A 144,179-nucleotide genomic window follows, 5' to 3' on the forward strand; every position below is an offset into this window, starting at 1 on the left:
ATCTTCCTTCTCAGTCTTTTACAATCGATGTTTTTCTCCTACTCAATGCCACAATGACTTAAGAAATACTTCAATCCATCCTCCTACTAAGTCTTTTACAATCGATGTTCTTCTCTCGGTCATTGCCACATTGACTTAAAAAATACTTCAATCCATCCTCCTTCTTAGTCTTGTAAAATCGATGTTCTTCTCCGGCTCAATGCTACATTGACTTAAGAAATACTTCAATCCATCCTCCTTCTCTGTCTTTTACAATCCATGCTCTTCTCCTGCTCAATGTCACATTGACTTAAGAAATACTTCAATCCATCTTCATTCTTAGTCTTTTACAATTGATGTTCTTCTTTCGCTCAATGCAACATTGGCTTAAAAAATACTTCAATCCATCTTCATTCTAAGTCTTTTACAATAGATGTTCTTCTTTTGCTCAATGCCACATTGACTTAAGAAATACTTAAATCCATCCTCCTTCTCATTCTTTTATAATCGATGTTCTTCTCCCACTCAATGCCACAATGACTTAAGAAATACTTCAATCCATCTTCCTTCTCAGTCTTTTACAATGAATGTTCTTCCTCCACTCAATGCAACATTGACTAAAGAAATTCTTCAATCCATCCTCTTTCTCAGTCTTTTACAATCAATGTTCTTTTCTTCGTCATTACCACATTGACTTAAGAAAAACTTCAATCCATCATCCTTCTGAGTCTTTTATAATCGATTTTCTTCTCCCGCTCAATGCGACATTGACTTAAGAAATACTTCAATCCATCCTCCTTCTCAATGTTTTACAATTGATGATCTTTTCCAACTCAAAGCCACATTGACTTAGGAAATACTTCAATCCATCCTCCTTCTCAATGTTTTACAATCGATGTTCTTCTCCAGCTCAAAGCCACATTGACTTAGGAAATACTTCAATCCATCATCCTTCTCAGTCTTGTAAAATCGATGTTCTTGTCCTCCTCAAAGCAAAATAGACTTAAGAAATACCTCAATCCATCTTCCTTCTCAGTCTTTTACAATCAATGTTCTTCTCCCACTCAATGTAACATTGACTTAAGAAATTCTTCAATCCATCCTCTTTCTCAGTCTTTTACAATCAATGTTCTTCTCTTGGTCATTGCCACATTGACTTAAGGAAAACTTCAATCCATCCTCCTTCTCAGTCTTTTACAATCAATGATTTTGTCCCGCTCAATGCGACATTGATTTAAGAAATACTTCAATCCATCCTCCTCCTCAGTGTATTACAATCGATATTCTTCTCCGGCTCAAAGCCACATTGACTTAGCAAATACTTCAATCCATCCTCCTTCTCAGTCTTTTAAAATCGATGTTCTTCTCCGGCTCAACGCGACATTGACTTAAGAAATACTTCAATCCATCTTCCTTCTCAGTCCATTACAATCGATGTTCTTCTCCCGCTCAATGCCACATTAACTAAAGAAATACCTCAAACCATCCTCCTTCTCAGACCTTTTTCAATCGATGTTCTTCTCATGGTGAATGCTACATTAACTTAAGAAATATTTCAATCCATTCTTCTTATCTCTCTTTTACAATCGATGTTCTTCTCCCGCTGAATGCCATATTGACTTAAAAAATACTTTAATCCATCTTCCTTCTCAGTCTTTTACAATCAATGTTCTTCTCCCGCTCAATGCCACATTGACTTCAAAAATACTTCAATCGATCCTCCTTTGCAGTCTTTTACAATTGATGTGCTTCTCCATCTCAATGCCACATTGAATTAAGAAATACTTCAATCCATCTTCCTTCTCAGTCTTTTACAATCAATGTTCTTCTCCTGCTTAAAGCGACATTGACTTAAGAAATACTTCATTCCATTTTCTTTTTCAGTCTTTTATAATCAATGTTCTTTTCCCGCTCAATGTCACATTGACTTAAGAAATACTTCAATCCAGCTTCTTTTTCAGCCTTTTACAATTGATGTTCTTTTCACACTCAATGTCACATTGACTTAAGAAATACTTCAATCCAGCTTCTTTTTCAGCCTTTTACAATTGATGTTCTTTTCACACTCAATGTCACATTGACTTCAGAAATACTTCAATCCATCTTCCTTCTCCGTCTTTTTCAATCGATGTTCTTCTACCGCTAAATGCCACATTGACTTAAGAAATACTTCAATCGATCCTCCTTTGCAGTCTTTTACAATTGATGTGCTTCTCCCCCTCAATGCCACATTGAATTAAGAAATACTTCAATCCAACTTCCTTCTCCGTCTTTTTCAATTGATGTTCTTCTACCGCTCAATGCCACATTGACTTTAGAAATACTTCAATCCATCCTCCTTCGCAGTCTTTTACAATTGATGTTCTTCTCACGCTCAATGCCACATTGACTTAAGAAATATTTCAATCCATTCTTCTTATCTGTCTTTTACAATCAATGTTCTTCTCCCGCTGAATGCCATATTGTTTTAAGAAATAGTTTAATCCATCCTCCTTCTCAGTCTTTTACAATCGATGTTCTTCTCCTGCTCAGTGTCACATTGACTTAAGAAATACTAAATTTTTTCTTCCTTCTCAGTCTTTTACAATCGATGTTCTTCTCCCTGTCAATGCCACATTGACTTAAGAAATACCTCAATCCATCCTCCTTCTCAGTCTTTTACAATCGATGTTCTTCTCCCCCTGTGCCACAAATCGCTACTAGAAGTTGCAAATGCTCCCTTATTTTTAGCAATGCAAGGAGAATTGAACTTGCAGCAAAAGAAGGGCATTGTTCGAGGTACACATTCACACACACTCCCTGAAAGATTTTGTAAGCAATGCTGGATCTCCATAGCTCGATGAATCCTCAGCAAATGAAAACCCTAGTGCCTAGACAGGTATAGTTTGTAACCTCGGGCACACGCGCCAGTCACAGGTGACCGAGAACCCTCGGTATTAGGAATGGAGTGGGAATGACCCTGCCGACGCCCGCCGGAGAAGGGGTGACCGGAGCCTCGGCCCCACCTCTCCGATCGCTGCTTTCATGATATGAGTATGTGGTGCGCACACGTCTCAGCAGATAAGGAGGAAACGCAGCTGGGCTGCTTGGACCATAATCTACCGCAATGAGATTGTCACACAAATTGGGGCTCAACTTTTCCCACAATGGCGGGCTCACTACGCAATACAAAATTCCCCCTCCAGCGCTAATACTCTTTTTCCTTGCGCTTTCGAGATTTTTTTTTCTTTTTTTTCCGGTTGTTACCTTTGGCTCCAAGCTGTGAATCGTTACCTGGGAATTCATGGCGTTGTGGGTGAAGTCCCTGTTGTAGTTGAGATCGGGTTTCGAAAGAGAAAGTGCAGAATCTGCGGCTAATAAGGGCAGTGCGTGGAGATTGCTGGAGCTTGGAGGTTTTGTTGAATAGAGTCTCAACTGGAGATCGTGAAGTCCGTGATGACATACTGAGATGCCGGACAAGCGTCGCGATTGTGAATTCTGTGTGCTTGGTTCTGAAGCGTAGATTGTTTTTGGAAGGTCAGTGCAGTTGCATTTTGGTGTTTCGGGATTTGAGATTTGGGATTTGAGATTATGGTGCGTGGGAGGAAGTGAAGGGGAGGTTGGTTAAGGCACGTCTATGGATGTGGGCGGCTTGAAGGCTTTTGCAGGCTCCTACTCCCAGGAGCTTCTCGCAACTCCCCGCGTATTGTGGACGAATGTCAGCTGGTGAATAAGCACAAGCTGCTGCAACTGTTGGTCCAACGGAAGTCTGCATGTAGAGGGGCCTCGCAGCCGCGGAGTTCCAAGGGAGGCATTGTTGTCGCCAATGCAGCTGTTGTGGATGATGTGGGCGCGGTTCCTACCACAGTTCTGGGGTTATTGTGGCTGTGTTTCAAAGATATGGGATCAATTATGCCCTCCTCTGTGTTGTCTTTCTCGTCTTCAATGCCATCCTCGTTAGCGGAAGTACAAGGAGCTAAATTGCAAGCGAAGGCTAAAACCATCGCGCACGGTAATGAGGTATTTCTTCTTCTTTTTGGACTTTCTTTTGAGGAAGATATTTGAGAAATTTGTAGGTGCGATATCTTTGAAGAATTACTGCACTGGGGCTCTGAAGTACGGCTACCGAGTGAACTCAAATCTCTTGCGTTTGAATTTCGGCGAATGCATTGTCCAGTCGATTCATTGGATATTTCGAGTTGAATTATCTGTAGTCAGTGCACACTATCACTTTTGTTTGAAATTGACGCGTTTGGGTGAGTTTTTGAGGCAACGTAAGGGGTGTGAGTGTTTCTCGCATCTGCTGCATCAAAGGCTGCACAATTTTGCTTACTCTCAATGGCGTTACTTGAAATGCAAATCAGTCTTCAGGGACTTTCGACAATGTCGTTACAAAGCGATGGAAGTACGAAGACGGTGGGACGTCCGCTGAGAGTCGTGCAACTTCAGGACGTTCGGCATCTACTTCTGGGCTAGTCAGGCACAAATTGAAAGGTAGTCTTGGGCGCAGCATTGGCAGAAGGTCAAAGAGGAACTTAAATGCAGATGAGGCATCTGTGGATGATGCACGAACTTCTCAAGGACTGGTGCGAATTAATGGGTCATCAACAACTGCTCTTGAGAACTGTAGTCTTGATCTGATGATATCTGAGATTAGGTCGAGTGAGAGGTTGGAAGAGGTTGGATCTCGAAGCATCGGACTTGCTCGATTGAGTTCGAAAGCTATCGGTCAATCCAGGCCATACAAGTCAATAAAACAGGATCTAATGTCACAAATTCGAGCAGAAGACGGTAGTGGGCTTTCTGGGGTTGAGGCAGAGCAGATTGCAGCTTCTCCTAGGTCGCAAGATGGTCGTAGTGATGGAACTAGTACCAGTACATTTGTTGAGCTTCTGGCTGATGCTGCTGTTGGTTCGGGTGACAGTTCTGTTGTAGCTACAGATTGTGCAATTGGGGGGAACGGAACAATAGATGGTGTAGATATTTTTTCAACGGACATTGGTTCAGGCCCATTGGCAAATGAGAGTAGGAAATTGAGTGTTCAGGCGGATAACTTGGGAATGAATAAAAACTTGGAAAGGGTTTCTGTGTTGGACAACGGTTCAGCTGAGCAAGTTTTCCCTCGGGAACAAACCAAGATAATTTCTGACGCCAAAAAAAGTGCCATTCTAAATATTCACAAGCAGCTAAGCAGTTTGACTTCTAGAAAGGGAGGAACTTCTCTAGTTGATAGGGGAGAGAAGATTGTTGTAAGGAAAACTACAACTTGGAGAGACGCAGTCAAGTTGCCTGACACAATTGAAGAAGTGCTGCCAGTGGATTCTAAGAGGGATCCAGCTGTGTATTTGTTCTTATATGAGAAGTTTTTGGAAGCTGGCAGGTTCAATATCTTAACTGTCATTAGACTTTGAGACCTCTTTGTACGCAAGTTATGTTTTCCTTCTCTATTGTAAAGTGCATGCGAGCTAGGTCTTTTTGAACAGTAAAGTTCAAACAAATTTGTCTGGCTGTTATATTTTGTCGTTTTAGACATTGTTAATTGATAGTGTATCTGGCATTGCAGGCTGCGAGATTGCGTGGCAGTTCTTGAAAGTATGGACGAGCATTTGATTCTGAACATGAAGAAGGTAAAGACAACAGGGGTTGAATTCTCTCTTCTTCTGGTTCTGGAGTGCTTCATCAACCTTATTCAAGACTAAGTTGTTTTTTTTTCGTGCAGGTGAATTCTTACGAGTTTTATTCCGCTTGTAAAAAGAGACGTGCGCTGAAGGAGGCTTTTAAGTTTTCCCGACTGGTACGAAGGAAGTCATTGCGAAATTTTAACATGCTTCTCTCCGTCTGTGCTCATGCTCAAGATGCATCATGTGAGTTCTTGTAAACAAGTATAATTGGTTATTGGTTGGGTTCGTGTGATAAATGAGGAGTATGTGTATTCTTGAAGACTCTACTCGTCGAGGTCATGTTTTTGAGCAGTTCCTGTTACAAGTTCTTGTTCTGTTCTTTAATCACTGTAATCTTGTAGCACTCAAATAGTTCAAGTTATTAGACAAAAATCTTAAATACATGACCTAATTCTTCTCGAGGTCAGATTATTTTAAGGAAGAGGTAGTTGAAGTATGATTGTTCATCTGTTTAGTTGTTGTACACTTTTTATTTGAAATGCACGAGTCACTAAAATTGTTACGATTGTTGAATCAGCGGCTTGTCGAGTGCTCGATATGGTAAAAATGGCAGGGCTTCAAGCAGACTGCATTTTCTACACAACCTTGATTTCAGCATGTGCGAAAGCAAGCAGGATTGATCTGATGTTTAAGGTATGTGGTCGGAAAGCATGTGATCTCTAAGGAGAGAGGAGGTGAAAGGGATTGGCAAGCAATGTATTCAATACTCGAGGAAGGGCTAGTTTGGTATAAATGTTTTATTGTCCAGTGGCGAAAATTTTAAAATGCTCTTTCAAAGTACATACAGCATAGCCGAACGATGCACGTCTTATCTGATGGTAGCGATTTCGTGACAGTTCTTTAATGAGATGGAAATACAAGGCATAGAAGCAAATGTTCAAACTTTTGGGGCTATGATCGACGGGTGTGCACGAGCTGGAGATGTACCTAAAGCTTTCGGAATTTATAAGAAAATGTTGAACCAGGTAAATACTCTAAACAACTGCATAATATTTGAAGCAACTCGAATTTTTTACAACTGGACATGACTTGGTTAGTTCAACTGCTGGTTCGTTTCCCAAAGGATGCGTTCAAGTTGCTAGAAGTGTTGAGGAAGCATTTTCACCTGAAGCACTGCCAAACAGGAAGTGGAACCAGATCGAGTAATCTTCAATACATTGATCACTGCATGTGGGCGTGCTGGAGCTTTTCTGCGAGCGTTTGAGGTTCTGGCAGATATGCGAGATGCGCCCCAACCTATCGCACTGGATCATATCACCTATGGCGCCCTTATTGCGGCTTGTAGTCGCGCTGGCGAAGTATGTTACCGTCGCTGTGAATGAAAAATCCTGCTTTTGTTGATCACGTTCAAGCTAGGATACAGTGGTGTTAAGTTCTCCTTTTGGAGGGGGTACTCGATAAAGTTTGATTACAAAGCCGGTATTGATTTAGTTTCCCTTTCAGGTGGAAAGGGCTCTGGAAGTTTACAAGAGAATGCGCTCAAGTAAGGTTTCTGGAACGACCGAATGCTACACAGCGGCTGTTCACGCCTGCAGTCATAAAGGTTATCTAAATATCGCCCTGTCCATTTACGACGACATGAGGGAGGATGGTGTGCAACCAGATGAGGTATTCGCATACTGTGAAGCATAAATTCTTCGTCTTTTTTTAAGAAAAGAAAATTCCTGTTTAACATTTGCAGGGTTCTATTGGAGAGAGACACTTATTAGTTCTGAAATGGTTGGACAGCGTGTAATACTTGTACGTCATTACAAACGTAAATCCTGTCGTAATGAAATATTTGTGATATCCTGTTGCACAGGTTTTCTTTTGTGCGATGATGGATGTTGCAGGGCACGCTGGAAAGATTGATGTAGCTTTTGCAATCCTGCAAGAAATGAAGAACATAGGCACAAAGCCTAGCCCGGTCACATATAATACTTTGATGGTTGCCTGCAGCAAAGTAAGTACATGTGTGCCAGTTTTAGTTCAGCATATTTCATAGAACACTGCTGTTTCTAGTTATGTATATTCTTTTGATGTTTTTAAGCCATGCTTTTCATACTTGAGGCTCGTCTTTTTTCCGCAGGTAGATGATGCTGAGAATGCAATGCGTGTCTACGAAGAAATTAAAGCTTTGGGGTTGAGGCCCATCGTACCAACTCTCAATGCCCTTGTGGCTTCTCTATGTATAACATCTGCTTTTTAACCGTCAGTTTGGCTTACAGTGCCGTTTCTTGTTCCTTCAGTGTACCTTGCCTAGGTCTTGAGTAGGAATTCGTGAGAATGAATTCAGTTTAGCTATTTTTACTGGGCTTAAGCTCTCAGAGATGGTCAGGTGCAGGACGGGAGTTGGATAATGCGTTCAAGGTACTGGAAGAGTTGAGAAATTCTGGAGTAACTCCCAACAAGGACACGTACAATATTCTACTTGAGGCTTGCGAAAGGTATAATGGCCGCACCGTTGTTTTGCGAGGGTACAACATTATGAGCTGAAACCTTTGGCTAGTTGTTTAAACCCAACAGTTGAAAGGAGATTTTCCTATAATCTGGTCTGTACTTGTAGACCTGCTGACATTTGTGCATATTCACAAAGGATTTCTGCTTTGCAATATCTGACCTTGCAGAGTTTCCCAGGGATGACCAAGCAAACCTTGCTCTTGAGCTTTACAATCAAATTAAAGGCTATTCAATAGAGTTTACCCAGCAAATGTGCGACAGCATTCTTGGTGCGTTTCATGCTTTTATACTTAGTGTCATTGAATAAATATATTGGTAGTCACTACACATAGAGGAATTATTATATGCTGTTGATAAGATGTGACGTTTGGATTCTGCAGGTTTGCTGCTTAATATCTGTATATATTACAATCGTGGGTTTTTGCATGCAAGTTAATATTGCAAAGGGGTTTTATTCTTATGCCTTATCTGACCAACCTATGGCTGGAATGTACTCAGGTCTCTGCGTAAGTCGCGTTGAATGCGGTGCTCCGCCTCTTCAAGATCCTAAGCTTCTCTGTATAAAGACCATTGAAGATGATTTAGACTTGCATCAATTTTGGTATGTTCAAACCTGCAGGTTTTCGTGCTCGCTTCCTCTGCACTGCATTATCCTAATGGTCCTTTCAGCCAGTAGGAACAAGCTCCAGCAAGGTTCAACTTAGCTACTTTTCATATTTTGCGAGAGTGCGATCTGTGTCACGAACAAGAATTGATAACTTTATGTCGCCAGATATAAGTTCAAGATCACCACAACTTTCTGAGGAAACTGACATCACTGTCATTTTCAAATATCGACTTCTAGACGCGTTGTTGCAAGTCTTGTAATGAACAATTTTCATCACTTTTTAAGAATTTCGTTTTTTTATTCTGATCTAGCCATAATGAGCAATTAGAAGATATCGAACCTGGGAGTCGTTTTTTTGCAGGACAAACCAGGGGCTGGTCGTTTATGATGAACTGCTATCTGCTGGTCTTACCCCCACACTAGAAACTGTAAATCGAGTTCTTGGCTGCATGCGCGTATCTAAACGGAATTCACGATTCCTCTTGTCTGACGAAGGCTGCTCAAACTCACGAAGACATAATAAGAACCGAATTTTCTTTAATGTTGAAGAAGCGTGTAGCGTGTACCTGCCTCGGGCTCTGACCCTTTATGAGGTATCTCAACCTTAATTAATCTCTTGTCAGAAAATGCCGTTGTCAGTTTATCTATCATTTACAATCTGTTGGGTTGGAGTAATTCTGTGCTGTATGCATGCCATTTTCAGGTGTATGATGAATGACCCATGTTTGCTAACTTTAATATTCATTATTTCAGGAGGCAAGAAGCTTGGGTGTTATTCAAGAAGTGGATTATGCTGTTGCACCAATTTTTGTTGATATGAGAACCTTTCCAATTTACGCCGTCGAGGTAAGAACCTAATCATGACTGATTCCGGGAAAGCGTGATGTGTGTTTAGTGTATGATTCGCAAAACTTCATGGTGAGTCTTTGATGGGCAATACAAAATATGGAGTGAACATGAGAACGCCTAATTTATTTTTATTTTTGTTTTTTGAATGTCTAATGTAACCCTCTCTTTTGACGCCTCAGGTTACTTGTTTTCGATAACTGTGTTTCTGTGTTTGTTAGTGTCCCGTAGATGATTGAAAATATAGCTTCATACTTTCGTTTACATGTTACTGAGGGCGCATACTTTTCCAGGTTGGTGTTCTTGTCCTCCTCAAGGACCTAAAACAACGGCAAGAATTAGGTACGAAGGTCACTTTGACTATACAATCTCACGTCCATGTCCGAAGTTATGTCGTTCGTACGAACAATAACGTGACCAGTCATTAGTTTTTATTTTGTTGTGTCAATTGTGGCTTTCCAAGTTCGAAAAATACGCTGGAATTTGTTGGCACTGTTGAGTAATTTCACTGACTGGAATTTTGGTGTTTGGACAGGATTGTATTTAAATTCGGTGAAACTGATCTTTGCGGTAGAAGTCAAAGAAGTGTTCACCGCAAATGGTGGTTTCAGGAGGGTTCGAGTCTCTTCAAGGTTTTTTTCTTTTTGAAAAAATTCTACTTTCCTCTGAATTACAGCCTGAAGGATTCTTGAGTTGCAGTGACATAAGACATCTGTTATGCATAATTTGTCGGGCTGAAGACCCATATCGATCTTGTGGGTCCTTCAGTGGAATGATGAGCCTTGCATCTCTTACTGGCACTGCAGGACTGGACAAGCAGTGAAAACCTTGTTGAGGAAACTGCGAATAAACTACCGGGACTACGACAGTGTAGGGGAAGTCACCATCACTAACTCAGCAATTCGCAACTGGTTTCGAGCTGCACAGAGAGCTCATCAGAGATCAGTTAGTATGCAAGCAGTGGAAACAAACTCCTCAACCTGCAGTACGGAATCGTTGACAGCGGTAACCAGACCAGAACAGAGACTTTTGCATTATTTACCGTCTGTTGAAAGTGCTTCAGTGGTGTAGAATAGGAATCCCCGACTGTCGATCTTCTGATCATCGAGAGTCGGCACACAAATGCAGGAAACGAGCATTAAATTTGTTATCTCCTTGTGAATGAAAGTCTCGTTTTTCCTGCACACATTGTTCCCACTGCCCATCTCAGAGGTTACACAATGCCGCTCTAAAACTCGAAAGAAGCTGATTGTGTCAACTAAAAAAACTCAAAATTTTGTTTCTTACATCTTCGAGAAATCGTCCGATACTTATACCTCATTAAAAACTATAATTGATGGAAATGGGATATTCTAGAAATTGTAGATGAATTATTGAATAATGTGCATGTTTGGTCTGAACTATATCAAAAATAGAAAGGGTCACATGTATATGATGTCAAAATCTAAAAATTGTAGCAAAACCTAACAGATTTTAACACCATATATATGTAAATTAATATATATTTTGACATAATTCTTTTAATTAAAATATTCAATTAAAATACTCCTGTCCTAATTAGGATATTAAAAGTAAAAGCAGGAAAAACAAGTAAGCTAAAGAAAATTCTGTATCCTTTTCAAGAAAGTTTTTAGTGTGTAACAGATTCAGGTAAACAAGTTACAAATGCTTCAAAAATAAAGCAATCACATGATTAACTAATATAAGTATGATGTGTTAAACTAACCTTAATTCTGGAGTTATAAAAGTGGCACGATAGATTTTTGAGCGGTTTTATAAATTCAATGATTTTAATCTATGTTGGATAAAAATCATGGACTCTTTATAATGGTAAAACTCGTAATAGTGGCTTGTGTTCTGTTAACATGGGATGTAGATTGTTAAACACTAATGCTCTTGTGGAATTTAGGGCTAGCCCTAGTTGGGGTTCCAAAGAGGTGGAATCCTCCTTGGCCAAGGTGCACGGTAGAGTCCTGCAGTATATTAATATCATGAAGCAACCAAATAGCGATAATAGAGGCCTTGACATTATGGAATAGATCCATGAATAAGAGACACAATAGAGACAAATTGAGGTCAAAGTCTTGGTCCAAGTTTTTGAAATCCAAAAGTTGTTACTACTATAGAAAGGTAGGACATTTTAAGATGGGCTATTACAAATAAAAGCCCTTATTCATTTAAAAATAGTCCATTTTTATTCAAATTTTTGCATCCATAGGAGTTTAAGAGTTTACAATCATTATATGGCATCAAGTTTGTGCAAATTGGTATTAAATCTCAATATAAAAATAAAAGCCAAAATAATCTTTTGAGCTATGTTTACATTTGTTTTTCTATTATAAATATTATTAATTGATTTTTTATATTAACTAATAATAAAATGATCTAAAAAATTTAAAAAGATAATATCTTTTTGTTTCTTTTAATAGATGATTTTTTAAGATTAAAATTTATGATTTCATCTAAAAAAGGATATTGATACAAAACAAGCAAGCAATTTTGTCTTATTCTTTTTTGTATAATTTTTCTTTTTGATGGACTACTACTAACATTGATTGTAGTTTTAGTCTTATATATATATATATATATATATATATTAATAAAATTAAGACCAGATCTTTGATTTTATATGATTCAAAAAATAAACTCCAAAGATATTTTATTGAATACTTTGACAAGATTAGATTTCAACATTAATAGGTTATAGTTGGAAGATTTGGTCTAATGGATGGTTCTATATTTTTAAGAAATAAAATATAATTAATAAATTAATAAATTAAACTAAAAAAATTGTCTTAATCTATTAGATTTGTTAGAATTTATTTTATCTTTAGTTGTAGGATTTTAGTAAAGATTTTGTAAGAAATATTAAAATAATTGATAGATTAATAGATTAATAGATTAATAGTTTTTACTAATATTTTGGTTAATAGATTTTAAAATAAGAATTCTTAGACCTTTAAAAAAATCTTTTAAAAAGGATTTTCTTTCTAAAAAAAATCAATTATAAGTCTTGAATAATTATTTTGGTTGATGGATTAAGATGTTTTAAAGAATTCAATATCAATGCCATCTAGGCTTGGAATTTGGTTTAGGGTTTATTCTTTCATAACTTCTTAAAATGTAAGTTTGAAAAAGAGTAGAATTTTAGAAAAGGACTTTTTGAGCAACTTGTATCACTTCTATCTTATTTAAGACAATAATGTAATTGTTGTCTTTGATTCTTGTCATGTTAGTTGTTTGGTTTTAAATAGTTTATGAATTTTTTTGAATATGTATTTCTAAACATATTTGACTTGTGATCTTAATTTTTGGCCTTCAAATTTTCTTTTTGTTGGTTTTCTTGTTGTTGTTAAAACATTAATTATTGTACCATCTTATAAGGGTGTGGATGAAGTCAACTATGGATAATTTCAAAGGCCTTTCTCTATTCATTTACTTCTTTTTCAAGACCAAGCTTGGATTTTACAAAAATATCTCTATTAATAAGTTTCTTTGCAAAGTTTTTGAAAAAAAATAGTCTCTTCTAAGCTTGTCCAAAATTGTCAAATAGTGAATTGGACATTTTTATATTCTATGAGTAAAGTATTGGGAGTATAATGGAAGGGGGGTTTATTAGAAATGGTAAATTGAAGTATCAAACTAAGTAGAAGGAGATCCAAGAGAAAATCATCACTAACACAACAATCGAATAGAATAGTTTGAATGAGATAATGTATAACAACCTATCAAGTCTTCCAAGGGATCCCCCACCATCTTATCAAATATCCTAGAATTATTTAACGGAGTAGTTGGCTGAAAGAAGTGAAGTAAATCTAAATGCTCTTTGGTTTCATGCCATGATGTTTTTCCATGACAGTCAACCTGCTACTGTGAGAAGTAGATTTGTCCTCAACTGTTTCAATCATATTCCAATCCAATTCAACCACTGCTCAGAGAGAGTCTTGAAGTGCTTCCCATTTTTGTCCCTTTTGAGAAACTCAATAGGTATGTGAATTTTTAGCTCCTTAGTTTGCCCTTCCAGTAAGGAATCCAGACAATATGCTTTTGTACTACCAGGTTTATTTTTGTTAATTGAGGCAACTGATATACGCTGTCAGTTGGAATATGATTGAAAAGAAAAGAAATGTGACTGAACTGAGCCTGGATGGCCCACCGCATGTTGATGGAAGAGCTCAGTTTGCTTGGAGCTTGGATCCATGTCGTATCCTCCCAAGGAAGCATTCTCAACCTGTCAGTCCAGATACCGCATGCCGTGCAATTATTGGGCAAAACCTGCACAGAAGATGTGACACACAAGGGAGTTGGCAGGCACGGCACAGAATCTGACCCCCGAATCTTACTGTCTACAATGCACTTGTGCCTGCGGATTGATTGCAGCACCTGTGAGCAGTGAATGCTGCTGCCAAAAACTAGCGGAGGGTTCTTAAATTGCACGGGGACCAACTGTGAAACCATTTGCAAGCAGTAAATTTTCCGTAGGATATGGTTGCGCAATCATTGAAAATGAAAGGAGGGAAACTTGCGTCGAAAGCTTATAAAGAACAAACTTTATACCATTCATCTCATGGTAAAGCTGATTACATGCCAGCGACTCGCTTACAAGAGCGATCTGGCTATGCAGCGGGGCCCATTGCAGTGAACTGTAACATAAACTGCTCAGGTAGTAAAGTCAACCATGATTTTTACAGCGTGACTCTCAAGTAAAGGTTAGTAGCAGCTTGTAGACCAACTATTCCCCTTAAGAGTTTGCCTGCAATACAAAAAGATACAGTAAAAATCAGCGCTAAGTATCCCATTGGTGTAAACAAAGCACTTTCCATCACTTGATTACAAAAAGCCAGCAAAGCAGATAAACTATCGCTACAGTCCTCGGTCAATACAGAAGATAGCAATTACTTAAAAGCTAGGAACACGCACCAATAAAGCCGTTTAATTTGAGTCTTCTTATTATTTGACTTCGCTACCGTTCTCCAGCCTCGTGCAACATGACTATCAAGGTGTGCTGTAGAAAACGTGTTACAGCACCGAAGTTCTAAAACCCAGTCAACACACCGGAAAGTTCACAATCAATCCGTATTTACTTTCTTGTCCTCTAATCTCTGCTTGAAGATCGTTTAAGGGCAAGGACTTCATTCCAGAAACTATGGAGTAGCCATGTGCGTGGTACAAACTCAATTGCATTCAAGGGAACTAAATCTTGCTTTCCTGACCTTCGAGGGGTACGAAGCTCCAGCACATACTCCACAACAAACTCTCCAAAACCCCTTCAAGTTCTCACATGATCCTGAGTCTTCCATCACAGCAGTGACAAGGGAACCTACTTCATAAGATCCTCTTCTGATCCTCATACACCGAGAAGTACCGTCAATCTCGCGGAATAAGCCTGCTCCGTTTTGCCGGAAGCTTAACAAGCCTCTCGCAGTAGCGCGAATGCACCCTTCGTGTTTGCTCCAACCTCAAGACACCGCAGTACAAAGCATTGTAATAGCCAGGTCCGCCATCGGGACCACGTCACCATTTGCACCCAACTAATGACAGTGATTCTTCAACTAACACCTAAAGTTAAGTCCAAAAGAATCTGCACAAAATCTGAAATCGAATCGCCAAATGTCTTGAGCAACATATCTTCCAAAACCTTCAGATGGTCATTGCAGGTGCTGGGAAGAAGGGAGTAAAGATTGTGATTCGCTTATTCTCAACTACCTCACTGCCACGCTTTTATCAGGATTCAATGACCCTTCTCTGACAAGTCTCATACTCAGACTGTTGAAACGATCCCGAGAATACTGACGTGAAGCTTTCCTCCAATCTGTACCCCTCCGCATCATCGCAGAAAACTCCTCATAACTGATCCGCCCATCTTTGTCAACGTCAACTTCCAACAGAATGCCCTGTACCACATCAGATTCGCTTGGGGAACCATTCAACGGCTCTCCCACGGCTACTCTCAACTCCTCCGTCTCAATGTATCCACTCCCATCTACGTCAAAAACGTCGAACGCCTTTCGCAGGTACTCATCATCACCCAGACGTTGCAAATGCACTGCGGCCGCCACAAACTCTCCGTAGTCCAGAGCCCCATTCCCATCTACATCCGCTGCCCCCATTAGCATTCGCACTTCGTGCTCTGTCAACTGAGATCCGATCTCGATCAGCCCCATTTTCAATTTCTCGAACGTGATGACACCCGCGTTGTCACTATCCAGCTTCTCGAACATCTCCTTCAACCCGTTCATCTCCTCTCCGCCCAGACTCTCAGCTATCACTTGCAGCGCCCTCTTCTTCAGCTTGTTCATGGCCGAAAACTGCTTCAACCGCGACCGCACCGTATCCAGAGGCACGTTAGGATTCTTCTTCGCGTTCTGCAGCCATGGGTGATCCAGCACCTGCTGTGCATTGTACCGGGCTTTCGGGTCCGGTTCCAACATGCGCCGGACCAACGACTTCGCGGAGTCTGACACCTTTGGCCATGGATCTCTCTTAAAATCCAATACACCCCGCAAGATCGCCTGCGCCACGCCCTGCTCCGTCTCCGCCCAGAAAGGAGGTACCCCGCACAGCAAGATGTACAGGATCACCCCCGCGCTCCACACGTCCACCTCCGGCCCGTAGTTCCTCTTCAGCACTTCGGGCGCCATGTAGTACGGACTGCCCACAATCTCAGAGAACTTCTCCCCCGGCTTGAAAAACACCGAAAGCCCAAAGTCGATGGCCTTCAGCACCGAATTCTCATTCTTATTCGCGAACAGAAAATTCTCCGGCTTCAGGTCCCGGTGTATCACTCCTTGTATGTGGCATGCTTGCACCACCTCAACAATGGTGCGTGTTACTTGAGCAGCTCCGCGCTCGGTGTAATGCCCACGCGCAATGATACGGTCGAAAAGCTCCCCTCCTTCACACAGCTCCATGACGAGATGAACGGCATTGTCATCCTCGAACGCACCATTCAGGGTAACGATATTGGGATGCTCAGGCAAGTGTTTCATAATTGCGACTTCTCGCCGCACGTCCTCCACATCCACAGCAGTCCTCAGCTTCTTCTTCGAAATAGACTTGCATGCTAAAGTCTCGCCCGTCTCCTTGTCTGTGCACAAATACGTGATGCCAAACTCCCCACGCCCGAGCTCCCTCCCCAGAATATACTTATCGAGTATCTTAGCCTTCGGTTGGTTCTTCAGAATTTGTGAGTTAGCCTGATACCCATCCTGTGCAAAAGGATTCGGCCTCTGCTTGGGCTTCTTCGTCGCCGAGCCTGCACAGCAGTTGCCCATATTTTCTCCCCTCGCTCATGCAACGCACCTCTCTATCTAACCAAAAACACCTCACCCCAGCTATGCCCTGTATTAATGCGTCGACCTCCCGGAACCTCACTGCAACAATCGGCTCCGGAGAAACAACCACCGGTGCCGAAACCCTTAGACCCCGCCGTTGTGCTCCCGTCTCAACCCTCAATGCAGCTCTCTCTCTCTCTGCAGCCAACCCTTCTCCTCTCCCTCTTTCTCTTGTAACGTCCCACTCACAGCACTATCTCCTTTAAGGAAACAAAAAAATTATTCACATTAAAACAAAAATACGCCCGAATTGCTGACTACACATCGCTGCATTCCTTGCGATGGCGCGCCCACGACGAAAACAACAACAACAACAACACCAACAGCAGCAAACTATGCGGACACCACACCACAAGCACTGCGTCAGATTTGCAGGAGCCTCTCCCTCTTTCTCTCTGTGTCTCCCGCACACTTCACCTCCATGAGCAGCGCGTCCCAATCTGTGACCGCGTTATTGCCGCTGCCTTTGAATGGCCTTACACGCCATGCCTGTCTTTCCCCTCTCCCCTCCCGACACCCTCATGTATCCCATGGAAGTGGGTGAATCTCGGCTATACCGTATTGCAAGGGTGCGTACATGTCTCGTCGCCATCGGCAGCCGTGACATCGGACAGCGAAGTTTTCCAGGAAGCAGAGACGGCGACGGTGGGTCAATGGTAGCCGCTAGCAGCACCAGCGTTCTTTTTTCTTTTTTCTACCTTCTTTTGAACGGGTGGGAAGGGGGGGGGGGTGTTTTCCAATGTTTGACTTCCCACATGAGCCTGGTTTAGAATTTCAGCCGCGACGGGGTTTTATATTATTAGTATTACACTATTTGTGATTTAGACCGTGTGTTAGATTGAAAACTTTCGGTACATGCTGCTGCCAAAGGGCAATTTCCTTCAATAAACCTCGCGATAGCAACACGGATTTGCGGGGGGGAATGATATGATGAAAGGGATCGCAAAGTGGGCCCCGAGAATTTAAGAATGTTAGAGTGAAGGAATGAAAAGTCTGGACAGCCCATGTGGTGGAGATTCAGGAGATACAGAAGTCATCAGTGTACCTCCTGATCTCTTTGTGTTCAGTATATCTATTGCCCTCCATCTCTCCCACGTAAAAGAAAAAAACATGAAGAAGAAGGAAGAAAACGAGCTTCGCTGCTCGAAACACAGAAGAAGAAGAAGAGCATGTGCTTTTTGCTTCTTTTGCTGGATTCGGAATCCGCAACGTTTTTGGCTTAGGTCTTTTTCTGGAAGTGAAGAGGGGTCACGTGTTGGGTTGTTTTCGAATCATTGGAAAGTCAGTGGTAGGCTATGGGCACACTTTTGGCGACCACGAATGCCACGTTCTAATATGTCCGCCCCAAAACTTACTCCACCCACTAATTTACTATTCCCGTTGAAGATGTGTATTGCGTTGGTTGAGGAGCCGTGGAAGTCAGATGGGGGGAGGAGAATTTAGTTTCGGAATTGGAACGTTGAGTGGAGATTCCTTGGCGAGGGTGAGGTCTGGATAAAATTCCTTCCCTATGAAGAGCGCCGGAAGAGGAGACTCTCGGCCAGGCGCCATCCCTGTCGTGTACACCTACTCTCTGATGATCATCCATCGCCTTTGACTGATCTCTCGCGCTGACTGTGTCCTGGGAGGCTGTGTTTTGGCAGTGGGGTTGGACCTGTGTTGATATGGTGGACAGGAGCGGATCTACGCCGCAGACCTGCGTAGGTCCCCTCTCTCACCTCCCACTTCAGAAAGCGAATCAGCGCCCGGGAACGTCGCAAAATAGAAGTTTCTTCTCACCACGCGGTTGGTTGCGCCGACTTGGCCGGTAGTCCTTGTAGCTCCTCAGCATCTCATCGCCATCTTACCTCCGCCCCGACGGTCTTGGTCTCGATTCTTCCACCTTCCGTTGCCTACACGCGCCCTGTTTTCGCCAGCTATCCGCACGCAGCGCTCAATCCTCTTATAACCAACGTGACCTTCCTTCCACATCCCTGATCCTTCTATCAACTTGCGCACTCTGCTGCAGTTGATTCTACTCTTGGTCCCAAGTAACACGCTCTCTCAAAACAGCCGTCGTCACTTTCGTCGACTTTAGGGTTTGGAGTGCGCCAGAAAGCTGGGTTTCGCTGTGTTTTGGGGATTAGGGTTTTTTTTCGGTGGGGTCGTGATTGATTGTCACTCTTGTTTCTGGGTTGCTTCATCGATGTTATATTTGCCTGTGTCTTTGTCTTCTCAGGTCAGACCGAGGTTGCTCTACAGCTTTGACATTAGTTACAGCAAATCAGCAGTACCCACGTGATATTCTTTGCGTGAGAAGTAACAATCCTTAAACATCTTAAAAACATGTTTTTAAAATGAAAAGTTATAATCTCTAAACACCTTAAAAACATGTTCTTAGAATGTGTGAATGAGAAAAGATTCATTTACATTTTCCAACTTATATACAAAAACAATTTTGTTTAAAATAATTGTGATTTTATACATTTTGAATTACCAAACCCTAAACACACTTATTTTATATTTTATACATATATACATACATGGTTTACTTGGTATAAAGATTGATTGAAGGAACAAAAGTTACAAGTGCATTAGGACCATAGAAAATGGCCATCAATGGCACCAATAGCTAATCAAGCTCTCTTAGTCTCAAAACAAGCTTCACTAGGGCTAAGTCATTAGCCTTAGCAAGGTCAGCCTTGGTGGAATGGGTCATTTCTCTTATAGCTTGCCATAGAAACGGCTCTTTGAGGTTGAAGTCGGCCTCATTGTGGGACCCAAGCGGAGGCCATGTAGGGCAACCACATAATACAAGGTCTTACTTCTATGAGATACAAGGCAATGTAATTGGTAGAAGCCACTTTTCTTTGCGACAAGGGCTTCTTGAAAGAAGGGGGGGTTGGAATTGGGATCCTCAAGGAGCCAATGTGAAGCAGGTATGTATATGAAGCATAGTGTTGGACTTGGCTTATGTCGGCCACTTTGCTCGGTGGATAGAAACCATGCTTGAGCTGCCATGGCCTATGTGCCATGCAGCCACAACATCTACACGTTGATTGTCCCTCCTTGGAGCCAATGTGTTGTGATGCTCTTATACTTTGATTCCAAGACAATTTTAATAGAATATCATAAGCCATTATGACATTCATCTTCTATTAAATATGAGGTTATATTACTACATAGGATTTTAGTATGCCAACTAAGTGTCAACTTATATCTACATCCTATGATTTTATTTGCCATCCAAGATACTTTATACCTTTTGAAAATGTAATAAAATATGAAAATATAATAATATATATATGTATGTATGTATGTATGTATATATATATATATATATATTAAAAGCAAAGATATTTCTTTGGATCCAATTAATCCATAAACGTAGTTTTTCAATACCATTTATAAAGAATTAGATTCATTAAATTGTAAAGGTAAATATTATGTAAGTTTTTACATATATTTGATTTAAAGTTTTTCTTAAAATGTGTGTAAAATAGTGTATGTGTGCATAGGCATAATATCACTATTTCTTATATTATCTTTGCACCAAATTAACTATATTATAATTTATTTTTTTGTAGCTCAATGCTTGTACTCTATATCTTTCTAATTGAATTCAAAGTTGGAAAAAAAAATATCATTTCATTTGAAAGATGATAGCTTTTACTATAAAAAATTAATTTAGATTGAGATTATTTTAAATTTTAAAAAGTTTGTTATCATTTCATTTTTTTAGTGCCATATATAAGTCATAAGATTAAATTGTGGCAAAATATTTTTACTAAAAAATAATTTGATTGTAGTAGAAATTTTATTTTTACCTTTTGACAAAATTCATGATTCTTACATTTTTATTATTCTACAAATACCACTTCTTTAGCCTACTATGTTTGAATTTGGTCTTATAGAGACTCTTGATCTCAATGTAAAATTTAGAATTGCTTGCCAACTTTCTAAGAGAGACTTTATACTTAGGAAACAAGGTGAAAAGCCACAATTTTTAAATCCTTTGGTTGGTTGAAACTAAGAAGCTAGACAAAGCTGGCATTATATTTAGAAAAATCAAATTTTACTTGGCATGAAAGTTGCTAGTATAGGACTTTCATTTTCTTAAATTTCAAAGGCTTTAGTATAAAATAAAATGTTGTATATGAATATTTTTCTATCCAAGAAATGGATAGACTAATCTACAATTTTTTTTTTTTTCTTGAATAGATAGATTTCTTTATATAACTTATTTATCCTATATTCAATATATGAATTAATTATGTTATGCCAAAAATCTAAATCATTTGAGGTGAAGCATAGTTCTTCAAAAACTTTATTAAGTATAAGAATCTTTTCTTTATATGTTTAAGATGATATCTATAAGGTGTGTGTCTTATTTGTGAACTTTTGATGCTTGTTGTAAACTAACATATGAATTGATGATAAATTTTTTTGTTATTATATTAAAAACATTATTCCACACATTTTAGAAGCTTTCAAATCTTCTGAGTTGTAGCTATTCTAGCATCTTTGATCAAGCCTACCTAATCCTTAACAAGTTTTTGAAACCAACTATCTATGCATATCATAGGATAAGAGTCCACATAAAACTTAGCTACTATTTATATAAAGAATTGCTAAGTGGAAGCCTCCTTTTTATTGAATGGACAGCTCCATGCCATGCACTTCTACATACACACAATAATACTCTTCTTTATATAAAAGAAGTTAAATAAGTTTTTAATAGAGGAATCTTTGAAATAAAGTTGATAAGTTTTTTTTTTTTTTTTTTTTAGGAAAATAAAAATATTACATGAAATGTACCATGAAAATATTTCACATTTAATACATAAATTAATAAATTAATAAATACCATAAACTATTATATTAAAATTAATCATTATGAATTTACCCTAAATTTCTTTTACTGTAAATAAGATTTTTATTGTATATATGCGGGGGTGTATGGCATAGAAGGTGTTCATCGAACAATTCTTTTTATTTATTGTTCTTAGATTTTATATTATTAGGTTTGATATCAAATACGATTTTGAATATTAAATTTCTCAATCTAAAGATACCCGATAATTTATTGAGCCAATAATTCTTAGATTAAAAAAATTAAAATATATTTAAAAAAACCTAATATTTTTATAATATCTTTAATTTTGTTTTGGAATAATTTCTTTTTAAACAATTGACAAAAACTAAAAATTCAAAGATATTTCATTAATTTTTATGAATCTTACACCAATTTCTTTAATAACTATAAAAAATAGCATATATGCTACAATATATATAAATATATATATATATATATATATATATATGATTAAAAAAATAGTATGCACTATTGAAATTTTACAGTATTCAAACATAGTAGTATAGCTTTTTTATTTCATTTTAATTTTTTGAGAATAAAAGATTAGCCTACATTAAAAGTTTGTAATAATAAATCAAACAACGTAATGAGGATTTTAATAAGCTGAGTTTTTCTGTAACCAAGTCAATCTGTAGTTATTAGACAACTTCAATTATAGGATAAATTGATATTATTGAGAAGCAAAAACTTTAGTCCAATGTATTTTAAGTTTAAAGACTGGACTGGACTACATATTGTTAGTTAGTTAGTTAGTTAGTGTTTTTAAAAAGAATTAAAATCAAAATTATAAGTAGAGTCATCTGATTATAGGCTTAATATCTGTTAGTCTTAGATCTTCAGAAGTTTGATACTTTGGATTATTTATCTTTTTATTACTTCTTGATTGCATTTTTAGTTTTTATCTATTGTAACAAATAAATAGAGGGAAATCAAACATTCTTCTCTTAAACCTTAATGAATTAAAAAAATAAGATGAATAAAAAGTGATGAATATTTGTTATTGTTTTTTTCTTTTAAATAAGAATGAAACCAAGTTAAAGAAATACTTTTAAAATCCTAAAGTATCTAATTAGAGCAATGCAAGCATAAAGGCATTTTTAAATATAAATTTTGTTTTGTTTTTTTAAAATTATTAAATTCTTTTTATTTGATGTAATTTTGAATAATTTTTTTTGAATTTTAACTTGGAATGTTTAATAACTAGAGAACCTATTACATCTATTAGTTTATTTTTAGAATATAAAAGTTATATTTTTAATTAAATATAAGTATACATATTATATGTTTAGAGATTAAAAGAATAGATAGAAATTGCTCAAAAGAATAGGTAGAGACTCAAAATGTTATTTTTCATTTAGATTAAAAATAATTCGTTTTTTTAATAAATAGAATCATAAACATTACAAAGAATAAGAACATTTTTTTCTTTATCTTATAATTTTTAGGTCTTATTATATTTTAAAATATTTATTATAATACTTTATTTTGTATATATATATATATGTATATATTTATCTTTTATATTTATCTTTTGATTATTGTTTATAAAAATATTACTATCTTAATTGTAGAAGAAAATAGTAAGTATTATTAGTGATATTAAAATAATATATATATATATATATATATATATATATATATATATATATATATATTCTATTACAAAAACTCAAAAAGAATTATGGGGTAATAAGATTAATACTATTACATGAAAATTGGTAACTTTGACATACTTATTAAATCAATAAGATGATTATAGTCAAGTTTAAGTGTACTTAGTACCAAATTGCAATAAATTATAACAATACAAAGATATTTTTGACTTGTCATTTTTATACCATATGTAATTTTAGTGCTATCATCAAAGGTTGTAATGGAATTATAAATAATAAGTAACAAAGTTATAATAATATGATAAATGATAAGATATAAGATTAGATAATATCATTTAAATACCATAAATATAGATAGAAGATCATAAACAACTTTGAGCACCTTAAATAGATGTATTGGATGTTAAAAAAATTTAGATGTTATTAAATACAGTTTAAAAAAAAAAATTGAGATTTGAATTGGATGCAAAAAAAATTTATTTAATATTTGGAAAGTTTATATCCAATTTTCAATAATAGTACAAATTTAGACTTAACTATAAAATACTTGTAGTATATTTGGTATTGTCCAATATTATAAATCCATATTAAAACACTACATAGAAGAAAAGGTTAAAATGTTCTTAAATATAAATAGTGAAAAAATTAATAATAATAATAATAATAATAATAATAATAATAAATCAATATCATGTAAACATGCATATATACATGAATATAAGAATATAAATATGTATATATATATATATATATATATAGTATAATATTAAGCTTGTCAAAAAATCTTCTTTATTAAATAGAGAATAAAAGGTTTATTTTTTAAAATTCAAAAAGTATAATTATTTTATTTTTAAAAGAATGAAAAACTTTTCTTGTAACAAGTTTTAATGCACAGATTAAAATCTCTCCTTGATTACAAACTCTTTACATACTTACATTTATACATACATACATGCACATGTGCACATATGTTTATTTATATGAATATTGAGCGAGAAATAAATAAAAATACTCATTTGGTTGTGTTATAAAGTAATCAATCATAATGTTATACATCCACCAAAATATATAATACGACATATATATATATATATATATAGTTATAATCGAGAAAGAAATCATGGTCCGCAAACAACGAAGGAGGGAACAACTTAGCTCAGCTGTGAGACTCAAACTGCAGCATCAGTTATGGATTCTCACATGCTCAGTCAATCCCTTTCGTATCTATCTAGAACTGGTTCATGAGGTTTGAACCTGACAAAACCTGTAGATTCAAATTCAAGCTTGCCCAATTGTAAAATATGTAGACTGGTATGTTGGAGCACGTGCTTGAGGTCCCATTCTTCAGATGTGTAGTTATCTCTGACGGTTTCGGGGGTTTATTGCAGTTGTGGACTTCCGAAACCACTGTGTATAGTCTCTCTCTCTCCCTCCCCTTCATGAACAAAAAGTGATGCAAATTGCGCAGTTGCAGTAGAGGCAGCAGCAGCAGGAGCTTATCGAGGAGTAGCAATTATGTAGCATGAACGCTTCTGGCACCCCCTAACCACATCTGAGACAGGTGCGATGGCCCTGCTCGTTGCAGTGTCACATGATAGTAAACCCATTTTCTGGCACACTCGAGTTAGTGGCAGAATCTCTCCCCTGTGGTCCCTCATAATCGCGGGTGATGATGTTAGCCTAGTACTGAGAGAGTTCCGGTATTCAACAGGAGTGTTGGTTCTCTCATGTAATCGCCGGAGAGGTCCGGCCTTGATGGGAAGGGAAAAAGGGGAGTTCACCCCCCAGACAGCCTGTTCTGACACCAAACACACATAAAAATGCTTTGTTGCATTTCTGTGCCTGCAGACTGTACTGCAGGTGGAGTTGCTCAATCCAGCATCGGAAAAGGAAAGGCGAGAAGACAAAAGCCCCGAGACAACAAGCCAACGAAAGCGGTCCGTCTAACACTGTAGAGATGAAGATGCACCATTGAAGGTCCAGGAAGAATCTGTTAAGTTGTCTAGTAACAGCTGACCATTACCTCTTAGTTACTGCTTCTGAGCTTTGGCAAGTGTGGTAGGGATTCAGAAACTTCATAGATGTAACGGGCACACGGTTCAATCGATGGAACGGTAGGAAAAGATAATGGATTCTTCTGGATATTGATGTGAAATGTCTTGCGCGTTTTCTCAATCTTACATCTCATCTTTAGTAGCTAAAATATTCACAACATTTTGAAAATGTGACAATTTCGGTTTCGTTTCCAAAACAGCTAGGATAAATGGAAGTCAATGGCCAACATATTTAATGAATAAACGTCACGACTCATCACATTTAAATTTGTGGAAGATGAAAAGACGTCAGATCCAGTTGCCTTGAAACTAATGATGAGTACTGACATTTACTCGTTTTACTTTCCATTACCCTTTAAATTCATGATAGAAAGAGAATCCTTATCTAGTGATGCAAAAACTTTAAAACGCATACTTCGTTGTCACCCTCGACACTCGAGAGAGCAGCATGATATTCCAAAGCTTCAAGCGCAAACTGATAAGTGATTGAACCTTAGAACCTTGTCTAACCACATGAACCCACATCGCAACTCCCACAAGCACCCTGTAGCTGCCAAGAATGTCAGTGCTTACAACTTTGCCCTACTGATGGCAATCAATCCTAAAAATCCAAGATGGTGTACACGCGATTTTCAACACAAAGAATTGATCTTTTGAGATGTACCATCCAATTCGTTCACTAAAGCAAGGTATACTTTTAAGAGGTTTCATGCGTACAACACCCAATAAAACGTATGATTCAAAAAACTACACAAAATTTTTATTACAAAGCTAGCCATCATTACGTTTATTTACTAAACGTATCCAGACTATGCATCAGGCTTATATTACAACAAGAAAAACTGCACTATCAGAAATTTTCATGTTCCAAGGGATGCACCCTGCTCAAGGTCCTCGCACACACCCACACTGCTTCAACAGTGAGTGAATGTCATCTACCTAAAACGTCTATCGTCTTTCAAACAGACCACAAACATTAGCTCTTAAACGGAAGCTGTATCTAGCATAGTTTGAGAACGATTCAGCTTAAGGGAACCAAGCCGGAAATATATGCGTCCCAGAGTTGCGTTGCGCAGGGCCGTGACATACAAGACAAGTCACGGGAATCCAGGCAAGATGCCAATAACAAGGACGAAAAGAAATTATATGCTCCCCGATGACAAGACCAAGGCGGATATACATGCGTTAAACATACTGCAACAACTTAAGCATCCAACTCAGGGAGATCAAATGCAATAGCACCAGTTTACTTTCTTCTTCAGAGGTCGATTAGATCGCCAACTTCAGTGCTGTCGCTATCACCAAGTCATAAATGGCTGAAACTCTGCTATCATTAGAAGTTTGACGCCCAACCTTGAAAGAAAGTTTTCCACCGACTCATTGTTCGATATCCACATCATAGGCACCGTCAATCGCCTAATAATACGCCTTGCGAGGGTTGTTCTGTGCTCAATTCAACAATCCAACACGCACAAGTCATTTTGTCAGTGTACACTCTACATGGGAGCAAATATGCTTCCGTAATCAAGCCACAACACACATCTGCATACAAGCACAAAAGGTTCACACACACTGCAGTGATGATGAATTGGAGCTTTACCAGAGGATTAGGCCGAAACCGATACCCAAGCATCATACGTTTCTTGTACTGCTCATAAATATCGTCTTCTGCTGTCACCTCACCCGGTTGCTCCGCACCGACACCCAGATTGTTCACTTTCACGCTTCCAGCTTGCACTGGATCTGCCATTCCGCGTCTACCACTTCCCAAGCCTTCTCCTGCAAATCAGACGAGGACTAAACATCGATCAGACCCTGCATCCCATTTGTGATCTACATCTGCGCTGTCCGAAGATGCATTTCCCAACCCAAATAGTGAACAAAATGATAGTGTACTCAACAGTCTAATTCGACCTTACAAGAAAGACCATGTTCTAAATCATACAAGAGGAGGCGTCCCAACCAACCTTACCTTCTTTCCAACCCATCTTAGACAGCAACCGGTGTCCCACATTGTCGGCTTGAATTTTTGCACGACCGGCTGTCGCTTTTGCTGCCTTCGCATCGTTGCACTTAGCCAAAAACTTCTCCAATTCCTCAGGAGGAATGTAGTCGCCCATGTGATGTCCTTTCTTCCCTGCAAGTAAAAATTACCTGGACATCAACCTTTCCGTCCACTACCTGGAGAGAATCCTATCCTGAAATATCCTCTATATGGTCGCAGACAATTCGGACCACACGGTACCGCATTGACCAAAATTCAATGAATGCAAAGCTCAAATGACGCACTACACAAAGTCGTCAGCCCTGTCTAATAGTTACTCTTCATCAACATCAAATAATGAAATCCAGTTCGACATATCACAGCTTGGTAACACCCTACATGCTCAATGCCTTTCAGATACCAGTATTCCAAATTTTTCCGACTTATGCAGGAAACAAAACCAGGACATTCAAATTTATACGTATATTGAGATAATTTTGTAATGAAAAGGACCTGAGCCACCATCCTCGACAACCCCTACGGTTGAGGTGACATAAGTGGAACGTGCATCTTCTGAATCCCACACACATCATTAAATTAAGCCAGTAACTCTACCAAAACACAGCATAATTCTCCGGGAGGACAGCAACGGCTTAATCATTCAGTCAACATTGTACCGCTCTATGACATAATATTAACCATCACACAAACCAACCTCGAAAGCATAATATATTCACTTCACCTGCGATAATTGACTCTTCGTGTTGCCAAGTCTCCGTCAAACTAGAAGTTTGACTTGCTGCATCAAGCGAACAATTATCGCCATCAGGTCACGCTAGATTACATAAACGTCACGAGCAGATGAACAGTCACAAAATACTTCGCAACTTTTAAAGCTATGGAAAATAGGCCTTTTACTTGAGCTTCAAACAATACATCCCTGAAACAGGAACGCCTACAAAATAAAATAAAATAAAATGATAAGGTATTCATACAGAACCACCACGCTTTAAGTTAAGGTGCCATCATTCGCGAAACATACGCTAACCTGATGGTGGGGGATGTAGACCCGGAGGGGGAGGCATTTCATCCTTAGACTGCTTTGGAGGTTTACGTAAAGCCTCCTGCGCGGCCTTCTTCGTGTAGAACTCCATCATAGCCACTGAATCATTTGCATAGGGATGTTGGTTGTATCTATCTGTAACGTCGTACATACCAATGCGAGCATCTTAGAACAACTTGTCATCAGATTCGATAATAACAAACAAATAAGCAACAAACAAATAAACCTGACCTCAAACGACATGCACATGTTCATAACCGAGCAAAGCACAAAATGTACGTATCGTTCCTTATAACCTGTCAACAATGTAGGTTCTAAGTTGCAAAGAAGTCACTCAAGTTCACATTTCCCACATCGAACCTTGCACGTGTTCACATGGAGACCCCGATGAAAAAGATGGCCTCTGATGCTCACTACCGCCGCTATACAATGCAGATGCTGGTGTCTGATACCTCAGCTGTTGCCCTTCACTCGACTGCCTCCAAGAGTTGCTTTGATTGCTGCTACCACCCCCTACATCTATCAAACGACATCAGCTTCACTCAACGACTGCTAAGCTCTAGGATTGAGCTTAAATGAATGATTATCTCGTCTTCAAGCATTAAAACATAGCTAACCACCACCTGTACATGTTTTATCACTGCATAGTGCATAATTCTTAGTGAGTCCAAACCTGAATTGGACGTTTGAAATGCCCCAACTTCGCTAGCCAGAACTGCCTCCTCTTGAGCAACTCTATGCAGGTAATACTTGTACTCCACGGACTCCATATCATAGAGGAAGCTGTTCACAGCCGCAAGCCCTCAAAAATTCATTAACGCCTCAGACCATCTACGCAGTACATAACATAACACAAATAATCTCCGAAGATCTCTCAACTTATACTATTGGTCAATATTAAAAACTCGCAAACGCAGACATTAACTAAATGACAACGACAAACCTAAAAGGAGTGTTGCCAGGGTTCTTCCGACGGGTGATCTCCTCGAATTGGCGTCCGTTCTTCGCCACGAATAGCGCTAGTTTGTCCGCAACCTTCTTCACCTCTCCGTTAGGAGGAGGGACGGGAACTATTACACAGTCATGTGGCAAAAGGTTAAGGCCTCCACATCATCTTTGGAAGAGGTACTGCTCAAAACGTTAACATGAAGTTACCCAGCGATTCCCTACAGCCGCTACTTTGTCAAAATTCGGCTTGATATGTACATATATCAACCTGAACAAATGTAAGCCAGCGCGAAGAACCGCAGGATCGCAAAAATCATAGCTGAAAATACCGGTAAACGAGATGGTATCGCACCAAAGTCCTTCGGCTCTGGTGATATGCTCTTCGATGTGATTCTAGTCTTCGACCTCTTAGCTTGTCTCTGGGTATCCTCATCATCTTCTTCGTCATCGTCTTCTCCAAATTTGATTGCATTGACGGCCAGCCTAGACTTCTGCTTCAGACTGAATGCTAATTTCCCATTCGGTAAACAACCCTTGGAAACAGTTCCGGATTGGGAGGCACCTGCACCCTTACTATTGGAGCTCACTTTTGGTGTTTTCGTGGTCATCAACACCACAGGACCAGTCCTAGTAGGCTCGGGGGGAGCGTTCTGCTGCAGCTGCTTGAATCTCTCCAAAAACGAACCATCGTTGGGGAAGGAACTCGCCATCCTCTCTGTTTGCCTCCTATCTTTCTCCTACTTCCGCACTCCTACTGTTTCAGGTCCACACACCTTCCTATCCATTCAACAACTTTCAAACTGCCTAAAGACCAAAATGCAGTCGAATGCCAGAAAACTCTCGACTAAACCTAACGTCATGTAGTTCTTGACAAAACACACCCTCAGAACTTTTCTGCAGAGAGGAGGCAGTGCAAAACGCACTACATCGATAATTCCAATCCCTCCCAACTTATCATCCCCAAATTCAACCACATTACGCTTGACTTATGACTTGATTGGAACTAGGACCTGATAAAAGATCGGCTTCGTAGTGATGAAGCTAACTTCAAGAAACATGGATCACGAAAAACAAAATCTGGCATTTATCATTTGTACAACTCACAAAGAACGCTGTCTTTGATTCGGTTCGTCGATGCAGACAAATATCATGATCTGAACACTGTGCACTGACTGCCGCCAATTCCACCCCCTGCTCATACTCCAGGTCAGCAATCTACATACAGCATTCGCCCCCACACGAATCTGCCTCACATCGAATTCCTTCACCCAAACCCCTCGAACACTCTCCCTATTCCCAATTTCCACTCCTTGATCGTATTACTGAGCCAATTACAATTCTCAAACCTCCGTTGGAGGATGTCCGTCCCACCCTTTGTTAAAACTGCACTGCTCACCGAGTCCTCCATTTTCTGTCCCATATTCTCTAAACATAATATCCAACGCACACTACCCTCTACCCCCACCCACTTCTAGCGACATCGGAAGGAGCAACTTCATCGCAAATTATCATCAAGACCGGCAGACGAAGCAAAAGCAGGAGCAACAAACACCGGCAACCCATACCTCAATTTCGACTCCTGTAACCAACTCCTGTCAATCTCTGTACGAAAATTTGAACGGGTCTTGCTTGTTTAACTCGAAAACTCATCACAAGCTCATTCACAAAGTTCTACCCAACCATCAACCACAGCCAACTGAAAATTCTACATATCAGTAGCCCTGCCTCGTCTCTCTCGGCTTCCGGAACACGGAAATCTCATAAGTCCACTGAAATCGAGTCGAATGCGTTTCTGCACGAAAATCTGCACACAAAATTCACATCGAAACTACATCTGGAGAGCTACGTACACACAAACAAATCGAGGCTCAAGCTGAGGAAACCCTAATCGCAGGAAAACCTCGTGAAACTGGGAGTTGGAATGAGAGACGCGGAAGAGAGCATCCAGTGATGGATGGACGATTTCGTCTTTTATTCGTCATCCAACACTTTTCTTATAGAATAATATGGGCTTTTAAAAAAATTGTTTCAATAATGTTTTATCAGATTTATTTTTATTTTATGTATACATGATGCTGAATTTTAAATATTATAAAAATTATTATATTCATTCTAAAGCTAAATAATATAAATGACTATCTCATAAAAAATAATATTGTCAAAAATTAGACTATACTATTAACTTGTTCTCTTCTACTATGTTTTGAAAAAGTTGTGTTTTAAAATATATAACACTTTAAGAGGGATTGTGTTATCTTGTTGTTGTGGACTACTATAATTATTTGTAATTTGTAATTAACACTTTATGGAAAATTATTTTATTTTATGTGTGCTGATATATACAATCTTAGGTTGTAATTTTTACAACTGTTTAGAACATGCTTAAATTGTAACCCATGTTTAAGTGATAATTTCATCCTACATTTATATTTTAGACACCTCTAGAATTCGATCCAAAATGTTGAACTTATTCATTCTTCACCACCCAAACACTCAATAGATCAAACAATACAACAACTTTGTTCACAATTTTTTATTTTTACTTTCAAATGATACAACAGGAAAATGATTAAAAATAATCCTTTCCCAAAATGTAATTTTACTTCCTCAAATTGCAATAAAATTTCAGCTTACTTTTCTGGTGAGTACAGAACTTCGTATGCCTGTATTCTACACCACAAACAGAAAATATGTAGTACGTACGAGATACAATACAATACAATACATATACATACATACCGTCCATATACATATCAAAATCATAAACCTCCGAGCTCGCGAGGCCTCGCCGCTCGACAGTGGCGCAATTGAGTCGAGGATTGCTACGAAGAGAGAGAGAGAGCAAGAGCGAGATTGCAGATGTGGGTTCTCGCAATTTCTACGAGAAGTCAAGCGTCGAGCCTCTCTCTCGGCATTGACGAGCATTGCGGAGCGAGGGGAAGGGAAGGGAAGGGAAGGGCAGGAGTGTAAGTAACCAGGGATAATGGAGACCACGGGGGTTTACTTGCGCCCATCTCCAACTGGCTTCGTGCCGCAACATCGCAATTGCCCCAGTTTGCACTCAGTTCCGAATGTGCCTGGATTCGGTTTCGGTTTGAGGAAGAATTTGCAGTTACATGGGCGGAAGCTGCCACTTGGATTGAGCCTGAGGCGAGCTGGTTCGTGGGTCGGGCGGATACAAGCCTCAAGTGTGGGCTCTGGAGAGTTTCAGGTATGCTGCGTAATGAATTTCTCAACTGGCTGGGGTGCGGTGTTCTCTCTCTTTTTTGGCTGTTAAATTGTGGTTGTGTGTAATGATATTCGAATTTTTTTCTCTTGAAGGGGTCGTATTGACTATTTTGCATTTTTGTCCATTGTGACGTATTTCTCCTTCTTCTTCTTTCTGTCCTGTTATTTTATCGAGATTCGGAATTGAGGAGCTAATGTGAATTCGCTCATGGTTTCTATAGTCGGAAATTGAGGCATTACGGAAGATGCGAGTGATAGCCATCAAGCAGGAGCTGGATGCACTAGGTACCTCTTGCTCATGTTTGCAACATTTCTGGTCTACAGTTTATGGTTTTGCTTGTGTCGTGGTGTTTTGAAGTGGAAATATAAACTTACGGCAATCAGCTGTGGGTGTCACTATTTGAACGTTACAAAATTGGAAACTGATCAAATTGATCTATTGATTAGAATTCTCTGCCAGGCTGAGGCTTAATACAGAGGATGTGACCTTTTGGATCAATTCGATTCTGCCGGAGAATGTCTGACAGGGGATATGGTGGGATAGGCCCTTATCCCTTGGAACTCTCTTTGTAGGAGAACCCGAATCGTTTTGAGCTTCGTGCCTCCTCTTCCTCCTCTTTAGGTCCTTCCAATCACAAGAACCCTTCGAAGCAGGACCTTTGCCTTAACGTTATATCTTGAGTTCATGGCTTTTGTCTTCTTATGCGCAACGGTGGGTCAGGTGTTTCTTACAGGGACTGCTTCGAGAAGGAGGATCTTGTCAAACGTCTAGCACGCGAGAGAAGGAGGACATGGCACAGATTACCGATGCGCAAGCTTAAAAGTACAGCAGCGTCTCCCAAAGAGTATATCATCATCCCTCTTACATTTGGCAACCTCGGCACCTTTGATTTCTTGCTTGACACTGGCTGCAGTACCACTCTAGTTAGTCCTCAGGTAGCCCATAACAAGCTGGGCATCCTACCCGGGTCAGGAACAATGTCGCGGGGCCTTGGTGGTATGGGAGATGGAGGTCTTGCTATGCGTAAAATATCCCTCCCTGCAATGAATATCGGCGGAAAACTTTGCAAATCAGTTGAGGTACGACGCCTCGGAGACTGGATGCAATGTGTCACCATTTATTTGTCTTCTTGCAGTACATTCGTGGATGTTGTGGGAGTTCTCCGTCTGAACTTGGTTTTATTATAAAGTTCTTCGAAAGTAAAGGATGTTAACTAACACGTTTTGTGAAGTGGCTTCGCAGGGTATTATTATGGATTTAGCCAGCACGGGACTCCCTCCATCAGTAGCAGGCATTGTTGGTCTTAATGTACTTTCTCAGTTTGATGTGGAGTTTGACTTCGTGAAGGAGCACATCACTTTGTATGAAGCGGGTGCTGTCGAACGAGGACAATGCAGTCAAGAGGGATTGCAGAAGCTTGCAATGATTCCCATCTCTTTCAATTTACAGAAGCTTGCAGAGGAGCCTCTGCCCATGGCTTTCACGTTACCAGGAGTTCAAGTAAAGATACTGCAATGCAGCAACGATTTTTAGTTTTTTTGAAGTTTTTTGAACTATATCACATGATTCAAATCTCTTCACAACAGCTTTGAATTACAGATGTGAAGCCTTCTAATATTTAAAGAGTGGCTCTGAATCCATGGTGCTGATTAACCAGTATTCGTGTCGATTCTTATTACAAAATCTAGATTTATTTCTTCAGCTGTACGAATGTAATATTAATTAATTAATTTATTTTCTTGTCTCAAGCCATGACGATTGTGACTGACGTAATGAGTGGATGCTTGAATAAGGTTGACTTGGGTGGAGGCAATATGCAAACGGCTCTCATCGACCTGGGATCCTCGCTGAGTGTCACCACACCGGATATAGCTAAGCGTTCAGGTGCAACTTTGGTAAGTTGCTTCAACGTTCATTCGCTAGATTATGAATTGCACACCATGACAGTTCTGTTAACACATGTTGAAAATAGTATGAACCTTTCGATCGTTGTTCGGTATCCTCCTCCCTTACTAGCATATCTCATATGGTAGGCTAGTGACTTTACATTGAAGGCGCTCGATTCATGTTTGCAATGGATTGTCTGTGGTTGGCAGGAAATGGCAGCATTTTCAGGGGTTGGAGTTGGCGGTCAACAAATGCCATTTTCAAGGGCTGACATGGACGTTACAATGTTTAATATGGCGAAAGATAAAATTGTATTCAAGAAGATTCCCTTCGCGGTTGGTGATCTTCCTGCACTGCGAGCAATAGAATGCAACATTATTCTTGGGCTTAATGTCTTCAGTAGAACTCGTCTCGTCCTTTGTATGTCTACGAAAGATCTATACTTACAAACTTTTGTATGATTTTGTGTATGATCAAAATTCCAATCCCTGGTTTGGTTGTTAATGTCAACCTTGACCAATCATGTAACTAATCTACAAGAGTTGTCTCGTTTTAATTTTGTGGAGGTCTCTCACTTGTCAGCTCTTGTAGAAGTTGACCTCTCTTTATTCTGTTATGGCGTTACACACGATGAAGAAATTGTAAGCATTTTAGAAATTATGTTTAGCATAAATGGTAGCAATTTGTGTACACCCCTTCATTGCTCTTGCTGATGGTGCATCAGGAGCACATAGGTTACTTGCTAAATCAAAATACCCCAATGTCACTTGTTACTTCACCCTTTCATCAGGTGGTAGGCCTACTTCATTTATGAATACGTGCTGTGAAAGAGTGCTTTTCAAAATGATTTGGTAGAATAGAGTAAAGTAAAATTGGACATATTTCAACCAGTCGTTCATTTAAAACGCATGTTACAGAATGGTGTGCATTCACTAACTGTTCAGTTTAGAGAATTTGAACGAAGCAGAAAAGGGAATTAGGATCACAGGAAAGTGAACCTGAACAGCAACAACTATCAAGGAGTCACATCATCATTCACGAAGTGGGTGTTGAGAAATGAAATGGTGAGAAATCTGTGTAGTCTTTTTGAAGGAGATGCTGTCGGAGGAAAACAAATTCTAGTCTGAAGGGATGTCTAGATCCACAGCCCATACACGCCTCGAATGGGAACACAGCAAAATGAGGTGGGACAAAGTATAAACTCAACATCCAGTTCAGCATGTTAGAAAACGTCAAGCCCTAGAATCTGGTTCATTATATGCTCTAGATTCCAACAGTGGACCTTTTATTTTATTTTTAGAAGGGTCACATCCACCTGAGTCTTACTTTTGACTGCAATAAAAATCAGTGAATCCAAGGAACTGTATAATCGTGCATGGGTCCTACTCCAACATAATGCAACTAAAACATGCTCAGTGGAACTGGCAGAGGAAAGTGAATTTCTCCTCCAAAGACAACAATTGTTCAAAGTCTGTACACATACCCATTTCCGTATTCTCTTGGAAGAATTATTGTGGTGTTAGTGCTTTTCCACATGCTAAATTGCAGCTATTCGTGTGATCTGAAGAGTGGGAAACAGGGCAAAGTAAAAGTCTGTTGTCTTGTGTTTCAGAGAAATAAAGAATAAACAACAACAACAACAACAACAAAGTTGTAGGGCATTGTGGTCTGAGGGATATTTGGTAGCCACAAAAACTCCCCATGTAATGTGAATCTATTTAATGCGTATTACAACTACTTTCTTCTGACACTGCTGTGACTCTGAACATGTCCCCGGCGAATTTTGTGCTACGTTGTAAGTTTGTTGTTTATTTATTTATTTATTTTTTTTTGTGGGGTAAATTACGTGTGGCATATATATATATATATATATATATATACAGACTATGTTTTATGTGATGGTGGGAAAAGATAAACTTAGTTGGTGATGGATGCAGCAAGTCAACCCTAAAAGTTGATGGAAATAACAACATTTTGCCTGTGAATGAGAATGTGTGGACCAGGAAATAAATCTAATAAAAGTTTGTTTATTTTTTTGAAGGTTATGAAAAGCAAGGGATGCAGATTTTGGTATCAGCTTTGTCCAACTTTGCCACAATCAAAACATTGAGTTCAAAAGAGCAACATGTGATGTTTTTGTTTTTGTTTTGTTTTTGTTTTGTTTTTTTGTTTTTTTGTTTTTTTTTTCAATTTATTTAATAGAATGTAATTTAGTATGAATGAGCTTTGGTTATCTGTGGAAAATTGATATAAAAAGGTGCAACTTGTGTTGCTATGTAGAAAACAATTAAAGTGCATCATGGTATGTTATGCTTTAGTTCTTTAATCCAACTATGTTATTCCAAAATATTGGTTCATATTTTGGTTTTATTGTCAATTTTTAAAGTTTGAAATACTAAGTAAATGTTAAAGAATGTAGCATCTTAAATGATGTCATATAAATACATCATTGGATCATGACTATAGTTGATTGAAGGAGGAAATCAATAGGATAGGTTGTTATCACAACAAAGAAACAATGAACATTTATTAAAAGAATTCAAGAATAATGATGCCCCAAGAGTAGAAAAGTGGAATAGCAACGTTGTAAGTTATGTCATTTGATTGAGGATGCAACTTGAATGCAATGACCTCAATGTTGATATTTGTAGTTTCATCTTTAACAATTATAATATAAATATAAAAACCAAACAAGACTAATTTTTTAAAAATTGTGTTCATTTTTTAAACCAAGATATTTTATTTATTATTTATTATTTTTGAAAAATAAAGTTTTTATGAAAATCAAGTGAGTTAAGTGTCTTGAATAGTTAAATTTAATAGCAATAAGAGATTTAGGATTCAGAAACTTGTGCAAATATTTGGGCAAAATAATTAATTCTTGCAATTATTAAATTGATATGGAGATATTTCAATTGATCATTTAAAAAAATTAATCAAGCTTCTTCAAGATTGTTTACAAGATGTTATAATTGTCTATCATATACAATATATATTGTGCTAAGGACACACTATGCCTAACTTTCTTTAGAATGCTTGCGGATGTTGTCTATAATAAAGATCTACCTCATAGAGTTGCATCTAAGATTATATAGACCAAATACATTACATAACTACAACAACTTTTTATCTAATTTTTTGTTATCAAAATTTATTATTATTTTTATTTTTTAGTTTTTTAGAGACTAATTGTAATATTTAAAATAGTTTTAATGATATAAATATATATATATATATGTATATATATAAAAGTTAAAAGAGAGAGTATTATAATTACAATTAATAATAGAAATAAAGATAAAAATTGTAATTTAATCAAAATATTCTTTTCCAATAATAATAATTATAAAAATTGAGTAGGTTAATTAAATTTATAAGCTAATAAGTAAAGATATAAGAACTATTTTTTAATTTTTCAATAAAAAATATAATATTTCAAATTTTAGTAATATAAATAAAAAATTAAAAAAATTAAAATTAATCTAAAATTAAATTCAAAACTTATTCTTATAAGATAAAACATATAATAATTTAAATTCAATAAATTTAAAATAAATATCTTTATATTGTAGGCTACAAAATTTATAAAATAAAATAAATCAAAAAATAAAATAAATATTATTATTTTTTAAAAAAGATAGAAAATATTAATATCATAAGATCTATCAATTATTTATTTTAAATAAATAAATTTTAATTCCATTATTTTAAAAAATAAATTCTAAAAATAAATTCAAAAATATAACCAAAGCTTATTTATTTACACTTTTCCAAAACAATATTAAGGATAACTTCTAAAATGATAATTTTTAATTTTTTTGAATTGTTTTATCATTTGTAATATATTTGTAAATATTTATAGTGAGATATTTTTTACTTCATTTATAAGAACTTTATATTAATATAAAGAAAAAAATAGCTCCTATCATTGTAAAAACAATTCTTAAGAACATACATATATTATTTACTTTTAAGATCTATGATAGAATATGTTTTTTAAAAAACATATAATAATTTAGGAGAATGTTAAATAGATCCAATTTTTTTATTATATCAACCTATCCATAATAAAAAAATATGGTAATCATAATAAATATGTTTGATTTGCATTGTTTTTAGATCCAATAATAGAAAAATAAATTTAGAGTTTTTTTTTTTTTTTTTTTTTTTTTTTTTTTTTTTCATGATAGTTAAGATGGGTGGATTAATTTAGTAGAATTCTAATTCTGTTTGATATTCTTCTATATTTGTATCATAATAATATTAATAATTATATCTATTATATGCTTTAGATAATGAATAATAAATTATTGCATAAAGATATTTTAAAAAGTTGAATATAATTTTAAAAAAATACAGTAATATTCTTATAAATATAACGTATATTACATCAAATATAGACATTAAAGTAAAAATATATGATCTAAAAGAATTTATTTATATCAATGTGAAAACATAATTAACTGAAATATATATATAAATATATATATATATATATATATATATATATATTATTCTACTAAAAAAATAACTGAAAAAAACTTGTCCCATATTTTATTGATTTAAAAGTTAAAACAAGTGTAGAAACAAAATTTGTGCAACTCCACAATGTACCTCTATGAACATAATCCCACACAAACTCTCTCTCTCTCTCTCACTCTCTTTTTGTCTTCCCACTCAACAAGTTGCATTCTGCAAAAGGAAAGATTTCATGGTGCTCTTTTATCTTCTTCCTCCTTCCTACTCAGCAAGTTGTTTTCCCCCAAACAATAAGTTGTAACAAAATAACAAAAATGACATGTGGTCTCGTTTTTATTTCTCAGAGGGTCCCACCCACCAATCCTATCTATCTAGTAGTACTCTCATGGACTTCCCGATTGCTGGACATGTTATCTAAGAAGTTAGTTCAGGTTCAGGTTCAGGGTCCATTCTCGTGCAGGTTCAGGTTCAGGGTCCATTCTCGTGCAGGTTCAGGTTCAGGGTCCATTCTTGCGGACTAGATGAAGAGCGATGACTGAAGTAACTCCCACTGACTTCGGCATATTCAAATGCCTCGTATCCCAACACAAAATTGCTTTTTGAAGCAGAGATTAGCTGCAGGATTGAGTAGACTGCGTTGACTGGAAGGGTGGCGGTCCAACGGTTTCAGAATAAAAAGTTTACAGGCACCGGCCTAACTAGTCCGCAAAAGACCATTCCGACTTCAAGACAGAGGACCAATCGTCGATCTCATGCAGCAAGAGAGCGACAGAGCAATACCCAGCAGATTTTCATATGGACGCTGCACTGGTGTCCATGGTCTGCACGTAGTTCGTCGTAGTTTCGGCCGACGAATTCACATAACCGCAGCTTGGGACGCAGGTCGTGAACCTGTCGAGATAGTGGTATTCCCGGAGAGTATCAGCAAGAATTTGATTGTTGACTACAAGACTTGCCGAGGAATGCTTTTTCATCCGCACGTGCTGCTCCAGAACGTCATTTTGAATATTCATGACTATTGTTGTTGACATCGCCTACAGTCGACAAAATTGTGGACTGAAAGCATTGTTGACTGAATCGAATTGCAGCTTCATAGAGGTCGGGAAGTTCGCTTTTTCGGTTCTTGATTCCATCTTAAACCTGTACCGGATTTTTTTTGTGGTAAATGGTCTTGTGGTTTTATCTCTGTAATGTCACGTGAGGGCCAAGGGATGGCGTTGTATCATGGTTGCACGGAGAGGACTGTTCGCTTTAGTGAATGAAGGATGTGTGATCTATTGTCTTACCACCAATAGTCATACCTGGTGAATCTGACTTCGTTGTAGAGTACATGAGTAGGGCAGGTAAGCTATGCATGTTAGTAGTCGATTCAAGTTCCGCTACGCAAGCTCTTTAAGGTGATAAAGTTAAAATCCTAGCTTTAATTGTGAAGCTTCGTGGTTGAATAGCTTGCCTATTCAATACGATGTGGCAGAGTCTGGTCTTCCATTGTTTACATGTCTGTAAGCGTTGTTTAACTGAGACGATTTAAAAATGAAATAAAACAGTTGTAAATGTGAATAGTGTGTTTTCTCTGTCCTATTCTTGCCAAGAAAAATCTTAGTAAAACCATGCACTGTTACGTCTGAATTGCATGACCCTAGGCCTCGTGAATAACAGTCATCCAGTCTCAGACTTCCTTCCATCTTATAAATATGTTTCTGTGAATGTACTGCATTGTACATTCGCAGTTTCTCTCGACTAAATTCATTTGAGCATTCTTCTCATTGCAGTTTCAGATTCATAGTATCAGGTCTAGCGGCATTTCAAGCTTGAATTATATTGTTGATAAAATACCGAACTATTCTATTTTCCTGCCCTCTCGACTACGTTTGCAATTGCAGATTGCTAAAGTTTCCAATTCCACAGTTTTTTTTGTAGTACTTGCTTCATAACACAATCCGTTTCCGTTTTCTATCATGGAATCCACTGATGCAGGAAGCTCTGGTGCTTTTTCTATGAGAGATGGAGAACCAGACCCAGTTCATCGCTGCTCAGATCATCCGTTTCCCTGCCCAATTTGCAACCCAGGCCGTGACTTGCAGAATTCAGCAAGTTTTCGGAGGATGCAGCGTTGCATTCATGATCTGGACCATGTGAGTATTCTCCTTGGGGCTTCAAGGTGATGCGAAAGGAAAAAAAAAAAAAAAAAAAAAAAAAAGGCGTGGGATGCAGCCTGGTCCATGGAACTCTTTGTCTGCACAGAAGTCTGATGCGACTAATAGACCTCATCGAATAACCCAAGTTATATTATATAATTAAGAAGCTCCGTTTAGTGCTATGGGTTAAGCACAAGATGCGGATTCGTTTGTTCGCATAAACAGTACGATTGTTTTGTTTATTTCATTGGTTTCAAAGTGAATGCTATGTGGAGACAAATCTAATTGTGCCACTTGTTTTGGTCCCCTTAGCGTTCCTTGTGTGTAGCACCGGAGTAAATTGCGTTGAGTAAGGGCTCGGCATACTTCACAGGCAGAGCCCTTGCTCAACTAGATTTTTCTCTTATGGTTCAAGTCGAGGGGCACGACATAGTATACACATCACGACTCAGCTATTAGTGACAATTCCGAGCTTCGCAACTGCTGGATCTCACATCGCTTCTGCACTTCTCAGAAGCCGCCAAGACGAGATCAACCTTGAGCGAATGTCTGAAACAGGTTGATAATGTTGGCTATGGTGACCAAGAGAAGAAACCCCGTCTGCTTCAAGGTTGTAGGCCTTTTCTCGACACCTCTCGTGAAAACCGAGCAAGTTCTAGAAACTAGACCATGATACAAGAAGTGCAGACACAGTAGGTGGTGATCTCTACTCTCGAGACACAAAAAAGAAAACAGTAAAACAAAATAGTTTCCGATCGTTCAGTTTTCAGTCTTAACTTGCGCATCAAGTCTCGTAACCACACCATCCAACCACCCATTGCTTATCTAGTCGAGCTAGCACCGCAAACCAGCCACAGAGCGGAGCTAGTGCTAAGCAGAAACATTCTTCCGAAGGTGAGAGAGAGAGAGAGTATGTATGTGTGAATATTGATGATGTTGTGGCGTTGGAAGTGAGATCGGTGTGTGTGAGAGGTTGTGGAACTCCGAAATGAGGCCTACTTCGAAGCTATAAAATGGAGGTGAAACAAAGGTAAAGGTGGAGTGAGTGTAACGGGAGGGAGGGGGATGACTATTTGCTGATAAAAGGAGAGATTCTGTTCCTTTGGAAATGGTGGTGCAACATTCAAGGCTTTCCGTTCCCTTTGGTAATTGGTTCTTTTCGGTAGATAATGATTGCATATAAACTTAGAATTATGTTCAAGGAATGTTGTGTTTAAGGTATAAACTTAGAATTGTGTTCAATGAATGGTGTATTTAAGGTATAAACTTTGAATTGTGTTTAAGAAATGGTGTATTTAAGGTATAAGTCTTTGAACTATGTTGAAGGAATATTGTGTTTAAGATAAGAATGTTTCATCATACCATATTTTTGAAGAGAATTGCTCTTTTTTGTTAAAGAAGGTGATAGATTTATTTCTTTGAGAATGTTGTTTGATGCTTGTGATTTTATTTTTTATTGGAAAAGAAAATAATGCTAAATTGTTTCGTGGATGGCTATGTTAGAATCCTTAGAAATTTATGTATATTCCAAAAAGAGCATGACTAAAGGCTCATGAATAGAAGGAAATTGGACCATGTATGTATTTGAGTTTTGTCTTTAACGTATTCTTTCTTTTTGTCAACTTTGAACTAAATTACAATTTAAAGAGACAACTTTCTTTTATATATATATATATATATGTCTTTTGTAGATGTTCTTTACAACATGTGCTAGTCGAATTGAAAGTACATATTCTTTTTTTCTTAAATATTTTGTATGTTTTTAATGATTGTGAATAATGAAAATTGTAAGCAATAAAAAAAACATCACAATTTATTTTTACTCATTTCAACAACAATAGATAGTAGAAGTATTTTTTTATATACATAAACCAAGGGGGTTGGGATGAGAGCTGGAAACAAGAGGAGAGGAATAGAGGGTTGGGATAAAGAAGGCTAGGAACTAAAGAAGTATGGGCTAGAAATGAAGGGGGTTGGGCCATGATTGTAACTATAGTTTTTGGAGATCAATTTTCTAATGTTAGTTACAATAGAGTGGATCTATTTAAAAAATGGGTGGGTCATTCCATTATATATATATATATATATATATATATATAACATTGCTACTATGCATGCTTTTCTAATTCTACATGATATCCAACTGATTTCTGTTTTGGTCCTTGGAAGTTATCTTCAAAACCACTGAACCTTAGAAAACTCCTCCTCTTATAAATACACAACCCAAGAGTTTAGGAAAGCTAGGACGTGGATATGATATTTGGGCTCTCAGCGCATCCTGCTCCACTCACCTCGTTGCCACAAACCAGTGAATGTCGGTGAATGTCGATAAATGGCTCTCCGCGGATCCTGCTCCACTCACCTCGTTGCCACAAACCAGTGAATGTCGGTGAATGTCGATAAATGGTCCAACTTTCAGACTGCGTGCCATTTACAACAAGTTCGTCTACGCACAAGGTTACCAGTCTGTAGCCTCACTTTAATAGCGAAGACAAATCCACCCGCAGTTACCCGGAAGAGTAAATTGCAAGCATCTCAACAACAACAGACTCTGCTCACTTTGCAGTCTTCGTGTGTCAGCACTGCTACCGACAGAATGGATCCGAAGGCGGTTATCTGAGCCCGATCGTGGCATTCATGTCTTGGAGTGGAAGCGATGCAGTCTGAGAACATGATATGGCCTCTAGAAAAGGCTCATTCATGTCAAAGGGGTCGCCTCCAAGAACTCCCGCTATACCTACAAAGACTTCTTCTCTCGCCTCATAGATTGCGGTAGCAAGTGCCTGACTCTTCGCACAGCCAGGGCTGCCGTTGTAAGCTTTCTGCCGTGGAAACTTCCTTGAGGTTCTTGAGGTGGATGACCTCTGAGTGTCTGTGGTGGCACGACAATCGCAGCATCCGTGCGTTAGAACTTGCACAGAGGGAGGCGGTTGGATGAACATAATGACCCGTGGGATGGATTTCAGATGGCTGTGGGTTGGTGAAAAAGACAAAAAATAAAAAAGAAGAAAAAACAGAAGAAAGAAAAGGGTATTGGGTTGTGAGTGTTGCTGGTGGATGAGAATAGCTCAGTTTATGGATTGAACAGTCTTTTCCGCTGAACTCATTAAATGCAAATGAAAATGTAAAACAAAAAAAACAGTGAAATAAAAATATACAATTAATTGTACTTGAGTAAAAATGTGGATTTCTTTTTTCTATTTTCTGAATCTAATGAAATTGCAAGGTCACTCACAAGTGATTGTAATTAGCTAGACATGATACTGGGATTTCAAATTTTTCTTTTTTCTTGGAGGACATATTTAATATATTAACTTATGAAATATTTAAATTTATTAATGTATATATATATATATGTGTGTGTGTGTGTGTGTGTATATATGTGTGTGTTTGTATTTGTAAATCTGTCTGCCAAAGAATCAACAGAAATTTAAAAAATGAAAATAAATAAAAGCCCAGTAATTGAGGCTAACTTGCTTCTATTAAAAAAATAGATGCAAATTCTCTATGAGTTTTTAAAATATTAAGGAATACAAAATTGATCAAAAAGTTCTTCGAAGAATCTTATTTGGTGGTTTCATATCTTCATCTATTCGACACACCCATGTTAACAGGACAAAATCACAGTAAGAGTTGGCATACTATGAGCCGATTATAAACCACCGTCTGAACAGCTCATATTCAAATGGGGAAGAAGATCTCGTGATCCACGACGCCACGGAACAGGTCGGTGAAAATGCTTGCAACGCACCTCCGAAGCCTGGTTTTGATGCACCTTCGTGAAGATGGACTGTCCACAAAACAAACTAGCATGCTAAGCACTCGGTTTTTAACTGCGCTGGGACGACGTTGCGCCGCACAGTTGCGCATCACAGCACAGAGGATCATTATCCGTTGTTTCTAGACCAGGAGTGAGGGATATCATACCAGGGACGATGATACAGAGAGATGTCCGTGAGAAAATTAACATAACATCCATCTCAGGTTCTGTCAGTGGTTACAAGGTGTTTGGATAATCGGCGAGCTTAGACATATGTAGAGCAGTAGCTGATGTTTTTGTCCTTAGAACTGATTGGTTCGGCAAGTAGCTGAACGTGGGCGACAGAGGTAAACCCAGTGGTTTATGCGCAAGCCAATACTGCTGCAATGTTTTGAGAAGATATGATGTAGATCTAGGACTTCCTGGTGGTATGAGGGTATGAGAGTATCACTTGGTAGCAATTTAGGTAACTAGAAAGCCAGATCGGACATGTGTGGGTGTGTACGATATGACACAGATTGAACGAAGAGATTGAGGTACATAAAGTGAGAGTCGTGGAAAAGAGTTTTTCTCAGAAAGTAAGCGCGCAATAGTCAACAACATGTTCCACTGTTGTTCACGATAATTTCCTAATGGTGAAGTTAGCTACAGCTAAACACTGGAAAGTAAAGCAGTTTTGCATCGAAACAACATTCCTGCATGAGTAATATATTGGAAGACGTCAAAGATGATTTGACCAGACAGCTTCACATACATCATGGCACGACATCTGTGTTGCTAACTGAAGAAAAAACTGTATTGCCTCAAATCGGAATCCCCTCATATCTCGATGTAGCAGTCGAACGTATATTTGACTATCTCGATGTAATAGTAGAACGCATGTTTGACTACCAAGCGTGCTTTAGTGGTAGTCTTCTCTCTCTCTCTCTCTCTCTCTCTCTATATATATATATATATATATTTCCATCCACATCATTGCTAACTCAAAGCAGCATTCAAAGTCAAGAGAGAGGCGTTTTTTTAAACTCATATGATGCTCTATTTTCATTCATCACACTCGGCATTGTGATAACCTTGTCAATGTATTTATCATGGAAAAAAGGACAATTCTGTTATCAAGGTAATTATCAACATCTGTCCTAGAGAGGAGACCCAAGAGATAAAGTTCAACCTCTTTATGTTGAAGTCCTACCTCTTTATCAATAGGCGGTAGGATATTTGTAAGCCATGGTGTTCACAAATTTGAAGAACACATGTGCTCCAACCAGTATAGATCGTTACTCAAAGTGGCTCTTAAAAAACCCACTGAACGCCAGCTATTCATTTGGTAAGACGGTTGAGCGTTTCGTAGAAGCCGTTCCATGCAGATGTGAAGCACTTCTTCATTCGAGAATATCTGAGAATTATATAGATTGACCTGTGGTGTACAAAAGCAAAGAATGTAGTCATCGATTCCTTCAACAAAGCTCTCACATTCCAACTTATTCTCTCGTACCAACGATTACACAAAATCCATTAAAAGCTTAGTAATAGACATGAGTATATTTGACAAAGAACAAGTTGCTCAATAAGATGAGAAGACAATCTTTTAAATTAAAAACTAATGCTAGTCATCCCATCAGGGAAAAATATACTTGAGCCAGCATTTGAAGAGCACTCGTACAACTAGTAATGCAATAGAGCTGTCTTGGAAATATTGTTGTGAGGGATGCATCGTCGTTTTCTCACTCATTTCCAATAGCTTGTGCTATGCTTTTACGACTATAATGAAAAATTCGAAGCCCTATCTAAATTTTTCAACATCCACATCGTTACATTTGTTCTGAGGAAAATCATTCTGCCTTACACCCTTGGTAAGGTGTAAGGACAACAATTGGAAATGTGAAAGCGTGATGAGGATGAAGATGCACAAAAATGGAAAGGGACTCAGGGGACGATGTCTTCAATTGTATATAGCTCAGTGCAACAATCTAGTATCTATTTGCATAGTGAACACCTTTAATTCCTGTAATAATCAACCTTAGTTTTCTAGCATTCCGAGTTGTCTCGATCCAAAACGCCACGAAACACAAACTGGGCTTGGATGCGAGCGTTAGATTCAACAGAATTATGACTTTATTTCCGATCTTCCACTGTATATCAGAACTGTGCCCCAAATATACCACCAACTCTACATCATTGGACTGACCCAGCCCCACGTCTCGAAGGTCATTAAAGAGGTACCGACTATCGTCGGAGATCCATAGGTTGAAACTTTATTGCATGCGACACGCGTGAAACCAATAACGTCCACACAATGAAGACTAACACGCGGCGAACCTTCGCTATCCCCGACTATGAATTAGTCGGTATTGTAGAGCTACATGTAGGGGTGACACACGTTGCGGCATGCCGTACCCAAGCCGGAACTGAGGTCAATGAGTGACTTACCGCAAATCTGTGCGACAAAAGTCGGAGTTTGTTTAAGTACACATAAATATATACATATTTTTTGAAGAGAGAGAGGGCGACAGAGAAAGACGAACTTCAAGTAATATTCGATGATTCATCACAATCAGGGAAGAACAGCCAAAAACATGAGAAACTTCGTACTTTGTAGATCTAGGTTCGGGTATGAACAGAATGAAGTGATGAATCGTTGTGTTGTACCACCACATGCTCTTATCCCACCAGTACATCTAGCATAGTTTACGAGTCTCCTGCCACACGACTTCGCATCATCTCCCTCTAGAACTCAGCAGAGGGCTACAGGCGTCACACCGGGTAATCTCTCTGACAAACTGGCATCTCGTTATGATATACACCAGTAACGATGTCTTTCTGTTATCGAGTTGCTGCGATATGATCAGGATTATTTCTAGTCTCAAGTACATGGCCTTTGATAATCTAAGTGACTTCATACAAATTCTCCTTGATCTTTGTCGTATGAATCAACTTTAGCTTCCCACAATGACATCGACATGTTGGTGACTGCACTCCTGGAATCTGTTTTTCAGTGACAGACCTCACCAACAGCAAGAACTCGCGATTCAAGTATGCTTACGAAAAGAAATTTTGTAAATTTCATTACGAACGATGGACATCGTTCGTGTGTAAGAAAGAAGTTCTGCAAACAGGCGACTTCCAGTATGGCTTTGAGAGCCGGTCGGAAGCCAAGATCTTCGAGGGACGCAATCAGTGTTCCATCATGCTTGCAACAGTTCATGAATGATATTGCCCCGCATGCAATGGCTGTAACACGTTCTCCTGGTGAGAGCTTATCGCGTCCTAACCACGTCTTCGCTGAACCCGACCCTCACGTTTGTAAGGAGTTCCCTTGCAAGATATGTAATCGGCCCCGTGAGGTATAGCATGATTCATCACAATCGGTCACGTTTCATCAACTTCATCCTGATTAACAAATACAACAATGTTCGCCTCACTAGACAGGGAAACATCACCTGCATGTATTGGAAGCGGGCTGGATTTATTTCATAAACTGATAGCAGCAATTTCATTCACACGATAGCAATGCTGCAAATACTAAATTGACAATAAGAGATTATACTTTCTCATGTATGCTTGTCTCCTTCAATATGGAAAAAATAATGACCCTTTCAATTTGTGGTGAAGCAGCACCTCGGCAGTTGATTTACTGGATATTTATCATGAAAATGTGCATTTTGAACATATTTTGAATAATTTTGGAATATTTTTGAGTGAATATATGCTGGAAACAAAAGGAAGAAATAATGCATCGTAAACATTTGGGTTACTCAAAGGACGTAGAGAAAAACACTCCTCTCAGATAAAGTAATACCGTCAGCTCAACTCAAACGTGGTTACTAACCTGATGTTCAACCTCTTCATTTCAAATGAAGGGAATTCATATGCCCCCTTACGTGTAATGCACGTCCATGCAGTGGCGAATCTGGGTCCACCAGACAGAATGCGGCTTTTAGATATTAGAATCTTTCAGGTGCCAGCCCCCTTCTTTCGCATCCTAAGACTCGTAATCACGAGTACTTTGTTACTTTTAGAGCACCCACGGTTATAATGGAGAAGAGAATGACGCGTAGACAATGGATCTTTCGTAATTGTCACCTGAAAATGAAACCATACATCATAACAGAAGACCAACTATCCGTCATCCTCGTAGGTAGGTTTCATTATCAAGTCCAATACTCTTCGCCTGAACCAGGAACAACAGAACGTCGAACTTGATTCAGTGACGAGACAATGGCAGGCCTTTCACTGTTCATCAGAGCTGACCCCAGCTAATCATATGTTTCTAATCCGAAAATTCATTTAAGTCAAATAGGTTTCCTTCTGTGAAACTTAGCATATTATTAGATCTTCAATAATGTTTCGATCTAGTCCGGCCAACAACAACGAAAGCACCAGTATCACTGTGCATTGCAGGGTTGCCTATAAAATACAACCAAATTCTACCCTAAAAATAGAATGAAAGGACATCAAACAGGTGAAGTAAAAGTTTCTATGCGCAGAAGTTCCTCACATAAAAGCAACTCATGGTTTAGCTAGCTCGTGAATTACATTGTTTGTAATCCATAAGTTGTCACACCGAACATACAGTTGGAAGAAAATGAAGAACGCAGACTTTGGTGTTTACGGTTGGGGTAATTAGTTAATGCAGCCGACATGAGAGTTTCACCTAAGCCTTCGTGAAAGTTGTCTCTTAAAGAAAAAAGCCAGCGTAAGAGAACAGAAAGTCATATTCTGTGAGGCGGTCCAGCCAGATGTTCTTCAAAACTTCATTGTTTTTTGACAAAAATCTAGACAGAAGGTCCAAGCTCAGCCCGTCGAAAGGAGGTGGCCGTTTACTTCATCCTTGTCTGTACTCCAGCTGTTAAATATGAATTAATTGTCGGCGTGTTGGACGAATCACTGTACGGAAATCGAGGCACTTCACCGCGCTTAGCTTCGCTGCGTTACTCATGACCTTCCAGACGATCTACTTGCAACTTCTCACGATCGATATCCGGTATGTCGTCACAGTTTACTGGTCACTTACTCAAAAATTGCGAAAGCGACACTCACTCCATGTACAGAGTTCAATAACGTGTGTCAATCTTAAACAGCAAGGACGTTTCTATGCGGAGCCAAATATAGTTTCAGGTGGCCATGTGACAGAGTGCCTATCAACTTGGGGCCGACGTCAAAATCTCGACATGCCAAAAGCGAGCATTACGAGCCGTACACAAAACACCGCAAGTTCCCTAAAAGATCTCCATTGCCATATTTGGACACCTAGCAAAAGGTTTCAAGTTGCCAGCGGAAACTGATCGGTTAGATAGGAATTTGGTATTAAACCCAACCCAGGCATAATCGAGAAACTCAGGGAATTCTCAACCGCAATTATTCTGCATGACGATTGTCACGTGCTGAAAAAACGCATGGATCCCACTTCGTTTTCAGCACCGATTTGGAATGACGTGCTTCAAGCTCAGGTCAAGATACGGATGAGACTTCGATTCTCTTCGATCGCATGGAATCCAGACCATGCGGAGACCGCTGATGTCATGACATGTGGAGTTGATGTGAAGTTCTTCTTCACTCACAATAAAGAAAAACATTGTTCAGATTATCTATCCATCGCGGACCCCCCCTAACGATGTGTTACCTGAACCCCCCACCAGTCCTCATGACAATAAGTACCACCAGAATTCAGGTTTGCTCTCCACCGAGGGTAATCATCTGGCCATTCAGCTGCTGAACTTCTCTACCTTCATGCACGATGGACTTACCAACACCAATAATCAGGGCACCGACTGATTCGGTGCTAGCCAGGCGGTAAAGCGCTCCAGAGGCTTGGTCCTTGATTTTCGAAATGCGATGCGGATCGGATATTTCTGTAGCAACAAGCACATGCGATCACGATCGTGAGAGCGGAAACTTCGTCGCAACTGCGCTTTGATTTAATGCATGATTAACGCTCCGATCGACGGCCCGGCTTAAGAGTGTCTGAGCATGGCCTCTATCGATCGGTCCTTGACCGGGCTTACCGACAGCGGTCATGGAGCAGTATCAAGCCCCCTAGAATGACCCTGTGGCGGTGGGATGGCTGACACCCATTTCCACCAGGAATCGAACCCTCGTGGATTCTACATTATCACATACTCAAGGTACTATGACGTATGTTTTGTATTTATATTGAAAAAGAATTAAAAATTTGAATTATGACATAATCTTTCCTTGAATATGTGTTACCAAATTTAAGAGGTTGAATATGTGTTGGATTGTCTCACATGTATTGCAAGGAAGAACACTAATGCAAATAGGTGCTATGATTGAATTCAAATGCTAGTTCATCAATTAGTTTGATTTACATAACGTTGTTCTAGAATTATTTTTCTATAATTTTAATATCGTCAATTAATATTCTTTAAAAATTATGCTCCACCTTTCTCTTATTGTGCAAGGCAATTGCATTTCCTAGTGGATTATAGAATGGCATTTTTTCATTAATTTAGCAATTCTTTCTTAAAAATTCTAATCTATTCTTATGAAGCAATGCCTCAATTTGTGACATACGTATTGCTTTTAATATATTTTTCAAGTGAATAATATATTAAATATTATAATTTTAGTAATTAAAAACCAATTGTAATTAGCACAATATATACTATTTAGTATTATCTATATAATTTTTTCACCTCATAAATAGTTAATATAGACTACTTTTTACTATTTCAACTATTAAAAGAAAAACCCAAAATGCTGAGAAATTCACTAAAAGCTTAAAAAAACTAGTATAAAATTTGAACTTTAACTTAGTATTTATTTTTAGGTCACAAAAAAAAATTAATAATGAAAAGCTTTGATACCTTGTAGATTAAGCCAAAATTAATATAAAATCATTTAGATCAAATTCAAATGTATATAGAAAATATAAACTATTGCAGTTAGTTGCTCAAAAAATTATTGGTCATATTAATTTAAGATATTAGCAAATTTTTCTTTTTAATTTCATATTTGATGTTTATAATTATTAGTTATACTTTTGTAAAACATTAACATTATTCTCCAAATTTTTTACAATAACTTTTATAATTGAACACTGTTGTTAAGTCCAAAATAAATCTATAAAACTTATGTAATATTCTATATATATATATATATATATATATATATATATAGAATATATTTATTTAAAGAGAGAGAGAGAAAGAGAATTCCTAATATATTAAAATTTACTAAAATTATTCATTTTAATTTTAAAAAATAGTAAAGAGAATTCCTGTTTTTTAAAAAATATTGACAATTTATACAAGCAACCAAATTTGAAATTTTTATGTCAATTATACAATACCTGATATGATTACAGCAAAATTCTTATAGTATATCTAGAATATATCTACTGTCTCAAAACTCTTGGGTATTATTTAGATATTCTATATCTTAAAAACATTTCTCTAGATTTTTATTAATAAAATCAATAATTAAAATTCAGAATTTTATGTATCAAAATAAAATATAAAATTCTAAAATAAATAAATGAAATATGAAAGAAGTAATTTTTCCACAAAAATCCCACTACATGAATAATCTACACAATTGCTTTGTATTTATTCACGCTACAAGGCGTTGGATGAAATACGTTGACGATGTATTCTGTGCATCCAAAATCTCACACATACATCCTCACACAAAAAAACCTACCAGTGTGAACACGCGCAATGCTCGATGGGCGGATCGAATTCTGTCGGTGGTGGAGCTTCGGAATGAAGGCCCATGGTCGGTGAAGCATCGGCGTACATTCTCCCAGAAGCTCCCGCCTTCGAGGGATCAGCATTCTACGTGAGCCGGATATGGAGCCGAATGAAAGACCGCGTTGACGTCCTCGAAACCCACTCTCATCGATGCTGCAGCGTCGGCGCTGCTTTAGCTGCGAGATGTGCACATCGACGGGATTGTCGGCACTGGAGCGGCGAATTGTACTCAACTCATTCCAGAAGAGTGTCACAAATTCACACCCATCATTGCAATGCGGCACCAGATGCTCAGCCAGTCATCACTGGAGCTGGGCTGTGAAATGACTGCAGACTGCGGTGACATTCACTGCAGTTGAATGGACCTGCACATGTTGCAACATACCCACAGCAATCTAGTAGTCTAATGTGAGGTTTTAGGTTACCAGCTTCGCACTTCCTGCCTTTGAAAAGTTTGAACTGCTTGGTGTTGAGAGCGGCACTTTTTTCGAGTTTTCTGCCAGTTTTTTGTTGCTGTAAGCCCGAGTCTGAGACGTGTCAAAGCTTTGCGGTGTCTGAAGCCAGGATCCTGTGTTGGCTTTCCTCGGTCTCTCATTTGAACATCAGTCTCTTTTTGATTGACTCTATGTGGTAGAACACCTCTTTTGCTTTATAATACGTCAACGTAATGTGGTGATTGTTTCCATGTTGATCAGTGTGCGTCGAAGCATGGGGTTGGGTGGGAGGATATGTGCTTTCCCAACGTTTTACAAAGATTAAAGCCAGTGAACAATCAGTGGCTCAGGATGTGCATGTGGCGTTGCTTTTAGTACATTAATGAATTAATTCGAAGGACTTGTATCTGAAAGTGCTATAAAAGTTTGATAGATGTGGATCAAGTGTGGTCATGGAGCACCAGATAGTCTGCAATGTTTGATACCTTCACAGAAACTTGAATTTGCTTAGAAGTGATTTTGCACATCTCTACTTAAATGAGTTGGAGTGGGATTCTAAAGAGGCTGCAGCCACGGATTTTGTGGATTTGGGGTGTGATGAGCAAAGAAGAAGAGTAGTAATATTGGAGACTTGGTATGATAAATACGAGCAATAGTAAGCAAGAATTGCCGTGTATGCCAATTTTTAAAACATGATTGTACTTCTTTATTATTTTTTATTTCAAACATGTACTGCATCAATTCCACTAGGTCTTATGTTACAGCATCAAACAATTGTGACATAGTATAATTATTAACAATGATAATAGTAACAATAATAATAATAATAACAATAATAACTAAAAGCATCAAAGCCAATCTTCATTTCATTTTTTTATTTTTTATTTTTTTTATCATAGAACCTTTTTTACTAGGGTATTGTATGTAAGTAAAAACAAAAGAGAAGAATGACTAATCAATGTTAAACAACTTTGGTATCTGGCTTTAATGTCACTACATGTAATTTGTGCAGAATTAATATTTTGGTATACAAGATCTTGATTTATTTTTTAATTTTTTTTTTCTAATCATTTAGATTAGTATTTCACTTTCCATAAAGTGAAATACGTTCATATTAAAACGTTCATATTAAAAATAAAATAAAATGACACTAGCTTCAAGATATTAAAAATTTGTATCAATAACTTAAAATTGAATGGAATGTTTTTCAATCTAATATCTAAATTAAATTTATATAATAAATATGAAATATAAATATAAGTTAGTTATAATGATTTAGTATATCAGACTTGACAATGTGCTATATCAAATAGAAAATAATAGATTTAGAATAACAAATCAAAGACTTTATTTCTTATTAAATACTATTATAATATGTGTATTTTTTTCTTTTCTTTTTTACATTTTGATTACATACATGTTTTTGAATAATCTAATTTCCTACAGTATTCTTGAAGTGCTCTATCTCATTTAAAAATTTATAATTTGATTTAAAAACTAATTTTGTGTGCAAATATGATTTTTGAATAGCTTAAATTATAAAAAAACTATCACAAATTAATTATAGGAGATGTTTTAATACTTTTATTTAATTTTTTTATATTTTACCATAATATATAAAAATTCATGATAAAAAAGTAAAAAAAATAAACAGAATTTTTTTTTAGTAATGTAATTAAAAAGTTTTTTAAAATCATTACTTGACATTATAATAGTTGAATGATTCATATCTTTTAATATCTTGAAGCTAGTGTCAAAAATATTATTATATTGATAAAAAAATAAAAACAAAAAACAAAAACAAAACAAAAAACAAAAAAAATTTATAAACCATCATATATCAAGAAACATCTTATGACCAAAATCAATAATAATATGAGTTTAATATTATTTTATTTACATACTTCGAATTTATTTGTAAATGAATTTTTTCACTATTAGTGTTTACTTTTTGAAAAAATTATTATTACAATTCTATTTAGTATTTTTATTTAAAAATTATTAAATTTTCTAATATTATGTAAAATTTTCTCTTATACACAATTAAGATGCACAATCTATAGCATTATTCTTAAATTAGTCACAATTTGAAGCTAATATTACTATGGTTTAAAAAAATCAAGTTTGTATATATTTTTTTTTTTTTTTTTTTTTTTTTTTACTTTAGTATTCTAATATTTTTTAGAAAGCTGTGTCTAGTTACCTTTTTAAAAAAAATCTTAAAAGTATATTCTTGATTTCACCTTTATTTTAATGTATTAAAATTAAACACAATAAAACAATAAAATTAAACACAATAAAACACTTTCACAGTTCTCATCCTTCCAACTTTGCCGCAGGGCTCGATCCGATTGCAGCAACATGATCACACACCATTGAATCCACACACTTGTTGCATCAAAATGGGTTACCAACATTGCATGACGGGGAATAACAATAATCCATGTGGGCAGTAATCCATCGTTCTTTGAGCTGGCTCGTCGATGCATGTAGTCCACGCTTCCGATGCTCTGGAGTGTTCCGATGTGGGTTGTGCTGCAGCAAGTTTTGTCCACAGCTATTTGTTTCCTTTTTGTCGCAGAGTCGCAGCGCCGACGATTTGGAGTACCACTTCGCCGCGCATACAAGCAGCGCTGTAAAAAAATAAGTGAAAAAATATGAATATATATATATATATATATACATTATTGTTTGTTATTTGTATATACATATTCGTGGACTTGAACATGTATGTATATACATATAAAATTGTTTGTTACCAGTGTCTGCAGGAGGAGGACTAGTTCAATCAGACAAAGCTAGGCGCGATTGGGTTGTATCTTTCACGCGAAGGGGTTGTTTAGTCTAGGCTGCGTAACTGTCGCGCATAACACGGCGATAAAACACTTCCCGATTGCCATTTTTTTAATGGGTTATCAAAGCTTGAAGAAAGCTAAAACCAGGAAAGGAAACCCAGAATCGTGGCGACTCATCCTCCTTTTCGGCGACGGTTACTTTTCTCTAGTCTGGGACATTGTCCAACCATGATTTGACATAAAATGAGGATTCTGCGTTGGCAACCTTTGATACCATGACTCCAATTATAGCATCTCGTATGCGTCATTTTACCACCAAGTTGGAGTACGAGTTTGGGGGAGTATATCCCTCTGACACTTTGTTCGATGCTCCCAATAGATTGGGAAATATAATAATATAAATTAGACAATTGTTGAACTCGTCGTGCGACTCCGATTTTCCCCTAGATTCGCGCCTCTTCATTGAAGTTCTGACCCTTAAAATCGACTCACTTCCAGCAGTGAGCGGCAATCAGGGCCAACAACGTCATCATCGCCCAATGTCTCCTGAAGCGAATTAATAGCGAAGATGGATCCCGGGTAATCTCCGAGAATTTCTACCGAAAACTGTCACCTGGCGAATGCAGGGTCAGGGACCAGTATGGAGCCCGGTTCTGGCACTGCTCACGAAATACAGACAGTCTGTTCGTGGCATACACGCAGACAATTCCTGCAGTCTGGAAGTCCGAGACTGATTCCCTCTGCGTCCACCACCATGGCCAGCACACACTCACACACAGACTGTTAGTCATTCTAAACAAACTCACTCCCAACTAATTCTGCCACAACAGCAACCCACAGAAGCAACCACAGAATCACACCACTGGTAGAGCATGATGAAAAGCAGGTTCGATATGTTGCTTTTGTGTTGCAAAATTCCAAGCTCCCACGATCTGCAACGAACAGGTCGAAAACACCAACGCTTTCTATCTTTCTATCTCACTTACTTTTGTTTGTTTGTGTGAGAGCCTCAGTGCATACAATTGCATGGTGGCAGTTTTCTTCTTCTTCTTCTTTCCTCCTCCTCCTCTTCCTTCTCGGTGGACCAACTGCTACTTTTTTCTACTGGGAAATCCGATGCTGGATGTGGGGTTTCTGAATTTTTATTTAAAAGGGCCTTGGATTTCGTGATCTTTCTAGAGCGTGAAAAATGCTTGCCCTTCGCGTTTTGGGGGGAATATACTTGTTTTTGAAAACGTGTTTTTGGTGATATGCAGTTTCTTTAGTTGAAAGAAATTGCTGTTTTCCGATGAGATGGGTATTCAAGATTTATTGTTGTATTTTCTACAACGTTTTGATTCTTTTGAATATATGCATGTGTATGCACCTATTGGAGAGAGAAAAAAAAAAAACAACAACAACAACAACAACAACATGAGTTTCATGCAAGAGAGATACATCAATGAGAAAACCAAAGGATACAAACAAGTTTTTTCTTTTTTTTTAATTTTTTTTTATTATTGTTGGTTGAGAACTTCATCGTATTTTTCTATTTGAAATATTGGTTTAGATTCATAACAGAATCTAACATTCATAAAGTAATAGTTAGAATTTAGATGAAATTCAAAAATTAATAATAAATTCACTAATGATCAACCATATCTATATATATGAACTAGTGGAAATCCGTGCCTTTAGCTACAAAAAGTATTTATATAATTAGGAGCTTCTAAGCTTCACACCTAGTGGTTACATAGTGCTACTCTTAGCAATTTGCAGCAACAACATGTAGATTTTGATCTCTGATTGGTCAAAAGTTGGATTATTACTTCACTTTTGATGAAAACAATGAAATATGCTTCCAATCAGAAATAGTTTTTGTCTCTTCTAGTTTATTCCGTTGGTTTATTACTTCTTGTTGTTTTATATAAGAGATGCTTCTAAATTATTCAAGCTTAGTAGTGATGACAAAGATACATTATTTTTTAAATAAATATGTTTGAAAAATATAAAATAAAATAAGAAATTCGTTATAAAAATGAAGTTTTTCAATATTCAATTACAAAAAAATTAATTAACTATGTATTTTCTACAATAAATAATCTTTAATATTTTAATTATAAATTATATATCATACTTATATTATTCAAAAATTTATACATGCTCATGATATCACTATTTTTAATCTCTTTTTTAATTTAAAGTTTAGTTACCTTTAATACTATACTATTTTAAATTGATAAATGATTTTAATATAATTGCATATTAAACAGGTATTTTTTTAAAATGATTTTAAAATTAAATAATTACTAACTTAATGTTAAAAATTAATGTTAAAAATTAATGTTAAAAATTATGTAATTTTTTAATGAAATATTACTTTATTTCTCTAATTTATTTATATTATTTAGATTAAAACTAAAACCATCTTATGTAATTTTTTGGTTGATAATATTAGTATCTTTGGATATATGTTTTCTTCCTAAAATAAATATAGAAGATATATGTATATATATAATGAATGTTAATTCTAACTTAAAATAAAAATAATAATTTAACAAGTTATTTGAATTCTAAGTTTAAAAAAAATTACAAGATTCTAAAATTTAAAATGTATATATATATATATATATATATATATCTATCTAATCGGCTTTAAAAGCATATATTATTAGAGGTAATAGACTGTACTTGTTTTAATTTTTTAATTTTTTTTGTTATATTACATGAGCAAGTCATTTATAAAGAGGCTTGAAAGTTTCAACATGTTACAATATAATTATTATTTAAATTAGAACATAAAAAGATATATATTTAATATATTTTATAGATAAGTATCTCCTTGTTTTATTGTGTTTAATTTTAATACATTAAAATAAAAATATATTAAAATAAAAATTATTAAAATTCAAGAAAAATTACTGTAAATAATCAATAAATTTTAAAATAATATTCTTTTGCTTTACTTTAATAATAATAATAAAAAAACAAAAATATTTATATAAAAACTTTAAAACTTATTTTTATGTATAAATTTAAAATAAAAGATCTAATATCAATTATTATTCTATAAACTAAAATAATATCTAACTTAAAAGATGTTTTCTTTTTAAATTTATACCTTAATACTTTATAATTTTTTTTATAAAGATAAGAATCAAAAAGATACTAAGATTTATAAAGAATGATGATATTAGTTTTATTCAATAGTTTATATTTATAAGTGTTATTTAGATCATTTTAAAAGAAAATACAAATTTGTGTGAAGAGCTAATTTTTTATAGTTTTAAAATTTAAATATTAAATATAAGATTTTTTATTTAATTAAAAAAATAAAAATATATTAAAAAATATATTTATTTTCAAATACATATGATTTATTTAGATATAATGAGAAATTATTAGAAATTTTAATTTTTTACTCAAAATTAGATTATTTGTTAAATAATTGTTCATCTAAGATATTAAGTAGTATTTATTTGCAAGTATGATAAATTATAATTCATATTATTTGATAATCTTAAACTATCTCATAAGTATGCAATTGGATTAAAAGATTTATTATATCTATTAAAATTAAAGAAGTATAATTGGTAAACTCATATTTTACTATTGTTAGAATTTTATCTAAATTTATAATTATATTATTATTGTTGATGATTCATGAAATTGCAACAATTTTTTTAAAAGCTTGGTGCTTATTTGAAAACACACGTTTAATTATTGTGATATTACAAACCACTTTAATTTAGGTACTCTTTTTATTACCTTTAATCTAATTGTATTGAGTAGTATATATGTGCTTGTTGACTTTGTAATAGAATTTAATTCCAAATGACAAACTAAGTATTGTATATACTTGGACTAATACAATTAAAAAGAAAAAAAAATATTGAATGCCTAGTCCAAATTAATTAAAGATGGTACTCTTAGATGTCAAGGACATGAATCTTGAAGAAAGGGAATCCTCAATACACTCTTCTATCACTAAAGAGAACTAGAAAGTCACTCAAAAGGTGATGTAGTATTAACTAGAATGGCTATTGCCAAAAACAAGAAGACTAGAAAGTCTTGAAACAAGACCAAGACTAGAAAGGCATTGACAAGAGTGAAGAAGGCTTCACTCTTACCTCCATATATACTATCTAACTAAGAGCCACGTGGTAATGTCTTATAGGACCTCCAACATGTGTTGACTTTGCTAGCCACATGTCTTATCTTGCAAGGCAAGTTATCCATGTATGTGCCACTTAGTTGGCTTATTCCACAAGCTATTACACGGAGGTAACTTGTTCCACAAGCTACCAATACATGATTAGCTTTTTGGCCAAGTTTCTAACCTATGAACACATCTAAAATCCAAACCACGTCTATCAAGCTTCTAGGAAGCTTTTTCTAGAAGACTTTATAAAATTATTCTATTTTATCTACTTCTACTTAATCATATAAGTAACTATTGAGGTAAATATATATATATATATATATATATATATATATATCCATGACATTACTCTCCCTTCTAGGGACGAGTTCTACGAAGAGCGGTCTTCATATGTTGAGGAAGTCCAAGATGCAGCGAATCATATTTACTACATACTCCGATCTTTGCTCTCTTCGAAGATGGTTGATAGGTCTTGTCAACCATCTATAATGTCCTATACGAGGGCGAGAAGACCACCCTGTTATTTGGTCATTATTAAGGCCTTCATAACTTCCTTCAAAAAAAACATTTGAAACATCGTCAGGAGTAGTTCTTACCTCTAATAAAATCACTAAACATCGAGATTCTCTTCCAAGGTCGTGATACCAAATACGTTGTATCTCGCCATCTATTCGAGGAAGGATATGTCATTCTTGAGGATCTTCATCTCAATTTTGTCATCTTAAAGGTTGTGATAATCGTAATGTCTCATCTAATAAGTCTGCAAATGAAAGCTCTTGAATTGAATCTGTTGGTTGTTGGTGCTCCATCTCATCACAAATACATAGAAACTATAATGAAAGATAGAAGGTAGAATGCTATTTTTCTTTGATCTAGTATCTTTTATAGCAAAGGTTTGCTATTCTTCATCTTGGTTTTGATGGATGTCGTTGATGAAAGACTTCAACTTTCTTTGCTGCATTTGTAAGATTCTTTGATAGCTCCCATGTACGTTCACTAATATCATATCCGTGCCAATGAACAAGATATTCCAACCTATTTCAATGCCACCTTGAGTCTAAGACTTCTTCCACATCAAACTCTTAGTTATTATCCACTTCTATAGGAGGGGGTGGCATTTGTCTTCTTTCCAAGATATTCATTGTCTTATAGGGCTTCAGAAGTGACATGTGAAATACAGGGTGGATCTTCATAGACTTTGATAGATGTAATCAATAGGCAATAGGATTGATTTATTCACAAATAAGAAAAGGTCTCAGCCTACGATAATCTAATTTATCACAAGGATAAGTAGTCTTGATATTATGATGAAGTAACCATACCTTGTCGCCTATATTATATTGTGGTTGCTCCTTGCGATAGGCATCTGCATTGGACTTTTGTCATTCTTGAGCTTCCTTTAATTGTATCTTCATTGTTGTATGTAGCTCTGACAAGTAATTTGTTAAATCTTCTGCCGCAAGATTATCAACTTTTAAAAAGTCAAAAGTATGAAGACGTGGATGATGACCATAATTAGCAAAGAAAGGTGTTTGTTGAGTTGAAGAATATATCAAATTATTATATGCAAACTCTGTCAATGGTAAAAAAGTTGTCCGATCATCTTGATGATAGTTGATGGTATATCTCAAATACTGCTCTAAAACTTGATTTACTCATTCTGTTTGTCCATCAGTTTGAGGATGAAAAGCTGAAGAAAGCTTTATATCCACCTTTAGAATCTTGAATAGGGTTCTCCAAAATCTTGATACAAATTGAGTCCTCCTATGTAATATAATATCTTTTGGCAATCCATAGATATTGTTAATGAAAAGTTTAGCTGTTTCTTCACCTGTGATAGATTTTGTACATAGTACAAAATGTGCCATTTTGATAAAACAATCTACTATCACAAATATAGACTCATAAGAACCTAAGATTGGAAGATCCGTAATGAAATCAATAGAAACAGAAGATCGTGGTTGTTCTAGAATAGATAACGGTTGAAGAAGTCTATAAGATTGATGACGAGGAGTTTTTGATCTTCAGCAAACATCACAAGATTGTACGAAATCTTTGACTGCCTTCCACATTTGCAGCCACCAAAAATCCTTGGATATTAATTTCAATTTTTTATTGTATCCAAAGTGTCCTGCTGTTGGAAAGTCATGACGAGCTTGAAGAACACATAATCGGGCTTCACCTTCTAGAACATATAGGCATCCTTCAAAATATAATAGATTATTATTGAATTCAAACTTAGAAGTATCATAGGACTTAGAGGAAGTATCTTTGATATCTCAAACAAGAGGGTCAGAGGACATACTTGATTGAATTTTCTTTACAAATATTGAATCAATAGTCAATATTGATTTTATAGCTCAAAGATGAAAATGCTCGGGCTTCAAGAGAATTGATCTTTGTTGGTCAAAAGATGCATCTCTTTTTTTTGGTATAAGATAAGAACGTCTAGAAAGAGCATCCGATAGACCTTGTTGTTTTTTGGGTTGATAAGTGATCTTGAAATTGAATCTAGATAAAGACATGCTCCAATGGAATTGACGACGATCCAAGACACGTGCTGACATGAAGTACTCAAGGCTCTTATGGTTTGTATACACAGTAACTGGACATAAGGTATCTTTTAGATAATGATGCTATTCTTGAAATGAATCTATGATTGCAAAGAGTTCTTTATCATGGATCTCATAATTAATCTCGGCTGTTGAAAATTTCCTCGAATGGAAAACTATTGGATGGACTTTGTCATTTGTTCCCATTTGTGACAACACTGCACTTATAGCAAAATTTGATGCGTCAATTTCCATAAAAAATGCCTTCGAAAAGTCAATGGAATATAAGATTGGTGCAAAAATAAATTCCTTCTTTAAAGCATCAAATGATGCTTTTACTTCTTTATTCCACTCAAGTTTGCCTTTATAAGTCAAACATATAAGTGGAGCTGCAACTTGAAAAAAACTCTTGATGAAGATTCGATAGTAATTAACAAAGCCCAAAAAGTATTGCACAAATCGTACTGTTCTTAGAATCTTCCAATCTATGATAGTTTGAACCTTTTTGGGATCCATCATAAGGCCTTCATTGAAAATGATGTATCCTAAGAAATCAACTAGAGTAGTGTAGAATACACACTTTTTCAATTTGGCATATAATTCTACATCTCTAAGTTTCTATAACACGCGACAAACATGAAGCTCATGTACTTCTGTGTTCTTAGGGTAGATTAGAATGTGGTCTAAATAGGAAACAACAAAATCATCTAAAAACTCACGAAAAATATCATTCATAAGATGTTGGAAAGCGGCTGATGCATTCGTGAGTCCAAAACGCATGACATTATATTCAAAATGTCCATACCTAGTTCAAAAAGCAATCTTCCATTCATCTCCTTCTTTGATATGAACTAAGTTGTATGCTCTTCATAGATCTATTTTGGTATAGATCTTTGCTTAATTGAGTTAGTCAAGAAGTCCTGAAATCAAAGGCAAAGGATACCTATTTTTGATGGTGATCTTGTTGAGTCCTTGATAATCCACACACATTCGTACAGATCCATTTTTCTTCTTTACAAATAAGTTAGGAGTCCCTATTGGAGATTTAGAATGGCGTATGAATTTCTTTACCAAATTCTCATCAATGTACTCTTTTGATGCAGCCAACTCATTCTGTGATAAGCTATAGATTGGTCTGAATGGTGGTTGAGCTCCTTGTTGTAGATCAATTGAACAATCATAAAGTCGATGCTTCGAAAGAATATCTGTATTTTTTTTTCAAAAACATCTTGGAATTCTTGATATTGCTTAGGAATACCACTTGACGTTATATCACCATTAGAAATAGGTGTAGCATATATAGCAAAAGATGATCCTTCTTTTGCAGCATGCATGAAAGCTTTTGCACCTATTAATAAAGATTTGGACGTACTGGACTTACATACTTCTACTTTACTAACGCAATCTTGGATTATACTATCAAAAAAGTTAAGGTTACAAGAAATCCAATCTATTTGAGGGTTATATTTTTCTAGCCATGATAATTCTAAAATAACTAGATTAGAGGGAGATTTTATTACATTAAATACTATTACATTGTTGTGATCTTTAATTGCTATATCTAAAGGAATAGTTTTATGGATAATATTTCCAAAAGACAACGAACGACCATCTATGACTTCTACATGTACGGATTTAACTTTCTTCACTAAAAATATTTTTTGATTTTTTGCAAAATCTTCGTCTATAAAACAAGTTGAGGCTCTTGAATCTAACAAGGTAAAGACTTTGTGATTATTAGGTCCTAAATATACTTCTATTATAAAACAAGATGAGGGATTTGAAGAGATGATAGGACCTTTATTAGGTGTTGAACATGATTCCAGCTGCAAGGTTCCTATTGTAGCTAGAGAAACTCATTTTCCAACACACTATCTTCTTTGGTAATTGTGCTCTTTATTTTATAATTGTGTTTTTTCTTAGGACAATATTGAGCACTGTGCTTAGCTTCTCCGCAATATAAACACAATCCTTTTTGGCGATGTCGAGTCTTTTCCTGCTTTGTAAGAGGTTTAAAACGTATCATATCAATTTGCATTGGTTTCGACTTTGACGAATACGTTTCAAAAAACTTGGGAGCTACTGCTATTACTTGACTTGTTCCTCTCCAACTAAATCTTTGTTCTTGATGCCTTTCAAATAAATGATTGTCGCTTGTAATAGCTTGAGTAATAAATTGTTTCAAAGATTCTACTTTTGGCATTGTTAATAACAAATCTTTGATCCTATCCTTCAATCCATATCAAAATTGGTTGATAAGTGCTTTGTTGTTCTAGTCCACATCACAAGTAAGATTTTAGAATTCGAGAGTATATGTAGTCATCGATCTTGATCCTTGCTGTAAAGAAAGAAGCTCGGTCTTTGCTACTCGTTCTCGATCACTTTTTCCAAATGTAACTGTAAACACTTCTAAAAATGAATTCAAATTGTAGAGGAGTCGTGAATCTTTTTTCATTAAAGGTGCAAACCAAGAGAGAGTACTTCTATCTATCATAGGTCATAGTAATAACAAATCTTTGATCCTATATATGATAGTAGTGCGCTTATAAATCCGACTTGGATAAATCCATCAAGATATTGGAAAGGGTGCAACCTTAGATAGAACTTGACTTGTTACAAAAATTCTCAAAATTTTGATCTTGTTCCATCAAACTTCTTAGGCATACTAATCCTTGTCCATGTTATATTTGTAGAAGCAAAACTCCTTGGATTTGATTGTGACGTTGATCTACTTGCTTCTTTCAACTACACAACTTCTTGTCGCAGACTCTGAACTTCTTCTATAGGCGTAGGCATAGTATCTCCATGATTCACGTTAGAAATACGTGAGATTTCTACTTTTAGAGTGTTGACAAGCTCATTAAAATCTGCTATAGTTGCAAATCTATTCTCACTTCCATTGAGAGTAGCATCCATAATCTTTCCTTCCATAGACAACTCAAACGAATTCAAAAGTTAAATTAGAGGGAGATAATCCACAACTTCTAAAAATAAATTCCATAAAGCGGAGTAATCCTCTCTCTTTAAGAAAAAGATCAGTGTTAGAAAACAAAATTTTTTGTTTAAAGGTGGATAGTCCGCAACCTTCAAAACACAATAATAGAAGTGGGATAATCCACTCACTTCTAGAACAAGATACAAACAATATGTTAGCACTGTTGTCAAACTGTCAAAGACATGAATCTCAAAGAAAGGGAATCCTCAATACACTCCTCTATCACTAAAGAGAACTAGAAAGTCACTCAAAAGGTGATGTAATATTAACTAGAATGGCTATTGCCAAAAACAAGAAGACTAGAAAGTCTTGAAACAAGACCAAGACTAGAAAGGCATTGACAAGAGTGAAGAAGGCTTCACTCTTGCCTCCATATATACTATCTAACTAAGAGCCACGTGGTAATGTCTTATAGGACCTCCAACATGTGTTGACTTTGCTAGCCACATGTCTTATCTTGCAAGGCAAGTTATCCATGTATGTGCCACTTAGTTGGCTTATTCCACAAGCTACTACACGGAGGTAACTTGTTCCACAAGCTACCAATATATGATTAGCTTTTTGGCCAAGTTTCTAACCTATGAACACATCTAAAATCCAAACCGCGTCTATCAAGCTTCTAGGAAGCTTTTTCTAGAAGACTTTATAAAATTATTCTATTTTACCTACTTCTACTTAATCATATAAGTAACTATTGAGGTAAATATATATGTCTATGACATAAGATCAAATTGATGTCCTTAATGAACTACATGAACTTGTAAATCAATTTATTAAAAATCTTTGTCAACTTATGTGATGATTTGAATTACTTAGTAATTTTTGTAAGTGACTTTTGGTATTTTTATTTTAAGTAACTATTGCCATGTCGAATGTTATTTTTATTGAAAAACATTACGTCATTAAGAAATTTTTTATTGTAGAATTGATTTTAATAAAGTTAATGGATTTTTAAAATAAGGTTATATACATGTGAATAGACATGATTCTATTGATGTATCATATAAGCAAGAATGGCTTTGCAATTTTTAAAAATAAGAATTTTTGATGTAAGTATATGTATATATATATATATATATATATATATAAGGTAGATATAAACAATTTTTATTGTTGATAAGTTGCTCTCAAGTACATTGAAGCACCATAAGATCAGATTTAAAGAAATAAATACATTATTAAAGTACTTGCTAAAATTCACTCACGATAATAGTTGCAATAAAAAACAAAGATAAAAGAAAACATTGTTATTATTTGTTTGTTTTTAACAATCATCCATTTGATGCATTTGAAATGACACAACATACAATTGACATTGCTCTAGGAAGACAATAAATATGCAACTATGATCAATATCTTGTCAAACACTTCTTTATAAATAAAGACATAAATTTTAAACAAAAAATCTTGATCCTTTATGTTATTTAAAACAAAAATATATTCTTTCAACCAACTCTTAAATTTATTAAGCTTCAACAAGTCCTAATAAAAGTTATTTAATAAATTTCCATTGCAACTATGGATCCAACTAAAATAATTGTTGTCAAATAGATTGCATTGCAAAGCATACATTCTATTGCATAAGCACAAAAATAAATATTTTTGATAAACTCTTGTTAATAAAGGCATGTAGCTGATTGTCATTATCGACAATCTTTTTGAATAATTTGGTTTTAGACTACTTTAGATTGGCTCTAAAATATCCCACAAACCATGGTTACAAATTGTATACTTTGATATTTGATATATATATATATATATATATATATATATATGGAGAATACAATTATTATGCCAATGATTACTATTAGTACTTTGACCAATTTTTAAGCTATCTTAATTTGTACCTTGATATATTTTTTAATATAATAGACTTGTGTTAATTGATATAAGTAAGATTGTTGTCTATGATGGCAAGAACAACTTGAAGCAACTTTGTTCACTTGAGTGATTAAACATATTAAAGAAAGTAGAAATCTCATATAAAGCATTATTAAAGTTATAATTGAATATCTTATTTTAAGCTCTTATGAAGCTTTGATTACACATTTAATTACAACTAACTTGCAATGTTGTTCATAGGTATTTTGACATTTGACAAAATTTTAGAATGATTATAAATTGTAGTACCTTTCTTAATGTTGTTTAAAGTAGTGATTGATGGAGGAAAGAAGTAATACTCTTTGGCATGGTTTTGCACTTTGTAATATATGCTTTTATATTAATAAACATGATTGAGACATTATAATTGTAACTATTATGCTTGAAATATTTTAATTTGAACAAACTATTTAAGCATTCATCACCAAAATCTTTCCAACAAACATTCATCTTTTGTTTTGTTTTATTTTCTTCAAGTTATTTAATTTTATTGCTTAGAAGTATAGAAGACATAAATCACAATAATACTCTAAAGAAATAATAAACTCTTTTATTATTCAAAAAGATAAATTAGATAATTTAAAGATAGATATAGGATAGAAATTAAACAAATTATTGCCAAATACAAAGAGACTAGAGGTTCTTGAATTAAGATAAAAATACAAAAAAATTTGATGAAAAGAGTGAAGAAGGCTTTACTCTTTTTTCCATATATATTATCTAACTAAAGAACAATATTGCAATATTTTATGAATCATTTGATATATGTCCAACTTACAAAACACATGTTTAACTAATAAAATAGGTTTCTTACTTGTGTCTCATATAGCCAACTTGTAACATAAGTTTTCAACTTATAAAACAAATATTCAACACATGCAACACATATTCAACTTATTGGTCAATTTTTTAAGCTATTAATCACTTACAAATACTTAAAAAATTAAATCCACATCTATAAAGCTTCTAAGATGATGGTTTGAAGGATAATATCAAATTTATTTATTTTACTTCTATTTAATATATTTTATCTTTTTAATTACTAATGTCAATATTAATGTGTGTGATATTATTCTCTCTTTTAGGAACAGGTTCCACAATGAGTCATAATTGTTGAGATCATTAAATGTAGCCGACGCTCTCCACAATATTTACTATTGACTACAGTAATTATTGTAGCTACAGTATTTAGAGTCTAGTAGAGAAGTATTGTTCATCCTCTTATCTTCTCTCTTCTTGTATATGAGACACAACCAGATCAATAGATTTGTGTGTGTGAAGCTCTCTCTCCTTTGAAACCCTCTTGTGTGTATGACTTACTACTATTCTTGAGTATGTATGAGTTACTACTACTCTTGTGTGTGTGTATGACTTACTATTACTCTTGTGTCTTTCTAAACATTCTCAACACGTTATCAACATGATTCTCTTCTACACACTATCACAATCTTTTGCTCTAATCTTTGATTCTTCAAACCTGTTGCTACCCTTACTTAGTGTCTGGATCATAATCTTGTTCTTCTTGCTGGCCACTCATACATTAATTGCTTGCTTAGAGCACTTATTCCACTCTCTACCTTGCTTGCTCTGAATACTTGATCCAGCCAAATTCCACCCTCTGCTTGCTCCCTGTTCCCTGCTGCGTCCCAAAGTGCCGCCTAACTGCCGCCAAACTACTGCCAAATAGATGCTAAACTACCGCCAAATCCACCGTTGCCTCCTTGTTGCCGCTATCGCTGCCGCCCGCCACCGTCACTGCCCTAACGCCGCCGTCCACTGCTGCCCACCGCTGCCGCATGCCATTCCTTGCTGTTGCCCGCCGCTGCCACCCTGCCGCCCTACCACTGCCTACTGCCGCCATCTTATTGCTGTTCTGCTTCCTTAATCTATAATTCTTTCTCCTTAAAATATATATATATATATATATATATATATATATGTTTTTTCAAATTCAAGTTTATCATTTTATTTGACTTTATATTTTAAGGTACGTTTTACTCAACTTTTCTACTTGATCTTGTATTTTCTTTACAATTTTATTTATAATGAGTGCTTTAATATCTTCAACTGCTTCTACTATGGTTCCTACTATTACCAGTGCATCCCAACATTTTCAAGCTCTTTTATTTCCACCATTGACTGTGGATGGAAACAATTATCTATTATGGGCAAAAATGGTAAAAGCAAATTTATTTGCAAAACAACTCTTGGATGCCATTATATTTGAAGAATCTTCTACAATAAGTATTTCTATATCTCCTGCTATTTGTTGGAAAGGACTTCTTTTCCTTCGTCGTCATCTTATACCTACATTACAACATCAATATTTGAAAATGGAAGACCCTGCAGAACTTTGGAAGAATCTTAAATCTAGGTTTGATCATTAAAAGACCATTTTTCTTCCACGTGTACGTCATAATTGGACACATTTATGTGTCTTGGATTTTCCAAATTTAAATACTTTCAATAGTGAAATGTATAGTATTATCTCACAATTACGATTATGTAGACAAAGCATTTCTAAAGAAGAAATGATTGAGAAAACTCTCTCTACATTTCCTCCTGCATCTGCTGTGTTTGCACAACAATACAGGAATATGAAATTTCAGAGTCATTCTGATCTCATGTCCTATCTACTTCTTGCAGAGAAGTAAAATGAGCTATTCTTGCGTAATGCGAAAGCTCGTCCTATTAGAACTACAGTTCTAGAATCTCATGCACTTAATATTTCAAAATCTAAGAAGAAATTATATAAACATGGGAAACATGCTCATAAGTATCAGGGTAGTCATAGTCAAGACCATTTCTACCCATATAGAAAGAATAAACGTTCTACTATTAATTATAGTAGAAAACAAAAATTAGAGATGCGTTCTTATCATAAGTGTGGAATGATTGGACATTTAACACATGCGTGCCGTACTTCAAAATATTTTATTAAAATATTGGAAGAAAATAAGAAATTACGAGTTGAGGCTCGTGAAGTTCATACCATGGATGCATCCATGGATTCAATTGGTGTTGATGACTTAGAGGCTTATATGAATGATAGAACCTCTAATAATGAATCAAATGATGTACTCATTGATTCTGCAACAACACATACTATCTTGCGAGATAGATGATTTTTTATTGAAAAATCTTCAACTTAGCAAACTAAAAATATGATGACCATGGCTGGAGCAAATGCATTTTGTTTCCAAGAGGGCACAGCGATAGTAAAATTACTTGCGGGTTCTATCATAAAATGTAAACATGCAATGTTTGTACCCTCAGCACCTCGGAGTCTGATCAGCTATGGAGATGTGCGTATTAATGGTTATCACCTCTCGACCGCCATTTTAAATAAAAAAGAAGTTTTGGTTCTTGCGAAGAACTATAAAGTTGTTGAAAAAGCTTTTGCTACAGAAAATGGTTTATACCGAATTGTGATTCGGCCTCCCATTATATTTAATTTTGCATCATCTATCTCAGAGAATCATGTTTTTCTCTGGCATGGACGATTGGAACATCCAGGATCCACATTATTTAGAAAGATCATTCCATGTATAACTAGGTACAATTTAAAGCCTGCAGATATAGATTCTATGGAATTATGTCGTGCATGCATGCAAGGTAAAATGATTACTCGGCCTTCAATTTGGAAACTTCCACAAGAATTACCACCAATGCTTGAAAGATTGCATGGTGATATTTGTAGTCCTATTAATCCAATATCAGGACTATTTCATTATTTTTTGGTCCTTGTTGATGTATCAGGTAAACAATCACATGTTTCATTACTATCAACTCGAAACATGGTGTTTATCAATCTTATATCTATGCTTATTCACTTTCGGGCATATTTTCCTGATTATCCTATAAAAACATTGCATATGGATAATGCAAAAGAATTTGCATCAAAGTCTTTTGAAGACTATTGTACTGCAACAAGAATCGAGTTGACATATTGTGTTCCACATGAACATGCTCAAAAAATGGACTTGCAGAGTCATTTATAAAGCGTATATAACTCATTACGCGGCCACTCTTCCTTCACTCAAATCTACCTGCATTTATGTAGGATCATACAATTTTATATGTTGCACCTTTCTTTTCTTGAAATTGTTTCACCACATGAGCTCATTTTGGCTTGTATTCCAAATATATCTCACTTACGAGTATTTGGTTGCCGTATTTGGATTCCAGTACTAGAACCTCAACGGCGTACCATTGGAGCTCATCGACAAGAAGGCATATATGTTGGTTTTGATTCACTAAGCATTATTCGTATTGTTGATCCATCAACTGGTACATTATTACATGCACGTTTGTAAAATTGCCGTTTTAAAGAAATTATATTTCCATCTCTTGAAGGAGGAGTATCCAATCAATAAAGAAATAAAGTACTCATATTTGAAGCACCAGAAGCGTTTACAATGAATCCCGATCCTAGGACATCTTTGGCAGAAACTGAAGTTGCTAAGATTTTGCATTTAAAACAGATCACGGATGAAACACCTGATGGCTTCAATGATGCACCTAGAATTACAAGAGTTCTTATTAATGAGGCTCAAAATGCACTTGCTCAAATTGCAGTGCTATTGACTACAATACCTCAAGTTATAACAACAACAATTAAAAGAACTCATGGACCAGATAAACAACCATATAAGAAGAAAGCTATAAAAATAACTAATCTTGATATTATTTCTCAAGAAATTGCCACTCATCTTGTAAGACTACCAATTCATGATGATATATCCATGCATAATGTACCTTCAATTCCTATGAAAAACAATCTTGGAATTGGAAGGAATAAGAACAAGTTGAGTAAAGAATTATCTATTCTATATTGTGCTATAGATGATATTTGGGACAGACCATCTATTATGGTAGATGAATCATTTGCATATATGATTATAGAAGCCCTTTCTTGCGAGGAAGACGATCCTGAACCTCAAACCATTGAAGAGGCGATGCATCGCTCTGATTGGTCAAAATAGAAAACTACTATTGAGGAGGACTATGCCTCTTTGCGTAAGAAGAAAGTCTTTGGTCCAATTGTAGACACTCTTACATCTCACCCTGTGGGATATGAAATGGTATTAATACACAAGCGAGATGCTCAAGGCCAAATAACCCGCTATAAAGCTGGACTTGTTGCTCAAGGATTTACTCAACAATTTGGCATTGTTTATGAATCTACATATTCTCCAGTCATGGATTCAATTACATTTCGATATATTATTGGAATGATAGTTCATACCACCTTGAGATGTATTTGATGGATGTTGTTACTGCATGTCTATATGGTTCTCTTGATGCAAATATTTATATGAAAGTTCCACCTAGCTTAGAAACAGGAATTCCAAATCAACCCGCTCTAGGAAAATATCGTGGTATTAAATTATGTAAGGCCTTGTATGGTTTAAAACAATCTGGACGAATGTAGTATCAATGTCTTCGAGATTATTTAATTACAAATAATTTTATAAGTGATCCACTAATCCCTTGTTTGTTTATCAAACAAGATAAAACTGGTTTTGTGATCATCGCTGCATATGTTGATGATCTTAACCTAGTGGATACTAAATTTGTATGTGTTACAGCTACAAACCTATTTATACATGAATTTGAGATGAAAATGCTAGGAAAAATAACTTTCTGCATTGGTCTTCAGATTATGCATCTTACAGATGGTATCATTTTTTTCTACTAACTAACGTATATTAGACAAATTTTGCAAAGATTTAATATGATTGATGCTTATCCATTGTCCATACTAATGGTTGGACGTGGTCGTGATGGTCATGATCCATACCGTCCATGCCAGGAGGAGGAAGAAATATTGGGAGACCAATATCCATACCTCGCAGTAGTTGGGGTACTTTTGTATTTAGCTACATCTACAAGACTAGATATTGCATTTGCAGTTAGTGTTCTTGCAAGACATAGTGCATGTCCAACACTACGACATTGGAATGGCATCAAATATTTATTACGTTATTTAAAAAATACTGAAGACTTGAGATTATATTACACAAAATTTGTAGATCCAAAATTGGTTGGATATTATGATGCAGGATATAAATCTGATATTGCAACAGCTAAATCTCAAACAGGATATGTATTTTTAAGACATGGAGCTGTAATATCTTGGAAATCAGTGAAACAAACAATAACTGCAACTTCATCCAACCATGCAAAAATTATTGCCTTACATGAAGCATCTCGAGAATGTATTTGGTTGCAATCAATTGATAAATTCATTCAAACAACCTATAGATTTTCATATGATGATTCTCCAACTATCTTGCATGAAGATAATAGTGTTTGTATTGTAGAGATGCAAGTTGGTTTCATTAAAGGCGACAAGACAAAGCATATTGATCCAAAGTATTTTAGTTATATTTATAACTTGATTACTGATCAAGCACTTATAATTAAGAAAATTGAATCTACAAATAACCTTGTTGATCTCTTTACCAAAGCTCTCCCATTAAGCAATCATCGTTGATTTACTTATGGCATTGGTATGCGGCGACTTGCTTTTCTTGAATAAGAAAGTTAATGAGCTCTTTAAATAATAAAAAAAAAATGATGTTGTACTCTTTTTCCTTCATCTATGGTTTTGTCTTTAAATAAAATAAGGTTTTCTTAGATAAGGTTTTAATGAGGCAACAATTCTTGATCTTGCAAGATCATAGAAAAGTATAGATCATAAATCTATATAAATTTTATATTATATAAATATTATGATGAGTGAGGAGGAGTGTTGAGATCATTAAATATAGCCGACGCTCTCCATAATATTTACTATAGACTACAATAATTACTATAGCTACAATATTTAGAGTCTAGTGGAGAAGTATTGGTCATCCTCTTATCTTCTCTCTTCTTGTATACGAGACACAACCAAATCAATAGATTTGTGTGTGTGAAGCTCTCTCTCCTTAGAAACCCTCTTGTATGTATGACTTACTACTACTCTTGTGTGTGTATGACTTACTACTACTCTTGTATGTGTGTATGACTTACTATTACTCTTGTGTCTTTCTAAACATTCTCAACAATAATCACATACTAAAATTTTTTAAAGTATGGCAAATTATTTTAGTCACATACTTTGATCTTTATTTATTTTTTAAAGTAGTTGATATGTCCTTTCAATTGTTGATAGTATTTCATACTAGAGAATGAAGACCAACCCATTATTTGATTATTATTATTAAAGCCTTTATAAGTTATTTCACATAAAAAATTTGAAACACCATTAAGAGTGATTCCTATCTCTAATAATATCACCAAACATTGAGAGTCTATTCCAATATTGTAATACCAAATATTTTATATATTATTTCTTATTTTAAAAAGATCATGTTATTTTTAAAGATATTTATTTCTATTATAACATCATAAAGGCTATGACAATCATAATACCTTTTTTAATAATTCAAAAATTAAATTAATAATTTAATTATTAATTATTGAATTTTTAATCTATCATAGGATTTTATTAAAGTTTGTTTAGAATTTAAAATTTTATTAGAATTTGGTTTATAATTTAGTATTATATTAATAATTAATTTAGGATTTAAGATTTTATTATAATTTTATTATAATTTGATTTAGAATTTGAGATTTTATAAGGATTTGATTAGAATTTATTTAGGATTTAAGTTTTTATTAGGATTTGATTGGAATTTTATTTGAATTTGATTTAGGTTTAAAAATTGATTAGAATTTTATTAAGATTTGATTTAAAATTTAAAATTTAGAATATTATTAAGATTTTTTAAAAATTCAATTAGAATTTGATTTAAAATTCTGTTATGATTTTTTAAAAAATTAATTGAAGTTTGATTGGAGTTAAATTAAAGTATATTAAGTTTTATTTAAGAATTATCTTAAAATTAATTAGAATGAAATAAGATTTACTTAAGATTTTTTAAAGTTTTCTAGAATGTACTTAAATTAATTATAAACTTACTTGGATTCTTTAAAAATGCCAAAGGATGTTTCTAAACATCTTATGTATTGTTTTGGATTATAAATCTAACTTTATGATAAATTCAAATCCTTCTATAGCTATATGCTCAATATATTTCCTAATTAGTTTTCATATAGCACAACACCGTACTAGTGTATAAGATATTCTAACCTATTTTAGTGTTGCTTTGAGCCTAAGGCCTCCTTTATTTCAAATTCTTTATTATTATTTACTTCTATAAAAAGAAGTGGTATATGTCTTCTTTATGGTATATCTACTATCTTTTAATTTAATAAGAGACATATAGAACACAAGATGGATTTTTATAGACTTTGGTAGGTATAATTAATATGTAATTATATTAACTAATTTATTAATAAAATAATAATTTAACTTGTTATAAGAGCTAATAGTCTAGATATTATGCCAAAGTAATCATATCTTGTCACGAACATAGAATTGACGTTGTTCTTTGCAATAGATATTTGTGTTGATTGTTTTTCATTCTTATGCTTCCTTTAATTATGTATTCATTGTTACAAAAAGGTTTAATAAATAATTTTCTATTTTTTTTGTTATAAGATTATCAAATTTGGAATAATAAAAAGTATCAAGTTGTGGATGATAATCATCAAAAAATAACTTTTAAATAGGAATATGTATCATATTATTATAAGTAATTTTTTTCAAGGACATAAGAGTTGTCCAATCATCTTAATGGTAATTATTGGTACATCTTAAATATTATTTGTATACTTGATTTATATGTTTTTTTATCTATTAATTTAATAGTAAATGGTAAGAATTTTTTTTATATTTACTTTCAATATATTAAAAAAAAAATAAAGAACTCAAACATAAGTTAAGTCTTTCTATCTATAAAAATATCTTTTAGTAATTTATGATAGCAATAAATATTATCAAGAATATTGAGGCTATAAACATGCTTTAATTTAGTATAAGCACATCTAATGTTATTATGTACACATCCAAAATACATGGAAGATTGTGATTGGTGGTATATTAAAATATAGATCTTTCCACTTGACACAAATATAGAAATGAAAAAATCAACAATCTCTTCTTTTAGTGATTACGTTGATTGATCAATAAGTAGGATCAAAGAATGATTTTCCTTGCAAGACCACGATGAAAAACTGAAATTAATATGTTTGTACTACGAAATGTACCTATTATCTTTAATAGTGAGGATATTATTAATCTTGATAGCAAATATTGTATTTTCAATATAAAAATTTGTTTATATTATTATAATCTAATGTTCTTTCCAAAGGATCCAACATTGCATAATAATAATGTAATGCTTTGATAAATTTTATAATAAATAAGGCTCCATTATAGTTGGCTTTGACTTCTAGTAGTGTTACTACATTTGATCTTAGGTTACAAAATATGCACAACAACTTTCTTAAAACAGCCTCATTTTTGGAGAATAAGTGCAATTCTAAGCAATTGATAGCCAAATTATCATTAGGCCAAATATTTAACATTGCTAAGGTAAGATTCTTCAAAATTAAGAAAACTAGGATAAATTCAAATTATTAAGGACATGAACTTCAAAAAACTAAAATGCCAATACACTCTTATATCACTCAAAAAGTCTAAAAATTCATTCAATGATGATATAGTATTAAACTAGAATGGCTATTGCCAAAGACAAGATGATTAAAAAGTATTGAAATAAGATTAAAGACTAAAAAGGCATTGACAAGATTGAAGAAGGCTTTATTCTTGCCTCTATTTATATTCTTAACTAGGATCTACATGGTGATGTCCTATATGATCTCCAAAATATGTTGACTTTGTAAAACATTTATCTTAACATGTAAAATAAGTTTTCTATGAATGCGCCATATAATTAGGTTGTTTTACAAGCTATCAACATGTAATTTACTTGTTGACTAAGCTTCTAACCTACCAATTAATTATAAATACATGTGAAATCAAAACAATGTCCATGAAGCTTCTAGAAAACTTCTTTAAAAAATATAATAAAATAAATCTATTTCTATCTACTTCTACTAAATAATATAAGTAAATACTAGAATAAATATGTATATCCATTGTTGTATTACTTATATTCTTGTTTGAAAATATGTTGGGCACCTAAATGTGGAAGATAAAGTTATATTTTACAAGTATCTAAGAAATTTTAATAGGTTTCATCTATATTAGAGTATTACATCTATAATTTATTTTTTCATCTTTATTTATATTTTTAAAAACTATCAAATTGTTCTATAAAATAATATATTTTTAAGTATTTATAAAATAATTATATACATTCAAATATATTTTAAAAGTATTTATAAAGATAATTTTTTCATAAATACTTTTAAAATATATTTTTAGAAATAATACATGTATAGTTTTTAAAATACCAAATTATTTTATAAATACTTTTAAAAGTCATTTGAATATTTTTTGATAATTTTATAAAAGTCTAAAATGTTTTATAAGAGTTTAAAAAGTTGTAAGATAGTTAGGATTCTATAAGAGAAATTTGATTGGATATTTGATATAAAACCTAAACTTTTAAAATATTACACATTGTAAAATTGTGTCTTTATGGAATGTTATTGGAAAAATATTTTGCCCCAAAGAAAGGACAAAGACCATTATTTGTACCATTACATGATCATACTTAAAAAAACCAACCAAGTACAATGGCAATGCTTGGGGGAGTGGAGAACATAATTTTATCCAAGTACAATGAGAGGCCACGTCTATGTTGAATGTTTACATTGAACGTGAATGTTGTGTGTTTTTTCCAAAGTCAATGCACAAAAATTCCATCCATACCAATCAACACAATTATTGAAGCTTCACCAAAACCCCCATTCATTTCCTTTGTCTGAAATCTCCCTTAATATGACTTGCAATACAGTTTGAAGGACATCACGTTTACCCAAACCTACATGACAAAATTAGGTCACTTGCTTCTTCCCCAATTCACCCATCATTGTCCTAAATGTCTCCCAACAATAAGTTTGTCCCATTATAACATATTATTTTGATATTTATCCAAAGAAAAGTTCCATTTATCCACACATTTGGACCAAACTACAAAAGAGAAACTTCAGAATTGTCAACATGAATGATATGAATGAAAAGAAGAGCAACCGAGGGTCAAGTCATCCATAGAGAAAGCCGCTTTCGATTAGGGGTTTTGTAGAGTCGGCAAAGTATACACATCCGGGGGATGAAAGACTGATGAACGAAACAGAGAACGAATGAAGAAGAGTCGAAGACTATGGAGGGGTGATGGGGAACGACGAATGTAGATGGATGAAGGAAGATTAAAATGGGTCGCTTGGCGGATATTCTGATGCAGCCGAAAAGAAATGCACCCCTTAACTTTTCCTTTTCTCTTTCTCTTCATGATTTCTTTATTGTACATGAATCTTGATGCCGACTGAGAGAGCGAGAGCGAAAGCGAGAGAGTGAGAGAGAGGGATCTGTCTTTCTCTTCGTGAGCTTGCTTTGGTGGTAATTCGTGCATCATGCACTTAAACGCAGGATGATATATCATTGAAGTACTACATCCCCTGACTGATGTAAACTACAGCGGCGCTGTGGATCCGCATATAATTGTGTGTGTCCGAATCCAGGGGGGACGAAGATGCAGATCCGGATTTTGACCGCGTTGCTGCTTGTCAGTGCCTCCCTGGTGGTCTTATTTTTAGCCCCCTCGTTCGCTACAAAGCCCAAAATTCCGAGCGCTGGACTCCGCGCTCCTGGTGTACCGACTTCATGAGGTTGACGGCCTCTCTGTCAGGATTCTCGAGAGACTCCGTTGCAAACTTGTATATGCAAACTAGAAGGTATCTCTTTTTCGGTATCAGGGATTTCGAGGGAGAGTTTAGTGTTTGGGGACGAAGACCTGTCGGTGCAAGTTTGCTCTTTCAGACAAAGCACAGTGTGTGTGTGACTTAGTTTGGTGGTAGAAAGTGTGGAGCTGGCACGGATTCACTGAAGAAGACTTTGTGAACCAGCTTTCTGAACTTAGATCATCAACGCTGGTTCATCAACGCAGCTGAGTGTGCAGAGTGTCAGAGGCTTGTGATATCGCTGGAAGAATAGCTTTTTTCGCCCTAACCTCCACATTTTGGGCGATTGGATCGTTGAAATCTTTTGGGCGGCTGGAAATTCGGCGACGACACGAGCTGTGAACGACGTAGTCCTACTTGCGGGAACGATTCCAATATTTTGAATCTTGGGAGCCACTTGGGGTCACTCTTCAATGTGTCAACTGGGATTATGTACAAGGAATTTCTTATAGGGTTGAGAGCTTCTCCCCTTATGGATACTTGGAGGTTTTTCACTGTCGTTGTATACGTCACGATGCTCTCTTTCATTCTGAAGAGAAGACTTTGGTTAGGTCTCGGCCATGCTCCTGGTTCATGAGCACACAGAGTTGATGATACCCTGCCCTCATCCTCCTCGACTTCTACGTAACGCTCTTCAGTCTTCTGATGACATCCTGTTGCCAAATTCCCTGAGTGCATTTCGTCCATTATCCATGTCCCTGTAGTTTAAATTGGGCGGGCTCTCTCGTGACTCAGAAGTGTGTGATCGTTTGTTGTTAGTTCTGGAGATTCTCTCACACACCAGAGGCCGCATTCTTCCGAATTTCTGTTGTATTCCGATTGCCTTAATATCTCTCTGTACATCTCTAAGCGTGGTGGCCGTGGTCAGTGCAACGAACATGAGCTGCACCATGTGTTCAGAACTGTTCACTCCAGGAGCGGTACCGGAGATACTGCGCAACCACGAAAACCGAATGTGCCTTCCCACTCTGTCATTTTCTCAGTATCTGGATTATTTGCAGGCCAGAGGGCAAGCCAATTGCACTACTGTGTGGACCAAAGGCACTGTGGCGTACCGCTGCCGCACTTGCCAAGTCAATGACTCAAGGTTTGGCATCAAACGCTCTCTTCCTCTCCTCTCCTCTTCTTCGCACTGTTCATTTGTCGGTATCTCTCTTTTGACTCTTTCATTTTCTCCATTTTTTTCTTTAGGACTCGATTCTGGACATGTTAAATCGAGGCCCTGGGATGAACAGCAAATTGACGATTTTTGTAGGTTTACATTTAACAATAAGAAGTGCCACATTGTTTGTGAATAAAAGATTTGTTCAACTGTGCAGCTCAAATGAACATGATAGTAAGGTTAGTAGGTTTTCCATTGAACCTGGACAATACGGCTTATTACAAGATGATCTAAACATTAATCGCCTTTTTTCTTTTTTCTTTTTTTATTACTTCCTGATTTCCTGCTCTTCGTGACTTTTTTGCAGTGCCATCTGTGTGAGTTGTTTCTTAAAGGGTGACCATAAAGACCACGACTACGGTAAGTACGCGGCCACATCTGGTCTACTTTTGATCGATGGTGGATTCTCATACTTTTCGATTAGGCAGTCTCTATATCATTTGATTCCATGTGATTTGGCCAATTATAGCTGACACGAGCTTTACAAGTGCAGTAATGTATCATAGTGAGTCAGGCGGGTGCTGCGACTGTGGGGATCCAGAGGCTTGGCTACCTGAAGGGTGAGCACAATGTTGGGGTTTAGCTGGCTGTTGTATGTGCTATCAGAAGTTGTCAAATCCCTCTGGGCCAAGTAGAATGTTTATGGCATTTTAAGTCTTCCCTTTTGAAAGCCCTTAAATTGTGCAGCTATTCATATGTCAATTTTATAATTCAGATTATGTGTTACCTATAATTTGAGTAGGGATGGCACGTGAAATTCCTGTTTCGTTGAGTCCGAAATTCCAACTTACTTAACTAATTAATTCAATAGTTTAAGAGTAATTTGTGTGCCCAAATCAAGAATGCCGAGATGCTTTAGTGTGCAATACACTGAAAATCTGTAGGAGCTTTTACGAGGTTTTAGCTTTTGTTTTACAGATTTTGCAGCGCACACAAGAGCGTGGATCGTTATGAACCCAATGTGCCTCCTGATCTTGTGGAAGTTACACAAAAGTCATTGAGCAATGTTTTGTTCTATCTTGCGGTCATCGTTCTCTGCATTTCAGAGGAAAGGGGTGGATCTCCAATTCCTTTTCAGAGGAAGATTGAGGTGGCTAGTGTATTTCTCGATTGGCTCAAGAAGGTAAGTCACCAGGACTTCTTCAACGTTGGGTTCCCTTAAGAAATCAAGTTTGTAACTCGTATTTCCTTTTCGGCTATTGTTAGGTTCTTGAACTTGAAAGTCCTTATAAAGCTTGATCATCAGGACGCAGGTGCATGTCGGGATTTTATACTGCTATAATCTCTTTAGCTGAAGTATGTTTTGAACCTCGCATCCCTATTGCTAATGGCAGTTATTTCTGATGAGAACTATTTTTCCAGTTGTGCGGCGTGGATGCTCTCCGGAAGATTGTGTGTCTAGAAGTTGTTCAAATGACTGTAAAGGATAGGGAGACCCTCGAGGTAAGTTGCTTGATCTAGGCTTTTACTCGTCAAGCTGATGCCAAATGACAGAATTGAAGCAAAATCTGGTGTCATCCTTATGCTTCTTAAATTCTTCCTATACTTTTTTAGTAGCATCTTTCATCTGGTTTTGATAGTAATTTTAAGGAGAGCGGTGCTCATTTAGGTAACTTGGCCAGGTTTCTCCCAGTCCTGTATCATTGTGGATGGTAATTCGCTTATTGAATACATTTTACTATGGTTTTACAAAACACGCAGGGCTTTGCGCAGATGTTATTTTGTCATATTGCGCACCTCTGCCATCTTTTCTAATATACCTGGTATGGCATGATGCATCTCTCTAATCAACTTTGTCTTTATCTGCAGTTAACATCTCCTTTACAAATTCTGTTGAAGACACTCGCTAACATGCCAGAAGAGATCTTGGAGGGGGTGATACTTTGACTAATTTTTACCTTGAGCGTGTTGTTGATTAATTCTAATTAAATTTAAACCATAACATATTTGCTGAGATTATTTCTTTTTATTTAATTATTTATATTTTTCTTGTTCTTTTCTACGTGAGAAGGTGGTAGTATTGGCTCCTTTGTAATCTGTATTATTTGATGTTAGCAATGTGATGTTGTCCTTCCATGCTCTGTTTTGTCTAAAATTGAATTGTGTTGTGATCGCGCAGGAAACAACTTTGTTTTTGCAGTTGCTGTACAACCAAGATTTTAAGCAGTACTACTCCATGGAAATCATGAAACACTATCAAACAATGATTGAAAGCGTTATCGATAAAATTGTTGACAATGGAGATCCTCTCATTAGACACTTTAAAGCTCTTGACTCAAGTCTGGATAGAGGTACGTGAACACGCACTGTGACATGCCAAGATTCGTGAGACAAGTGAAGTTTTTTACACATCCTTATGGTTGTATTTGGTCTATTTTACAAAATCAGCTGTGATCTTGTTTATTGCAGTTATGGTGCAACTGTTTAATGCTCCCAACTTGGAGTTAATTAAGAGCAAGAACTTGCTAAAATTATTTGTAATGGTTTTAGATAATATCTTGAAGCGCTGCGTGAAAAGGTAAGTAATGGAAAACATGCCCTGCGTGATTGAAGTTTCGTGGAAAATATCGGAAATTCCTTGCCTTAGGATGTCAATGTTGATTAAACATATTTCTTAACAATATGCCTACGATGTATTATGAATTCTTATGTATGCTGGCACCCAATTTGTTACAGTGGTTGCAATGTAGTGAACGTTAGAGATCCAAGAATCGAGAATAAGGTTAGTTAAAGCAATTCCATTTCAATGCACAGTGATATAAAATGTTTCATATTTTCCATATTGCTTTGATAACATATTGCTCCGCTTATAATTTTCAATATAAGTGCTGGTGAAGAGTATGAGTTCTGTTGCATTTGTCCTGTAGTTATACTTGAGACCACAAGGGGACTTGCGTTTAGTTATTGCTCATCAATCCGTAGCCCAGTATCTGCTTGAAGAGCGGCTAGATGTCTTTACTTCTATGCTGGATGTCCTCATTTTACTTCAGGTTTGCGGCTTTTCACCATATTTGTTCTGTGAAACTTTGGAGAACTTGCTGTTATCCTGATGAGTCATTTTTTAGTTTACATTATTTTCTTGAAACGTTGGACGAGAATGTTCCAGTAAAAATCGTAGGATTGTATTGATCGAAGTATTCCACTAAATCTTTCATTTCTAAATCTGTAATCACATTTCATAGGGGCATTTTGTGCTTACGAATTTGAACGAGATTGTTTACAGTATTGTCGCCTTTTCATGCAGTGGATGAACCCATATTATCCAACACGCTATATCGAATTTGAAGAGCACAATGAGTGGACATTGGCTATCCAACTTGAGGTCTGAAACTCTCGAAACCTTGCTAGACATTTCATCTTCAAAAAGGCACGACAGAATAGTTTAAGGTAGATCTGGATTCAAGAGCAAAGAAATCAGGTTTCAGCAATTTAAAGGACGCTGATTGTTTACGTGTATAGAGTCCTGGGTTCTATATTCTAATTACGTGCACCTCAATCAAATAAAACAGAAATGTAGTAGATGGTAATTGAGTGTCTGTTTTGATTCTACGTCCATGTCATGGTGTTGTTCAATTGTGTTTCTTGCAGATGAATACTATGGCAATCATATTTCAGTTAGTCTCTAGGTGCCATTTAATTATTAGACCCGAGCTGGAGGATCCAACTGAGACATCCAAGAAAACATTGCTATCAGCAGCCAAGTGCACGTTGGACCGGTTGTATAATTATTTAAAACAGGCAAGTGCTTTCAGCCGGCTCTGTTGACCTTACTTTGCATCTCACTATTATTTTTATATATGACACTCACATGGCAAGTGAATGGCATCAATGGCACACTGAATCTTGATAAAGACAATTTCTTAGAGTACTGCAGTATTTTGAGTTCCCTCTCTTATATACCGATTATCAGGGACAGTATCTGCAGGCTTTGAATTATGTTACTGTAATCACCTTTAAAAATGTCAGGATAAATCGTCCACACTTTGTTATGGTGGAATTAAAAGTAGAACTAAAAAGTACTTTCAATTTTTTGTTAAAATGTGGTTCTGATAAACCTGGTGTTTGGAAGACCAAACAATTTTTAGGAAGTGTTAGAAGGACCACAATGATTCATAAATGGATTGTAGTTTAACATCTTTTTATTGGGCAGGAATCAACACTGAGGTTTCTAAATGGGAAATGCCCCAACACTTCGGTATCACTCCATATTCCTCTGCACAGGACGTTGAGTGCTATTATGGCAAAGCTCGTGCTGCTACCTTGGCCTGATGTGAAGGATGGCTTTCTTTCCTGCCTCGAACTAAACTATTCTGAACAAGAGGTCTGTTCAAAGATATTGCTAGTCGTCGAATTGCTGTAACCACAGCTTGGGAGTACCTTCAGAATATGATGAAGATGGTCTCATGAGTAATCCAGTTCAATTTTGATAACAGTAGCTTCTGCATTTACAGTTGCAGTACAAATTCATCTTTGGATGCTCAAGATGTTAATATTATTCTTATTGTTGTTTGTATGTATGGTTGTGTCCATGGCTGATCAGATCCTTGCGTTGATGGAGCACCCTTTACGCATAACTGTCTGGATGGCACAGGTAATTGCTCTAATTCTTTTACTTCTATTTCTGTTAAATTTACACCTTGAGTCTTAGTAACTAATTGTAATCCTTAAGTTTTGGGAGGGGGAGGGGAGGGGCGTATTAATACCTTGTTTACCAAAGCGTGAATTGGAATAGTATATTGTTATACGGTAGACCATCAAGTCCCAAAATAGCGTATTAACCCTGTAGCATGTGTGCTACATCGGCATCGTGTGTCTTAACAAATGATTTCTCTTATGCTCCTGACCAGTAGCATGGGAGATATAAGAGATGACCAAGTTTTTGTAGATTTGTGATGGATGATTGTTATACTCCACTCATCTGCGGTTGTTGATTGTTACCCTGTTGACTGTTGATGCAGATTCGAGCAAATCGTTGGGTTGATATGTCTGAGGATTTCAACCGCTTGGAGCTCATATATCGGGGAAGCTTTTGGCATGATCAGTAAGTCACCATTGTGAGATAATTGTGGCGCTTGTGCAGCTTGGTCACATCCTAGATTATTTTTGTTGGAGGTGGAATAGTGTAAGTTAAAAGTAGACGTTCTACATGAGTTCAGAGATCTTGCATTTTTGGATCTTTGGTCTTGTTGGTTGTTCTAGGTTAACAACCTCTTAACTTCTGTTTGTAGTTTCTAAACTTTTCTTTCAATGAAAAATTCAGGTCAATGGACATGGATATATTATTGTTGCAATTTTGTGCTGTTGCTCGAGAAAATATGGAGCGTGCAGTATTTACGAGAATGGCAGAGCGCTTTGAGGTAATCACGGTAAAGACAGCTTTGGATGTTGTGAGGAGCGTAGCTGGTCCTGTTTATGGAATTCCAAAAGTGGTTCCAAAGCATATTAGAGCTATTTCAAAGTTTCTACATCGAAGTGCTTTGCAATGCTCAGGAGAATTTCTTCCAACCTTCAACCCAATACACTTATGTATTTTTCCTTATAACTAAATACTACTTGTTCTTTGGCAGCTGAAAGATCTAGTGTCTTCTCCTATTCTAGTGCATGGAAACCTTGTAGGAGATAAAGTTTCTTTATTGCAGGATTTTATGCGGTTAATACTGATGGTAAAACTCCTGGCTCCTCCAATCTTGCAACGCCGTTATACGAGTGATACCATGCTGTCCATTTAACCTTGGTTTCAAGTTGTCATTTAATCTTTGATACTAGTGGCATCAATTAACAGAATTTGGCCAAGAATGAGATTGTTTTGAGGTAAATTTTGGATCACTTTTGTTTGTTTTAAAAAGCACGTGTCTTACATGAGCCATATTCTTCAGATTGTACGTGAGCGTCGTAACACGGGAATGAAGGAGGTGAGAAATTCTTAGTGCTGTTTTTTTTATTCATTTTTTAATGGCATGTTACGAAGTTCGCTTTTATGTACTTGAACTTCATTATGGTTTATATATATTATGAGGATTGAGACAGTATGTATCCGATTTTTTTTTTTTTTTTTTTTTTCCTAACGCTTGATAAGACCTTTAACGTCTTGCGTGTGACGACGACGCTGTAATTAGTAGACCATATCCAATAACGAGTTATTGTGTCGACCATCTGAATATGTGCTTTTCTATGATTACAGGAGGACTGTCTACGCTATGACGTCATACAGTGGCTTTGTGTAAGAGACCAGACATATTCCCAGGTGTGATTGTCGTTTTCTTTCTCATTTTCAGTGGCCTTGACACATAAAAGCAGCTGTACCACTAGGTTTTTTGGCTCATCACATGATAGCAGCTGCATGCTTCTTGCAAGATGTTTTGGCCTCCCGTTGATGATATTCTCTATCTAATTATGTGTTTCTATATCAGCTCTGCCGTGCCCTCAGTGCAGTCCCAGTGGATCATTTCAAACTCACTGAAATGTTAGACAAAGTAGCTTATTTTCATGCTCCAAAGGTAATTTCTCCATCATCCACATTCCTATGATCCCTCTCAAAATACTCTTTAAGTAGAATCTCTTACTGACTAAAGAGAACGTTCAAACCCAGTGGTCTGCGATCATGCTGAAATACTATAGGAACTTTTTGAACTTTGTTAGGTATTACATGTGTTAAACGTACGCAATAGTACGTGCCAAGCCTTAAATACCAATTGAAGTCCGAGTGAATTCAGTTTAGTTTACTGATAATCTTGCTTCTTTGAATAGGTTCAAGAGCGAGGGTATTACCAGTTGAAGGCCGAGTACTGGCAGGAATTTGATCCGTTGTTTGTTCACTTTTACTCAAATGAACTGGAAGACGCTCAGGTATATGTTCCTTGAATGTCCGTGAAGTATTTATGCTGGACCTTACTTATTCCATATGGCTGCATTTGTATTTCAAAAAAAAGAATGTGTGTGTGTGTGTGTGTTTTTCCCTACTAGTTCATCAAGAAATTAGAAATTCGGAATATCATGGTTCACTGATTTGTCAGTAATGCTCAGTTCTTCGAGTGCACTGTGGACACATGTGTGATCTTAACATGCGTTCCAGGACGCTATAAAGCATCATTGTGTGTTTGTCATTTGACTTGGATCGCCCGAGGAGATGTGTTTAGATACAGATGTTCGATTTTCAGTAATTATGTAATTTTATGTATGACTTAGGTCGTAGAGGTTCTTAATGAAAATAGCTGATATTTTTTCTGATGATATGATCTTGTGAGAAATCTACAGGAGAGAGCAATAAATGTCGGAAAACTCCCACACTACTGGCGGATCAGATCTTATAGCGACTTTAAGCCGCCTTATAATCGTTTGATCAATCTTCTTCATACAGAGGTATTAGCTTCTGTGCTTTGCTTGATACTGTGGATTGGTCATTACGATGCTTATCTGAGTCAGGCTTCGCCTCTAGAATTCAAGTGAGACAATAAATGTAGCTTTTTCTCCAAGATTCTTCTCTGGAGGTCCATATATCATAATCCTTTTCTTTACTATTTATGGTGATCAGCTGCAAAATTACATTTCACATGCCTTCGCATATATCGATCTCAATAACTCAGCACTGTCAACCGGAGTGCTACATTTGTTAAATAGCAGGTTGTTATCAGGTCACTTAGCGCGAAGCTTCTTGTCGGGTTGAGCTTAGAAATTGCGATGAATGGTTAGAGTCTAGCTTGAAGAAGTACTAACTCTCTTGGATTTCAACTCACACTTACCAACGCCTCATATGTTGATATACAATATGGATTTTGTAGGAATGCCATCAGCTTTTATGGAATGTATTGAACTTCGTCAGTGCACTGGTCATGAAAGATTCCACAGCCACTGCCTGTGAATCACTTGGAGTTACAGCCCTGCAAATGATGGGGCTCGCACTTCTAGATCGGAGGTATTTCACCTGAGCACATACGTTTGTTTTATTTCTCTTGAACATAAGTTTCCAAAGAAGTACGCATATATATATATATATATATATCAGCTAGACCTGTGTATGACGAGTGTAGATTGCTCATGGTAAGATTGCGTATTTTAGTTATTCGAGAACAAGTCAGTTGAGCTTTGACATAGTAAGGTTACTAAGCCTTTTACAGCCATAGGCATGGTAAATAGATGTATGTCAAATGAAATTGAAGTCAATTTAGCGTCCGTCTTTGTGTGGTTTTTTTTTGATATATATTTATTTGTTTATTTTCAATGAAGGGAAAACCCAGAAAGATTTCCTGCAATCGCAAAGGCGGGGACTTCAAATCCCTTGTCTTGCAGCGACATCTTACATAGTATTCATCGTAGTTTTCAATTTGATGAACATACAAGAACTATGGATTGGGGAATAAGTCAACCTACATCTCCGAGTATTTTCGATTTTCTTCTCAAACTGCAAGTTGTGGAAAATGCTCCTCGTAAGCTGGATTCTGACCCTTTTTCATTAGTGTTGCTACGTGAGGTTATGTGAGATTGCTCTCTTACAGTGCTAGTCGCAAGACCAAGTTTTTAGTGGGATTATAATAGCTTGCTATTAATAAATACTACGGCATGCTTTGACAAAATTTCTCAATGTCCAGGGTTGGTTGATTCTGTTAACTACATTATGCAACTCCTGCCGGCATCTTCATTTAACTTCATATCTGGAGCTTCAAAATATAGAGACTTTAACCTTTCGTCCAAATCTCATGTAAATGATCCTTACTCAGCTGCTCTTTAGCCCTCCAACATTTTCCCGGTTTCTCTTGCTTGCAGATGTAGAGGGCTACCAAATCTCGCGTGAAGAGTCGTGGATGAGAAAGCCGTGGTTTCTTATATTAGGGTAGGGATGTAAGGATGTCCATTAGGTCTGCAATGTCCAATGTTTAAACTACGTGGAAGGAAGCCTGGTTTCAAATTGTGAATTGTGAATGTTGATTGTGAAATGTAGAAATGTAGCTGTCTTTTCATTCTGGTCTCATCTGTCACGTTCTAGATGAGCTAATTTGCATGATGGCTTCATGTGTTTATCAGGCTCGAGTGTATACTACAGAAGAAAATGAACGTATCCAGAAAAAAGAGCGTCAGGAGGCTATTATGGCTCAATTTAAAGCCAAGTATGATTTATCCTGGACCATTACTGACGCTTTTCTTGATTATCTACGCTCTATGCTTTAGAATTTCTTCCGTAGACGTTATCATTATTTTAAGAATAATAATAATAAAAATTATACTTGTTGTTTTTACCATTGTCATTATTGTGGTTGTGATTACGCAGTATATGAGTGCACGTTTTAGTTGTATTTGAAATTGCTACCTGCTGACAATGAAAATTTTCATCTGCTAACATCTGCTGTCTGCAGTTCTGAGACGTCTAGTTGAAGATTTTATTCCTAAGAGCATCGTTGTGGTTGTTGGGATAGGCAGAAAGCATTCTGGGAGGAATTCGAAGTTAGTGATGATGAAGGAGAAACTGGTAGTGCTACCTTTGCAACCAATAATTTAGAAGCGAGGAGCAGTGTCCAGGATTTAACAGTCGTCCCGAGCGTTGGTGCTGGAAGTGAAAAAAAATTGGTAGAACCAATCGAAGTGCATGAATGTGCTTTCTGTCGGAGTGAGGTAGATTCTGTTTCAGTTTTATGTTCTCAATTCAGTTGATGCGATGATGATAAGCTTTCGTGGGGACGGATGTGCTGAATTTCAACTTGTTAAAGCAACAACATTGCTGTTCACTTGTATTGCAAGGCTTTATTTATTTAGCTTTCTTATTTTCTTCGTTGAGTCCTTAAAATTCAACTCTTGATGCTTATTAGTCCTTCATTCTTCCTCTTTGTAGTGTGGTAGCAATGACAAATCAACAGGTTGGATTGCTCTAGTTCAACGTTACAATATTCCAAAGCTTGTCATAGGGAAGAGGCAGGGGGTGTACAGCAAAGAACATGCCAATAACATAGTGAAGTTGAGTAATGTGACTCCTAGCGGTGGATCACCCAGTGATGCCAGCGCAAAGCAGTTGGTAGTTTGCATGGAAGAAAACATGATTGATCATATACCTACAGAGCATGTTCGTTGCTGTGGTCATCAGGTAACGTGGTTGTTTCTTGTGTACCATGATCTCTCCAGGTGTACAAATTGGGGCAAGAAAGTGTCCATTGGTTTACTTCTGTTGAAGTCTATTGTCCTGTGATATTATTGAGGTTCCTTTGGGCTGCAATGTTTGATGAAGTCATCTAGTTATCAATTGTGGAGTTTTAACATTACTGTCAAGTCATGCAACAAATTATGAGTGTTTGGAAGCCAAATACGAATGACAAACTGAAGCTATACTCTATTCTGTGATTTCAGATGCATCATGAGTGTTTTCAAAGTTACCATGCTTCTCTTTTCAAAAGAGATTATGGAGAGGCAATCTATGAAGGTAACATCTTGAATCTATTAATGGATATATTGTTATGTTTTTATTATTTGACCATTTGGTGCTCTTTTATGTAGATGCTTGCCTACTTCGCTGGTGCTATAAAGGTGCTATGGTGCAGTTATATTTAATCAAAGCATTCTCAAATCAATGCTTGTAAAACAGTAAGCAACTGTTTTCTCTTTGCTCACTGTTTCAAAGGCTGCAACAAACGCATGACTTTATCATGTGTGCTTGTGGAATTGGGAACCAGGTAAAAGCATTATTGAACTTTGCAAGTCAGAGTTTCTCTGCCCAATATGCCGTCGACTAGCAAATGTGCTACTGCCTGTTGTGTATCAAGGAAGTTTGTCGAAAATGATGCAAGCTAGTCTGGATGATGATTTGGATAACCGACCGGATCACTGGATGGAGTTTTGGAACACGTGCAAAACCCTGCCCGAGGCATTGGACCAGTTTGCTTTTCAAGTATTTTTATCGCACATTTTCTCAATTTTCGCTATTAACGTCTGTCGCACCTTTTCTAACAACAACAATGATTGTTTGCATGCTGCGTCATCTTTTAGATCTGATATTTGTCTTGATGGGACCTCACATTTGCAATGATTTGTGGTCTTGTGACAGAGTTTGAATGTGAGGAGCAATTTTTCGAAAGTAGAGGAAGCATCAGATTTACCGAAATGCCCCGTAAGTGATTAGAGTGTGATGTCAAATGATGGTGCTTTGATACCCTCAGAATCTTTTACTGTAATGTTTCTGTTTTAAGATTGTTTTTTTTTGTTTTTTTCGTTTTCCAAGTCTTAACCCAGTTTCTATCACCAGGGTTTGAAAATCGCAGTCCTGGGCTGTCCAAAGTACTATCGAAGTTTTTCTATGTACTGTCGTCATGGTCTCTAAGTAGCTTCTTTCTTGGTCTTGAGCACTGGGAATGAAAATCCCAACGACCGTAATGGTCTAATACGCTTCATGTAGTTGATAAAGTTGGTATGCCTCTCAGTCTATGGAAATGACATTGCAAATCTTTTGCAGGTATATTGGGAAGTTTTTGCTTCGAATATTGCTCATTGTGAAGTAGAGACAAGGGAGGAGCTTGTTGACGTTGCGTCATCGTCCACAGCCTTGAATCCGGCAAGCGATCAGCGCACCTGGGGCGGGGATTCAGGACATTGGATTGCCATTCGGGAGCTGGGGAAATTAGCGATGGTCTACAATACTCTCCATAGACGTAAGATCTCCTTTCACTGTAGCAAGTTGTGAAGTAAAATTACAGAAATGTCAAAACTTCTGAACACAACTACTCAAACATGAGGCATGGATATATGCTTCTTGGAAAATTCCATGTAGAATCCAATAGGTCAGAATGTTTAGTGTCCTCACTTTCGCAATCAGGTCGAAGTCTTAGTTATAAAGAGAAGCTCAGGATTGTGCTGTGATGAAATTACAAATACTAGTGTCTTATTTGATACGAACATCTTTTTCTTGTGTGCACAGAGAAAGAGGTGGTCTCCAAGGGGGAGAAGCTCAAGCAAATGCTCTTACAAATCTCACGGTTTCTACCTAATAGGGAACCTTTAATCCACAATGAAGATTTTAGGAGCCTTTTCACGTCTGTATATGATGTACTTAATAGACTTCAGAGAATAACAGAGGAAATTTTTCAATCGGAAGAACCAGACTGCGAGATATTGAATGAGAGGCTCGGCCCTGCGATTGAGACAGCAACATCTTTGTACAAACCAATTTCAAGTGTATATAGTTCTCAAATCTCAAACAGGAATCTTGATGGGCATTATGGAAGGCCCCCACTTTGGCCCCCATCGGAGCCCCCAATGCTGGAAATGCATCAAGCCAGGGGTATGAGCGAAGGGTTTGCACCAGGGGATGACGTTGACATTAAGGTGAAAGAAACTTTCTCCTCACGGCAGGCGAACTCCCATTACCCTTCTGAGTCAGAAAATAGTATTCTCACTCAAATCGACATGGAATGGAGCTCTGCCTTTCAAAAAGGCAATGTATTCGATACCGATCCGTTTTGGCTTCTCATCGGACTTCTGAGTGTGAGTACTGATCTCTTCAGTTCGATTGGTTTGCTGTTGAGGGATTTTACTTGTTTTATGAAACTTATGTTCTCATCCTGCATTTAACTTGATACAGTAGAATCTTCTCGTACAGTCTCACAAGTTGATCACCTGAGAAGATATATAATGGGTGTTGAAAACTGCTGATTCTAGTCACCCTTGAAAGCAGCGATCTGTAAAAAGGGTGCATTTAACTACAACATTCTCGAATCAAAGTCATAGAAATGAGTAGTCTTGCCTCTCGAACGTTTTTCAAAGAACTTGGTATGAGATAGTGAAGTTTTAACGCTGTACATTCATTTTCTCTTCGCAGGCATTTCCAGTATGGCCCAATGTGGAAGATATTCTGCTGCTAGTTAAGTTTTCATACACAGTGGCCTTGACTCAGGTTTTACGAGCGTGCTCCAAGTTACAGAACAATGACGACCGCAATGTGCTGACCCCGGAAAGCGGCTGGGATGATGTAGTTCAGTATACGTGTTTGCCTTTCCTGCGGAGAGCAGCTTTGCTGGTCTGTATCTATACAATTCTATTCTTTGCTAAACTGGCATTTCACCATTAACTATAATATGGAAGTTCGTATTTTTTATTTTTTCAAAACGGTTTGTAAGCTCCAAAAAAATGGAAGAAAATGTGGTCGACAAGATTCATTTGACCTTGTTTGAATCAAAATAGGATTTAAGTTAATTTGCTTATAAGATTGATAAGTTTCAGAAGAGATTGCTATAGCTTTTTAGTAAGCTTTGAAACAGGGTACTCTCACTACATAGCTGAAGCAGATAATCGCAAATTGCATGTTGCAGATGAGTAATTTTCATCTGGTGGATTTGTAGATGCAAAGTATCACGGGTGAAGGCTGCAAGAAAGATTATAATGGCCCAGGTAAGAACTTTTCTTGACTGAATGGAATTATTATTATAGAAAGAAATGGTATCAAATTAACCCGATTGGAAGCATACTTCAGAATCACTTTTAATTCGTTTATCGCAGCTGCAGACATTTTAGGACTTGGTGTTTATTTTCAATGTTCCTGTTTGGATCCAGAATGACATTCAGTCTCTTATAATAGAAGAAATCTCGCGCGAGACGTGATTTTAAAGCTTCTTTCCCATAGTTTCTGGTCCCCAGTCAGTGAACGCTTAGACACGGGCGAAATTATCCTGAGCACTAAAAACATTTGGCTCTTTCACTATCAATCTCAGTTCAAGTTTGAAATGACTCTTCATCTTTCCATTTGACGTCATTTATCGAAAATGGTGTTAGAACTTCCTCGAAGACATTTAAAAGCAGAGGGCGCTTTCTTTTTTATTGCAGGAAGAAAAGTGATGGATGCTTTGTACTTGCAACAGGAGTTGGGTCTTGCGAATACCCACAAAATCTTCAATAGTGAGTCGGGGTCCCATCCTTTCTCAATATCTTGTCATTTATGGAAGCTTGAAGGATTTAGCTTTATGTGCAGTCATGTGACTTTCTCTGAGAAACATATCAACACCACGTAGATACCTATTGCAAATATATATCGAAGCTTGTTCATTGTAGATTTTTGTTACTGACTGTACGAGATACTTTTTCTTCTACAGCAGTTGGGGGTGTTGCGGAGCCATCTTTAATACAACAGCTTCTTGAACACGTTAGTGAGCAAAACCCTGCAGTGAAGGGTCTGGATGGAATTCAAATCAGCACGTCAACATTGTATCAACTGCATATTTGGTCCCTAACATCTGGATTGACTACAGAATATATGTAAATATTATTTAAAAATATTAAATTAAACTAAAAAAATATGTGAAAGGTTTTAAATCATCTGGATGTTAACGAACGAGTGTGTTGGGGTGGGTGTCAAATTTTACTATGACAATGATGTACATTACTAATAGTAACTTACTGATTTTTTTTTTTCTTCTCTTCTCTTTTCCAACATCACACGAATTTGATGACATTTTCCGAGTTCTCATGCTTTTGTCCTACAAAAATGTTATATGTGACTTCGGGAGGGTGTGCCTGGTGTGTTCAATAGAATCTTTTGAGCAAGGAGCACTCCCTGATGGAAGTACCCAAAGTTGTACATCTGGCACCTTTGCCGATCGTTTACCAGGTGAGACTGTACCCCTAGGATTATAATGTTTCAATTTGATGGACTAATAATATAACTCTTTCACAACTTGAAGTCGCACAGCTTGCTAAGTGAATGGCATGCCTGCTATGAACAATGTATTGTTCAATGACTATATTCCATTCTCAAAGAATTTGTGAGGACACGTGCTTTTATACTCATGGACTGGTTAATTTCTAAATCCACAGGAGCTTTTGCTACGGAGTATAAGTGAAAAGTGCATCGGATGCGACACTGTACCCATGTAGGTTTCTTCCTGGGATCTATTCGAGTGCTAAGAATCAGTAACAGAACTGTTTAGAGCTTTTATTTTGAAGTGGGAGAATTTCGTATTTCATGCTATACCAGATAGGTAAATCTTTCCCAGTGTCACATGAATATGTCTTGATATGTGCGTGTGATCTTGTTCTGTTGACAGGGAACCGGCACTTTGCCTTGTGTGCAATGTTTTTTTCTGCTGTGGAACTGAATGCTGTGTAAAACACGATTTGGCAGAATGCTCATATCATGCGGAAATTGGTAACATATTACTTATTATCTACAATTGGAAATGCTTTTGATATTGCTTAAGCTTCACCTAAATATTCAACTTTAGTAGCAGCTGTTGGTTGGGCAGGAAAATACCATATTTATGTGAAAGTCCTCGGTTGTTAATTTCTGTTGTTGTGCATCTCTTCTTTCTGGTATCAAGCAAAAGCTTACTCTTATATGCAATAAGTAAGACTTGTAAAATACATAACTTGAGGCAATTGTGTAACCATGAAGGTGTTGAGAACTCTTGCAACCAGCAGTAGTTTCACACGCTAATTTTCCACTTAGCAATGTGTTCTTTCAGAGGGTTCTGGGATTGGGATTTACTTGCTCATGCGCTCAACTCAGTTAGTGCTCATTCGTGGTGGTCGAGTCTGCATGGCGCCCTCTCTCTACTTGGACCAGCATGGAGAGGTTGGTTTTTCAAAGCCTTCATTGCATCGAATACCTTCCCTTTTTGTTCGTCTGAATCTTCACGTCGTACTCTGGGGTAATTTTGTTAGAGGATGTTGGTTTATAGCAGTAGTATTTCCATTGAACTATTTTGTTTGAGAGAGCATGTGTAGAATGAGTTTAGCTGAGTTTCTTTTGGTATTAGGATGCGTGTGGAGAGCGGCAAGACGAATCGGAGTCGTCTGATGGGCCAGTATGTTTTACTTCTCCAAGTGTTACTCTTACCTCCTCTTGAATTTCACTGGACACTGTTATTGATGTTTGATAGTGGCAGGAAGACACATTTTTGAGGCGTAATCAATTGCTTCACCTTAGCAAACTTCGATTGAATGAGGTGAGTGGCGGTTTTTGATAATCTCATTTGAATGTTATCCTGCTTGCCAGAAAGCTTAGATAGATCCTTCAGGGTAGTATCCGAAATGTCTTGGCATGCTGATGCTTGGTTAACTGCACAGGTGAGACGCTTGTGGCTGACAGCAGGTTTTGACCACGACACGCATATTCTTCATATCTCTCAGATCTCTGTTGGGACTCTCTGAGACACATCACAAAAGGTTTCTTGACATCGTTCCTTGGTTCATTTGAGCCTTCATCGATACGTTGAGTTTGCAGCACAGTAGTAGTAGCAAAGCAGCAGTGTAACAATAGAGTATCAGTTGGAGTTGGCGGCTTTGATTGCTTCGACTGCCATGGGCTTATGCTACCATCCTGTTGGTTCGTCCTTATAGTTCCCAGTCCTAGTTCATGAAAAGGACTAGATATTTTCCATAAAAAAATCATTGTTTTGTATGAGGACCTGTCATTGATTTAGTCATGTTAATAGTGGAAACTCGTGCCGTAAAAGAAATAGTTGTAGTCAGTCTTGTTCTGGAGACATCCCTTGTGAACTGAAGTTGATCTTTTGTAGTGGTACTTTGATGATTTGGAACCATCTCATCTGAACTTAAGTTAGTATTCTAGTTTGATAGTCTCACTATTTGAAACTATTTGGAAACTTTTTAAGTGAACTCAAATTAATATCAGTCTTATAAAGTGAAAGTATCAATTTTTGTCAAGCAAAGGGCATGTCACGTCTTTTGTTTATATTTTCATGGTTTGTTCCTCACTATTTTTTTATATTATTTTCTTTTTATTACATGAATGTTGTAGTTCATTCAAAAATATTCGTCTAAAGTGTTACTAATGATTCCACCAGTGGTTTAACACAAATTGATCTCTTTGCATTCTGGTTCAGAAAAGAGTGTTTATTTTATTTTATTTTACTTTACTTTTGATTTCTTATGCATACATGCGTGCACAGATTGTGCACGCATAGAGAAGAATTGGATTTAAAACGTAGTTGGTTTGCAAAGAATCTATGATCCCCCGTCAAAAGGCTTCTCACAGAGGTGAGCGCTTCTGGAGCTTCATTGCACCTAGTTCACCGCGTTGGGTATGGCCTTAAAAACAAATTTGACAAGCTTCCAACAGAACATGCTCAAAATGTAAACAATATTAAAAATAAATAAATAAATAAGATGCGGCAAATTAAGATTATGTTTTGTGCTGAATCACGTTGACAATCACACCAGCCAAATGGCTGTGAAGGCAAGATAAAGTTTTAAATAAAGAAGGGACAAGTTTCATCCATAGCTTCCCAGATAAGACGAGACAACCCACATTCTTAACACCAAAAGGGGAATCTATGATGTTGCAATAAAAAACAACAATCCAAATATTAAACTCATGTAAAGGTAGTGTCAATGCAATACACGAGTGAGCAGAATCATCTCACGAGAGGACGGTGTGCCAAATCACGCATGGCACCGTGTATTGGACACGAGAGCGGGTCCACGTGGCGGACAGAGGAAAAGACGTTTGGCAGTGCCAGCGTGGACCCCCTTCCCGATGCGTATGCGAAGGGATCGCAGCACATGAAGGATCGTTTCGAGCATTACCCACAATCCCATTCAGAAAAAAAAATAAAAAATAAAAAATAAAAGTTCTCTGGGTTTTGGTTTTTTTGATTTGTTTCTGTGAAGCTTGTGCGAGCTTGGTGAGCTGCGGGGTGGTGTGAGAGGGGGAGGAATCAGGGGAGGTGGTGATGCGGAGGGTTTTCCTCTGATTGTGAGAAGATTTTGCGAGGAATTGATTAACTTCGTTGTTTTTCTTAAGGGGTTTGTTCATAGCTCGGAATTGACGGGGGTGGTTTGAGGGGTTGGAGGAGTTGGGTGGATTGACGGGGAGAGGGGAATGGCGGATGCGTGGGCGAGGGAGTTTCACGAGACCGCTTTGTTAACGGAGGAGATTGACGGGCGGATTGCCGAGAAGAATGCTTTGCCTGCTCACTCGAGCGAGAGCATTCGGGTCGTTTCTGTCAGTCGGCGTAAACTGGCGGTATTGAACAATAAGCTAGATCGCCTTGAATCTCTTCTTCAGAGTGACTCCTTGAAGTCCAGCTTGTGAGTGGATTCCATTCTCTGTTCTACAACTTCAGCTTTCAGTTTGAAATGTTCCTGTCTGACCACATTCGAACTTATGCCGAAAGAGTGGTTTGCATTCCCTTATCTCTCCTTAATTGATTGCGTACGACTAAGCGTGCTTAATAGGGTGAATCGCTAGGGGTTGAAGGTTGTACAATCTCGTGATTTTGGTACATCTTTCAGATGTGAGAGTGCGGCCCTTGTGAATTGGCTGTACCCTGGGAATCAAGTTTGCACTACTCTATTGTTTGTTAATTTCATTTCGTACTCTTTGAAAATTGACTTATGCTGAAACTAGGAACGAGAAGGAGTTGAATCGTCGACAAAATATGCTCGTGGATATCCGCTTCAAATTCAAGCAAATGTCTGAGTCGCTTTCCTCTACACGAGACAACAGGTGCACTTGTTGCCACTTGGATGTATTTAAGTATTCGTCGAGCTTGGTATAGCCTGTTGCTGGGAGAATTTCCCAAACCCATTCTGCAGTGTTTTACAATGTGTCTTAATCAATCTGCAGTTGATTTCTATGTTGCAGTGCTTCTGCTGCCTCTCATTTACAATTTGATTTTTCAGGGCAAGTTTGATGGAAGGTGGGATTGCGCCAGTCGAGACTAGTAGAACCCAGGATTTAGATAACACCGGACTCGTAAAATTACAAAGACAAATAATGAAAGAGCAAGACCAAGATTTGGAGAGTCTTGAAAAAACAGTTTTGAGTACCCATCACATCGCTCTTGCTGTTAACGAAGAGCTGGACCTTCACACCCGATTACTTGTAAGTTCGATTACTTTACTCTTCTCTGATTTTATATATATGTATATATGTATACAAACGCACATATTCAAATCCATTTTCAGGTTTTTCTAGTGTCTTATGAACAAATTAGACGAATACATGTTCAACCTCGTTCCTTTTATTATTGCAGGATGACATGGACCAGGATGCGGATGTAACGAATAACAAAATTCTGGTGAGTTCATCTTCTGTTTTATTTGCATTTAAACAAGGACATGAACGAGTTCAAGGACGAACTACCCAATCTGAGTGTCACAAAGACTGAACTTGGCTTCAGGAATATGTCAATCTTTAATCCAAGTTTCATTTCATATCCTGTCATAGGGTTCCAGGTTAGAATACTTTATTTAGGCAGAATGATTCTGTATTTAGGACATGCACGATTCCACCTCTTTTATAGTACCATGCATGCGAAGAGTGTGATACCAGTCTTTTGCTCCTTAGGGTTGCTGCTCATATCCGTTCATTTTCGATCTGCAGGCGGCACAGAAAAGACTTGGGTACCTGAACAAGAACTTAGGTCAGGAGTGGTCGCTTCTTACCATGATCATTTTGATGGTTGTTGTGGTGGTCTTGGTCTTGGTTTTGTTCAAACTCTTGTAGTAACTAGTGTTTTCAGTAGATGATTTGAATTTGAGTGAGCTAGAGTTTTAGTGCACAAGCACACGGTCATGTTTCAGGGATCGTGTTGAAGGCTGTGATGCTTGCAAGTGCTTGAGGGAGAAGCGTTGTTTCGCCCATTAGTAGGTGAGTAATTGCTCAAAGAAGCACATGTGGGAACTCTAGTTGCAACATTACTCAAGCATGTATGTATATATATATATATATATATATATTTGCTGGGCAATCAGAAGGTTGCAAGCATGTACTGTAGTTATCAAGGTATACTATTTTGGCATTGCCTCAGTTTACTATTTGTTTCGCACAATTCAGAGGCTGCCGTACTTTTTTGTAACCTTGAGGAACACTGTGTTACATTGAGATGTAGGAGGACGTTGCTAATACTTAAGTTAATAGACTGATCACGTCATATCATTCTTAATGGTAGTTAACATGTGACAAATAATCTTGACCCCTTGTTAGAAAATAATGTATTTTAAGAATAAGTGTGAATATATTGAGTGTACACGAGATAGATTTGTTTGTTGTTTTATTTTTGTTTATTTTTTTAACACAAATGGGGTCTATTTAATGCTTTAATTAAATCTTTCCTTTGAAGAACATGCCCACTTAGGTTGTAACATCATAAATGCATGGTAAATTTAAGACAATATGGTTGTTTGTTTTGTTTTGTTTTTTTAAATAACAACACTTCTAATAAAAAGTCCAAATTAAGATTATTATTATTGTTATTATTTTATCACATAAATAATCAAGTTATTTTGTGGAGTTCTACAATCTTATTTCATAGGACTATTTTAACTCTCAACATATTTTAGGAAATCTATAATTTATTCTATTTTCTAAAAGATGTTTTACAATTATCAAGTAATTTATCCATCTTATTGTGATTATTATCCAAAACACTTGGTTATATTCAAATAAACTGAAAGAATTTTTTTCTGACTTTAATAATTTATTATACATATATTTTAAAATACAAAGATGTTTTATTAAATTCAAATGATCCATAAACAAAACAAAAAATCTTGTTAAATCTTTTAAATTTAGGTGGTAGATTATTAGCAAAAAATGTTTGATACTATAAAGCATTTTGACATCCTTAATGTCTACAATTAGAATCTACATGTGTAAAAGAAACATAATCTAATCATTTATTCTTCTAACATGAATGTAATTCTAAAATATATATAATATTGTTTTAGCTGGCTTGGGATATATAAGATATATTGTGTAACTATATCTAAATTAATTTTTAATATCTACACATTTATTCTAATTCTAATTATTTTATATTATTTAAATTAATATTACTTCATTATAAGTTCTAAGTCAAAATAAGACATTTTTTTGTTAAAGAGAAAATTAAGATTCAAGATTAATATCTACTTAGTTTTATTCAAATTCTAAGGTGGTTATTTATACCTAATTAATTTTTATCTTAATTAACTATATGGTTTATAAAATCTTTCTTAGAATCAAATATTAAATATCATTAATAAAGTTTGAAACTTTCCCCCTTTTCGTGTTTTATATTTGTATTTTAAAGTTTATTTTTATATAAATTTTTTGTGCCACTTAGACACTTTTAGCATAACCTTTCACTAAGTTTTTTACACTTTTGAAGAAATTAGAAGGATTATTCTTTTGTTGTTTTGATAATACAATATTATAATATATTATTTTGGATTATTTGACTACTTATTATAGCTTAATTTTGACAGATCTAGACAAAGTAAACCATGTAATTATAAGCAAATTTATTTATTGATGTAGTAGTTGAAAAATTGCTATGGAGGTGTAATTAAATTATCTTAAATAAGCCTATCAAACACTTGGCTTTAAGAATAGATATTCTATCTCCAATAAAATTATGTTAGTATTTAGAAAAGTCAAATATGAGATGTTTTTAAAATTCTTCATCTTATGATGTAAGTTTGAATTTAAATTTGATTCTAATTAATGATTATAGCATTAGATTTGTTGAATTGATTGTAGCTTGATTATAATAGAAACCATGTATGTATTTTTAACTTATACTCTAAATTATAAATATTTTATAGATTTGTTTTTAAATGCCACCATATAAATTTATTCTATGAGTTGTATAAGAAATTAGAAAATATATGATTAAGCAATTAGACTATAAATATCCAAACTTTCTCAAAATTATTCTATTTATCGATGTGAGTTGAAGTCCAAACTAAATTTAACCCATATTTTCTTGAAATTGTAAGTTTAGTGATCATAAGTGTATATTGGTCAAATTATTGAATATTGGACTCAGAAGGATAAAGAGTTTTCATGACCTAAATGATTAATGAAGTTTTTAGGGCTTCTTTTAGATCATTAACATCTCAATGTTATTTAGATTTGGATTATATATGCCGTGATACTTTGTTGCAAGTTAAGTTAATGCTTAGATAATACATTAAAAAGAATTCTTGAACATAATCTTAATTTTGCAAATTATTTTTAATAAGCTTCTCCAAACAAATAGAAAAAAAGTAGAAATAAATAAATAAATAAATAAATGAATAAATTGTTCTAATGTTATAGATATTTTAGTTGGATTTAATTTTATAATATTGTAATAATCTTTTTTTTTAAGTATTAAATATATTTAAAGTTGATGAATATCTTAAGTTTGAAGTGATAATTTAAATAGAATTCCTAGGAATTTACTTACTTTGGCAATTGATGCCAAATTCCCTCCAAACTTGTTTGTTTATTAAATCTTAATAATTCTTTTATTATACCAAATCATTAAGACCTACAAATTTTATTGCTTGATTAAATATAATTCTTATTGTGTATAAATTAGAGTTAAAATTCTAATATAAAATCCAAAAATCCAAAAACCTTATCACATATTTAAGAGAATCTAATTTTAAAAAGTTGTTTAGAAGTCTTTGATTAAGTGCGATTTTAAAATTATTAGGATGTTATCTAAAATAAACTTACTACAATATAATGATAAAACTTGAAGCAAGGTTTGATGATCTCATTGGAATAATTTCAGGGCATTAATGGGGTAAAAGTTTTGTTAGCTTTTTAAAATGTCAATGTGTACACTACATATGAAAAACTAACAATTTTAGAAGAGCAGAAAGATTGGCCATACTTAATTCAAGGGCAATGAATAGAATTGATATATTTATAACTAGGTCAGAGAAAGAACCAAACAAACAATAATAAACAATGATTAAAACTCTCCACTATTTACATGTTAATTTTGAAGCCTGACTTCATTTTTTTACATTGTAGTTGGGGAAAAATATGTATTAAGGTGTCATCTCCAATGATTTGCCATTGACATTTATCAATAGATTATTAAGTTTTAAGCAATTATAAGTGCAACCATATCATTCCTTGAAACCATTCTGTAAAAAAATTGTGTTTCAACAATCCCAAAATCTTATGTGAATTGGTTCAATGTGATACAGTTGGTATATCACTGCAGACAACATATAAAACTTATCTGTGCACAACAGTACCAAGCACATGTTGAATACAGAGATGGCAGATCGATCATCTTGCACAGCGATGCCAGAATCATCCCGGTCCCTCATACTCCGGTGATGGAACTACAAGCATCGACAGCTCTTCCAGTTCAGCTGAATCAGTTTGTCCTACAAATTCACAAGAAGCTGGTGCAGGATCTAGCGGCACTTGAGAGAGAGTGGAGGATAGACAGAGTTTTAGAAATGAAATCAATGAGCCGTTAATGGTACATCGAGCATTCATGGAGGCGCAATTCACTGTGGTTATGTTCATACCTTGCGCTTCTTTGGACTCTTTCGTTTTGAAGCACTCCTGAACTCTGAATTCTGGGTGATCTGTGAAGAACCCAAAGACTGAGAAAAATGATTTTGCTTAGCGTTGGTCGCCTACGTGAGTATCGCGCTTGTTTTGAGACAGTTCGATGACTGCTGCTTGCAACTTTGTAATGAGGTCGTCTTTGTCGATCTCTGGTATAATTACAAAGAAAAACAGAATAAAAAACTCGTCGGCTTTATAACACCGACATATACCCAACGAGAGCACGTTAAAAGCTCGCGTTGTTCCAAGATAGTGCTGAAATGAATCGATCACTGCTGGTGGACAACGAGTTTTCCTATCACAAACCATAACAAAGAGAAATCAAAAAGAAAAAAGAAAAAAAGAATGTAACGCACCTTGGAGAGGAGCAGAAATGATTTGATTCTCTTCAACAGCATATAAATGGTCATTTTCCCGAATAACGCTGATATCGTCAATCTCTGCTCCTTCTTTGCTCAACAATATCTTGGGGAGATGGTGAAATCTCTCCTCTGCAATTTTCGTACCTCAAAAAAAAAACAGTTCAATTCTTCAACCTGAAGATCTATGGAGAGTTCTAGGAATTATGAATGCATTGGATATCGTCTACACCGTGATTTGAAAATATCGATACACCAACGACACAATCAATACCGCAAAAAATGAATGAACGAAAAAAGAATGGAAACGATTTGTGAGCAGTAGGTATATTCACTTACGGGCAAGGTTGAGCAACTCTCCTATGGAATTTGGCAATACAACAACCTTTCCAACGCCTGTTACTGCATTGTTCAAAGGATGTTGACCATGGAGGACAACGCGGACGGGCGGTGGCGGCGTTGTATCGTCGTTTCTGGGCACGATCTGATTATTGTACATCCTACTTTCATGACAAAAGGCCCAGGGGTTCACGGTTTGTTGCCGGCGAAGGCTTTTCGACAGTCCCCTCAGGGTCATTAACCGTCCCCGAGCCGATTGTTTTCGCATGAGTGAGTGGATTGTCCTTTCGCCCCCAGCTACTCTACTTAGGGAACTAGGAGGAGTTGGATTGTCGACCTAGTCCAAAAACACACACCAATCAGATACAACCTTCATGTGAAAACCATTACCAATGCTTCTGCTCAATCTGACGAAGACGATGGAAATTACTGAATTAAAAGAAATGGCACCTGAAATTCAATAACGGAACCTGCTTTCTTGGACAGCCTCCGCCTTGCGAACGCACTGGACGTTTCCTTGGATGTGCCAGAATGCTGTGAGTCATCACGAGCAGGTTGAGCCTTCAAATAGGACACTATCTCTGGGTGCAGTTCAAGGCGCTCTGCTAGTTCGCAAGCGGAAAGGATATGTCCATCAGTGCTCTTCAAATGAGGATTTGCCCCTCGGGTTATCAAAAACTTAACCATCTCCAATCGGCCATAGTTGACGGCAACGTGAAGCGCGGTAAACCCATTTGCATCAGTTGCATTATTGATGTCAGCACCATATTTTATGTAGTCTTCAATGAGGTCCGTGTTACCCTCGAGAACAGCTTGCCCCAAGAACTTCCCAATATCTGCATTCTTAAATGTTGCGCCCTTCTCCAATAACAGCGTCGCTGTAGCAGTGTCCCGGGAAATAAGGGCATCAACCAATGGGACCTTTCCATCCGCATCTGCACCCAACCAGACAGCATTTGGAATTGAGTGATCACTCCCCACGTCTCTTCAATCCTCTCAACTGTCTCGAATTTGAGAAAATATCCATCTAGGATCCGGAACCGTTCCGACAAGGGATCAATGTAACGCCAAACATAAGACAAATTAACTGAAAGATCGAATGCGATTCAAAACATACCAGCCTTGTTGGGATCAGCCCCGTGTTCCAGTAAGATCTTCACACACTCCTCATAACCTTTCGCTGAGGCAATGTGCTAATCCAACCCAAAAGCACAATCGAAACATAGATGAGAAAAGACACTAAACAACATAAAAGTTTCTCGTCCGTCAAAGTAAATCCTGTTTCTACAATTTCTATTCTATTTGGTAGGACCAAAAAGCAGAAAGGACGTTTAAGTGTAATGGTAAGCTCGTGACGAAAGTTAGAACACACCAAAGCAGTGCGGCCCCAATAAGCTATCTTGTCCACCTCCGCGCCTTTGGACAGCAGCTCTTGCATTAACTCGAAGTTTCCTCCTGCAGCCGCCGCACCCAAGCTTGGGGATATCTCGTTGTCTTCAGCGAGGAGTACCTCAATCTCTGCCGAAAGCTCCTTAAATCGAGGGTCATCAGATTCCCGCAAGCGCTGCACCACAAGACAATAGAGGTATTAAGTTTTGTTTCTAGATGCACTGTGTCACATCTTGCTTCTAGATACCAATCCTTTCAGATAGTGCGGTAATATCAAATCTAAAAAAAAGTGGATCTCGGGACGACAAAAATTTGGAGTAGAAATAGTACCTGTAAGAGATTATCAACAATCCTCTGGCCATCTTCCTTGAAAGATTGCACAATGTTCATGAAAACAATGCGATCAAGCCGCAAGAGCTGTGATAATTTCCGACTTCGCACAGTGAAAGGTTGGGGCATGTAACACAGCACGCCAATCTCTCCAATCACATCGGCAGCATGTGCCGTTGCTAGAATCTGGCACGAAGGACTCGAGCCTCAATACGGTTTGAAAATTAAATTAGCAACCAGGACAATAAAAGTCAAGTAGGAGAAAACAATACAGATGGAGGTAATTACATACTTGCTCTGATGCGGCATCTTCTCTTCGAACTAAAACATCCTGCACCCAGTCAACCATGCATGTTAACTTCCATTAGTTGCTGTCAACTTACACAAATAACACCAACCGCCCACTGTTCTCGGTGAAGGAAGCACCAATCTGTCTCATGAATATCAATGATCTACTTATTGTTATAGAAGTGTTCTAATTGTTAGTCCTGGCAGTAGGAGATGAACTTACAGCAGTACCGTTCACAACGATGTAAAACTCGGAAGGGGCCTCATTGAGCAGTATGATGTCCTCACGAGGAGGGAAAAATTCAACTTTCATCTCCGATACCTTCATAAACCAAAATTCAATTAAATTGTGTCAAACATTATCAGCCAAAATCAACGTCAAAATTCAACACTGGTTGACTTACTACAAAATATTCGTACGTAGCAAGAGTATTTCCTTCGCAATGTGGTGCTCATGTAAATGTGTGTCAAGTACGAACTTTAATTTCGTCAGCCCAATAAAGTATTCTGAAGAGGCATTCAAGGGTGGCGCACCAGCTGAGAGAGAAAATTGTAGGAAGTGCCCTGGAAGAGGTAAACTCTTTCCACCGTATCAAGGAACAAAAACTGCGCAACAGATGACCGAATGGCCTTTGGAAGGGAAGCTATAGTTCCTTGGTGTTGTAGACTCTGTGTCTTGAACTTCAACTGCACATGGGAGATCATTTGCTCTTGAAGCTTCGGAGGCAAGTGGTTTCTCGTAGCAAACTCCATCAATGATTGCACAGAGTCACGCTGACCCCACACCCAATCATATCAAAATATCATCAGTCACATTCAACATGCAGATTCCCACAGAGATTTCCTCAGATTCTTCAGGGCACGTAATCTATTTCTGAATTAGAGAGAAGAACGTTTCAGAAGAGAGGCTCACATAATCTCGTGTTCGCGCTGTCACATGAATAATAAGATTGGTCATATTTCCAATGATGTAAGATGTAAGGGCTAAGTTCAGTAGCATGTAGAAAATGTCGTAAATCATTTCACCACGATTGACTGGATGCAAATCCCCATACCCCACAGTCGTAAGGGTGGTGATGGACCAGTACATACTCGTAACATACCGCGTCCACAAAGACTCCTCTCGAAATCCTGGAAGCGCAGATCCCAGCCAGGTCTCTGATTCTTTAGATTTCGGATGCCGAGCAGCTAATAAATAGTATGAGCAGGCCGCACAATGACAAGTAAACACGGTCACCTGGAACAACACCCACAGACTTGATCAAAATACAGAAGAAAGTCGCCTTTGAGCAGCCGCAACAATCTATTACAATGTGTCTTTACTATCGGATTTGATAGACCATACCTTAACTTCGAGAAATACTAGGTATTGTGCTCATAATCGTTTCTTTTAGACGATAATGTAATGACTGATCCAAGAAAGTTCAAAATCTTCGTCTAGGTCAATGACCCTCAAAGAAATTGAGCACGAGAACATTTATGAAGGTAAATCATTACAAAGTCTCCGTACCAAAAAGAGTTTGAGACACCGAGTCCAGAAGTAACTAAATTTTACGTTCTTCTCCACCCTGTAACAAAGGTTCAATATGTTAAGCGCAAAGATGGAAGGTTCACAGGAATAGAGCGTATGACAATAACAAGATTGGTAGTTGAAATCGGCAGATCCTTCTCAGTTTATACGATTATGCTTTTAGGAAGACGTGCAAAATGTAAAGCTTCAATCGACTCTTTGGTTTCCTTGAAATACCTAGCAAAGACGTCGCTCACACGCCGCAACCGCCAGAGTCGCAACAGGTTAACAAAACTGGTTACAAATCCTGTCTCGTACTTGTGGGTGAAAATCACCATTATGGCGGCAAAAGGAACAGTTGAAGCAACATCTAAAACAAACCATGATCTCAAATACCTGCCAATCATAACAAGGCGACGGAACAACAGAAATGATAGTAAATATTCCATTCAATAAAAAAAAAGGTAACAATAAATAATAAAACATACATGGTGAGCAAGGTGTGAGAAAGGTAAGCTCATGCAACAGTAGAATTATTGATAATCGGCATCAGCAGTAGAGGCTGGTGTTCAATTTGAAGTAGAACGAGGCTAGTGCCCCTCCACCCAAGTGATCCAAAGTCATGCAGAAGACTACCAAGCGCATGTGAGCGATGACCATTATCTGCGCTAAAGCTCAAGTTCGCAGAATGTTACCTACTAGCAATCTTCTTCAAGTTGTCTTCCATCAAGAACGTTTTAGGATCAAGATATGCGACGAAGAAAGTCATCACGATATCAATAAAGAAGAGAGCGTTGACGACACTGTCGACACCCAAAAGGACCCCACGTGGGTTTTGTATAAACCCGAACTCGAACGGTGACACCCATGCTGAGTAGAACACCAACACCACCAGGAAATGCTGCCAATACCTGCCCACCCAATAGAAATCAGAGATCGGAAGCTAGATTTAACTGGATCTGCTTAATCCTGATGACTAGCTACGTCAAGCGTTTAAGAAAACCGTATGCATCACCCTATGTCTCCGAAGCAGTATGACCATACGGACCGACAGTCTTGCATACATGCGGCTGTAGTAACTCATAGGTCAAACCAGGACTCCGTCCTGAAGCAGGTACAATGGCCGGCAATCGTACCATTTCATCTGAATTATTGCAGAGCAGCATTTATGCTAAGCTACAGGTATGCCAACTGAGAGGGAATTTCTCTAAGACATTGCCACACAAAATCCTACCACTTAGTCTTCCTAACTTTCAAATGGTTGCTAATTTTAGATATATGATGACGATGACAACAAGGCCATGATTTCTTCACTTGTTAAAGCATCCACAGAAAGAGGGATTTCATGGCATAGGCAAGCAACCGCAGACAGCCAGACAATAACCAAAAGGATGCGTTGAGCTCATGCCGGTGCATTTGTCGCAGGGAGGTATGGCAATTACCTGTATTGGCGACTGTAAGGATGAATCACATATTTCTTCAGAATCAAGTTTTTGATGCTTTGATTAGATCCGAGAGCAGGCAAAAGACCGCTGCTGAATGCATCACTGAACGCGCTGTGAGTGGAAGCCTTATGCAAGTGGTTTTTCTCCACCAAGCCCATTGCCTGCTTAACGAGGTTAATCAACCATTCAGCCATGATCCCACAGCAGCCTACCACCTCTCTGTCACAGCTGTTAATATGGTAGATACTTCTTTGCAGATTTTCAATAATCGATGAGATTTGTAAGATATCTCAGCGATGGTTTTGTCACTTGAGGACCTTCATGAAATTTCAACTTCCTGGATGAGTAATTTGCGCCCTAACATAGTTAACCTCGGGCATGCAACGGTTCGGCACGCCGAGCTGCAGAAGACGACGGTGCTTTGAACGTCAATAGCACTTGCAACTTAATGCTCCTGCGATAAATTTCGGTGGAGCGCTGACATCTGTGTGATACTGTCAGAATTCAGCTCCAAGCTCGAAACCATTTTAGTTCCATCTCAAACATGAGCTCATCAGAAGACCAACGTACATCTGCAATACGTTGTAAGGAGCCCTCCTACTGCTTCCGAAATTCTCAACACATGCCTATTACGTCCATTCCGCTTCGTTCGTTGTGCTTACACCGAGTTCTATCAGTGTCGATTTCCCCTCACATCCCAACACAAAACCATTTCTTTCTCTGAAAACACTTCAGTAGTGATAACAAAATCGCTGGAACGGCCTGCGCAACCGCGACTATATCTCCGAGCTGCAATTGAACAGTGCAAAATAACACAAGGCATCCACATACCACGCTCCTCCTCCGAGACTGCTACCAAGCAATCTAAAAACCATTCTTGAAGATCAAGAAAGCGCAATACGTCTTCCGGCGCTTGACTCAACTGGTCCCGGGCCAAGCTGCCGCACTTCAACCATGCGCAGGGCCAACTCCCTCAACAGTCTTCGAGGCCTCCACCTCACAAAACTGCGACAGCTCCACCAAATCACAATTCACGAACCCAGTGACTACTCACAGCTCCGACGAGGACGAGGAGGAGGACGACGACGACCCGATCCTTGCAGCGTAACTCTACGGCACCGCATCCAGGCTGTGGTTCACGTCACCAATCACACAAGGTTCCGGAGCACGAGGCACGGCGAAGCACACGAGCCACGGCTGCTGTGATAATAACGACACGGTAAAAAGAACATGGAGTTGCTGACGAGGAATTAATACACAATGGGAAAAAAATTACGAAAAAAACGGCATGAAGATGTGTTGCCACGCTAGCGCCGCCGCCAAGGTAGTAACAGGAAAAGCAGCCTCGAAATCGAGGCCTCCATCATCACCACCACCACCACCACTACCGCACCGCATCGACAACAGCGGCACTGCTTTGAATGCAGCAAAAGGACCCTGTGGAATCGGAACACGGTGATGCAGCAGCGGGGCATGGAGCCGCGGAGGCAAACTCGGGCATGGGAGCTTTATCTCCTGGTGGGTCCCATACTCTCTGCGGCGATTTCCCTATTGAATCTAACCTCTATCCAACGGTATCCTAGGGGATCCCAGTTGCATCCTCTACGAGGGGGATCCTGGTATATCCCATTCCCTCCCTGCGATGCCTTACCCTTTTTGCCGTCTTTGTTCCCATGTCCACGTCCTCATCTTCATCTTTTTCGTCTTTAATATTCGTCGTCGTTGTCGTTATCGTCGTCGTTGATGTTGTCATCTTACCACGTCGATTCGAATAAGAGGGGCAACTTTAAATTAGTTTTAGAACTTTTAAAGTTGGAAGTTTTGGCCCGTTTGTTTTGGATTGGTGGAAACTCTGTGGTTGATTTTTGTTGCTTTTGATGAAGTTGTCCGTTTCTAGCAATAAGGCCTCTTTAGGGTGAGTGGGAAATTTCGGAATTTTTAATTATTATCATTTTTTTTGGTGTGGTTTTGTTTTATTGATTTTTGAAAGGTATGTTGATAAATGTGGTTTTGTCATATAGGAAGAAAACATACGGGATGTAAACGAAATAAAGATAAAGGAGAAAATTTGATGTATTGAGATGTGATATTTTACCTACCTTCGAAAGGAATTCATGTGAGTTTTTTGTTCAAGAAATAAAATATTCAAGAGGATGTTTCTAACAAAAATACTTCATGGTAATAGGTATTTTATGAAGAAAAAAAAGTAAATAAATATATTATTTTAGACAAATTTATGTTTAGGAATGTTAAAACATCACTTTACAATGATGAATTATTAAAACTTATGATAAATCAATCTAGTAATTGTTGTTAAGTTTGTATTGGAAGTTTTGAAGGTAGATTTTATGCATGATTGAAACTATTTGTAATTATGAGAGTAATAAGCTGCATACTTTGCAGCATGAGTTAATATAATGTTAATGCAAAATTTATGACTATTAAGATTAATAAAAAAATATCATTAAATTTAATATATATATATATATATATAATAAAGAGTATTTTTTTATCCATCCATGAGCTTTTATGAGCCAACTAGTATTATTTAAATATAAGATATCTTTATATATATATATATATATATATATATATATATATAGAGAGAGAGAGAGAGAGAGAGAGAGAGAGAAAGAGAGAGAAAGAGAGAGAAAAATAAAATAAAATAAAATAAAATAAAAATAAATATTAAAGCCACACTTCAATTTTTTTAAAGCAACATCTCCCTAGCCATCTTATAATCCATTATGTACCTATTCCATGTCCCTAAATTTATTTCAATCCCGTGTCCCTTGTTTTCATCTCTCATCTCTTAGTCTCAATCCTTATCCCTTATTTTTAGCCTTTGTCTTGTGACGCCAAGTCTAAGGTGAGAGAAAACTAAGGAAGCAATATGAAGAAGGCAAATCAACTATAATTGTGACTTATTTTAAGTATCAAAAGAAAAGATACTATGCCAACAACTGCAAGAATGAAGAAATTGTGAGGAAAATAAGTGAACTTTTTTGTACTCTTCAGCCATACAAGACTCAAGTGACTCAAAATTTCTAAGTGATGAGTCTCAATATATAAATTCTAGTAAAGAAAGGTGGTTTTGAACAAAAACTCACTTTCACCAATTTACATAAGAAACTTGTCTATCTAAGTTTTAAGGTTAAGAACACTGAGGTCACAATGTTGATTGTTAGAGGGATAACCAACTTGTTTATGAAGCCAAAGTATGCCAAGAGATTGGAATTGGCTCTCAAAATAATTAAAGAAGTGAAGGTGTCATTTGCTAAAAGAGGAGAAATAGTCTGCTTAGTTGCTAAGAACATAGAATTTAAATCTAGGAATAAGAAATTTTGAGAGGACTTCAGAATATGTAGCCTCAGTGGAATAGATGCAGTACTAGGAAACACATTTTTAAGGTATTACAGAATGAAACTTCAATGAAAATCCAAAATATAAGTAATCTTAATAGAAGAAGTTGGGAAGTTAGTAGATTTGTCCTTCGTGAACCGCCTTATATTATACAAGTCAAAGATTGCTATTGTTACTCACTACAAGTTAGAAAGAGAATAGTTCCTCTTACACTTGAGAAGAAGCAATTTCAATCTTGAAATTATAAGTAGTGGTCTCAGTAATAAAGAAGAGTAAGAAAGGACCACTCTATATTTTGAAAAACTTATGCAAAGCCTTTTGTTGGAATTTAGTAATGTCTTGACAACTAAATTACTAAGGAAACTTCTACCTAATAGAATAGTAGATTATAAAATTGATATAGTTTTAAGATTACAATCCCTGAGTAAAGCATTGTATTGATTAAATCAAGTCAAGCGAAAAGAGCTCATATAACAACTCAATGAGTTATTGAAAAAATATTATATTACTTAAAGTAAGTTCCCATTTGAAGCCTCAATCCTTTTTGAGAGCAAAAAAAAAAAAAATGGAAAGATGAGAATGTGTATTGATTATAAGGTCTTCAATAAGATTACTATAAAAAAAAACTACCTACTTCCATGAGTTGACAACTTATTGAATATATTAAGTTGTAGTAAATATTTCAGTAGGATTGATCTCAAGAGCTATTATAATTAGATAAAGATTGCCTCCAAGGATATTAAAAAGATGGCTTATAGAACCAAATATGATTCTTATGAATTCATGGTGATGCCCTTTGGATTGTATAACACTTTAGCAACATTCATCACATTGATAAATTCAATCTTTTATAAGAAAAGTGATGAGTTCATAGTGGTGTACATTGATGATATATTGGTTTTCTTCAAAAGTGACAAAAGGCATGAGGTGCATTTAAAGATAGTCATAGAGAAATTAAAAGAGAACCAATTGTATGCCAATGAAGAGAGGAGTATCTTTTATTTGGAGAAATTAGAATATATGAGATATATCAACAATGATAAGGATTTAAAGCCATAATCAAAGTAGATTTAAGCTATCAAGAATTAAAAGATATCTAAGATGAAAAAAGATGTGAGATCATTTTTGTAATTAACAAATGATTATAAAAATTTCATAAAGGATTTTTTAAAGATTTCTAGTATTCTCTTAAGCCTCTTGAAGAAGGATAGCAAGTCCATAAAATAAGACTTGAGTTGTGAAAAATTCTTTCAAGAAATTGAAAAAATATTAATTTTAAGTTTAGTATTGTTCTATTCATAGTTTGATAAAGAATTTGAGATCTATATGGATACAAGTAATTTTACCATTAATAGAGTTTTGATGCAAGAAAAAAAGACTTGTGGCATTCAAGAATACGAAGTTGAATGAGAGTCAGCTTAGATTGCTCACTCAAGAGAAAGAACTATTTGTAGTAGTGTATTGCTTAAAAACTTTGAAGCACTATCTGAGTAGTAGCAAGATCAAAATCTACACCAATAACATCTCTCTCAAGTACTTCATGTGTCAAAGGCATGAATCTCAAAGAAAGAAAATCCTCAATATACTCCTGTGTCATTGAAAGGAACTAGAAAGTCACTCAAAGATGATATAATATTGAACTAAAATAGCTATTTACAAAAATAAGAAGACTAGAAAGTCTTGAAACAAGTCTAAAGTTTAGAAAGGCATTGAAAAGGATAAAGAAGGCTTTATTCTTACCTCCATATATACTCTTAATTAAGAAATATGTGGCGATGTCTTATAGAATCTCTAAAACATGTTGACTTTGTAAGATACATATCTTAACTTACAAGACATGTTTTTTATATGTATATGACCTAAGTTAGTTTTTTTTACAACCTATCAACATGTAGTTAACTTGTTGACCATATTTCTAACCTACCAATCAACTACAAACACATATTAAATCAAAGCAGCATCTATGAAGCTTCTAAGAAGTTTCTTTTAGAAGATATTATAAAATTAATCTATTTTTATCTATTTTTATCTACTTCTATCTAATCATATAGGTATCTATTAGAATATCTATATATATTTGTGACATTATCTCTCCTTGTAGAGATGAGTTCTATGAGGAATGATCTTCATATGTTGCAAAAATCTAAGATGCGACAAATTATATTTGTGATATACTTTGATCTTTGTTCTCTTTGAAGATAGTTGATAGGTCCTCTCTACCATTGATAATGTCTCATATCAAGGTAAGAAGACCACCTTGTTATTTGGTTGTTGATGCTTTTGCAACTTTTTTCAAATAAAACATTTGAAATACTATCAAGAGTTGTTCCTACCTCTAATAAAAACATCAAAAATAGAGAGTCTCTTCCAAAGTGATGATATCAAATACATTGTCGTATTACGTGCTTTCCTACTCGAGAACGCGCCGGGCATCTGGCTGTAGAAGGTAGTATGAAGATTCACTAATATTCAAGCAGTTTATCGGTTTTTGATTGTTGGAATATAAACAACTGCAAGAATATATCATAAATCTATATGGATGTCCTTCAACTGCTCGCCGAAATCCTTCCTGTCCCAGCCGGTAGGTCTCTAGACGTTACAGAGAACCCCGAACAACCCAAACTACTAATCTTCGATACCGCTTTATACTCACGATCTTGTATCCACTAACTGTCTCGTTAGATTAATCCAATAAATTTCATTCACTCTGCATACTCAATCCTATAGAAACCCTTTTAATTCTTCATCACAAATGTAATTCAATTTCACAAAACAGTCAAGAGTAATCACATCCACTTCATTAAAATCCCGATTCACTAGTACAACACTGACTTCAGCAACGATTGCCTCAGTCTTCCCAAAATCCTATGAAGAAAAAAAACCCCAATTCTCTGTCTTTTTTCCCCGCTCTGAAGCATGAAGCTAGCTCTCCGACCCTTCTAAAAAAACTTATTCTCCCCTCTTTCAAACCCTAGCCTCTGAATTTCTTCAATCTTCCGTCTTGGATCCGGAATTGGCTCCGCCGCCAGAGCTTTCTCCTCATTTTTTATCTTAAAGAGATCCTTTTACCGAAAGGACGTTCCCGAAACGACTTAAAGGACGGAACAGCATGAAACAAAATTGGAGCCCCGTAATCGGGACAACATTGAGTCGCCCGACCGATTTAGGTCTCATATTGGCTAAGAGGCCCGTAGTAAGATCTGGATGTTCCCGTAATTGGACCGCATTGGATTGCCCAACCAATTCAGGTCTCATATTGGGTAAGAGGCCCGTAGTAAGACCTGGATTGGATGTCTTGAAATTGGATCCAATTGGCTCTTCGAACGAGGTTCACCCGTCATTGAATTGGTCCTTTTCCTTTCTGCTGACTCCCGTTATTAGAATCGAACGGAGCATTTCAGTATGCCCCGGCTGACTGTAACGGGGTGACTGACCCTGGCCTCTCAGTATTTGCACTGGAATTGGTCGTTGCTCCCAATATTCGAGGTAACTGAATATTAATAAAAGTCTCCTATCTTTATATTTTCACGATATACTCATGTTACAACACGACATCCATCCTCTCTGAACCTGTGCATCCTTCGGTATGCACCAATTTACCCAATTGCTGTTTGATTTAGAATATATTCTCTACGTTTTTATTCAGTTCGTCTTCGTTACCTTTATTATCCAAATCACTTTCATCTTCTTGTTGCGGAATCTCTATACCTTCATTAAGGCCTTCCATATTCATCTCCGCGTGTCTTCGTTTAAATATTTTTACTCGCTTCCCTGCAATTGGTATTTTCAATTTTGTACCATGTAACTCCCGTAATGAGTAAGTCGCATTATCATGAACAGTTGTTACTACATATGGTCTAAACCAACGTTTTGAAAATTTCCGCAAAGTACTATGTTGGTTATCCAGACTATTATCATAAACAAGTATCCAGTCACCTTCCTCAATTGCTTTAGGTCTCAATCGATGTTGCTTATCGAATTGCGCCTTGTTTTGTAACCTTGCTCTTTTTAACCTTTCCAATGCTATTTGCACATCTTCCGATCTTTGCTCGAATTATCGAATCTTAATAGCCAAAAGCTCTTCTCTTGTCAATCCATCTTTCCATGGTAGCATACTCCAAGTAAGTACCTTTTCTTCAATCGGCATAATTGATTTTCGACCTGTCATAAGCTCTACTGGCATAAATCCTGTCACTGAACTATGTGTTGTTCGATCAGCCCATAATGCAAATGACAAAAGCCGTGGCCACTCTTTAACTTTCCCATTACAAGCTTTAACTAATGCTTTCATAATTGGTGGGAGACCACGTTCGCTTTTTGCATTCCCTTCCGGATTATAAGCAGTAGTCAATGATAGTTTAACTCCACATCTTTCAAAGAACTTACGAGCTTCTTGTGCATTTAATTCTCCACGATCTGCAGTGATTTTTTCTACGCATCCGTAGCGGCAAATGACATCTTCAAGTAAAAATCTACAAATCCCTTCTGTAGATTTTGTCCTCAATGCTCTTCCTTCTACTTGATTTGATAAATCTTCATGAGCTAAAACCAAATATCTCATCTGCCATAACCCAACTGGCATAATAACCAAATCAATAACCTATTTAAAATGAATAGCCACAGGATACGTAGGATGAAGACCATCTCGATGTCGGATATTAGAATACGATTGACAAATTTTACATGATTCTACAAATGAGAGCACATCTCGATACATATTTTTCCACCAATATCGTTCCTTGAGTTTAGCAAAAGTAGCCCAGATTCCTCTATGCCCTGCCCATAAACTATCATGGAACTCCTTTAATAATTTTAGTTTTTCTTCTTTTTTGCCTATCACTCGTTGTGGCATCCCAATTCCTTTCTTTGGTCTCTTCCATAAGAATCCATCTCGAAGCAAAAATCCATATACTTTTTTTCTTATTTGTTTGAATTTTTCTGTAGACCAATTCCCTTGCTTAGTCAAGGTATTCAAGTAATGACCAGTATCCAATAATTCTCCTTCATAAGATTCTTCAAGAAATAGCTTCTCTTCTTTGTTGAGATTTGATATTGAATAGAATTTCAATCCGACGTCATCAATGTCTTCAACCATTTCGTCCTCCCTCTCGTATCTTGCTCAAGATAGCATGTCTGCTACTAAATTGTCCTTCCCAGTAACATGCTTAAATTCTGGATTTAGTGACTTAATATAAGCAATCCATCTCAACATTGTAATATCTGGCGTTGAATAGTTAGTAATCATTCCAAGCAATGACAAGCAATTTGTTTCAATTACTACTACTGCCCCAATCAAATAGTCCTTTTCAGCTTTCATAGCCGAAACAACTCCCCAAAGTTCTCTTTTGACTTGCGAATATGCACGCTGACGAATACTTAAAACTTTAGCTCCAAATCGAACTGCAAATCTATTCCCACTTGAATCATCTTGACCCACAACCCATCCAATGGCAATTGGACTAGCGTCCACAGTAAGAATCATTGGTCTATTGCACTTATAATCAACCTTCCTCAATATTGGAGGTGACATCAATAATTTCTTCAATCTTTGCATTGCTTGAATATGCCTTTCTTCCCATTTAAATTGGTAGCCCTTGCGTAACAGTTCATATAATGGATCCGCTATGTGAGCATAATGAGGGATCCAGATTCGATAAAATACACATGTACCTAAAAACCTGCGAATCTCTGTTAAAGAATCACAATCCTCTTTCATCCTTCCAATTGCATCAACTTTAGTCGGATTTGGTTTTCTTCCGTAAGATCCACATAAATGTCCAACAATCACAACCTCTCGTATTCCAAATACGGACTTCATACCCGATAATGTAAGATGAACTTCTCCAAGCCGAGTTAAAATCTTTTCACAATCTTGTATATGATCAACAACATATTTGCGACACCCCCTCGTATCTAAAGTTTCATCCTTGTCTCCTTCTCTGCACCCTTTTATAGGAACATCATCTAGAAAAGGCATAGTCTTTTCCGGAATAAAATCTCTCAATACCTTATTCATCCCATTTATCATATGCGCAACTGAGTTGGTCGCGCCTTGAGGAAGAGTGCATATTCTAACCAATTCAAGTGGTGTCTTCATTGTTGTCATATCTCTACTTCCTTCCGCAAGTTGAAATTGATCATAACATGAATACAAGTCACCCATTGAATAGATCGCCCTTCCTGCAAATGCCTCAGCAAATTCATCCACAATAGGTCCAATTCCTGCATACTTGACAGTTACTGCATTCACCGGTTGCATATCTTGAATAAAACGTAGTGACCCATTCTTCTTAGGTACCGTAAACCATCAACTAGAATACGGCGCAAATGAGGGTTCCAATATTTTCATCTTCATCTTTTCTTTTAATAGTTCCATCAATTTAGGTAAATGTGCCCTCGGTATTGAAATCAGTCTTAGATTCCAAGGTACATGCGGTACAGTGAAGATAACCATAGGTATTATAATATTCGGATCCACACATTCAATTTCATAAGATTCGAAGGCAAACGATCTACCTTGTTTAGTCAACATCTTTTTGAAGCAAGTAATTTCTTCCAGCAATAAAGAACCATCAGAACCAATCTTCAACTCTTCAAAAGTCTCTTTAGTAAATTGATGTCCAATTCTCATTGGATCTCTTAAACTTGCCTCTTTTGATGCTTCTCCTATTTGTTCCTTAGAATCTTCTGGTAATGATCTGGCAATAGGCTTTACCTTCTTATCTGCCGTTTTATATCTCGTCTCTACAGTGACTTCTGGTGCTTGAAAAGATTCAAATATGATATAAACCTCTCTTGAATTAATCTCAACAATCTTATCATTATCTCCTAACCCAATAGATGTAATCAATTCCAATGAATCTTCCAGTCCATTTTCTTCATAAACACCTAAAATCCTCTCATCATCTTGCGATGTACCTATCTTGCATAATTCTCCTTCAATATTATATAATCTTTTTCTTTCTTTTCTTTTAAAATCATCAACTTTCTTATACATAATATTTCCATTCTCCAATATACCAATAAAACTTGCATCAAAAGAACCTTCATCTCGCAAGAGTACCTCCTCTTTTGTACCTCTATAATCTCGCTTTATAGTGGTACCTCCCCAAAATCCTTAAATCCTTCAACAATCTTTGACAATGGTTTTTCCCTCAACCTATCTCGATTCCGTTCATGGTTAGGAGGTACTGTTAGAAATTGTACAACTTTCCTCCCATCCTCGCTCCGTACCTTTGCATAAGCAGAACCATCGTCAAGTACTTTTGTTTCTATCCGTGTTGCCATAATATAAGGTTGTCCTAAAATCAACGGATAAAACGTTGTATCTTGAACAAAGAAATGTTGCTCCGTCGCAACATCCCCAATCCAAATTTTGACATCTGGACAAGCTCCATATAATTCGCCCCATGTGTTATTAGCTGCTCGTATTGCCCATCCATGTTCCATATCAATTGGCCATTTTTGTTTCTTATAAAGATCTTTAGACATGAGATTTATTTCAGAACCATGGTCGACTAAAGCAACAATTGGTTCTTCTATATCTCTTACTTTCACCAATATCTTAGTAGTTGCCCTTGCCCAATACTTTCGAGTATAATGACTCAAAGTTTCCATTTCCTTATCTCTATAATCTTTGAAACATACTCGTTGATTATACCCATTCTTTTCATTTGTTGGTTGCTTGTAACTAATATCAACTTCTTCTTCATCTTTATATATTCTTGCATCAATAGCATGACTCATTCCAGTTTCACCCATTAATTTCCTCTTTTGGTTAATGCTGTCAATGATAACATCATGAAACTCTTTCTTTACAATTCCCAAAACTTCTTTCAATGGGAATTCCACCTTAGCATTTAATATACGTTCTTCCAACATCCCTTTCAAATTTGTTGCCACTTCAATGTCAGAAAGTAGCTTATAAGCAATTGATTTGCCTTTATCTTTTGTCTCCTTTGTTTTTTCTCCCAATGATGCTGAGGTATCCTTTACAGGCAATTCTTGTGAAGCTGCCTCCCGAGCCTTGTCTCCTCGAGTTTGCCTCTTAGAAGAATCTCCTTCTCTAGTATCATCAAAATTTCATCGTCTCTTTTCTTCCATCAAAGCTTCATATTGGCTCTTAGCAATATATGCATGAACTGAAAGAGACTCAACAAGATCCTCCCAATCTTTTGCACCTCATATTGTAGCTGCAGTCCTCAATAACGCTTCTCGAGGTAATTTCCCTTCTTGCATTGTAGAAACGGCAGAAGCCCAAAACTCACTAGTTTCTGTACTTCCACCAAGGTCATCATCTACTCTAACACCATAACTTGCACTTTCTCGTGCTGCTGTTTCGAGCTCTTTTAGGTAATCTTGAACCAATGCTCTCATTCCTCCCTTGCCAAAATTGGTTTGAAGAAGATCATCCCTATCTTTTAATGCTATCTTCCCATCTTTCCAACAAATAATTCCTTGTCGTATCATATTATTAAATTCATTGCAATCTTTTCTAGTGTGTGAAGCATCATCACACCAAATGCATCTTTGTACATATCCTTGTTTTGAAACATTCTTCGAATTATTTGTAGAAGTATTCTCTTCAAGTCTTGCCAATTTGATTTGAAGATCTCGCATTCCTCGTATAATTTCTTCCATCTCCATATTTGCTTTCTTTGATAAGGATGTCGAAGGTTGAACTGTAGGCATTATTTGCGGTGTTGTACGTATTGGAGTTTTGGGTACTTGTACTATTTTTGGAATATTACTCCTATCCTTCCTCCTTTGTCTTTTTGTAAGCAATTCCACTGCATCTTCAACGTTCATCTACTTTGTTGTCAATCCTTCATCTTCTTCTTTGTCTTCAAGAAGGAGTTCTAATTTCCCTTGCATTTCTCCATCAGCAGCTTGATAAAATAGATCAACTTTGTTCGGCTCATATGTCAATTTTTCTACCTTCGATAATTGAGAGTACTGCCTCTCAAATTCCCCTAGTAGCTCTGTTACTTGTAAATTCTTATTTGGCCGTTCAATCCATTCCAGAAATAACTTCTTAGTAACGTGATCAGCATCTTCCAAGAAATATTCGTCTTTCAATGCATGTGAAAAAACCTCCCATGAATTCTCATAACGATCCGTAATCGATGCAATATGGTCTCTTATCTCTGACATCGTGGCAAGTCCAAATAATTCAATCATTTTCTTCTCAGAAACCCGATTTAATTCCATTTCACGAACATAACATCTTAAATACCTTGAAATATTCCTTCCATCAAATTGATCAATTTTATTGACCACTGCTTACAATGCTTTGGTTGCCAAAGCTTCCTTTCGATCATTGCTTTGCTGTTGCTACATTGATAATGAGAAGGCTTGAAACATACTAGCAATGGATGGATCCATGTGCATACCTTGTCATTTAGAAGACCCCCCACCAGAAACTCCTCCCAAAGATCCTTCAAAATTTTTATTTTCGTTCTCCATAAAAATAAAAATAAAATCAAACGAAATCCAATATCTTCTACCTCAAGCTTTCACGTCAGGTTCACCACTTGTGTTGTATTACGTGCTTTCCTGCTCGAGAACGTGCCGGGCGTCTGGCTGTAGAAGGTAGTATGGAGATTCGCTAATATTCAAGCAGTTTATCGGTTTTTGACTGTTGGAATATAAACAACTACAAGAATATATCGTAAATCTATATGGATGTCCTTCGACTGCTTGTCGAAGTCCTTTTTGCCCCACTTGGTAGGTCTCTAGACGTTACAGAGAATCCCGAACAACCTAAACTGCTAATCTTCGATACCGCTTTATACTCACGATCTTGTATCCACTGACTGTCTTGTTAAATTAACCCAATAAATTTCATTCAGCCCCCATACTCAATCCTATAGACACCCTTTTAATTCTTCATCACAGATGTAATTCGATTTCACAAAACAGTCAAGAGTAATCACATCTTCTTCATTAAAATCCCGATTCACCAGTACAACACTGCCTTCAGCAACGATTGCCTCAGTCTTCCCAAAATCCTATGAAGAAAAAAAACCCCAATTCTCTGTCTTTTTTCTCCGCTCTGAAGCATGAAGCTAGCTCTCCGACCCTTCTAAAAAAAACTTATTCTCTCCTCTTTCAAACCTTAGCCTCTAAATTTCTTCAATCTTCCGTCTTGGATCCGGAATTGGCTCCGCCGTCAAAGCTTTCTCCTCTGTTTTTATCTTTAAGAGATCTTTTTACCGAAAGGATGTTCTCGAAACAGCACAAAGGACGGAACAGCCTGAAACGGAATCAAAGCCCCGTAATCAGGACAACATTGAATCACTTGACCAATTCAGGTCTCATATTGGCTAAGAGGCCCGTAATAAGACTTGGATGTTCCCGTAATTGGACCGCATTGGGTTGCCCGACCAATTCAAGTCTCATATTGGGTAAGAGGCCCGTAGTAAGACCTGGATTGGATGTCTTGAAATTGGATCCAATTGGCTCTTCGAACGAGGTTCACCCGTCATTGAATTAGTCCTTTCCCTTTCTGCTGACTTTCGTTATTGGAATCGAACAAAGCATTTCAGTATGCTCCGGCTGACTGTAACGGGGTGACTGACCCTGGCCTCTCAATATTTGCACTGGAATTGGTCGTTGCTCCCAATATTCGAGGTAACTGAATATTAATAAAAGTATCCTTTCTTTATATTTTCACGGTATACTCGTGTTACAACCCGACAACGTTATTTCTCACCATCTATTCGAAGAAGAACATATTATTCTTAAGGATCTTCATCTAGATTCTGTTGTTTTAAAGGTTGTGACAATCGCAATGTCTAGTCTGATATGTATGCAAATGAAAGTTCATGAATTGAATCTGTTGGTTGTTAGTTCTCCATGTCTTTAGCATCACAAATACACAAAAACTACAAAGAAAGATAGAAAGATAGAGTGTTATTATTCTTTGATCTTTTTTCTTTTATAGCAAAGATTTGTTATTCTTTATTATAGTTTTTGATGAATGTCATCATTAAAAAGCTTCAACTTTCTTTGCTGCATTTGAAAGATTTTTTGTTGGCTCTCATTTGTATTTACTAATATCATATCCACACCAATGAACAAGATATTGTAATCTATTTTGATGCTACCTTAAATCTAAGACTTCTTCCATCTCAAATTCTTGATTATTATCCACTTCTATAGGAGGAGGTGGTATTTGTTTTCTTCTCAAGATATTCATTGTCTTACATGGCTTAAGAAAGAATATGTAAAATATAGGATAGATTCCTATATTTGCATTAATTTTGCCTATTTTCATTAATCCTTGTATTAATTTTTTATCATTCTTGAGTTCTCTTTAATTAGGCCTTTATTATTGCATGTAGCTCTGAAAAATGGTTTGCCAAATATTTTATTATAGGATTATCAAATTTTAAAAAGTCAAAAGCATCAAGTTGTAGATAATAACCATAGTTGGCAAAAAAAATTATTTGTTAAGTAGAAGAATGTATTGAATTATTATATGTAAACTTTGCCAATGATAAAAAAGTTATCTAATCATCTTGATGATAGTTTATGGTATGCCTCAAGTATTGCTTCAAAATTTAATTCACTTGTTCTGTTTGTATATCATTTTGAGAATAAAAAGTCAAAGAGAGCTTTTTATCCACCTTTAAAATCTTAAAAAGGATTTTCTAAAATCTTGATATAAATTGAGTCCCTTTATTTGATATAATATCTTTAGATAATCTATAATAATGATAGACATTTTTAAGAAAAAGCTTAGTCATTTCTTCACTTGTAATAGATTTTGTACATAGTACAAAATATACCATCTTAATAAAACAATCTAATATCACAAATATAGAATCTTACAAACGTGAGATTGGAATGTCAATGATAAAATCCATAGAAACAAAAGATCATGGTTATTTTGGAATAGGTAATAGCTAAAGAAATCTATGAGGTCGATGAGGAGGAATTTTGGATCTTAAATAAATATGACATGATTGTACCAAGTCTTTGAATATCTTCTATATTTGAGGCCACCAAAAATCTCTCAATATTAGCTCTAAAGTCTTATTGTATTCAAAATACCCAGCTATTAGAAAGTCATGACAAATTTGAAGTACACATAATTGTATCCTATCTTTTAGAATATATAATTGTTCTTTGAAATAGAATAGATTGTTCTTCAACTTGAACTTAGAAGTATCATGAAACTTAGAAGTATTATTCTTGATATCATAAACAAGAGGATTAAAGAACATATTTGATTGAGTTTTCTTGACAAATGTCAAATTAATAATCAATGTTGATTTTATTGCTCAAAGATGAAAATGTTCCATCTTCAAAAAAATTATTCTTTATTGATCAAAAGATGCATCTCTTTCTTTTGATGCAAGATAAAAATGTCTAAAAAAGATATCTGAAAAACCTTATTTTTTGGATCCATAGGTGATCTTGAAATCAAATTTCAATAAAGACATGCTTCAATGAGCTTGGCAACAACTTAAAATATGTACTGACATGAAATACTCAAAGTTCTTGTAATTTGCATATACAATGATTGGACTCAAAGTACCTTCTAAGTAACAATGCCATTTTTGAAATGAATCCATGATTGCAAGGAGTTCTTTGTCTTAGATCTCATAATTAATCTTGGGTGTTAAAATATTTTTGGAATAAAAAACTACTAGATAGAATTTGTGATCTGCTCTCATTTGTGATAGTATTGCACCCAAGGCAAAGTATGATGTGTGAATTTCTATAAAAAATGCTTTAGAGAAGTAAACATGATATAAGATTGATGCAAAAATATATTCTTTTTTAAAGCATCAAATGATGCTTTGGCTTCTTTATTCTACTCAAGTTTGTCTTTATAAATCAAATGTATAAGTGGAGCTATAACTTGAGAAAAATTCTTGATGAAGATTTGATAGTAATTGGCAAATCCAAAAAGCATTGCATGTTACTTACTATTCTTGAAATCTTCCAATCCATGATAGTTTGGACCTTCTTCAAATCTATCATTAGCTCTTCATTGAAAATGATGTATCTTAGGAAGTCAACTTGAGTAGTGTGGAATTTATATTTTTTTAACTTGGCATATAATTTTTCATCTTTAAGTTTTTATAGTACAAAATAAACATCAATTTAATGTTCTTTTGTGTTTTTCAAGTAAATTAAAATATCATCCAAATAATAGATAATAAAATCATTAAGAAATTCATAAAAGACATCATTTATTAATTATTGAAAAGTAGCTGCTAAATCTATAGTCCAAAAGGCATGACATTATATTCAAAATACCCATTCTTGGTTTGAAATACAATTTTTCATTCATCTCATTGTTTAATACATATTAGATTATATATACTTCATACATCTATTTTTTTATATAGATCTTTATTTATTTTAATTGATCAAAAAGTCTTATAATCAAAAGTAGAGGATACCTGTTCTTCATTGTGAACTTGTTGAATCTTTGATAGTCTAGAGACATTCATAGAGATCCATCTTTTTTCTTCACAAATAAGATAAAAGCCGTGGCTGGAGATTTATAATGGCATATAAAATTCTTAGCCAAATTCTCATCAATGTACTCTTTGAATGCAATCAACTCGTTTTGTGACAGGTTATAGATTGGTCCAATTGGTAGTTGAATTCCTTCATGAAGATCAACCGAACAATCATAAGGTCGATGCTCGAAAAGAATATTTGCATTCTTTTTTTCAAAAAATATCTTAGAAATCTTAATATTGATTAAGAATACTACTTGATGTCTTCTTACGATTAGAAATAGGTGTGGTATATAAAACAAAAGATAATTCTTCTTTTGCAATATGCATAAAAGCTCTAGCACCTACTAGTAAGGATTTGGATGTACTAGACTTATATATTTTTACTTGACTTATAAAATTTTAGATTAAACTATGAAAAAAATTAATATTAGAAGAAATTCAATGTATTTGAAGATTATACTTTTTTAACAAAGATAATCCTAAAATAATTAAATTCAATAAAGATTTTATTTTGTTAAATATTACTATGTTATTTTGATTTTAATTGTTACATCTAAAGGAACAGTCTTATGCATAATATCTTTAGAAGATAGTAAACAACCATTTATGACTTTTATATGTATAAGTTTAGTTTTTTTGATTAATGATATCTCTTATTTTTTGACAAAATTTTTATTTATAAAATAGGCTTAGGATCCTAAATCTAACAAAGCTAAGACTTTGTGATTTTTTGGCCCTAAATAAACTTCTATTGTAAAAGAAGGTGGAGGATCTAAGAAAAGAATAGGACCTTTAGTATAAGTTATGCAAGATTTTAGCTCCACAGTTTCTATTGTAAGTAGAAAAACTTGTTTTTTGACACCTCATCTTTTTTGGCAATCAAGATTCTTATTTTGTGATTACGTTGTTTCTTTAGAAAATATTGAGTAGTATGTTTAGTTTTTCTATAATATAAGCATAAGCCCTCTTGATATTGTCGAGTCTTTTTTTGCTTTGTGAAGAATTTAAAATATATCGTATCAATTTGTAGTATTTTTGGCCTTGATGAAGAAGTTTTTGAAAATTTGGGAGTTATTGTCATTATTTGATTTCTTTTTCTCTAGCCAAATCTTTATTCTTGACATCTTTCAAATAATTAATTGTCACATGCCATGGCTTGAGCAATAAATTATTCTAATTATTCTATCTTTTCTATTTTCAATAACAAATCTTTGACATTATTCTTCAATCCATATCAAAATTGATTGATAATGGCTTTGTCATTTCAGTCCATATCACAAGCAAGGTTTTCAAATTCAGCAGCATATATGATGGCTGACTATGATCTTTGTTTTCAAGATAAGAACTTGGTCTCAACTACTCTTTCTTGATTACTTTGTCCTAATGTGTCTATAAATACTTCTAGTAATGAATTCAAATTATAAAAGAGTTGCAAATCTTTTTCCATTAAAGCTGCAAACTAAAAAAGAGTATTTACTGATAGAATTGTACCTATGAATCCAACTTGAGTAAATCCATTAGAATATTAAAAGAGATGCAACCTTAGATAGAACTTGAATTGTTGTACAAATCCTCGAAATTTTGATCTTATTCCATCAAACTTATCAAACATACTAATCCTTATCTCCATCATACTTGTAGAAGCAAAACTCCCTAGATTTGGTTACAAGGTTGATCTACTTCTTTTAATTGCACAACTTCTTGCTGCAAACGTTGAACTTCTTTTATATGTATAAGTATAGTACTTCCATGATTCGCGTTGAAAATACATGACATTTCCACTCTTAGAATGTTGAAAAGCTCATGAAGATCTATAATAATTGCAAATTTATTCTTACTTCTACTCAAAGTAGCATCCATAATCTTTCCTTTCATAAACAATGCAAAGAAATTCAAAAAGCTAAATCAGAAGAAGATAATCCACAACTTCTAATATCAAATGAAAATTTTCACAAAGATGGATAATCTGCTCTCTTTAAAGAAAAGATTAGTATTAGAAAATAAGATTTTTTATTTAAAGGTGGGTAGTTTGCAACCTTTAAAAGACATCAATCAAAGTGAAGTAATTCACTCATTTTTAAAATAAGAAAAAAATATTAAATTATCACTCTTGTCAAACTCTTAGGGACATAAATCTTGAAGAAAAAAAAGCCTCATTACACTCTTGTGACATTGAAAGGAACTAGAAAGTCACTCAAAGATGATATAATATTAAACTAGAATGACTATTGTTGAAAACAAGAAGACTAGAAAGTCTTGAAACAAGACTAAAGATTAGAAAGGTATTGATAAGAGTGAAGAAAGCTTTAGTCTTACTTCTATATATGCTCTTAACTAGGAGCTATGTGATAATGTTGTATAGAACCTCCTAAACGAATTGACTTTACAAGACACATATTTTAACTTGTGAGACAAGTTTTTTATATGTGTGCCACCTAGTTAGCTTATTCTCCAAGCTATTAATACGTGGTTAACTTGTTGATCAAGTTTCTAACCTACCAATCTACTACAAATATATTTAAAATCAAAACAGCATCTATAAAACTTCTAAGAAGCTTTTTTAGAAGGTATTATAAAATTAATCTATTTTTATTTACTTTTACCTACTTCTTCCTAATTATATAGATACTTAATAGAGTATCTATATATATATATATATCTATATATATATATATATATATATATATATATATATATATGTAAGATTATGACCAAGGCAAAAGCATCTTTAAAAAAAAATGAGATAGTATGATGTGATTGTCTTAATGGATATTGAATTGATTCACAAGCTATACAAAGATAACTTAGTACTAGGCACGTTGAGTAAAAAAGATGACTTTGTAGAAAAAAAACTTACGATACATTGCCACTCAAGACAATTATCTATTGTAATGACTCTTTTCTCATCAAAGGTGTAAAAGAAGCTTATGAGGTGAACAAAGACATACTAGAGATTATATAAGCATTTGCTTCAACTAAAATCACAAAAGTAATAGGGTATAGAAAAGATAATTATATAGATGGTTAGAACCATGGAAGTTTTTAGAATTGGGATTAGATTAGTAAATCAGGTAGGATCCACCATAGAACATTCTAGAAGAGTTTAGGGTGGTTATTTAGATGGGATCTATCATAGAATCTTTTAAAAAAAGAATTTAAGGTAGTTATCTACATGTGGCTTATTACCTAGTAATATTTTAGAAAGTCTAAGGTGGTAGGATAAGGTATAAATAGGATTGGCTAAGGCCTTATGGAGCATTTAGTCAAATATGGCTTCAGACCCTTTCTCTTAGTTAAGTTTGATTCTGCATCTTTTTGTTTAGATCTATTCTGTTGTGTTTTTATTTTCTCCATTTTATCTTTTATATCTTATTCTATTTACTTTCATTTAATTTTATTTTAGTCTATTTTATCTAGTTTTATGATGAGATTTTATGTTGCTAAAGAGTAGAAGGTTTTTGGATTTTTGAGATAGTTTGGTCATATTTCAATGGTATCAAAGTGAGTGTTAGATTGTTTACTTTTGGTAGCATGTTAATAATCATCATATAATCCAAGGTTTGTTATTATAGATATACTGGATACTATATTGAGGGTACTATAAGCTATTCTTAAAAAATCAATCGAGAGGTGAAAAAATATTACATTAGTAGAGTCCAATAGAAAAGTTGTAATATGGAAGGTATGGTAGAGCAATCCCAAATGGAGGCTCAAATATAACATCTCTTAGGCTAGATAGCTACTTTGCAAGGACAAATAAAAGCCTCGAGGATAAGAGAGTCGACATCTGTTAAATTAAAATTGAGTAAGCCTAGTACTTACTTTGAAACTTTAAGACAAAAAGATGTATGTCAATGATTCTTAAATGTGCGACAATACCTCCAATTATCCAAGAAAATACCACTGAAGGAATTATATATACAGCCAGCTATTTGAAGGATGCGGGAGCCATAAGGTGACAACATTGAATTCAAAGCTATAGAGCTCAAGGTGGATTTTGTAACTGAAAAGAGTTTGAGATTAAGTTTAGGAATCAATTTTGGCCCATTAATGCAGAAAAGATAGCATGCAATTAATTGACAAATCTTATACAAACTAGGTCAATGTAAAATTATGTCTTTTAATTCAAGTTCCTATATCTCCAAATTGACAATGTTTTGGAGGCAGAGATGATAGATTGATTCCTACGAGGTTTGAAATCTGGAATTCAATGAGAAGTGGAGCTAAAGAATCCACAAACATTCAAAGAGGCGATTTGGATTGCAGAAAAGGTCAATGCTATAGATTTCAAAAATCATAGAGCATGATCTAGAATACAAAATTTTATGCCATTATCTAATATTATGACACAACAATCAACACTAATGGAAATTGATGCCTTGTAAGGATCATTGACAAGACAAAGATGACAAATATTAGTACAAAAAGGATTGTATTTCTATTGTCAAGAGTCAGGCCATCTGATCAGAGGTTGTCCAAACGTCAAAGTGTAAGAACTAAGAAGACAAGATAGATTTACAATCTCAAAACTCACCAAATCAATAATGAGTCAGGACAAGAAAACGACACTCTCCAGTAAAAAAGTCAGGAGCCAGAATTGGGGGTAGCTATTATATTTCAAAGACAAATAACATAGCCTTTGACAATTATAAAAAAAGTCAATTGGTGCATCTAATGGGACTACAGAGAGGACAACCATGTCAAGTACTTGTAGATTGTGGCTCTATAGAAAATTATACTTCAACTGAAATCATCAATCGAGTTGGAATTAAAACCAAGAAAATCAAGGAAGAAAGTATATATTTTGTAGATAATCAAAAGAACTTATTGAGTGAGATGTATAAAGAAAAAATCTTGAAATTTACAGACACTTACATCTTAAGATAGAGATTTAAGGTAACAAAGCTAAGAAATGATGTTATCTTTAGTATATCATGACTAAAGATGAGAAATAAGAAAGTTAATTGGGTAACAAGGACAATCTCTTTTAAAGATGGAGGATACAAGGTAATTCTTTACATCTCCACATCAAGTGAAGAGAAAAGACAATCTACAACTAAAGACTTACTTATAGAGATGATCTTTATAAAGCAACAATCACAACATGAGCAACTCATGTATATGGTGGTTCGAAATCTTACGTCAGTAGTGGGAAAGACAGCCAAAGAAATGGAATGGGCAGAGCAATTCATATGAGAATATCAAGAGATCTTTCCAACCAACCTAGCTAGTGGCGTACTTCATGATCAAAGTGCCCTCTTTCAAATAAAACTATTGCTTGGAGTCAAACCAGCAAGTCGACTAATTTATTGCCTAGCACCAAAAGAACTTAAAGAGCTACAAAAGATATTTGGCAAATTCTTAGAGAAAAGCCTCATTTGAGAAAGCATATCACTATGGGAAGTACTTGTACTTTTTTCACCTAAAAAAGATGGTGGACTTTACCTTTACATCGACTATCAAGGTTTCAATAATTAGACAATTAAAAATACATATCCATTTTCATGTGTGGATGATCTTTTTGACCAAGTTCTAAGTGCAACCATCTTTAATAAATTAGAGTTTTACAGTAGCTATTAGAAAATACCTATTGCAAGCAAGGATGTGAAAAAGATAACATTTCATATGCACTATAGACACTTTGAATGGCTTGTTTTATCCTTTGGTCTTATCAATGCTCCAATCTCTTTAATGGATCACATGAACAGATTGTTTTGAGATCTTTTGGACAAATATGTAGTTGTCTTCATTGATGATATCCTTGTATATCAAAAAATCATTGAAGAGCATGAGCAATACCTACAAGATATTTTGTGTCGATTGTAAGATAGTCACTTTTATTATAAGCAATCAAAATGTGAACTTTGGAAGTTAGAAGTTACCTTTTTGATGAATGTGGTGTCTTCCGAAGGCATGCATATGGAACAAAATAAGGTGAAAGGAGTAGAAAATTGGCCGACCTCTAAAAATGCTTCTAAATTTTACTTATTTTTAGGCCTTGCTGAATAATTTACTATTTTATTCGACGATTTGCTTATATTGCTACCTCATTGATAAAATTATTCAAGAAAGGTACCCCATTAGAATAAAAACTGGAACAACAAAATGCCTTTAATAAGTTGAAAGAGGCACTCATTATTGCTCCAATGTTGCAATCGTATGATCCTAATCTTCCTTATATGCTTGACATTGATGATTCCTACTTTGCTATTGAAGCGGTCCTTCAAGAAGACTTTGGTAGGAGCCTTCAATATGTAGCATATGAATCATGCAAGCTTATAAGGATAGAGCACAATTTCTCTGCACGTGATTAAGAGTAATTAGCAATTATACATACCACAAAGATGTGGCGACAATATCTATTAGAAAAGCCAATGGTTGTTCAAATTAACCATTGATCCTTGCTACATGATTTATATCTAGAAAACATGAAATTGCAGCATCATTGTTGGAAATAACAACTGTAGCTTTTTGATTTGTAGCTTGAGTACATACAAGGGCAACAACATACTATCCCAGATAGTTTATCATGAAAACTAGATTTGAAGGATAAATTAAAAAAAAAAGGCAGAAGTTGCTACTATTAGTAGTATCATTTCAGATCCAAGTAAAGAGGTAGAGTGGAAGAAAGCTACATAACAAGTTGCTTATTTAAAGATGGTTAGCAATCAGTTAAAGGTAGATGATATATAATATCAGGATCACATTTTTAGTGATGGCTTGTTCTATTTTAAGAAGCAAATTTATGTATCCAACAATACTAAACTCTAGACGCCCATATTTCAAGAAGGATATGACATCCCAATATTTGGACATCTAAGACGAGAAGAGGCCCCAGAACAAATTTCAAGGACGTGATTTAGGACCAGTTTGGATTGTGATGTTTGAGCCTTTGTACGCTTCTAGAAGTCATGTCAATGTAACAAAGTATGCAATGCAGTGTCTTATAGACTATTGCAGCCAATTCTACTTTTCATGGCACGTTAGAAGTAAATAATTATGGATCTCATTACATATTTGTCGCAAATGCCTCATAATCATACTATAGTTTCTTTTTTTGTAGATCGTCTCTCAAAACAACTTCACTTGGCTCTAATGCACTCAAATATTGATGCCTCAATGCTTGCACAAGTCTTCTTTGATATTGTCTTTTGTCACCATGGATTACCTTGTATCATCATTTTAGATTAGGATCCATGCTTTACAAGAAATTTTTGGGAAGCCTTATTCAAGCTACTAAATACATGACTTGTTATATTTATAGCCTTCTTTTTTCAAAAAAATAGAAAAATAGAGCCTGCAAATTGGACCTTAAAAAATATGCCACGATAATTCATCATAATCATTGGGATGAATACTTCACGCCCTTGGAGTTTGTTTATAATAATAATATTTAAGCAAGTACTAGTCATTCACCATTTTTTCTTAATACCAATCAACATCGAATTATGCCAACAACTCTCCATCCTCCTATCAATAGTAACAACTTGAAAATGAAGGAATTTATATAATAGCTTACGACGGCCTTACAAGAGGCATGGCATTACCTTATTATTGCATAAAATTGATAGAACTAGTATGTGGATAACCATTGGCAATACAAGATCTTTCGGGAGGATAATCAGGTGTTACTATCTAATGCCAACTTGTTACTTTCTACATTGAGCCAAATCCATAAACTATCACCTCAGTGGCTTCAACTTTTTTGTATTTTTGCAGTGATTTCTGATATCACATATCACCTCAAGCTTTTGCCATATATTTGGGCCCATCTAATCTTTCATGTTTTGCAACTAAAAGAATTTTATACTATGCTAAAGCACTTTTTGGATCGATACTAACCACTACCACCACCAATTAGAATTGATGACCAATAAGAATATAAAGTGGACAGCATTTTGAAGCATCACTACCTTCGTCATGATAGTGGACGTATATAACTTTATTACAAAGTTCTTTGGAAAGGTTACTCATTCAGGGTGCAACGTGGGAACTTGTACAAAACCTCACCTATCGACAAGAATAAATTAAGAGATACCATTGGAAGCAAAATGAGGACATTCCGCATTAGTGGAGGAGGACTAACTATAACAAGATATAGAAAAGATAATTATATAGATAATTAAGACCATAGAAGTTTCTAGAATTGAAATTAGGTTAGTAGATCAAGTAGGATCTACCATAGAACATTCTAAAAGAGTTTAGGATAGTTATTTAGATAGGATCCACCATAAAATCTTCAAAAAAAGGCTTAAGGTGGTTATCTAGATAGAATCTACTATATAACCTTCTAGAAAAAGAGTCTAAGGTAATTATCTAAGTAGGATCCACCACCTAGAAACATTCTAGAAAGTTTATGGTGGTAGAAAAAGGTATAAATAGGACTGGCTAAGGCCTTGTAGGGCATTTGGTCAAGTATGGCTTCAGACCCTTTCTCTTAGTAAAGTTTGGTTTTGCATCTTTTTGTTCAATTTTGATCTATTTTATTTCCATCTGCTCAGTTGTCTTTTGTATCCTATTCTGTGTAATTCCATTCAGTTTTGTTTTGGTCTATTTTATCTTATTTTATGATGAAATTTTATGTTGCTGTGAAATAAAAGGATCTTGGATTTTTGAGATAGGCTGGTCATGTTTGAATTAGAGAACAAAGAAGGGTTAAGAGAATCTCTTTAATAAAGAATGGACTTATTTAGTTCTAGCAAATACGTCTCAATATCCCAAAAAGCAAGTAGAAGAAGAAAGTGATGTTTAAAATATATAATATTCCATGCGGGGGACATAAAGGTGTAAAGTTGACGTTGAAGGACATGACATGCTCTTACTACTGGCCTTTTATATGGAAAGATGTGGAATAATATGTGAAAAGTTGTTTGGTGTGTCAAAAGAACCAACACTCTATCAAAGCAAAGATAGGATTTTTGGAACTACTACAAATTTTGGCTCTACCTTAAAAAGTTATTTCATTAGATTTTATAATCAATTTTAATAGACGTCAATGGTATTTTTTTTAATATAATTGAAACACTATATAGGAAGCGATCATGAAAATTGGATAAAGTCGTTGTTCATAGCCAAGTTAAATTATAATACTAGTCAAAATAAGACTTTAGATAAAATACCTTTCTAAGTAGCTCATGGCTTTGATGCTCTTAGACAAATTGACTTGAGTGGAGTTAGGCAAAGTGATGACAATGCTTTGAGATTCTACTTCAAAAAAGAAATAATGGATGGCTTGAAAGAAAGTCATCATGAACACTATTAAGTTAAGACTATAAACAGTCAAGAGTACGTATAAGAAGCAACCAGATAAGCATGGGTAGGATATACAATATAAAAAGGAAGACAAAGTATGGTAGAATATGAATAATCTCACATGTCTTATACATCTCACTTCCAAGTGAATCCCAAAGTAGGCAAGATCTTATGCAATTGAAAAGATATTACATAAGAATGTCTATGTGTTAGATGTTCTAAAGAAATTGAAGTGGCATCCAATTTTTCATGTAAGGGTTTTCAAAAAGTTTGTGGATGATAAAAAAGATTTTCATAAGAAAAAAGCATGTTGTCATATTACGTCAAGCTTTGCTTGAGAATGTACAAAGTACTTGGCTGTGAAAGGTAGAAAGAATATTACAACAATAAGATTTTAATTCTAATAGAATCCTAAATAACTTTAATTAAATCTTAACAATGCTAATCAAGCTTTAATCAAATCCAAAGAAACCTCAAAAAAATTACGAAAGAAGTATGAAGAAATCCTAAAAAAATTCAAAATAAGTATTAAAATAAAATCTAAAAAATATCTTAAATAAATTTCAACCAAATCTTAATTTAATTCTAATTAAAATTCTAGTAGTCCTTACTTAAATCTTAAGTCAAATCCTAGCTAAATCCTAAAAAAATCCTAAATCCTAACCAATTTCTAAATCCTAAACCAAATCCTAATCAAATTAACATAATCTTGAGGCAGTTTAGAACCTCAATATCTATCAATTATATTATTAATCTTTCTTAAGATTTTACAAACCTTTCAACAACTAAGTTGGCAACAAGCACATAAAATTTAAAAAAGATGAAACTTTCCAAATAGAAGATCAAACCTAACTTCATCTTAGATGTTGGTTGGCCTCCTATTCCAATCTAAATGTTAAACTTCCAATACCAATATCTCCTTCTTGAACAAGAATAATTTTTTTTGAATATTAACTCGATTGACATAAAACCAATGTTTAAAAATCTCTTTGTTAGTTTGCTCTCAAATTTCACTCTTTGATCTATCCAAGAACTCCGAAGTTACTATAGGTATGTGGTTTTGTATCTCAAAGTCTGATTTTAACCTAAGTTGACAACTAGTCCTTTCTACATATCAATATTTGGTAATTTGAGGTAATTTTTACTTGAACTTATTAATAATTCTCTTTTAAACATGTTTAGATCAATTATTTATATTATTTACTTTAATTTGAGGCATTTTTGTTCCTATAAAGAAAATAGAAGCTCCTTCACTAAAAGATAGTATTAAGACAACTTTTTATTATCTTCCTATCAATTATCTTTATTTTTCTACCACATCTTCCTATTAGGCTCTTCTATAATAATATCTATTTTAATATTTTTCACCATATAGTCATATTACTATAAAATAATGCATTCCACCTCAAGAAGAGATATAAAATCAAACTATTAATCAAATATCCATAATACTTGACAAGAAGCTCACTGATGTTAGGAGAGTTTAATATTTGTGCATCTTTAAAGGTTACCCTTTGCACGAATTTTGGTGACTTAATAAGAGAAACTTGAGACATGTATAAGAAATAGTAACTACTTTCAACAAGAAAGTTGGCAATTACAATAAGGTACAATCTACACAATAACAGCTAAGGAATTAAAATCCTTTAGTTGCAAATAGAAAGTTGTACGGTGGATCCAAAGATGAAGATACCTTCATTCTAAGTGAGAGGGAGAGGATTTCAAGAAATAGATCCTATAAAAAACATCAAAAGAAGGTGTAAACCAGGTAAAGAGGTATGAAGTCCAAAGGTCATAGATGTAGACAAAACATGGAAGTAAAGCAATTAAGACTTGAAAAGCCCGAAGACATGTGCGTCAAAGGATGGAAGTATAAAAGCTTCATTGATAGATGGAAGATGTGAAGGAATTCCAATTGGAGGTGACTTTATAAGACAACTTTAAAAAGCTTGTATGTAGTAGATAGAAGGCACTAAGCAACCATACTTAAATAGTTGGCCTTTCCTAAATGGATTTCTTGTTAGATGATTACAAATCACTTCTTTATGGCATGGAAGGATAGTAAAGTGAGGCAAGCCTTAGTTAAAGAATTCAACAACCATGGCAAGTCTAAGTATGGATATAAGTCCTCATGACTTACAACCAAAAATGTGGGCTTTCACATCTGACAATTGAGAAGAGTTCAGAAAAAAAAGTAAAGGGTAGTAGTACAGTCTGCAAGAAGAAAGTAGTGTCTTATCTCACCAAAATAAAAAAATTCCAAGTTTTGAATAAAAAAATAAATGACAATAGGCAAGAACGAGAGTCCTCATTTTATTCAGATGGAGGATGAAAATAATGCTAAAGCATTGAGAAGGGAGATGAATCCCACTTTAAAGATAATATTAATTCATACAAGATCAAACTATCAATGAGGACATTAACTCTCCAAAGTAGAGGAGGGTGTAAGGATCTGATAGACTTGACCTTTGCACTTGGTTATATTAAGAAATAAATTGAGATTTCTTTGACATTAGGGAGAAACCAAAGCATAGTGGTAAGAAGAGTAGCAAGATAGGCTATCTTCTTTGTCTTGAGATAAATTTAAGAAGGCAATGTAAGGTGAGCTAAGGAATAATTTTAATATTCATGAATTCTAGATGCTAAAGTGATATATGTGAAATTTTCTAGAGGTCTTGAGTATAAGTAGCCTAGATAAGTGAAGAGTTGATAGGAGAGACAAGAGATATCTCCTCCAAGGATTCTTCTTTAGTGATGCTAGTCATGTGATCTAATATTGTAAAAATTGAAAGGCTCGAGGTAATAATATGTCCCTTCAAGGTCTTTGTCTCTCATTCCTAGTCCCTAACTTACATTCCTAGTCTTTATTTCTTATTCTTAGCCTTTGCTTTACATTTTCATAATACATGTTGTCTTATTTGAAAAAGCATTGGACACTTAGCTATAGAAGATAAAGTTATATTTTATAAATATTCAAAAAATCTTAATAGGTTTCATCCATATAAGAAGAATGCAATTCAATTTTAATTCAAAAGTACTTAAAGTTAATACAAAGTGCTCAAAAATACTCTTCTTAATAACCTCAATTATATATAAACTCTAATTACCTTATAACTTTTATAATTAGGTAATTTTAATTTTTCTTTGCAAGTCCTAATCTTAATCAGTGAGCTTTGGTGAATTGTAACTCCCAATTTGATTTTATGCTTAGTGCAAAAATTTTCATACAAATGCTACTATAAATTTTCTACATGCTTAAAAAATTCAGTCCAATCCAACTTACAGATTATCAAAAACAAATCCAAAAAAAATCCAAAAAAAATCCAAAAAACCACACTGATATTACTTGGCTGTCAACTTAAAAGTTAATGTAGATGTTCTAGTAGAAATTTTTCTTTTTTCAACCATAAAATTCAAATTAAAATAAGTGTGTAGCTTGATCTTGAAGTCTTCTAATATCATACTAAATTTCACTTTTATCTAACTAGTAGATCTTTAAATATCATAAAAATCCTACTTAACTCCAAACTATCAATTTCTAATACCATCTTGTATCAAATCCTAGATATCTCTTAATTATATCATTAAATTAATAAAAAAAAATTATACACACTTAACACACTTAATCGACCAAGTACTATCAAATTTTTAATTATAGACATGATATCAATTGCATGAACTAGCTAAGAAAGCTAGCCCTAATTATATTATATAAATTACAAGTTACCAATAAAAATCTTAATTTTGAACAACAATTGCAAAGTCATTCTAAATCCTATGAAAATAAGTCTTAGACTAAACTTAAGGTAAGCTCACAAATCTCAATTGTCAATCTTTGAATGCCTTCCAATTTTACCTCAGGCAGCCATTTTAGTGGCTAGAGGTCTGATTTTGACCTTGTCCTACAAATGGTTGGCCCTTGGGTATGAATTCAATCTATCTTAGGAATTTTTTAGCCCAACCCTATCCTGAACTTAACTTTAGTATCAACCATACTAAATACTTACCTCTTCTATCTTATTTTTATCAATTTATGGCCTTTCTAAGGTACTAAAAGAAATTCTACAATCTAGAAGGTAAAATTATTAACCAACCTTTAATCTACTAGTTATTAAGTTAAATATTTATTAGAAATTTATTTTTGATTATATTTTTATCATATAATTGTGTTACAACATGACAACATTCTTAGTCTTTGTCCCTCATTTCTAGTCCATGTCCTCTATTTGTAGCTTTTGTTCCATGTTCCTAGCCTCCATTTCTACCTTGCCTCAAAAAACCCCTCTCCCTCCCCCTCTCCCTCTTCTATCTTAAGTATAGATTCTACAAATTCACCTCATTTTTAATATAATTTAAAATTTTAATTTCAGAAATTAAGTTCTTTATATTATTTTTTGTTTCTATTTTGATTTGTTTTGTTTTTTTTTCTAATATTATAATACATTATAATTAATCTTATTTTTTCATAATATTATTAATGATATAATAAATATTATTGAATTATTGTATCAAAGTACTATGCTTTTAGTAGATTTTATGAAAAATTAATAAAGTTTCAAAGATGATCTCCAAAATAAACTTGATTCTCATATTGTATATAAAGAAAGATGTTTATTATTATGTTTGATTTTATAAAAATTAAAGACTCTAGACTATCAAATGTTATTTAGATAATTACATAAATTATATATCTTAGCTTTCTTTAGTAACTATAGATTTATATTTTTTCTTATCTATGTCAAAAATATAGAAATACTTCAATTTGTGCACATACCTTATTTGAGAATATCAAAAGTTTTTGGCATTGTAGTTGAATATTATAATTAAAAAAATCTTAAAAAAATTCTTAAGTATATTGAATTTGAAACCATCTTCAATTTTATATAATATTCATATTAATGAAATTAAAAAAATTGATGTCAATAAAATGTTATGTAAATAATTGTAAAAAATTAAAAATTTTAAATTATATATATATATATATCTTATAAAGGTCAGAAATTAAGTTACAACATCATTTCCTTAAATAGTATCTATGTTTTTCCTAAAAACTTTGTATGAAAAACAAGTCACAAAGAAGTAATTTCTATTTTAAATTGAATTAGTACTATTTTTACTGAATATTAAAATTTTTATTAATTTATTTTCATATATAAATAAATTATTATAATAAAATTATATTTAATTAAAGAAATCTTTCTTTATAAATTATCTAAAAATTCGTAACATTTGTAATTTTAAAACACAAATTTTTTTTCCTAAAGCCAAAACTACAAACTTTGAATATAGTATGCCAACTATAGTTCTTTTGAAATAATTTGGATAAGCAAGTCTTGTGCATTTCCTATTGGTTTTAGAAATAATGATGGATTGTAATAACACACAATTCTTTACATTTGACATTAAAGTCATCAAAATTCTGTTCAGAATTTTATTGGTGTTTTTCTCACCTACTAAAGGCTCACTATTTCTATAACTCAATACCTCAAATTACCTCCTTAATTTGTTGCAAATTTAATAAGTGAAATCTGAACTATTTAGTAACTTATCCTCTATAATGTGTGGAGCTCAAACTAAGACACATGTTTCTTTTTGTATAATGTTTTATGTAAATGCGGCTCCTTGATATTGCCATATTATGTATTATTTTCTTTGTGAATGTACCAAGAATTTGGTTGTGGAAGGTAAACTTGTATTTTTCAACTAAAAAATAATCTATCAATCCTAATTAAACCTTAACAATCATAATCAAATTCTATTAAAATCCTTAAAAAATCTTAAAGAAATCCTAAATGACTTAATAAAGACTTTAAAAAAAATTAAAATAATCCTAAATGAGTTATTAAAAACTTTAAACAAATCATAAGTAAATTATCCAGAAAGCACAAAGGATCTTAAATAAATTATAAGTAAATCCAAATTGAATCTAAGAAAATCCTAATCCATTCCTAATAAAATTATAAAAGAATCTTAAGTAAATCTTAAAAGAACTTTAGTCAGATTCTAATAAAATCTTGACTAATCCTAATAAAATCCTATTAAATCATAAAAAAATCTTATAATATAATTAAATTCTTAATATTTATTAATTTAATTGTTGAACTTGATTCAAAATTTTCATATTTTTAAACCTAAAAAATTAACAACAAGAATACATATATACATATATATATATATATATATATATATTTTTTTTAAATTGAACTTAAAAATTAGAAGAAAATGCTCACAATCCACTTGGATATTAGTAGTCTTCTTTCTCCAACATTAATATAAATCTTTTACCTTCAATAGCTCCTATTTGTACCATTTAATTTTTTAAAAAGTTTTCACAGATGTTGAAAAATAATTTAATGGTTAATCCAAAAAAAACCTATTAAATCAGTTTTTTTTTAAATCAAAGAAACTCTTTGTAACCTTTAAATTCTAATTTTGAAGATCCTAATCCACTTAAATTTTAACACCCTTTGATCAATTTTTTTGATTAAAATCAAATTTATAATACACATTAAATATAACTATTTTTAAAAATTTATAAATTTTTATGTATAGATTTATTACAAAACCTATGATATTTTTTAAATATAAATTCTTTTGTATTTTTCAAAATCCAAAGTCATTCAAAACAACCATGATTTTTTAAAGCTCTCACAAAGTCATAATACACTCAAATATCTAGTAATCAATATTCAAATAAGTTTTATCAATTTATTCTCTTATTTCACTCTTTAATTAAAAAAAATGTTTAAAAATATTATAGGCATGTTTTTTTGTGCTATAGGATCTTGTTTTGAATCTAATTCATAATTGGTCTTCTTTAGATATCAAGTGAAGCATTTTTTAGATATTTTTTTTTGTTGAAAGCTACTTTTTGCCCTTATCTAAAGATGTCTATAATATTATTTTTTCTATTTTATCTTATTTTATCTTATTTAAGGCCATATAAATAAATATAGTTTTTTAAATATATAAATTTAATATAAAAATTAAATTATATATTATCTTTTTATCTTTTAATTATATTTTTTTAAGTAATTTTTCTATTATATTTTAAAATTATGATCTTCTATAATATAATATTTGTTTTTTTCTTTCACCCAATAGTGGTGTCATAATACAACTTCCATCTCCTTTAAGCTTATACATCCTCTAATATGCGCCAAATAAATTAGATCTTATTCTTTGCTTTTCACCATGTCTTCTATATCTTCATCTAATCCCTCTTTAATATTCTTGTTGTCCAAATCTTAATTGTCATTTTATCTCAGAAGATTTAAGTCTTTAACAAGATCATTTATATTGAATTTTATATATTGTTGTTTGAATATCTTAACTTAATTTGTAGCAATTGTTATTTTCAACCTTATCCTATCTAGTTCTTGCAGTGAATAGGTTGCATTTTTATATATGGTTTTTATTATATGTGGCCCAAATCTATGATTAAAAAAAAATAAAAAATAAAAAAAATCTATGATATTGTTATAGACCATAATCCTATCACCTTCTTTAATTGTTTTAGATCTTAATCAATATTATTTATCAATTTATTTATTTAACTTTATTCTTGTAAACCTTTTTAATGATATTTTTTTATCTTTTAATATTTGTTTTCAAGTTATTGAATCGAAATAGCTAAAAACATTTCTCTTGTCAATCTATCTTCTAATGATAACATATTTCAAGTTAATATTTTTCTTTCAAATAGCATAATAGGATTTTGACCTCTCATAAATTTAATATGTATATATCTTATTATTAAACTATGAATTCTTTGATTCTTATTAAGATTTGAAATCAAATAGAATTTTATTCCAACAATATCAATGTCTTTAATTATCTTGTCTTTTCTACTATATCTTCATCTACATAATATGTATGCCATTAAATTATCTTTTCTTAGAAAATATCTAAATTTAAGATTTAATAACTTAATACAAATAATTTATCTTATTATTTTAATATGTAATATTATACAATTAATAATCATTCTAAGCTATAGAAAAAAATCTATTTCAATTACTACTAAAAAAATCTATGTACTTTTATTAAAGAATCACATGTCTCTTTTATCTTTCTAATTATATCAATTTTTCTTGGATTTAGTTTTCTTCTATGAAATCCACATAAATGTCTAATAATCATAACTTCTTATGTTTCAAATATATATTTTTTCAAGTTGAATTAAAATATTTTAACAATCTTATATGATGAATAATATATTTGCAACATCCCTTTTAATCTAAAATCTTTTTTTCTTCTTTCTCTTTACATGTTTTGATAGAAACATCATTTAAAAAGAACATAATTTTTTGATAGATAAAATCTCTTAATATCTTATTTATTTTATTTATTATATGTTTAAATAAATTATTACTACTTTTTAAAAGAATATACTTTTTAAATAGTTACAGTAGTATTCTTATTATTATTACGTTTCTACTTCTATATTTAAGTTAGAATTAATTATAGCTTAAAGATAAATCATCTTTTAAATAAATTATCTCACCTACAAATTATTACAAATACACATATTTATCTAAATTAAAGAAATTAAATATAAGTGAATAAAAGTAAGTAAATTTGATAATATCTTGTAGAAAAGCTTCTTAAAAGCTTTATTGATGTAAATTTGATTGTTTATGTATTTGTTGGTGATTGATATGTTAAAAACTTGACCAACAAGTTGGCAACATGTCACACATGTTATAACATGTGGCATGCATTTATAAAACTTGTCTTACAAGTTAGATAATATATATAGAGTGAAAAGTGAGG

General features: G+C 35.2%; 7 protein-coding genes across 32 annotated transcripts; 4 read left to right on the plus strand and 3 right to left on the minus strand.

Moving 5' to 3' along the window:
• Nucleotides 1-3,084: 3,084 nt before the first annotated feature.
• LOC112285063 (pentatricopeptide repeat-containing protein MRL1, chloroplastic) lies at nt 3,085-10,715 on the plus strand. Its single transcript, XM_090252128.1, has 18 exons — nt 3,085-3,978; nt 4,323-5,338; nt 5,522-5,585; nt 5,678-5,822; nt 6,157-6,272; nt 6,476-6,604; nt 6,764-6,937; nt 7,083-7,247; nt 7,441-7,581; nt 7,708-7,807; nt 7,957-8,065; nt 8,256-8,347; nt 8,577-8,679; nt 9,047-9,278; nt 9,439-9,531; nt 9,825-9,873; nt 10,067-10,163; nt 10,338-10,715. Exons 1-18 carry the CDS (start codon nt 3,859-3,861, stop codon nt 10,600-10,602), a joined length of 3,210 nt encoding a protein of 1,069 aa, XP_090108254.1. The 5' UTR covers nt 3,085-3,858; the 3' UTR covers nt 10,603-10,715.
• A 3,338-nt stretch (nt 10,716-14,053) lies between these two features.
• Nucleotides 14,054-17,486, minus strand: LOC112285080 (calcium-dependent protein kinase 7). Its single transcript, XM_024525614.3, has 2 exons — nt 14,452-17,486; nt 14,054-14,284 (listed from the first exon to the last, which is right to left on the minus strand). Exon 1 carries the CDS (start codon nt 16,803-16,805, stop codon nt 15,234-15,236), a length of 1,572 nt encoding a protein of 523 aa, XP_024381382.1. The 5' UTR covers nt 16,806-17,486; the 3' UTR covers nt 14,054-14,284; nt 14,452-15,233.
• An 8,636-nt stretch (nt 17,487-26,122) lies between these two features.
• Nucleotides 26,123-31,291, minus strand: LOC112284895 (SURP and G-patch domain-containing protein 1-like protein). 12 transcript variants are annotated; one of them, XM_073535356.2, is made up of 12 exons: nt 30,948-31,276; nt 30,487-30,573; nt 29,651-30,136; nt 29,378-29,504; nt 29,108-29,217; nt 28,795-28,947; nt 28,420-28,569; nt 28,114-28,170; nt 27,885-27,944; nt 27,360-27,524; nt 26,988-27,166; nt 26,123-26,830 (listed from the first exon to the last, which is right to left on the minus strand). In XM_073535356.2, exons 3-12 carry the CDS (start codon nt 30,090-30,092, stop codon nt 26,804-26,806), a joined length of 1,470 nt encoding a protein of 489 aa, XP_073391457.1. In that variant the 5' UTR covers nt 30,093-30,136; nt 30,487-30,573; nt 30,948-31,276; the 3' UTR covers nt 26,123-26,803. The 12 variants fall into 12 exon arrangements, with proteins under 12 accessions (XP_073391457.1, XP_024381008.1, XP_090108263.1 ...); XM_024525240.3 differs by having other exon boundaries at nt 28,795-28,953; XM_090252137.1 differs by lacking the exon at nt 27,885-27,944 and having other exon boundaries at nt 29,735-30,136; nt 30,948-31,291.
• Nucleotides 31,292-32,171: 880 nt separating this feature from the next.
• On the plus strand, nt 32,172-35,054 carry LOC112284335 (uncharacterized). The gene is made up of 6 exons (XM_024524049.3): nt 32,172-32,593; nt 32,832-32,895; nt 33,332-33,690; nt 33,854-34,111; nt 34,405-34,506; nt 34,708-35,054. Exons 1-6 carry the CDS (start codon nt 32,366-32,368, stop codon nt 34,957-34,959), a joined length of 1,263 nt encoding a protein of 420 aa, XP_024379817.1. The 5' UTR covers nt 32,172-32,365; the 3' UTR covers nt 34,960-35,054.
• A 44,066-nt stretch (nt 35,055-79,120) lies between these two features.
• Nucleotides 79,121-97,004, plus strand: LOC112284714 (uncharacterized). 12 transcript variants are annotated; one of them, XM_024524821.3, is made up of 44 exons: nt 79,121-80,295; nt 80,678-80,730; nt 80,864-80,930; nt 81,289-81,493; nt 81,733-81,813; nt 82,180-82,245; nt 82,490-82,661; nt 82,780-82,888; nt 83,047-83,092; nt 83,238-83,360; nt 83,615-83,692; nt 83,959-84,108; nt 84,521-84,691; nt 84,911-84,961; nt 85,329-85,411; nt 85,631-85,727; nt 85,938-86,033; nt 86,247-86,282; nt 86,552-86,614; nt 86,781-86,867; nt 87,118-87,216; nt 87,625-87,729; nt 88,149-88,282; nt 88,594-88,793; nt 88,956-89,065; nt 89,389-89,471; nt 89,778-89,973; nt 90,191-90,439; nt 90,700-90,772; nt 91,023-91,237; nt 91,394-91,456; nt 91,799-91,994; nt 92,261-92,826; nt 93,161-93,358; nt 93,681-93,729; nt 94,162-94,233; nt 94,428-94,477; nt 94,865-94,942; nt 95,149-95,204; nt 95,379-95,479; nt 95,796-95,905; nt 96,090-96,137; nt 96,219-96,278; nt 96,400-97,004. In XM_024524821.3, exons 1-44 carry the CDS (start codon nt 80,087-80,089, stop codon nt 96,481-96,483), a joined length of 5,238 nt encoding a protein of 1,745 aa, XP_024380589.1. In that variant the 5' UTR covers nt 79,121-80,086; the 3' UTR covers nt 96,484-97,004. The 12 variants fall into 12 exon arrangements, 10 of the variants coding, with proteins under 10 accessions (XP_024380589.1, XP_090108265.1, XP_090108266.1 ...); XM_090252139.1 differs by having other exon boundaries at nt 94,431-94,477; XM_090252146.1 differs by lacking the exon at nt 82,180-82,245 and adding an exon at nt 82,084-82,133 and having other exon boundaries at nt 79,520-80,295.
• An 885-nt stretch (nt 97,005-97,889) lies between these two features.
• Nucleotides 97,890-100,157, plus strand: LOC112284716 (syntaxin-52). Its single transcript, XM_024524832.3, has 5 exons — nt 97,890-98,385; nt 98,705-98,803; nt 98,980-99,181; nt 99,333-99,377; nt 99,683-100,157. Exons 1-5 carry the CDS (start codon nt 98,177-98,179, stop codon nt 99,803-99,805), a joined length of 678 nt encoding a protein of 225 aa, XP_024380600.1. The 5' UTR covers nt 97,890-98,176; the 3' UTR covers nt 99,806-100,157.
• Nucleotides 100,158-103,204: 3,047 nt separating this feature from the next.
• LOC112284715 (potassium channel AKT1) lies at nt 103,205-110,713 on the minus strand. 4 transcript variants are annotated; one of them, XR_002970520.3, is made up of 16 exons: nt 109,303-110,388; nt 108,556-108,771; nt 108,098-108,256; nt 107,861-107,918; nt 107,264-107,587; nt 106,885-107,124; nt 106,574-106,672; nt 106,355-106,393; nt 106,063-106,248; nt 105,716-105,907; nt 105,461-105,536; nt 104,794-105,278; nt 104,344-104,680; nt 104,002-104,136; nt 103,603-103,794; nt 103,205-103,410 (listed from the first exon to the last, which is right to left on the minus strand). XR_002970520.3 is itself a non-coding variant. In XM_024524829.3 (15 exons), exons 1-15 carry the CDS (start codon nt 109,497-109,499, stop codon nt 103,700-103,702), a joined length of 2,853 nt encoding a protein of 950 aa, XP_024380597.1. In that variant the 5' UTR covers nt 109,500-110,713; the 3' UTR covers nt 103,205-103,699. The 4 variants fall into 4 exon arrangements, 2 of the variants coding, with proteins under 2 accessions (XP_024380597.1, XP_024380599.1); XR_002970519.3 differs by having other exon boundaries at nt 104,002-104,151; XM_024524829.3 differs by having other exon boundaries at nt 103,205-103,794; nt 104,002-104,151; nt 109,303-110,713.
• Nucleotides 110,714-144,179: the final 33,466 nt, after the last annotated feature.

This window comes from Physcomitrium patens, chromosome 7 (genome assembly GCF_059467195.1).
Source record: "Physcomitrium patens ecotype Gransden chromosome 7, ASM5946719v1, whole genome shotgun sequence".
Lineage (NCBI taxonomy): Eukaryota > Viridiplantae > Streptophyta > Bryopsida > Funariales > Funariaceae > Physcomitrium > Physcomitrium patens.

Bases quoted from the DNA above. Each gene is read 5' to 3' on its own strand.
- LOC112284715 (XM_024524829.3), bottom strand. From the start codon at position 109,499: ATGGCTGAATGGTTGATTAACCTCGTTAAGCAGGCAATGGGCTTGGTG. The intron at 107,919-108,097 runs GTATTTCAAGGA...CCTTTGTTACAG, and splicing joins GTGAGCGACGTCTTTGCTAG to GGTGGAGAAGAACGTAAAAT. The intron at 106,249-106,354 runs GTATGTAATTAC...CCTTCGTGCCAG, and splicing joins AAGATGCCGCATCAGAGCAA to ATTCTAGCAACGGCACATGC.
- LOC112284714 (XM_024524821.3), top strand. From the start codon at position 80,087: ATGAGCTGCACCATGTGTTCAGAACTGTTCACTCCAGGAGCGGTACCG. The intron at 80,296-80,677 runs GTTTGGCATCAA...ACTTTTTTGCAG, and splicing joins TGCCAAGTCAATGACTCAAG to TGCCATCTGTGTGAGTTGTT. The intron at 84,109-84,520 runs GCAAGTGCTTTC...TTTATTGGGCAG, and splicing joins TGTATAATTATTTAAAACAG to GAATCAACACTGAGGTTTCT.
- LOC112285080 (XM_024525614.3), bottom strand. From the start codon at position 16,805: ATGGGCAACTGCTGTGCAGGCTCGGCGACGAAGAAGCCCAAGCAGAGG.
- LOC112284895 (XM_024525240.3), bottom strand. From the start codon at position 30,092: ATGGCGAGTTCCTTCCCCAACGATGGTTCGTTTTTGGAGAGATTCAAG. The intron at 29,505-29,650 runs GTTGATATATGT...ACTGTGTAATAG, and splicing joins GCTGGCTTACATTTGTTCAG to TTCCCGTCCCTCCTCCTAAC. The intron at 28,171-28,419 runs GTTAGCGTATGT...CGCTTGATGCAG, and splicing joins TCTACATCCCCCACCATCAG to CAAGTCAAACTTCTAGTTTG.
- LOC112284716 (XM_024524832.3), top strand. From the start codon at position 98,177: ATGGCGGATGCGTGGGCGAGGGAGTTTCACGAGACCGCTTTGTTAACG. The intron at 98,804-98,979 runs GTGCACTTGTTG...TTGATTTTTCAG, and splicing joins TCCTCTACACGAGACAACAG to GGCAAGTTTGATGGAAGGTG. The intron at 99,182-99,332 runs GTAAGTTCGATT...TTATTATTGCAG, and splicing joins ACCTTCACACCCGATTACTT to GATGACATGGACCAGGATGC.
- LOC112284335 (XM_024524049.3), top strand. From the start codon at position 32,366: ATGGAGACCACGGGGGTTTACTTGCGCCCATCTCCAACTGGCTTCGTG. The intron at 32,896-33,331 runs GTACCTCTTGCT...ACGGTGGGTCAG, and splicing joins GCAGGAGCTGGATGCACTAG to GTGTTTCTTACAGGGACTGC. The intron at 34,507-34,707 runs GTAAGTTGCTTC...TGTGGTTGGCAG, and splicing joins AGCGTTCAGGTGCAACTTTG to GAAATGGCAGCATTTTCAGG.
- LOC112285063 (XM_090252128.1), top strand. From the start codon at position 3,859: ATGGGATCAATTATGCCCTCCTCTGTGTTGTCTTTCTCGTCTTCAATG. The intron at 5,823-6,156 runs GTGAGTTCTTGT...TTGTTGAATCAG, and splicing joins TCATGCTCAAGATGCATCAT to CGGCTTGTCGAGTGCTCGAT. The intron at 6,273-6,475 runs GTATGTGGTCGG...ATTTCGTGACAG, and splicing joins GGATTGATCTGATGTTTAAG to TTCTTTAATGAGATGGAAAT.